Below are 144,179 nucleotides of genomic sequence, written 5' to 3'. Positions count from 1 at the left end.
AAACACGCTTTATAATCAATCATCAGCCACAGTAAGTGTGAACTCTTGAAATCTGCATTTGGATTCGCTCCTCTGTGAAAGTCCCCTTCAGTTACAATGGGCCCTGTATGTTATATTAGCACTGCATTTCTAATTAAATGTAAATTATAGTAAAATGTAAAGAATTTGTTGTCTACTGATGTTGTTTTATTTCTAAAAACAATGTTGACTGATACATGGAACATAAAAAAAGCTTTAAAATGACTTTAACAAGTTAGCCGATATCATAAAAACTCCTTAACTGGTCAGTAATGGTCATCTGAGAAATAAATAAAGTTTTAGTGCTGATTACAGACAATAAAAATAAATTATGTACACAGCAATGCTTTAAATCGAATAAAATAGATGAAGAGGTCAACAACACAAACATCAATGAAGACAGACTGAGACTTAAATACACACACCAAACCAAACAATGAAATCAGCCCTAAGTGAATATACAGACACTGAAAACAAGGACACATAACTAAACCAAACACAAAACCTGGATTTATAAAATTATAACTCACAAGATATGTCGTAGACAGATAATTATGCTGAATAACTGTTTAACTGTGATAATTACAGTAACAATGGTCACAAACCTTTGAAGATTTTCTACATTTCTAGCAATTCAAGTGTGGTTTTCTTCTCTTGCTCATCCTATTGTATCTGTCTCACTACTCTAATGTCCAGATGATCTTCAGCAAACGCCGTCTCCAGCACCAGCACCAGAGACTGTTTCAGCTTCTTCTTATAATCATCACACATGAACACATAGAGAAATGGGTTCAGACAGCTATTTAACTTAACCAGATAGGCACTGAATCTAAGTAGCATCTGAATTGGTTCACTGTTTCTCAAAGTATTATTATTTGCGACACAAAAACAGCAAACATGGTATGGAAATGAACAGATGAAGAAAGTCAAGATTACAGTTATAATGAGTCTGTATGACCTGAGCTGCTTCCCCATTTTAAGACGTCTGATTTTTACTCCAATAGAGATGTATGAAGATGCAATGATCAGGAAGGGAACGAGAAAGGCCACTATAAATCGATATGTGACAAGAATTGTATCTGTGATCTCAAAAACCTTAAAGAAAGGGAGAATACAGCCGATGGATGAAACCCAGATGATCATGCAGATGGTTCTGGCTTTACGCAGAGTTCTGTTATTTTGAGGCATCGATCCAGACTGATAACTACAAGAAACAAAATGCTAGCAAACAGATTTAGAGATATTGTGATGGAGACAAAGTAGTCTGTGAAGACACTGTGACACCCACTCCACCTTAAGGAACGATCTATGATTGAAGATAAAACTAAGATGAAGTCTGCAGTCGCCAAATTCAGAAACCAAATGGAGTTGACAGTCGTCTTCATTTTGCAGCCGGTCAGAAATATGACCAGCCCATTTCCAATGAGACCTACTATATGGGTGAAGAAAATGCAGGCAAGGAAGATTATAAATCCCTTGTTCTCCACAGTGCTCTTGTCTGTTGAGTTTCCAGTCACATTTTCAGGTCCAAAACTGCTGTTTTCTAAACAAAGAAGTACAGTAGGACAGTCAGTGTGTCATTGTGCTGCAAAAAAGTCTGCCCTTAGGTTATATTTATCGTTTGAGCAAATAATAAACAAATTTGTCATATCTCTTGTATGAGAATAGATTAAGAGAGAGGAATTGGTGTTGGGATCTTGGAAAACTGTTGAAGGACCGAAGATACACACACGTGCACACTACAGTTATCTTTATGAGGACTTTCCCCAAATGTAATGATTTTTATAAAGTACTAACAGTAAACCCCCTACCCCTAAACCCAACCCTCACAGGAAACATTCTGCATTTTTAAGGATTCAAGATACACACACACTGAAATGTTTAAAAGGATTAGCTACTCTAGTATCTGATTGTGCTCCTCCCAAAACCTGTTAATAAAGCCTCATCAGAATAAAACCAAAAATTAGTCATTTATATTTAATAACCTTGCATTTGCGGATTCATTATGTAAGAGGGACAGATATGTATGAAGGGTCCCTTTGTTGTTTGACAAAATACATCTAACTTTTGTTTTTATTTATGTGGATTTTATATTATCTCTGTGCATTGTCTGTGTTAAAAACAATCTTGTATTTATATTCTGAAAGGTTTTTATAAACATATAATATGCATAATATATATTAATTTCTTACCCATGTTTTGAGGTCTCAATGCAGTGGAAAGAGTCAAGTATTGATCTTGTTTCATCTTGCTTGTGCTGACCAATAGTTGGATTTATACCAGACAGCAAACCCATCCCTATTGGCTAATAAGGCTCATTATGTCATAAAGGTATACAGTAGGTCATCATATATCATATAGGTCATCAGCAAACTTGATGAAATGATTAGAGATGTACAGTATCTGCTATCACGAGTGGGCATCAAACCCACCACAGAACCTTTCCTGCCACACTAGAATTTGCTCTTGCTCAAAATGAAGCAAACAACTTTAATAAACATTCAGACATTTTTAAGAAATTATAAAACATATACTGTGACATTCTTTTTTACAAATATTCTTAGGCACACAGTGGAGGATATTAGTGATAGAATCATTAAAGACTGTGACATCTTCATTAAAATACAGTTTCTATGTTGTGCAGTATATGCTGAAGACAAATTCTGAGAAGAGGTTAGCATACCTCACAGCTCGCTCTCATAGTTCTAACATGGTCATACTCTAAGCAGGGGTGCGTTTCTGAAAACCATCGTTAGCCAACTAAAGTCGTGTAGTTATAAACATAGTTTTTTGATTTGGTGTTTCCCAAAATCCGGTGTTGCAACAAACATTCGCAAACTATGTCGCAAACTTATATTCTTGCAACTACACCCGTGGAGCTGTAGTTAGAAACATAGATTCTGGCTGTGTTCTGTGTTCCCCTATGCCCTATCCATTTAGAACATTCTAACATTTAAACTTGGAATGATTTTTTATGCATCAAAGTCAGCACTTTTAGGTGTAATTTGCTTTCAAAGTATTTTTGCTGTTCAGTTATTATGACCTATTATTTAAAAGCGGAATTTATGTTACATAGCATACGTTAATTCTTTTAATGTAGAGTAGGTTATTTATTAAGTATCTGTACTGTAGTCCTATATGACATGGGCTTGTTGGTTTGCACATTTCTGCAGTGGTTTACATGTGTCAAATTGTAAAAGTAGACCTTTCAAAAAAAATTATAAAATAAACAATATCCCACTTAATAATAATAATAATATTTGTCATCCTCATTAATATTATTAATATCATTATTAAAGATTCATTTTTTAATTTCCTAATAAATAATAAATATTGCATTTCATTTCCTAATAAATAGCCTCATTATATATTTATTCATATGATTTATATATGATATTAGAATACGTGTTAGCTTTTGTAAGTGATTGTATGTTTTAGAATAGAATATGTAATGTTCTCAATAATATTTGTAAAGGAAACATTGGTCATATATGAGCCGTTAACACATATTTCAATTAATATGGAAAACGAGTGCATGTTTTTACCAAAACTAATATTGGATTTTTTTTAAATGCGCGTGCATGTAGACCAATATAATTTGCACAAAGATATTATGGGGTTCTGCTCTAAAGAAGTTGTTACTCCACCCCGTTTAGAGCATCATTATGGGCGTTTTACATTATAACTAATGTGGTTCAAACGATAGACCAGCGACAGAGAAACTACGGGTTTTGGAAAACACTCGTCACTACATCGTTCTTTTCCAAAAAGATGCATCGTACTATGATAGTTCAGCCGCGAGTTCTGTCGCTGTATCTGGATGGGAAACCACATGGGAAAACTAGGTTGCAACTATATTTCCCCTTTAAAGTGCTTTAAGTACCCAAATGCAATATCAATGTAAGGAATTATTATTATTATTATTATTATTATTATTATTATCATGTCAAATCTTCAGCTTTGAAAATTTCAGAAGACTCAAACATCTGTGAGGACTTTGAGGATGACTCTTGATCAATGATCACTAAATAAAATTACATTTTCTTTATGTTATAATATAACAGGATTTCAAAAATGTGTATTAGATGATATTAATCGTACATCACAGGCCTGTACCAAGCCTGGTGATAACATTTTGAAGTTATTCCTGTCGTTTTGTATTCATTTATGAGGTTTAAATGCTGCATTTTAGCGACAATTTATCCACTAATTTGTGCTTGGAAGCTTGTTGGATGATAATGTGCATGCTTTTAGATGTACCAAAAAATATTTTGACAAATTGCTCAGTTTTTTAATTTACAAATATTTACAGAATTTGGATCTGAGTAATAGTAAAAAATAAAACATGGTAATAATATTAATAATCAGAGTTGGGTGTAACGCATTCCACAGTAACATGTTACTGTATTTTAATAACATTTTTGGGGAACACAGTAATGTAATTAGTTACATTTTGAATTTATCTAATTGATTATAGTTTCTAATGTCAGTGTAATTGCGTTACTTACATTACATATATAGATTTTAGAAGACAATATTAGCTTTTTCTTAAATCACGTTTTCAGCTGCAACGTCAGGTTATGTAAAATGGGTTGAGCTAATATGTTGAGCTGAAATGGCTGCTGTCGAGAGAGGTTGCTTCTTCAAGTGGAAATACAGACATTACTTTGATTAAATTGAGCGTAAAAACAAAAGTATTACTGTGAACTGCAGTCTATGTCCAGCCTCTAAAGAACTTTCAACTGATTTTAACTCGATCAGCAACTTGTTCAAACACTTAAGAAAGCATTCTAGGACACTAAGGAGAACACCGGCGTCCAAACAAAGTGGCCCAACTCAGCCTTTACAGGCTAAACTGGATTTGTGTGTAGGATCGGGAGTCAAGGTATCTTCTGAAAATCTTAAGAGAAGTGTAGCTGCTTATGGGGACATCCACATATTGCGTCTTTTGTGTGCGCAAGTTTGTTCCGAGCAAGCATTTTTTCGTTTTTAAAAGATGTCTAATAGATGTCTAAACATATTCATCTTGGCTATAACAAGGCTAAATTTGGGCTGTTGGTGAAAATCTTATAGATGTCTAAGAATAGGCCAAAACTAGACTAGTCATCAAATAAAAAGAAATGAATGACATATTAAGTCTGTCTAATCTGTCTATTTGACGACTAGTCTAGTTTTGGGCTATTCTTAGATGTCTATTAGATTTTCTCTGAGAGTTTAAATTTAGCCTTGTTTTAGCCAAGCTGTCTACGTTTAGATGTCTTTTAGACGTCTATTAAACACAAAATTGTTTGCTGGGTTATTTCCCATGCAAGTAAGCAACGAGATAGTTTTCCCAAATCTTAAAATGATCTTTTTAAATATTTTGAATTTGTCAAGTTGGTGTGTTAAACCCATAACAATGTTTTTTTAGGTGAATATTAAATTACGGAAAGAGCTGCAGTTTATTTTGTATGTTTTATATGTTTTAAAGGTAACTTCAAAGTAATCAGAATAATCTTTACATAAAGTAATTAGTAATGTAATCAAATGACAATTTTCCAGTAGTAGTTAGTAACTTGTAATCTATTACTTTTAAAGTAACTTACCCAACACAGTTATAATAATAATGTGATTCGCAATTTTTCCAACCTCTCTTGTAAAAAGTAGTGCACAATATCAGCTGACAAGCTTCCAAGCACTTCTGGTTTACATACAATTCATAACTATTATTTTATATCATTATTTGCAAAGTCAAGTATGTATTTTTGAAATTTCCAAGTTGTACTGTATCTCAGTGTGCTTATTAGAGGCAAAAGCCCATTTACACCATAAAAGATAGTTGATAATGATAAGCGTGAGACTTGTGATGTTAATGCTGTTCTCACACTCTCACACCACATTCATTTACGCACACAGTACCAGTTACTAATCATCAAGATGTATGCAGTAGGCGTATATAGAACCCAGTGGTGCTAAATGCTGATTTGGATATTTGGAGATCTCATATTTTGCTATACTCACAATAACTAGGGCTGCAACAATGCAGTTTTGGGAAATTATTGGACAGTATACATGGAGCTCAGTAACATAGAAATTTCTTAGTAACCTAAAAAACCTCAACAAGTTATAGTTTAAACACTCAACTATAATTCAACCAAATAACATAAAAATTTTGTATTTTTTTCTGGTATTTTTGTGCTACTATAAATATCTGTAGAATTCATTCATTCATTCATTCATTTTCTTTTCAGCTTAGTCCCCTTATTATTCTGGGGTCGCCACAGCGGAATGAACCGCCAATTCATCCAGCATATGTTTTACGCAGCGGATGCCCTTCTAGCTGCAACCCATCACTGGGAAACATCCATACACACTCATTCACACACATACACTACGGACAATTTAGCCTACCCAATTGAACAATTTACGCAATTATATTACAGACAGGGCGTCACGGTGGCGCAGTGGGTAGCACAATCATCTCACAGCAAGAAGGTCGCTGGTTCGAACCTCGGCTGGGTCAGTTGGTGTTTCTGTGTGGAGTTTGCATGTTCTCCCCGTGTTCGCGTGGGTTTCCACCAGTTTCCCCCACAAGTTCAAAAGACGTATAGGTGAAATGGGTGTGTGAAGGAGTGTGCCATTCACTCAGGAATTGTGTGAGGAAATCCACACCAACGCTGGGTGAACATACAAACTCCACATAGAAACACCAACTGACTCAGTTGATCTTGAATGAGATTTCTTTGATTTTATTTGTAATTAGATATTTATTAGGTAATACCCAAACTTTCCTCCAATCATTATTTTGAGTAAACCAATAGAAAATAACATATGGTTTACTAACCAGTTATTTTTGGAATAGTGGACCTATGCTCTTATTGTTATTCTTTTTGCTAAATGAAAAACAAATTTTTGCCACAGAAAGTATCAGCAGGGTGAAGAAAGGATGCATTCTTAGAGTATGAGATACCTCTACATAAACTTTTAATACACATCACGCACTCAACCTATATGGGGCGTCTCCTCCACTCAACGGCCGCAGCTTTGCACACGTAGGGAAAGAGGCGGAGCTATCGGGTACTGACGTTGGATTACTTCATTTATTTTGGAACGTGAAAGCAAACTTCTCCTACTATTGTGATTATATCGCCTCCCGATGGTGAATGCGGTTATAGTGGCAGGTAGGCTACCATTTGGTAGGTTGGTTATTTATTTCACTATTTTGGCAACCGTCAGACGTACTTTGCTGTTGAGTGTGTAAGTGCATAAGGTCAGAGTGTCTGCCATTTGTGACACAGCAAGTCACATTCAGAAAGAACATACTGTATATTGGGCATTTGGATTGTCTTATAAAATGAGTGACATACTTGTCTTAATTAGGAACTTACAGCATGTATTGTTTGCTATTATTCATCAGAAACGGATTTGAAGTAAAGCAGGTTAGTGAAACAATCTGTAGTTACAGTTAAAATACATTTTGCCCAAATAAACAATACTTATTTCTGTCAAAAATTGAATTCAGCCGCACTCTTATGCTCTTTAATGATACAGTCATTGTAAATCTCCAGTTGTTACAATAAACGGAAATGACTGCTGCAGCTCATTCATGTAGAGATATTTACAGTTGAAGTCAGAGTTATTAGCCCCCACTTTCAATTTTTATTCTTTTTTAAATATTTCACAAATTATGTTTAACAGAGCAAGGAAATTTTCACAGTATGTCTGATAATATTCTTTCATACAGAGAAAGTGTTATTTGTTTTATTACGGCTAGAATAAAAGCAGTTTTTAATTTTTTAAACACCATTTTAAGGACAAAATTATTAGCCCTTTAAGCTGTATATATTTTTCGATAGTCTACAGAACAAACCATCATTGTACAATAAAATATTATTTACTGTCATCATTATTAGAGATGAGTTATTAAAACTATTATGTTTAGAAATATGTTGAAAAAAATCTTCTCTCTGTTAAACAGAAATTGGGGATAAAATAAACAGGGGGGCAAATAATTCTGACTTCAACTGTATATGCTATATAATTGCAGGTTAACTATGTTTATATAAAATAACTTTAACTGTTTAAAGCTATTAGTTACTAGTTATTTATTTAAAGTTGTTAGTAAATAATAAAGTTGTAGTAAATATTAACCTTAACTTTAGCGAATTTGATTGTAATGTAATAAGTGCGCCTTTCGTAAAGCTGCTTTGAAGCAAGAATTATTGTGGAAAATCGCTATACAAAAAACTTGAAAAATTTGAGTTTCAGTCACCTCACAGTGAAGACACTGTTCACAGTCCAGCCATTAAAAGTAACTTAGCAATATTCTGAATGTAAAGGATATAAGTGCTTTATTTTCTAGAATAGTCTTTCTGTCAACTGCAAATAAACTAGGGTGCTTTTGAAAACTGATGCTTCCTCATTTGCTCGCCTTTCTGTCTTTATATTCATGACCTTGAATAGCATATTGAAGGACGTTGCGGTTCTCTAATTGCATCTCACTGCACAGACTTTGTGGTTTTGACCACTTGATTTGTACATGCGACAGGAAATAAGTGGTGTAAGACTGTCTCAGTTGTAAAAAAGGCAACACTTTATGCCCTTAATGCACATTAAATCCACATTATCTCTAATATCATGTTGGAGCGATATTAGTCTAAATGTATTTCACCAGTCATCATGTTCATTCCCTGAAATAGCAAGCTGTCAAAGAAAACTTTGCACTGTAAGTTAATTTAATTGTCACATAATTTGTGTAAAATGTAATGTCACGTTACTTGTTTGTACTAAAGTGAGTATGCATAGTCTGTAATTTTTTTGCAATTTTTATTAATCACTTAAAAGCACTGCACTTGAATTGGTCAATTCATAGGAACAGCACATTTTTAAAGAAATAAGTTCATTTAAAGTATTAAATATACAAAATGTGTAAAAGTGGTCAATTAAAAATACTGAGATGAATATAAATTCTTCTCCATGTTGTCACAATATTGGTAATTTATTTTTTACCCCAAAAAACAATATCTCATATATTTGTAAATGTTTCCCAGTGATGGGTTGCAGCTGGAAGGGCATCCGCTGCATCAAAACATATGCTGGATAAGTTGGTGTTTCATTTCGCTGTGTTGACCCCTGATTAATAAAGGGACTAAGCCGAAAAGAAAATGAATGAACAAATGAATAATTAACATACAGTACATGGCATTTTATATGTGCACTGTTTATAGTTTCCTGTAGAATCTACAGTAACTTACTGGCAGCAGTTCACCAGTAACTTACTGTGAATAAATTACAGCAATAATACAGTATTTACATTTACAGCACCATTTATCTGAGTAGGGTCTGTAAGGACTGCAATACGCTTATTTCAAGAACCAAATTTTAAAGAACCAAATTTTAAAGAACATTTTAAGAACCGCCATTTTAAAGAACCAAAGCGAGGCTGCGGTGGGAAGAAACCCGGAAATATAGGACCAGCACTGTAAACATTGCAGTAACATGCTGTGGATCACAAACCTCCAGCTGTTGCAGAGGTTTCAAAATGCAGAAATGGTGTAAACATCACTTTAATATCATTCAGTAAGTTTAATTTAAACAATTAAAAGCAATTTAGCATCAAACTACATCATAATCTCTTTAAGAGTAAAACGCTCAAGTGTCCTCCTAGGCTTCAGTTCATGGCACCAGTTAAACACCGTGGTGACGCTTTCCTGCTTCAGCCTATGTAACCCGGTGAGCGATAAAACGCTGCAGTCCTCTGTAGCACACCCTCGTGTTGTCTGTAATAGTGTTGTCCTGGTACTGAAGTTTTAAAACTGTCAATTTCCCGCTTAGTTAACATTGAAGCACCACTGAGCGCGGATAACTCGACTGATGTTCACGGCAGCTTCGTGTTTCAGTCTCCGTGTATCTGTGTTTGCACTCAGTTTACCGCTCTTCACCCAGTGCAAACACAGATACACGAAGACTGGAGCACGAAGCAGCTGTGAAGATCAGTCGAGTCATCAAGCAGATCGCTCGTCTGTGTTTGTGCTCGGTAAACAGCGGCGGGTGAACTGATGACCTTCTCGGCCAATCACAAGCATTTCTGTTGAGCACGTGAACACAATGGCAAATAAGCACTGTTTTAAGAAAGCCATCAACAGTGCCTTAAATGTTAGTGAGAAATTGACATTTTTTCTTTTAATTCAGTATTGTGACAAGACAGCATAGTGAAAGAATCAGTCCATAACTCGAGTTTGATAAATGGCATCTAAAACGTGTGTTTAGGAAAGAAAACATTAGCTAACTAGTGCCATTTCCCTTAACTTAGCTGAAAATGAGCTCTGATATCCCTTTTTATTTTCACCATACATTCAGAACATTCAGAAACTTCGGGTCACTCAGAAGGCGGTGAAATTATAAATTTGTGTCACTTTATCTTCGCTCATAAGATATACAGCCAGGTACACAACGTTCCTATGTAACTCCCAATGATATTTCCGGGCTTCTTCCCACCGCAGCCTCGATTTCGCTTTAAAAAATAGAAATCAGTCTATACAGGGGCATAACATGAAAGGAGTGTAACTTGTAGTAGAGGTGTAACTTTTAAATTATGGAGACCCGGGTCACATGTCAAAACTATGTTGTCTGCAAGATGGCACTGTACCCATCAGTTATTAACCTCCACACCTAAACTCAACCAACACAGTTATTAAAGTATTCACCTTCCCCAACCCTAAACCCAATCATCCCAGTTATTAATGTGCACACCTTCCCAAACCCTAAACCCAAACATCACAGCTATCAACATCTACACTTTTCCCAAACCCAACCATCACATCTGTTATTGTCTACACTTTCCCAAACCCTAAACCCAACTATCACAGCTATCAACATCCAGCTTCCCCAAACCTATACTCAACCATCATAGTTATTAACATCTACACCTTTCCAAACCCTAAACCCAACCATCAGTTATTAACGTCTACACCTTTTCCAAACTCTAAATCCAACTATCATAGTTAGTAACGTCTACACCTTCCCCAAACCTAAACCCAACCATCACAGTTATTAATGTCTACACATTCCCAACCATCACAGCTATTAACGAACAGCCGTGAGTTGCTTAGGTTTTCATATACTTGACGCGCTTGCCATTGAACTGTTATTTGCAACCACAGGGGACAATGCAGAGTTGGCTAAATGTGAAGACAATATGGATGAAGTCAGCAAGTGGAGTTACTAAATGAATATTAAATGAATAGGTTGTAGATAAATTTGGAGAAAACTCATGAAAACATTTGCTGAAATTCTTCAATGGTAAGTATTTACACCATCTTTCATCTCGTTGTAAGATCTCGCATGGTTCAATTGGATCTTGATAACTGCAACTTACGCCTGTAACATACTACAAGTTTTGCCCCCTCTTTTGCAGTTTGCAGACAGATACACTTGATTTATCTTGCTCTATATGCATTTCCAGTATTGTATATCTTTACTGTAAAATATACAGTCATTTTCACTATCAATCAACTTTAAAATACAGTAACATACTACAGTAAAATACAGTTTATATTACAGTTAAATACTGTGTAATTCATTAGCAGTGTAAAACACATACTTTTCTTTTTATAGGCTATATAATTCACTCTCTTAGTTTTCTTCAGCTTAGTCCCTGATATGTCAGCGGTCCCCAAAGCAGACTGAACCACCAGGCTGTGTGTAAAATATATAACTAAATTAGATTTTGTTTCACTTAACTCTAAATTGTCAAAGATTAGACCATTTCTGTTCCTTTCTGGGAATGAAATTTGTTTGGGAATTTTATGACTCTGGGAATGGACCCTTTTGTACATCTGTCTCTTTGAAAACATTATCAAATTAATAAAATAAAAAATAATTGCAAGCCTCTTATGGTCTATAAGTTGTTAAATGTCAGAGATTGCATGCACGTCATAATTTTGCCAAGTATGATGCAATCCTGGATTACCATCTATGTTGATCATGGAACTTATTTTTTGTTCAAAAATGTAATCCATACCTATTCCCTAATCCTAAACTCAACCATAACTGTAAATTATTCCCAAAATCAGAGGGGAATAATAGTTGGATAACAATCATGTAGAAGTGCTTAAACCTAACCATATGTAACATACTGTAAATGGTAAACGTATCCTTTAATTCTGATTGGCTGATTGGAATGTTGTTCCAGGATCAACATAGATGTTAATCTAGGAATATGTCCTACTTGGTGAAATCAGGTTGACGAGGGAGTTCACAGCTTTTGTTTTCTGTGAAAAAAGATTGTCCAAAAGATGACTAAAGGCAGATTGTAGTTGAATTATGCTAACTAAAATAGAGTGTTAATTAGTAATCATGGTTCATTTAGTCCAGGTCCACAACACAACTGTGTCAGACAGAGATTCAACCTGATCATAGTTTTTATGTGATGGTTTGAAGTAATGGGAAATTGTCTCTCTCACTAGAGGGCGGTAGTTAACCATTTCACTCTAACAAATACAGGAAGACAAGTAATTATATGGTTTGAAATGGACAAATTGTCCCTTTCAGTGTTTGAAATGACTGTAGAACTCTAATGTACTCCTTTACACAGTGTTCTGTGGTTAGGAATGCAAAAATGTGCATAAAATTACATTTTACAGTTAGAGTTTAATAGGGCTATCTTTTCAGCATCAATATTGCAATATGTGTATCTGCAATAGACACATTGCTGGATTGAGATTGAAGTCGATCAGGAGCCACAGCTAAAAACGCATAATTTGTGGAGTAATTCCAAAGTTTAATCATAAAGTTACTTCGCAAAAAGTTTATCATCTGTACTGTAAACAAATGCAGGGTTCCACACAATTCTGTCCCATCACAAATCAATTAAGCTAACTTAAATTTAAGGGGTTTAATCTAAACAATTAAGTTTTTCCCATAAAAATCTCAGGAATTGTGTTTTCAAATCATCTTAAATTAGTTTGAACAAGCAGCAAAATCATTTATATTTGAGTCTTTGCAAAGAGTTCAGATGCAAAAAAAGTACGGTCAGAATATTTCTTCTAAAATGAGCATTTTTTTTCTCAGAATCCTATGTTTATGTTTTGTTATTTTACTGTAAAGCAATGAAAATAACCAGCTGTTTGCCATGAAAGTGAAATTACTGAACTTACTACTGAAATTACTGAAAAGGTAATTAATGAGATTAGAGGCTTCATATGTTTTTAAATGGAACCTCTTATGTCCTTATAAAATGTATGTAAAATAAGTCTCTGCTGTTCTTAAAGTGTAAAATTTCAGCTCATAATGTTTTATAACTCTTTGAAACTGCCCCTTTTAGGCTTTAATCCTAATTGTGCCATTTTGGAGACTCTCGCTTTAAATTCAAATGAGATTGTGCTCTTTTCAAAAAAAGAGTGGAGTTACAAATACCTGTGTGTCAGCATAGTGGCAGATTCAAAAATAAGACTAACATCTTGGGCTAATGAGGGAGAGATCGTCACTAATGGGCGTGGCTTTCCTTCTCTGATGACACGTACACAGGGAGAATGCCAATCAAAGTGTTTTCTTTTATCAAGTGTGATTATAAAATTTTTTTATTAATATATTTTTTTTACCAGAAGCTGGTTATATTTACAGTGTTATCTATGCCGTGTTATTTTACATTTGACCATTCAATTTCTGTACCTGAAAACTGTTAGGCCCCAGACAACCATAAAGCAACGTTTATTTCATTTGTAATTCAATTCAATTCACCTTTATTTGTATAGCGCTTTTACAATGTAGATTGTGTCAAAGCAGCTTCACATAAAATGTCATAGTAAATAGGAACAGTGTGGTTACATTGATTGTAACATTGTACAAAAATTGTAACATTGCTCTGTATTTGTCAATACTTTTAATTGGTTCATTACATTTTATGCAGATGCACTCCCCTAAAAATATACGAATTCCAAATAGAGCTATTAATTTCTTCTAGTGAAGTTATACTCAATATTAGTGGCACAGTGGGTAGCAGGATCACCTGGTTTGAGCCCCGGCTGGGTCAGTTGGCATTTCTGTGTGTAGTTTGTATCTTCTCCCCATGTTCACATGAGTTTCCTCTGAGTGTTCCGGTTTCCCGGAGTTTAAGATGAAAGAGAAGTGGTGACTTTTTTTGGTCTTTACTTCCATCAATTGGTGAAGTTTTGGTTCCTTGTCACTGTTGCCTCTGGCTTGTTTTGTTGGAATTGCTGGATCTGCACATCGTGGAGCTGCTCATCTGTGGACCAGTCTTCAATAGTGGCATTTGTATTAAACGGAAATCATTTAAACTGAAATGACATTCATACTAAACTGAGCTGAATCAGTTGTAATATAGCTAGAATTAGTACATCAGCATTATCCATTATAGCTGGCCTGATTTTCATAGAATGTTCCACAGTCTGACATATTGTAATGGCTTCTTTATTTTAATTTCTCCATCTTTGTTTACAATCTAGATTGTAAATGTGCTATAGAAATACAGATTAATTGCTTTGAATTAAATATATAATAACTAAAAATGTTAAACAACAGAATATCCAGTTATACAAATGTTGACGTGTGCAACTTTGACTTTTTTATTTTAAACAGTGGTAAGTTCCTAGCTAGAAATAGACCTAGAATTTAGTACTTTAAAAGGATGTCAAGAGATCTGAGGAAAACTGTGATTTTAATTAAGCGGTTCATTGTGAATTGCATTGGTGCTTGATATCTACACATTTGATGTGGTTTCAGTTTTGGTCTGTAATGCTTTATTAATTTTTAATGGCTATCTAAACATTTCATCAGAAGTGCGAATAACTGCTAAAGGATATTTCGAAACGTTTGTTAAAACTGCTAAATCATACAGTGATAGATGCAAGTGTATTCATTTAGTCTGTATTTATTGTGAGCTGAAAATATATACGTCAAAAAATGATTAACTGAAATATGCCAAATGATTAAAGCAGCATTTTAGGAGCAATTTTATTTATTTAATATTTATTTGCCTTAATCACATATACAGGAAAGTCAGAAATCAGTTGTGTAAGGACTGCTTTCTGAAGTCTTTCAAAGTCTTCGAAACAATGCAATTTATTGGTAGAACATTTAGAGAGTGGCCTCATATTTAGAAATAACTTCCTTTGGAGACCATGTCACTGTTACCTATTTGTATAAAATATATTATTATTGTCTTCTATTCATTGCTCTCAACATCTGCTTCAGTACAATTAGCCATAAATTGTATCTCAATAATGCTGAGTCTCAATTCATTGTAGATTTAATTAATCAAACACATTTGAGATGTGGTAATAAAAAGGGCTTATGATGACAATATTCTCCATGCATAGATGTAAATTAATTATATATAGATAGATAGATAGATAGATAGATAGATAGATAGATAGATAGATAGATAGATACATATATACATACATACATGCATACGTACATACATACGTACATGCATACATACATACATACATACATACATACATACATACATACATACAAATAAGACAAGCAAATGAAAATATTATGTTAACATCTTTGCCCAAAGACATTTTAATAAGCAAATACAAATATACAGTATAAAAAATCATTTGTAGTTTTCCTACAAAAAGATTGCAATACAACATTTCTAATACCCCAACCTATATAGACACAGCAACATTGAAAAATAGCAAGATTTGGGCTGCTATCTGTTTGTCCAAACAATATCTAATTTAATACCACTTAAATTACTTCCAAGATGCATGTTTTGTTTATATAAACACAAGTGGACAATGCTAAATGCAGTTGTAAACAAAACCCCTTTTTGGCCACTTCCTGATGTGGTTGAAAATCTATTTACCCAGATTGCTTTTGTGGTGTAAACGGTCCTGAAATCAGATATGTTTAAAGGCCATCTCCTCTCTGCCTTCTGACCTCATTTTTTATCAGTTTTGTTGTTGAAGTGCGCTGGCCAAATTTCGCATCTGAAATTTAAGGCAAAAAATATGAATAATTCATACCAGTTCCGGTTCCAACATAAGCCTAAATCAAATCAGAAACCATGTAGTTTTACTTATCTCTTCTTGCATTCATATGACCTCCCATTTAAAAAGTCAGAAAAAGGTGTCTAAAGTGGACAAAATAGATGGACTGAAACACCGGGTGAGTTTGGTCTACTTGTGATACAATCCAACAACATGCATCTTTATACATGAAAACAAGGCCTTAAGCTGCCTCTTCACGGCACACGACATTCGGACACGACTATCAGAATACGCCCCCTTGTTGAAGCCCCTTGTGGTGCACAGCAAAACAGAATATTAAGTTTTGCCGTGACCATGGAAAACTGATTCTCGCAGTGGCGTCCGAATTAAAGAAGTGCAAAAGCAAGAGCCTTTATTCTCTGTGCGTTCACCATGGTTGAATGAATGAATACTAGAAACTCATCATAGACTGCTAAAAATTTTGGAGGGAATGTGGAGACAAGATTAAAAATAATACTCATTTATGAATATAATTTTAGAAAAACTCCTTTTTCTCATCTCGCGCGCACGGACTTGCTTAGACAACACTGGAATACCTCACATCTAGTCGGCCGGTTGCATACGGTCTAGTTGTCGAAGTTCAAATATTTTAATGGATCCGCAGCTCAAATCGGATCCGAATTTTCCGCATACGAAGATGATCAGAACTCCACTTTGGAAATGAATGCTTTCCAGTCTGAGAATAGTGTCAAACAAATCTTGTCACAAAATGTGGCAAAAATCCTACACTATGGTAATAGTTTGATTAAGGTGTTTACATGTCTGTACTGCACTTCAATAATGCGACTAAAATCGGTATACTCCACATTTTAATTTCGTTTTTTGTTTAGTTTGATTAAATTAGTCTGATCAAGTTAATCAAAAATTGTTATTTACATTGCAGACTCTTAATCAGAGTATTGTCTTAATCATATTAAAATCGGATTATTGGTGTCCATGTAAATGTACTCAGTGTTGCCAAGTCCTCAGTTTTCCATTAGAGATGATCTACAGTTGCAGCAGGTAGTTTTTTCAGTCTAATGAACTAAAGCAATTTGCAGACAAAGACAGACTTGCAGTTTGTGGGTTGTTTGTTACAAAAACCTGGCAACCTCAATGGCATCAAGGCAGCACAGTGAAGAGTTTGTTAATACCCTCAAAGTTTGGTAATGTGCTCAAAATTGGACAAAAGTGATTGATTAATTCACCAGGTGAATGTGTCTCTCTTGTGTACTTGTGATCCGATCCACCAAAACACATCTCAAAATGTATAAATAGGACCATAGATTTTCTTCAATCATATGTGACTTTCAGTGTTGCCAAGTCCTCAGTTGTCCTGCAGAATTGAGTCACTGGTACAGCAGGTTGTTTTTTCAGTACTAAAGCGATGCCGGAAAAAATAAGCACATTTGAGGGGGGGGGGGTCTTTTACACAAATCTGGCAACCCTCATGACTTTCTGATGTCATGATCTGGCATCCTTCATAATGTTCTCAAAACTTTGGTAATGTTGTCTAAAGTGGGCCAAAATCATCAGGAGCAATCAGAAATATTTCTTAGATTGTCTTTAGATCGAATATGGCCTTCAGGGAGGCCTAGTCCTCCGTTTTCCCATAGTATCTGTTAGCTTGTTTGCAACATCAAGCACACCTGCAGTTTGTGGGGGGTTTCTTAGAAAAACATGGCATCCCTCATGGGTTTGAAGGCAGCAGAGTTGGGAGTTTGTTATTGTGCTTGAACTGACTATTGAAAGCTGCTTTTCTATACAGTTGTTTTGTTGTCCTGGCTGCTACCAGAAGATGAGAAGGTTGCGTCGTTTGGCTGTTGGAGACCTTGTGATTCTGAGAAGGCTGAGCAGGTGGACTGACGTGTTCGGAAAGGCAGATCTTCAGCAAACGCTGTCTCCAGCACCAGCAGCAGAGACTGTTTGAGCTTTTTCTTAAACTCCTCACACATGAACACATAAAGGATGGGGTTCAGACAGCTGTTGAAATAAGCCAGACAATTAAGAAAGGGTCCTAGATTATATAATACTTTTCGAATGCCATTCCATTCATCTTTTCCCTTTGTCACTGCGGTAACTAGCTGCTGAAGATGAAAGGGAAGCCAGCATATGAAAAAGGCCAGGATTACAGCTAAAATGACCCGGAAAGGCTTAAGTTTCTTCCCTCTTTTAAGACGTTTGGCCCGCACTCCTATAGCAATGTATGAAGATGCAATGACTAGGAAGGGGATGAGAAAGCCCACAATAAACCTGTATGTGAACAGAAGCTTTATATTGGTATCAGGAACGTACTTGCATATTTTTTTCTCTCCTGAACGGCGGATGACAAAAGGTATGCTGCAGCAGATGGATAAAACCCATACAAACGCACAGATGACCCTGCCTTTGAACAGAGTTCGCTTATTTTGAGCCCAAACAATCCACCAGGTGGACATACACCGGTCCAGGCTGATAGCGGTGAGCAAGAAAATGCTGGCAAACATGTTTAGCACTGACACAAAGGAGACTAACTTGCACATGAAGTCACCAAAGTACCAAACCCTCTTGTTAATCAAGGTAAATATGTTCAGGATTAAAAATAAGATGAAGATGAAGTCTGCAATCGCCAGGTTGAGAAACCAAATGGAGTTGACAGTTGTCTTCATTTTGTAGCCCGTCACGTATATGACAAGAGCGTTTCCAATGATACCCACTGCAAAGATTAAAGAAGTGATGCATATATTGAAGATTTCAGTGGCTGTTAACTCCTGCTGCATTGGGATGTTCAGTCCTGTAGTACTGTTTGCTAAAAAAAAAAAAATAGAGAGTGAGAAAACTGTTATAAAAGAATTACATTTCTGACTTTTCCTTTTTACTATAAATCAGATATAAACATTTATCAGATATAATTAGATTTCTTAAATATTTTCCCACAAAAATCTGTTGCATGTTCTTAAAATACTGAACATTTTTACAGTCTAAAGATTTGCAAGTTTGCAAGTTTTAATTTTATTTTAAATATTTTGAAAAACAATTTATTCTAACACTGAGAGGTGCATTGTGTGTGATGCATATTGTAAAATATTCTTTATTAAGCATAATAACAAAAAATTGCAACCCCCCCCTTTTTAAATTTATTTAAATAGTCAAAAAACATACATTCACTAATCAACATAACTAACAAGACAACATACAAAAATATAAACACAGTGTTTTAACACTGTGTACATATAAACAAAGACGAAAAAATGAAGACAACATCATTAGAATACAAGCAAAACCTGGCAGCATCAGCATCGTTTTGTCCACTTACAATTACATTTGGCTTTGGAATTAATTTATGAAAGGACTCCACATGGCAGTGAAAATGGACCTAGAAACATTTAAATTAAGTCATTTTTTTTCTAAAGTAAGGAAATGCAACACATCATTGGCCCACTATTTAGAAGAAGGAGCAAATGATTGTTTCCAATTGATTAAAATCAAGCGTCTTGCCAAAAGGGAAGTAAAGGCAACGCAGTCCAATTCACTTTTTGACTAGTTGTTATTGTCATATATAATACCAAAGAACGCACACTGTAAAATATTATATGATCAATTAGTCCTGACAGCATATGTTTTAGGTCATTGTAACTTATTAATCTAAATAATCATGTTTTAACTTAATTTTATACGTTATGCAATGTGTTTTATATCATTTTAACGTAATATAAGTTTAACTGACTCATATGGTTAATTTGATTCAGCTTAAAAATTTAAGGTAACCAGGATTTCTTACAGTGCAGTTAAGGGCTTTACACAAACATCTTTACAAAATATTCTGGAGTAAGACAAAAAAATATATTTGACCAAAATACAGATACATACAAAACATATGGGTTAATGTAGCAGGGGGCTGTTTACATCTTGTACAGGTGAAGTCAACAGACGAATACATCTTTTCCAGCTTGGCCTTGGAAAGATGAAGTCTTTGTACCACTTTAAATTGTATAAGGCTATGTCTGGCACAAATATATAGCCTCATTCCAGTCTCATCTGTCAAACTGATTTTGTCAGGAGTCACTTTGTGTAGATTTAGAAGTGAATAATAATGATGCAAACTTAGTATATAAACCGGAAATGGTTCTACTTTGAAAACAGTTGATCAGGAAAAAGTTGAGCAATAGGATTTTGTTCAGGAAGGGCAGGAAAATTGGGAAAATTAGTGCGTGTAAAGTCAAGCACCTGTAAATATCAAAAAAAAAAAAAGAAAAAGTGGGCTTTGGCAATTTTAAACTGAGATTCTAATTGGGTAAAAGACAAGAAACAACATTCAACAAAGAGATCTTTAAATGTTTAGATGCCTTTTTCTTACCAAAGCAAGAATGCCTGATCATTCAAAGGCTGAAAAAATATATTGGCGAATTGCAATTTTTCCTTTAAATGTAAAGATAAACACACTAAAACCCAAAAAGTTAAGGTAACTCATAACATTTGAGAAAACCGATTGCAACAAACCATTTAAGGTTAAAAAACTAATCCTAGTGAGTACTGTGAACTTAAATCATTTGAGTAAACGAAGCAATTTGACCACAGCAAAACCAGATAAATGAAGAGAACTCAAACCAAGTTACCGAGTACTGTAAAACCAATAAGTTAGGCAACTCAAACCATTTGAGAAAACTGATTACTACAAACCATTTAAGTTAAAAAACTAATCTATGCGAGTACTGTGAACTTATTCCATTTAAGTTGAAGTAATGAGGTATTTAATTAATTAAATGAGTAGAATTAACTTTCATTCAATTAAATGAGTTAACTACACTCATTTCATTTGATAAAGTTGACTGTTGGGTTTTACAGCGTACGTTTAGTTTTTACTGCTTTTTTCTAAAATGATGGCTGATTGTTTAAATTTACTTTGTCAGCAAAATTGTCACATGCAAAATATACCACAAGACACCAACCAGTGTCGAACATGCAGTGCTGTAACTCAAAATTAATATTTTACTCTTGTTCTTATCTCAATGCTGCTTGTGTCAGTTTTGCATCCAAGCAAATAAAGTTTGCATTAGCCTGCATTTGCATTAATACAGTTAGAAATGTCGCATCCTGTATAATATGACCACAGCTTTTTAACCACTGCTGACTGCTCAGACAGCACGTATTGCACAAGTACACCCTCCAAGAACTATAGCCACAATAGATTTAAAATATATATGTTTTTTGTTTGTCATTTTATCTCAAACTAGTGGTTTAAACCAAAATTCAACAGCAGCGTTAGATGATGAGATTATATTTATAGTCAAAGCATTCAAGTCAAGCTACGTGATCTTGATCAAATCAACAAGATAATGAAGCTCAACCAGGAGGGTGGAGGACTCAAAACTGCATGTCATTTCGAAAAGGCTGTATACATACAGTTCTTTTCACCTAAAGAAGCATTAAAATAAGTTGCTATTGTATATGTAGTAGTGGTATCAAATGCACTGGATTTTTAATAGATGCAGGTTCTTACCCATTTGCAGTCCTTTCCTCCAGTTCTTCCTTAAGGTGTTTGTTATCAGAGCTCTCAACAGCGTCTTCACATGAGCAATTGGTGGCTGTTTCCCCTTGTATGAAAGAGAGAGTGTAGGGAGGAGTAATGATGCAACAAGGGAACTATGCTTCTGTAGAAAGCTATTTTGAATATGATATTTTAATGGAGATTATCTTCTATACTGGAATCCTGACTATAAATAACACTGTTATCAAAAAGATCTAAAATAAATAATATAAAATTAAATAATAAATGCACTTTAGAATGAAGAGCAGCGCAGAGAGCTGATAATTCTTCAATTTGACATTGGTGTTTTGAGTACCCTGCTGAAAAATCCAGCTTAAACCAGCCTAGGCTGGTTGGCTGGTTTTAGCTGGTTGACCAGCCTGGTTTTAGAGGGGTTTTGGCCATTTCCAGGCTGGTTACCAGCCTTTTCCAGCCTGGTCTTAGCTGGTCAGGCTGGAAAATGACCAGCTAAATCCAGCTAAAACCAGCTTGACCAGCCTGGTTTAAGATGGACATAGCTGGTTTTGGCTGGGCTCCCAGCATGGCTAGGTGGTCAAGCTGGTTTTAGCTGGTCATTTTCCAGCCTGACCAGCTAAGACCAGGCTGGAAAGGGCTGGAAACCAGCCTGGAAATGGCCAAAACCCCTCTAAAACCAGGCTGGTCAACCAGCTAAAACCAGCCAACCAGCCTAGGCTGGTTTAAGCTGGATTTTTCAGTAGGGTATGCCTGACCATATATGTTAATATGTAAATATGCAAATACGATTTGACATCTAATACTGATAATATAGTTTACCTTTTTGAGTATTTAAAAGCAGCATCGAGGGCGCTATCTAGAGGACTCCATCTTCTGTCTCCCAATTATAAATAAACCCATGACTTATTTGAATCCGGGGTTGTAGCGGACATTTTAAAAGGGAAGAGAGGGGTTGGGGGTCTTGGCAGCTGTATGAGATCCAAAAGTTTCCGTTTATATAATTATTAATCACCTGTTTCTAAATTGTCTGTCTCTAAAAGTTATGGGGACGTATCCCCCTAATTGCTACGCCCCTGTTTAAATCAGAAAATATAAATAATAAAATAAAATATACCTTTTTTTCTGTGTATTCTAACTTGTTTTTCCAGATTTTGCTATAATGGACTTTGGATTACAGCATGCTTTTGCTTGCATTGCATGTTTTCCACTTCATTTGTAGTCACTATAACTAAAAGCGTCTGGAATATGAACAAATATGAACTCATAAAAAGGGCAGACATTGTAAGCCATTTAGACTAACTCGTCATTTATACAAAATGGACATAAAAGCACCATAAAAGTAGTCCATATGGCTCAGAATAGTCTCTTTAAGCCACTTGTTAGCACTGTGTGAGGAACAGATTGTTATTTCTTGGCAATCATGAGAAAGTTCATTGAAATTTATGCACAGACACAATTAGCCGTCAGTTGTCATGGCATTCTTCTGTTGAACAAAAAGGAAGAAATACTAAGAAATATGGTAACACTTTACAATAACAGTACATGAATAATGATGTATCAATATGTGAACTAAACATTACTTTATTATACTTTAATGATGAGGTAAGGTGTGCGCTAATCATAAACTTTAACCTCCGCATTTCTCGGTAACTTAGATGAACTCGGTAGCGTCATAAAGCTGTGTGTGTATAGACTATCCTGTCACAAAATTCTAGACGATGGTAATTGTTTGATTAAGTTGTTTACATGTTTACACTTGGAGAGCAGCATTGACAGCTGATCTGTCAGTCCATAATATTGCATTGATATTAAAGTATTGTAAACTTTGGAACAGGCTAGCGCAGAAATGCCATTGGAAATACTGGAGTAAAATAAATTTACATACTTTAAAGACATGACTTGGAAAAATGTTATCTAATGCAGTGCTTCTTGTACATTCTGAGACCCACTTTATAACGTAAATCATTTAGGCAGTGAAGATTGTTGATTTTTAAAGAAAATAGACCTTAAACTTTGCGATTTTGTAACGCCATACAGTTGACCCAGGTTACTGACATATTAAAAGTCCTTCTGCATGCTTCTGCAAATACAATATTGCTATAGGGCAGCAATATTAATCATGTATGGCAGTGGTTTCACCCACCCGGAGGGTCGTGGGACAATGAAGGGGGGGTCTCTTGGTGATTTCTAACAGTCTAATTAATTTTATTAAACCATTAGAGTTACCGTATTGTATCCAGAACCTACTGAAGATAACAGTTTATATTGAAAACCTTTTTTTGCTATTGGATTGCAACCTTTGGGTTGATTACATTATATTAAAGACACAGCAATAGCGTCAGATGCAGCAGATTGAGTTTATAGCACCAGGTTAAACTTTCTGGCACATTTACAGCACTCACATACATAAAAAATGTAAACAAAGAATAGACTTGGGCCTATTGATGTGTGTGCGCCATTGCATGCAAGGATATATAGGGGGTTGCGAGTCACTGGCATTGCTATTTTGGGGGTCGCGGGATGAAGTTTGGGAACCCCTGATGTAAGACATACAGTAGATTTATACAGTAGTATTATACAGTGCACTGTAAACAAATCTGTTAATTAACACTTTCCATATTTTGTGATTCAAGGGTGTTTTCCATTTGTTGTGAATTGCATTATGGGACTTTAATCTCTTCTTTGTCGACTTTCAACTCTACAGTTTAACAAAGTGGCTTTCCTTGACATTTTTGTAGTTTGAAATAGTATAAAGTGAAATAAGTCTGTAAAATAACAGAAAATAAACTGTTTATTCAAATGTTTGTGTACCATAATTTACAACACAAACCCACACAATATATTACGTTAAACTATTATACTATTAGGAAGACAAATCAATGTTCCATAATGCAATACCGTATGAATACGGAGGTAAGCGGTCAGCTGGTAAGGGCGAAAAGGAATGGCATCATACCACCCTATAGCGTTCGTTTAAAAAAATTAAATGCAGCCATACGTACCTCTGGCTACATAATTCGTGATCTCCAGAAACATACAGTATATAGGGCTACGTTTTCAGAATGAGCCTACAGTATGTTGGTTTAAGCCCATAGAAACCTTTTTGGATTTATGTTTTTTTTTTTTTTTCAGTTGTCAGTTTCATGTTTTTTTATTACTCAGGGGTGTAGCAAGAGATTTGCTAACAGAATGTAACAGAATTTACACAGTTCTGTAATTTAAAATGTGCTATACTGAATCATGTATGTCAAAAAAGGGAAACCTTTACAGAAAAAATATAATATATTATTGTAACTATACAATAATATATGATAAATGTAATATTTTAGGTTTTGTAGATTTTATTCAAAATTTACAGAAAAAAACACATCCATTTCTAATGTTAATAGACCAACATGTTAAAGTCGATATATAGTGTTGAGCTTTTCTGATAAGAATGGCCTAAATCAAGCACCATTTTGACAGCTGACACTTAACCGAGTGTTAACACGATAACCGAGTTGCGAGACCCATCATTTCCATAAAAACCGAAAGAAAAGGAGACGATGCTGGTAGATAGCCTTAATGTACTACTATAAATTCGGAGCACAAGTGTATGATCTGAAATATGCTGCAAACCATGCAGTCTGAGAATAAATGTAATAAGCACCATACTATGTTCTTCTCTGTATGATATTGTGAACCATCATTCTCCTCCTCATTAACTACAAAACTGACAACTTCCTCTTTCTGCACATTTCTTCACCACACAGCACTAGGCAACTGCCGCAGCTGTTATAAGAGCAACAAAAGTCACTGGGTGCATCTCAGTTGTTCAGTAGTCAGTCCATTGATCAGGGAGCCATTTTAAGTGCTGTCTCAATTGCAAAATATCTCTAATGCACTGAAACAATGCTCCGTGAATTCAGGCAGCATCAATGCTCATTATGTTCCCTTAAACAAATTGCTGAAGTGCCAATTAGGAATGATGTGAACCAAATCAGCAAACATAAAAATTATAAATATGAAAGAGGTTTTATGCATGCACAACTGTCATTAAGGGCGCTTTCACACTTGGTTCAATTGCCTGGACCGAACCCAAGTTCGATTGTCCCCCCCTTGCCACCTTCTCAGTTGGTTTGTGTTCACACAGTGTCTTTTTTCCTTCTGACCCCTTGTACGCTTGCGTCATCGAGCTGCTGTTGTGTGTATGGCAGTTGCTAGGTGACAGCCACGAAAGCAAAGCACCAAAATGGAAAGACGTCCGCACATTGTGGTCGTTCTGTTTTACTGAATTTTTTGGTTTTGGACATACAGAAAGCGACTCACGTCCATCTGCTGCATAAATATTATAAACGTTCAGAACATAACGCGATGTCTGCAGAAGCTGTATTTGGAGGAGACAAGCAGACATTATCACTGTGTTTGCCCTGGCTCAGTCTCGCTTGTCACCAAGGTACAGTACGTCATATACAGACACACACACGCAATTGAACATTATGAAAATTAGGTTGTTGTAACTTTCGTTATTTGTTATAATTGCATTGATACCAGAAGTGAACCAGACCAGAGTTCGCACAAACTGTACCCTAGACCACCTCTTTCAGGCGGGTACACACCGGAATTCAGAAGACAGCGTTCACATGATCTAAATGTACTGAACTCTGACGTCAAACGAACCCGGGTGCAAACCAAAAGTGCTAGTGTGAAAGCACCCTAAGTGTCATTCGGTTACATCATTTTAAAAGCAAAAGTGGCGTTGTTTGAGATGTCTTTATGGCAAGTTTACATACACAAATACATCAATAGTTGTCACCAAGACAACACAACTTGTCATAAATCGGTCATAAACATGATTGTCATGAAGCCATTATAATTGTCTCAGGAATATTTTTCAATATGAATTTGTGGAACAATATGAATTTGTCATTAAATTTTCTCAGTCAATACTTTGTCAAATAATCGTATGACAGCGTCATTATTGTTTAATGACAATTAATGATATTTTAATGACAAATTTAGTTAGTACCGCTGTAGTCAACATAGGCTCATTCTGAAAAGTACCCCAGTATACATTTCTGGAGATCGCAAATTATGTAGCTAGAAGTATGTATGGCTGCATTTCGTCTTTAAAACTAACGCTACGCGGCGGTATGACTCCATTCCTTTTTGCACTTAGCAGCTGACCGATTACCTCCGTATGGACAGCTTTCCCATTGTTACCAGTTTGTCCAGTGGCTTGCAGCATATGTCGGCATACTTAAGATGCAGAGAAGAGTTGACGGCGATGATAGGGTTAGAGTCTGGCGAAGAACTGTTCCAGAAGACAAAAACAAAAGTCAAAAAATAAAATAGTAAATAACAGAGTGAGAATGTGGTAAAATCTGAAAATGTGGTAAAAATCAAGGGGCTTTTCTTTTTTTGGATAGCTTTTTAAAACATTGTTGGTTGAATGTAGGGAAGTGGGTGGGCGGGTCAGTCTATCGATCAGACAGTCAGTCATTCAGTCAGTCGACAGCGGCCTCTGGTGGATTTATGTGATAACAGCAGGTGCGAATGGCACTCGCAACAGAAATTTGAGCTCTTAAAAAGCGTACACAGGGGCCTCTGGTGGATTCATGAAAACAAAAACTGCAAAAAATTTACCTCCTGGGATATATTTGGTGCTCTCTAGAAATGTAAATAGAGGTATGTTTTCAGAATGAGCCTGGGTTGAATGTAGTTAACGTCAAGAAAAATATTAATGACGCTGTTTTAAAATTCATGACAGTAATATAGACTTCATGATAATCATGTTTATGACAGATTTATGACAAGTTATGTTGTTTTGATAATGTCAAGTTGTCATGACAAAGACACTGATGAGTTTTGTCGTCTTGCTGGTCAAGTTGTCATGAGAAAGACAAAGACCGCATTACAAACTGTTTTTTTTGGTCCTTAAGACACTCACGTTGTGTTTTTCTACATTAAATTGTTAATATATTGTATTTTGAAACTACATAATATCAGTACATTTTACAAACATATTCAAATGTTGTATTTCAAAGAACAACAAAAGCAGTGCAATGCTTAAGTAGGCTTCTTCTACATTCATGTTATGTTTTGGACTGCATAACAATTATGGATGCAAAGATTATAGATTTTGGTTGTACGATTATAGTCTGAAGAATAATCATGGTTTCATGGTTAGCTTTAAATTAGCTAAGTATTTTAAATTAACTGTTGTTATCATCTGCGTTCATACATACATAACCATTTTACTAATAATTCCTCTAACATAACTTTTGTTTACATTGCTCTGAAAGCCATGCACAACATCCACCGCTATGGTGTGAGATGTTTTCTACTGAGTACGCCCAGAAAGCCACGATCACGTTGCTCCGCTTCTGCTCACATATTGGCATGTATTCTTGCAATAGAAGTAACGAACTTGCATGGCTAAAGACGCGATATGTGAACGGCCTGCTGCTAGTTAATCCAGTGAGCATGGGTATTAGCCTCGGTGTACAAGCTTAGAACATTAAACTACAGTTGGCATAACTGTATTTAGTTGCAGCAGTTTTGTTCCGTGCAACAGAAACGCAGCGTTAAGAAGCCTTTACGATTACTTAACCGTGACAAATTAAAGCGCAGTTAATAGTAAAATCGGCTTATCATTGCATCCCTAATATGGATATCAGTGTATTTTACAAAAAAGGCCATTTCGACAAACATATCCAAATGTTTTCGGCTGCCTGCGCCACTCGCTTAATGTCAGGTCACTCACTCTCTGCGCAGCCTTCAACTGCAGCTCGTGCTGTATTGAACAGACGCACGTCACTTCATAACTATAGCGGCCATTTTTCGATTTAACTGAATTTATTTTTGATGTCTTGGTTACACTAATTGGAGGGCAGGAACTAATTGCCTCGGGGGCCGAGTTCGGCCCGCTGGCTGCCAATTGAATAGACCTGATGTACATTTTCTACCCCATTAAAGGCTTCTTTCTAATTATGTAGTTAATAACAAAAGTAATACTACGTGTTTTTGGTTGTGTGACATAGTTTGGACAAAGTTGTGTGCGTTTTTTCTATTGTAAAGTCATGTAGTGTGAAACCCTCTGTCACCAATGTAAACAAAGCAGCGCCGAAACATTATCCCTGATAGTCATGCAGTGTGAAAACATCTGTGACATGATCACTTTGAAAATCGTGCAGTCTGAACTCGGCATAAGTGACACTATGTATATTTTATTTTTATTTCATTTACAACATTTAATTGAAACATTTAATTTCATTTTAATCAAAGGTTACATTAAAATATAAATTAGAATCTCTGTTAAAGGCATTCCCCAACCTTTTCCAATCATTTCCCTCTGGTGAGCCAAATCAAAGGACAGAAAGGGCCAACTTTGGCCTGTGGGCCCTAGTTTGTGCATCTCTAATATAGACATTTAAGGTTACTTGACTTGACACATTTTCTTCATTTGAAATACCATCTTAGGTTGATGTAAGAGAAAATCTATTCTTGAGAAGCATTAAAAATGATATTTTAGCTTCTATCTTGTTGACCAGGTATATTTCAAAACTCATTCGGATTGTTAAGGAATGATCATGTTCAATCAAGACATTTTGTATATTTTCTTCCATAAATATATCAAAGCATTATTTTTTTATTATTGTGCATTGCTAAGCATGGAATTTATACTATTTTTAAACTGATTGTCACAATATTTTGATTTTCTGAACCCTCGGATTTCATGTTTTTAAATTTCAGTCAAATATTATCCTATTCTAACAAACCATGCATCAATGGAAAGCTTATTCAGCTCGTCCCATTGAATTATTTTTCATCTCTTTCATTATGACCGCTTAACTTATTTTAGCATATACTGAGTTTCACTGTGTGTAGTGCATTTGCGATTTGTTTTCTTTTAAACTTTACAACTAATAGTCTTAAAGACAATTTAAACACAGTTTCATAAACAAAAAATTACTTACAAAACAAGACTGCATCTTTTTCCTACAACTCAAGATATGGTGCAAGTATTAAAAAGAGTAGCTTTCATTGAACTGTAAATAATCAGTAATGTGCTTTAAAAACTGTGTGACAATCTGGTGCCATGAGGTTTTCTTCTCACAATTCATCCATTAAATATTAAAACACAATTTACTAGAGTAAGCTAATTACATTCAAAACAACAAATTACATGGAATAATCTTGCATCATTTTCCTCAAAAGTAAAGTCTGCTTTTATACGGTCAGTTCTTGCCCAAGATTCTTTAGAAAATACTTAATACAACATTACTCTCAGGTTTCTCAATCAGCGGATTGGTTGCATAATTCACAGAACTGCTGAGTTGTTTGAATCCGTCTTCCTCCTTATTCTCATAAACTGTATTGTCAGTTTAAGTAAACATTATATGGCTAAACTGTCCTATCTTATACTAAAGCATCAGTTTGACAGAGTTATTTAAGTGCGCCATTTAGCAATCAAGGTTGATCTTCACCAAAATTCTTTACATCATTTTATACATTGACCTCATTTTTATAAACTTGCCCTTCCTAAATATAAAGACAAATAAAAAAAATTAAATATATTTTTTTCTACAGTATTTCTAGAGATGCTCGATTAAAAAACATTGAGTCATATACTGTAGGAATATTGCACAGAAGTCACTCTTACCCATTTTCTGTATCCTTTCAGGTCTCTGTTGTTGATTTTCACAACTTGGTCAAAGTTCATCAGTCGGTACCTGGATCTCCCTTACTTAAAAGGAAGAATTGTGGGTGGGTTGAGGAAGCGAGAGAGAAAAAATGTTTCTTTAAGGGTTAACCCTAAATTAGCCCGCTAATTTTTCTCTGTACATGCACTTGATAGGGTTTACTAAGAATAAAGTGCATAGTTGTTTTCATATATACACATATAAGTTCCCCCTGCAGTACCAATTTTATCCCATCATAAAGTTCTGGTCGGAAATGCGTGCAGGCTGATAGTCGTATTTAATCTGCTTCTACACACTCAAAAATATATATTTTACTGCTTGTTTAATCTGCTCATTTATAATAGCATTTTAAACTTAATTTTTATATGTAGTGCATTACTTTACTTGTTACTTCGAAAAGTAATATTATTACGTAACTCACGTTACTTGTAATGCATTACCCCCAACACTGTTGAAGATACAGAAAATCACTAAGCACTTGAAGGGAGGAGTCAAACCAATTAAAATTGTATATTCATTCATCCTTTCATTCATTCATTTTCTTATCGGCTTAGTCCCTTTATTAATCTAGGGTCGCCACAGCGGAATGAACCGCCAACTTATCTAGCATATCTTTTATGCAGCAGATGCCCTACCAGCAGCAACCCATCACTAGGAAACATCCATAAACACACACTACGGACAATTTAGCTGACCCAATTCACCTGCTTTTGGACTTGTGGGGGAATCTCCATGCTTTTGGACTTGTGGGGGAATCGGAGCAACCGGAGGTAACCCACGCCAACACGGGGAGCATGGGCGTTGCTAGGCCTATTTTAGGGGGGCTGTAGCTGTATTTCTACTCAGCCCCCCTAAAACTTTTGCGATTTAAATTTTAAATTTAAATTCTTTAAATTTGATATGAAAACAGCAGAAGAGTTCGACTCCTCTGGGTCTTTTGTTTTTCATTTGATCAGCGAACCACAGCTGTGCAGAGTGAGAGAACAAGGTGTGTGTTTATCGATAGATTGTTATATTATCTTATTTGCAGTTCTTTGCTATAGATACACTTGTATGACTTGTACCCCAATGTCATGGAGGAGCAATCGGGTTTCCCATCTAATGTTTCATCGGTGCTCACCTCTTAATCACAGCTGTTTCCTCGAAAAAGTAGCTTGGATATTTCACTATTTTAATTTCAAAATGAACAACCAATATAAAATGCATCACAGTGCATGTGGCATTAACTACACCATACAGTCTTGCACAGAAAGGATTAAAAACAGTGACAGAACCACTTAGAAAATATACTCATTTTAACTGTCAAAGTCACTGACAGAGATAGACACATCATGAGTTTTCTTGTATTTAAAAAATTCGTATTTTTTTTATTGTGATCAGATCATGAAATATGTGAATTAGCCTGTTGGTTTAAAATATATATTTAAATTTGCCGTTTAATTAGTAAAGTGGCAGTTTTATTGATTTAATACATAGAAACACGAAATGTACTTAAATATAAAAAAAGTGTTTTTTACTATGGTAAAAAGGTGTGATGAGGCTATTTGGCTCATTCAGATATCAGATGGCTATCTCTGTTTTTGCAGTACAGTGGAATACTGCTAGTTTAGCATACAATATTAAACATTTTGACTTTTATTAATTTCTTACTACTAATTACTACTTATAAATTGAATATTAAGCTTATATATATATATATATATATATATTATTATTAGCATTATTATTATTATTATTATATTATTATTATTATTATTAATAGCATTATTATTATTATTATTATTATTATTATTATTATTATTATTATTATTTTATAAACATGTTTTACCTCAGGAGCTGAGCCCTCCTCAAATGAAAATCCTAAAATCACCCGGGGAGAACATGCAAACTCCACACCAGAAAGCCAACTGACCCAGTCGGGGCTCAAACCAGCGACCTTCTTGCTGTGAGGCGATTGTGCTACCCCTTGTGCCACAGTGCTGCCTAAAATTATATATACCATACACAAATAATTAAAAAAGTATAAAATGATCAAAACTGAAAAATTAGAATGGTGATATTGGCTTGACTTTTTGTTCAAATCCTTTCTAAATGAAAACAAAATAAAATGTGATGTTTTTGTTGACTTAGCCCACACCTGCCCATGCCTACAGATGATCATGGGTCGTCATCAAATGGCCGTCATCAATTCTTTTTGTTGTGTGGTCATACTTGGCCTGAATGCTATAAAGAGGTTTGTTCCTCATTTCAGTGCGACATCCATTTTCCACACAATCTTGTGATCTCGCAGTTTGCTATTGGGTGCAACCACAGCCTTCATTGTTAACACAATATAAGCAGCTTTGATGCACATAAGAGATTTCAAAAATGTTAAATAATCTTACTGACCACCACATTTTTGAATGGAAATGTATTGTTATCTGTACTGTATGCATTTTTTGTTATATAATTCTCATTTTGGTTGTTAGTACAGTTGTGATGTGTATTTATTTTGGTAATGGTTCCTGGAAATAGAACTGATGATGAATCTAGATCAGGGCTATTCAATTGACGGCCCGCAATGCACTGATATTGTTAAAAGGGATGCAATGAATAGCCGATATCACTATTAACCGCGCTTAAATTCATTATGGTTAATTGATCAATCGTAAAGGCTTCTCAACGCCGCCTTTCTGTTGCACAGAACAAAACTGCTACAACTAAACAAAGTTATGCCACCTGTGTGCTAGTTTAAAGTTCCGAGCTTATACCAAGGCTAATGCGCATGGACATTGGATTAATTATAGCAGCAGGCCGTTCACATATTGCGTCTTTTCCAGCCTGATCTCACGAGAAAACATAAGTATTTTACGTTTTGTCAGTTTAGTGGCTAATTCGTACGAATTCGTACGAGTTCATTTGTACAAAATTATACGATTTTAAAAAGGAAGCGTGGCACCTAACCCCACCCCTAAACCCAACCGTCATTGGGGGATGTGAAAATCGTACTAAATCGTACGAATTAGATCATACGAATTCATACGAATTAGCCACTAAATCAAAAAGGTTACGAATTGCCGTAAGATTGTCTTGTCTTTTTCGCACGCAAGTTCATTATTTCTAATGAAGACGTGCGCATATTGGGAAAAGGTCTTGCAAGCAGACCTCTAGGCACACACAGTAATTATCTCACACTGTAGTGGTGAGAGCTGTGCGTGACTTTCATTGCAATATAAACAAAAGATATATTAGACGAATTATTACAGATTATTAAAATGATTATGTATGTATGAACGCAGATAATAACAACAGTTCATTTAAATTCTTAGCTAATATAAAGCTTAAATTTACATTAGACAAAACGATTTTTTATTTATTCTTATTTTTATTTATTTATTCATTGTTCTGTCATTTATTTTTATTGTAAAATTATCACTCATGTTTAAATCAAAAACTTTTTCATTTATTTTTAAGTCCAAAGAGAGAAATGGACTATTGTTTGTTTTTATTCATATTTTGTGCTGTATTTGGTTACTGAGCAGCAATAAACAACACTTTAAAATATAAGAAGTTTTCATGTGATTTTTCTAAACTAGTAGTGTTTTGAATTTAATAAATGCATAATAATCGTGAAAACCGTGAAATCATGATTATTCTTCAGACTAATCGTACAACCAAAATCTATAATTGTTAGGCAGTTCAAAACATAACATATGAATGTGTTTGAATGTAGAAGAAGCCTACTTCAGGAATACACTGCTTTTGTTCTACTTTGAAATACAGCATTTGAATATGTTTGTAGAAAAAGCCACATTGTACAATGCAGTGATGTTATGCAGTTTTAAAATACAACATATTAGCGTTTAATGTGGGTGTCTTAAGGAGCTAAAATACTGCTTATATTGCTGTTGTGTCATCACTCATATTGCAAGTCATATCTCTCTGGCCTGCACAGTTTAGTACCAACCCTCCTTCAACACACTTAAGCTGCGGTCACAATAGAGTTTGATAATGCGAAATACTGTCATGCAGCGATGCAAAAAGGGGCGGGATTAAACAAGATTTTTAGACATTAAAAAAGCCAGCGATTGGTCCATGTTTTAAAGTTCTGTCCAGAGAGGTCATGTTTTGATCCTCGATTGGTCTCACGCAGTCAAGTGATGCCATTTCGCAGGTCAGAGTTCACCAAGCTTGAACTTTGCACCGCAGCGACCTGCGAAACTTGATGCATGACCTTGCGTTTCCAGTCTGACGCATTCGTGTGTGTATGAATGGAAGTCTATGGGGAGAAAAGTCCAATGTGACCGCAGCTTTACCTGTAGGTTTCAAACAAGCCTAAAGCACTCAGTTAGTTTTATCAGGTGTGTTTGATTAGGGTTGGAACTAAACTGTGCAGAGCTGCAGCCCTGTGCGGAGTTTGACACACGTGCTTTAACTAGACAGTTTGAATTGACTGAGTCATTAAGCATAATTTTTAGTTTTTATTGGCATTTTGTTCAGAGAGTAAGAGCTCTAGTTGGAGGCGACGATCTGGTCAATCCATTGGCGAAGGTAAGAGACGCGAGCATAGACAGCAGGGGCACGAACATTGCAGTCAGTGGTGCCCCAGGACACGATGCCAACTTGATACCAAACACCTGAGCTCTCACACACCAGAGGACCACCAGAATCACCCTGTAGTTGACACACAGACACAAATACGATCATTTAAGGCTGAATTAATGTATGTAAATAGTAAATTAAATTAAACAAAAAGAAGAAAAATATCCCACAAATTCAGGATAAGTTGGCAAAAATGTTCCCGCACAATTAAACTGAAGATATTCCAGGTGTCATATTAAAATGAAGAAAATAATTTAATTAAATGTTTAAAAATAAATTGAAACCAAACCAATTTTTGGGAGAAAATGCTATATATTAGGGGTGTGAACCTACACTGGTCTCACAGTTCGGTTCGGTTACGATTACCATGCCATCGATTCGGTTAAATTCGATATCTCAATGACAATGCTTTTCATACACAATTAGATGTTTTCTTCACAACACAATAATTTTTTTTTTTTAATCTACAAGTATATTTATATATTATTTGTACTATAATTTTGTCCTTTAATACAAGCAGTAAGATATGAACTGTACCTTTAATTTTACTTGGTCTAAGAAAACACGTTTTTTGAATGTTTTAGACAAAACTCCAATACATGCACAGAAGACGGCATGAGCATTTATAGCAAATAAGCTTATCTAAATAGTATCCCGCTTGCTTTTTGAGCGCTGACAGACGAGGTCTTACACCTCTGTGATTGGTCATTGTCTTCACCCGCTCATCAGAAAGACCTGCGATTGGCTTTAGAAATGAAAACGCTGTTCACCGATGAGTGACGCGGGACGAACAGTCGCGGTTACAGTCTATATGCGCATAATACGCGGTTATCACAGGTAATCCATAACAGACACAGTGGAGGTAACTTGCACCTCAGCCACGCTCGTGTCTGGATCCACAAGTATTGCTTTAACAGCCAAGAGGAGAGGAAGAGTTACCTCACGAACACGCCAGTGGGTCAAATGTCCAAAGTGAGATAGATTTTTACAGCTTTTCTCCCTAGTAGTCAGGGGCGTAGTGGACATTTTAAAAGTGGGGGGACGGCTGTATGAGATCATATGTTCATATAATTATTAATCACCTGTTTCTAAATTGTCTGTCTCTAATAGTGAGGGGAAGGGATCCCCTCCCGTCCCCCCCCGGTTGCTACGGCCCTGCTAGTAGTGAATTAGCAGCTCGTGTGCTGTGCCCAGTGGCGAATTTAGGCATGGGCAATATAGGCGATCGCCCTGGGTGGCATCTTGCTGGGGGCAGCAAGGGGAGACGGTGCAAAAAAAAAAAACAGCTCCAGTAAAAGCTTGAATATACAATTTACTTTATGCAAGTGTATTAATTTAGAGTGGTAATCCCAGATTAAAGACGTTAGGGGCCATTAACATTTGGTGTCTTTTGCATGTGCAAGTTTGTTATTCTCTATGTGCAAACAAAACAGCGCTGGTGAAAGCAAACTGACGCATGCGCGCAGAAAACCATTCCCGCGTGCCTCACATGCTGCTCTGCTCATGGTGTGAATACCTGTTGTTTACATGCACTCCGATAAAATACACGCCGCTATTTGATGATGATCTTATTTTGACTAAGCATGGCTATGAAGCAGACAGGAGAGATGATGAGTCAGAGAGGTAAGACTTTACATTAATTCTCGGCCATTAGTCAGGTCTAAGACAACAGATAATGATTACATAAAACATTTTTTGTATTCTATAGAATTGTCTTTAATATTAATGCAAAAGATTTCTTAAGTGATCTTAGCATATCTCTCCAGTTGTGTCTTTACATTGTTTTCCAGTAACATTTAGGATTCATTCATTCATTTTCTATTCGGCTTAGTCCCTTTATTAATCCAGGGTCGCCACAGCGGAATGAACCGCCAACTTATCCAACACATGTTTTACGCAGCGGATGCCCTTCCAACCGCAACCCATCTCTGGGAAACATCCATACACACTCACTCACACTCATACACTACTGACAATTTTGCCTTCCCAATTCACCTGTACCGCATGTCTTTGGACTGTGGGGGAAACCGGAGCACCCGAAGGAAACCCACATGAACGCAGGGAGAACATGCAAACTCCACACAGAAACGCCAACTGACCCAGCCGAGGCTCGAACCAGCGACCTTCTTGCTGTGAGGTGACAGCACTACCTACTGCGTCACTGCGTCGCCACATTTAGGATTGATTTCTGTTATTTATTTAGAATTAAAATTGTATAATAATAATATTAATAATTTTATTTATTTGTAATAAAGTAAGAAATGTTTTGGGTAGTGGTGCGTGGCCATTATATCTAGCAACACCCCTGGAGGTTACTTAAATGGGTTATATGATGATATAATTGATGACTTTGCAGCAAAAAAGTCAGGAAAAGTCCAGACGAAGTTAAATATTAGTAACATTTCAGTTTCTTTGTACGCTGTCTGAATTGTTTGTTTGAGACAATTACATGTGTTCCAATAGGAGTAATACAAGTCAACCACATAGTTTCTATATGGTTCTGTTTTTTTTCAGGGGTGCTGATGTAGCTGGATTTGGGGTGGTTCGCCCAGGGTGCCATTTAAACTAGAACCGCCACTGGCTGTGCCTTCTTCAGTGTCCATAAAAGACTTTCCAGCAAACTCACAAGCAGTTGAACTGTGCATATTTATCTACCTTTTAAGTAGTAGGAGCGTTTTATTTACTCGCCACGCCTCCTTCGCCAATCTACTGCGACATCGTGCATAGGAGATAAATGACATCAGTACGTACTAACCGGTTATGATCTATTACTGAACCGATATTGAATTGTCCCCATCTGCATCGCGGTGCACAGAAGAAACAATTAATTTTGACACCCCCTAATTTTGACACATTTATTTCTTTTACTATTATTATTTTTTTACTTTGTAGAAATTTTATTGAACTTTCTATAGAATAAGAGATTTTAAGATTTAAGATTTAAGATTTTAGTCATGCCTATCAAATGTGAATGCAAAGCTCTTTTCAAGCAGTCTATTTTTTCATATCTAATAGGGCATGTTTGGTTTACATGTTAGAAATGTACAGTATGCTACTTTTAAACAGTATTAAACAGGGGGCAAATATTTTCACTCCGTAGAAAAGTACATTTCCAATGTAAATCTATAGTGATATACCTGGCAAGAGGAGACACCAGAGGCTCCAGCACAGATCATGGCGTCTGTGATTCTGTTCTGGCCCCAGTACTGCTTACACTGAGCTGGAGTCAGAAGAGGCAATGCGGTCTGCTGCAGGATACGAGGGCTTGCTGTAAAAACAAAGCCAAAAATAAGAAAATCTAAGCCAAAGTCATAGTGTGACAGGTATTGAATTGGCATTAATGACGATTTATTTACAGGTGGTTCCAGTTTTGCCCCATCCAGTGGTGACGCAGCGAGTTCCAGATGGGATGCTGGTGGAGGAGGCCGCCAGACACACAGGAGAGATGCGGGACGTCAGCTGGGCTGGAGAGGACAGTTTCAGCAGGGTAATGTCATTGTTGAAGTTCTGACCGTTGTAGTAAGGATGAGTGATGGCCTACGGTGGGAGAAAACATACTTTCTGTTTAATTTAATGGTTAAATTTTATCTTTTGATCACACTTTACAATAAGGTTTCATTGTTTAATGTATTTATTAACGTGAACAATTAATGAACAATACTAGTACAGCATTTATTATAGTTCAGCATTTACTAATGAATTATTAAAATCCAAAAATAAAACTTGTTAAAATTAATGCAGGTCTATTAACAAAAAATGACTTACAGACAGTTGAAGTGAATTATTAGTCCTCTATTTATATTAAATAGAATTTTTTTTTTCAAATATTTCCTAAATAATGTTTAACAGAGCAAGGAATTTTTCACAGTATTTCCTATAATATTTTTTCCTCCTGGAGAAAGTCTTATTTGTTCTATTTTGGCTGTAATAAAAGCAGTTTTACATTTTTTAAAAACCATTTTAAGGTCGATATTATTAATAAGCAAATTTTTTTTTGATTGTCTACAGAACAAACCACTGTTATAAAATGACTTGCCTTTATAAAAGGACACAAGTTTAACTCAATCAGTTTGAAATGAAGCAAGCAATACTTGAAACTGGCAGAATTACAAAACTCCTTGGGTCATGGTGTCATATAGCCACAGATATACAGATATTGACTATTTCAAATAGAAACTATTTATTCCTGTAATTGCAAAGCTTAATTTTTGACAGAATATTACATTTAAATTTATTCATTTAGCAGATACTTTTATTTAAAGGGACTTATAAATAATGATACAAGAAGCTTAGAAATTAGCAGAATATAAATGCTATGACAAGTCATAGTCATTAAGTCTGCAAGTCTAAGTTTTATTTTATTTTATTTTATTTTATTTTATTTTATTTTATTTTATTTTATTTTATTTTATTTTATTTTATTTTATTTTATTTTATTTTATTTTATTTTATTTTATTTTATTTTATTTTATTCAAATAGGGGAGAAAAGAGTGTGTCCAATTTCTCCAGTCTTCAGAGTGACACTGTTTTTCAGAAATCATACGTTAGTGAATGTGCTGATTTGATGCCAAAAGCAACATTTCTCATGAACTTATTACACTGAAAACAGTTGTGCTGATTAATATTTTTGTAGAAACAAAATTCTGTAGAAAAGTTCTTTCAGGATTCTTCCATGAACTGAAAGTTCAGAATAACAGAATTAATTTGAAATAGAAATCGTGTATAACACTGAAATGCATTTACTGGCACTTATCATAAATTGAATGCATCCTTGCTGAATATGAGTACAGTAAACCTATTATTTCTTAAAAACCTTACTGCCCTCATACTTTGGAATGGTAAAGTAATTCTTGTTTTAAAACAATTGAATGACCTTTGAATCTACTGAGAACTTTTCTTTTTATAGAGGCTTCACTGATATCCATCATGTTTAATGCAAATTAAAAAAATGCAAATCTTGTGGCTTTACAAAGAAAATAAAGAGTGAATTTCTAAGAAACGGTTGTGTTTTAAGGGAAGCAATTCTTTTAGCTATATCAGAATGACAAATCTCTGGTTTCAGATGCCCACAATATAATGTGTTGAGCAGACAGTGACTCAAATGAAAGATATTCTGGGCTAATATAATTTAAAGGGTGTCTATCATCACGCTTTGTACAAGATGACTTAAAATAATGATCTCTGATGTCTCTGATGTCCCTAGAGTGTGTATGTGAAGTTTCAGCTTAAACTACTACATAAATAATGTTTTATAACTCTTTGAAACTGCCACTTTTTGGCTTTGATTCAAATGGTGCTGTTTTGGTGACCGTCGCTTTAAAATCTAATAAGATTGTGCTCTTTTCAAAAGAGGGCGGAGCTACAAACAACAATGTGTCAGCATAGTGGCAGATTTAAATCAGGACTGATATTATCTCTGTGAAAAACTGAAAATGTCAAAAGAAATGTCTCAGAAGAAAGCAGTCTATGAAGACTACAGTGTCCATTTGTGCATCCCTAAGCTTTACATTTATAATGCCTATTAGTTGCTGACATTATCTTCAGCAGGTGAAAATGGCAGATGGCTGCTTCTTACTTAGAGCTGTTAATGCTAATGAGGGAGAGATCATCACTAGTGAGCGGGGCTTTCCCCCTTTGATGACACTTACAAAAGGAGAATGTCAATTGAAGTGTTTCTGCAGACTGTTTTCATTAAGTGTGACAATAAAAATAGAATTAATTTATTTTATTATAAGCTGGTTAAATTCGAACACTGTTGTCACACAAATGTGTTTAAACCCCTTATAAAAGTGATTTTTGCATTGTAGGTGTCCTTTAAGATGCTACTGTACCTTGGCGATGCTTTTAACTTGAACAGACTCAGCACTGGAGCCACGGTCATGCTCTCCGAGAATCACATAGTGATATCCAGCCCTAGCACAAAAACAAGGTTTGAATTAGAAGCATGGAATATAGATCTCAGTAAAGATATACATTAGGTTATTGCTATAACTAGCAAGACGTTTAATATTATTCAAGTGGAAAAGAGTAGACCCTCCAACACACAAATGATGTTTAACAGAGCTAGGAAATTTCCACAATATGTCTGATAATATTTTTCCTTCTGGAAAAGTCTTATTTGTTTTATTTCAGCTAGAATAAAAGCAGTTTAAAATTTTTTACGAACCATTTTTAGGTCAAAATTATTAGCCCCTTTAAGCTATATATTTTTTTAATTACCTAATTACCCTAACCTGCCTAGTTAACCTAATCAACCTAATTATGCCTTTAAATGTTACTTTAAGCTGTATAGAATTGTCTTGAAAAATATCTAGTCAAATATTATTTACTGTCATCATGGCAAAGATAAAATAAATCAGTTATTAGAGATGAGTTAATATAACTATTATGTTTAGAAATGTGTTGAGAAACAGAAATTAGGGAAAAAATAAACAGGGGGGCTAATAATTCAGCAGGGGGGGGGGGTTGATTCTGTTGATTCTGACTTCCACTGTATGCCTTACATTCAATTTAAAAAAGATCAAATACATGATTTGAGGCTCGAAACGCAAGTTCCTGGACAAATGGTCCCCCTTTATTACATACTTTGAAGACCTCCCTGGTCTTTAGAATAAATTTATTTATTAGTTTTTATTTTATTTCATTTTATTTTTTCTTCTATGTTATTTCTATTTTGTACTCTTTCGATGTTATCAAACTCTTCATGTCAAGTGAGAACATACTGACTAAAATATGACAATGTATTGCATCACTGTTAACTTTGATATATCTGGCTATTCTTTTAGATGTTGCCAAGCGTCTCATGTTAAATAATAACATATGACCTGAACAAATATGTTACACTCTATTTTCTCACTGTCAACTTGGAAACTCTTAAATGATATATCACTTAAATTTTATATGGGCTAGATTATTATTTTACTTAACAAACCAACACAATCTCAAGGCAACTCGTTTTGGTGCTGAAGCGTAAAACACACTTGTTTTGTAGCACTTCACCCCAAAGTTTATTTGTTATTATTTTTTATCTAGCAGTTAACTGACCAACAAAAAATACATTAGAATTAAAATACAAATTATAGCAAACGATATTCGTTTCAAAAAGAAATTTTTTTCCAAGAAAAGTATACGAATTATATTTTTGTTTTGTGCCTGTCCAACTGTGCAATGATTTGTTCCGCTTCTTGGAAAATAAGGATTTAATTAATGCTTCGCTGCTGGCAGCATGTTCAGGCGAAGTGTTTAATAGCAACATTGGTAGGAAAATATACATTTAGATTTCAAAGTAAATATCTTAATATTAAAAAGGAATCATAAGTTTGATCCTATCAATGTCATCCCTTTAAATAATGTACCCTAGTTGCATTTTTAATGATTAATGAAGGAATTATAATGCTTTGTTTCATTGTTTATCTTTATTTACAAGTAGCAGAGGATTTACAGCTAATGTATAGGCTATTTCTGTCCGTTCGCATCTTGCTTCTTTGTGCCACCTGGCAGCATAGTCGCAAACTGCGGTCATGCCTAATAAACACGTTCTTTCTCCTTTAGAGCGGCGGTGGTACATGGTGCGGCGGTAATGGCTATATTAAAGTATCACCTACTGTATTTTATTTGTATGTTTCATTTTTCTTTTTCTTTTCTTTCAATGTTGTGGTTGTGGTATAAATAGATAAATATATTTTAAAAATTGAAGCATAAAAACAATATTTAGACTCAGTTTATGAAGATATAAAGGTTTTTACTGAACACGGCAGTGGGCAGCAGTGACAACCCAATACTGGTTGATCAGGGATCCACCGCAGAAATGGAAGCCATTGGATTGCTGTGTAAAAAAAGTTGTTGGTTTTAATGCACTTATCATGCATTTCTGTTTAAAACAACAACAACAACAACAACAACAACAACAACTCTAGTTGATTAATAAGAGTTTTGAATAATCAAGACTAGTACGAGTTACCTGGAGAGAGACCTGCCAGGGCCAGGAGCCAGACACTGCATTCTCTCCATTCACAATTCTGTTGTAGCCACTAATAACGGGCTTAATGGCTGGCACTCCACAGCCTGTGAAAAGGAAAATGAATGGAAATATAGGCAAACAAGTTATTTGTTTTTTTTATTTAACCTCAAAACTGAACTTTTGATACTCTTTATGTCAGTGATTATTTGGAAGATTAAAAATTAAATATACAGTTGAAGTCAGAGTTATTAGCCCTCCTGAATTATTAGCCCCCTTGTACATAATTTTCTTGCAATTTTTGTGTAACAGAGAGAACACATTTCTTAACTAGGACTTTAATTTTGACTTCAACTATATAGATATGTACAATAAATTAATAGTTTTGAGACTATACTGTGATCTTTAAAATGAGTCTTTATAATAACTTATATTTGAACTACTTTTTTTGCAACAGATATTCCATGTAGTCACTGCATGAAAATTATGAAAATAAGCCATTCATTCATTATTTTCCTTTGGCTTAGTCCCTTACTGTTTAGGAGTTGCCACAGTGGAATGATCCGCCAAATTATTCCAGCATGTGTTTTACACAGCTGATGCCCTTCCGGCAGCAACACTTTCACATTGACACACACACACACACACACACACACGCGCACACACACACACACACACACACACACACACACACACACACACACACACACACACACACACACACACACTGCGGCCGATTTAGGTTACCCAATTCACCTATAGCGCATGTCTTTGGCCTGTGGGGGACACTGGATAACCCAGATGAAATCCGCACCAACACGGGGACATGCAAACTCCACACAGAAATGCCAGCTGGCCCAGCCGGAACTAGAACCAACAACCTTCTTGCTGTGAGGTGACAGTGCTAACCACTGAGCCACTGTGCCACCCCAGAATAAGCTATTGGTTATTGAATATTTTTTGACTTTAGATACTGTACAGGTAAAGGCAAATTTATTAGTGTGATCACATATAATGTGATGAACAATAATTTTCCACAGTATTTCTCATTACATATTTTTCTGGATAAGACATTATTTATTTAGTTTTGCTGGAATAAAATTTTTTTTTTTATTTTAACTTTTTTTTTTACCTTAATATTAGTGCCCCCTTAAAAATATTGTTTTCGATTATCTAGAAAACAAATCACTGTTGTCCAATGACTTGCCTAATTAACTTAACTGGGTTAAATAGGCTAACTAATCAAGTTAAGTCTTCAAATTACACTTTAAACAGTGTAATATGAGTATATTGCACAAGTAATAACTAGTAAAATGTGATGTACTGTACTGATGGTCTATTTAAGTATTAATAGACTGTCTGCTTAATATCTGTTGATACTGCTCCTTCAACAGATGTTTAACTGACTATAAGAAGCTTTGCAAGTATGTCAACTCACACCAACCCTAACCCTAACCCCAACCCTAAGCCCAACCTAACAGTCTACTTATAATCTAATGAGAATTAGCTGACATGTAAATGCAATGTAACAAACGGACCATCAAAATAAAGTGTGACCGAAAATAGTTATAAGAAATTTTCTTAGTTTAGCCTTTAACTGTAAATACATTTTAAAACAAATAAGTTTAATTATCAGGTTCTAAATATATTTAATTGCTTTAAAATGTTGACATATTAGCATACATTTACACTACAAAATTGCTGTACTTTTTGTCTTGTTTCTATTGCAAATATCTAAAAATTCCTAAATCAAGAAGCATTTTCTAAACAAGCAGAGCATATTGTCTTGTTTTAAGAAATAAAATGTCAAAAATAAGTGTCTTTTTCTTTAAAACAAGCAAAATAATAGTGTTAAAAGGAAAAACAAGATCATTTTTACAGGTTTTAAGGAAAAACTCACTTCATTTTGACAAACTATTTCTTAAAACAGGACAATATTTTTTGCTTGTCTAGAAAATGCTTCTTGATTTAAGATTTTTTTAGATATTTGGACTAGAAACAAGACAAAAATTAATAAAAAAAACTTACAAAAGCATTTTCTGCAGTGTACTCATCTGATTGAAAACTGCAAAAGAAACTCACCCAGAGTGGAGGCCACCAAAGCAAAACAGCTAATGATCCAGAGCATTATAGAGACCTATAATTTCCTGCTGTTTTTTTCCACTGATTCTCACCTCCGCTTTATATACTCCCAGAATCTGATAAAACTGGGAATTCATCAAGGTGCTTCCATGCAGCTGGCAGGATCTCAGAGCTCAGGAACGTTCATATCTTGTTCAGTACAGTAGTGACAAAAAGTATGTTGAAATATTGACAAGATCAAGTGGGTCAACAACAAAAAAAAGGGGGTAGTTCGCTAGCCTTTGTTGAAACAAATGTTTTCTGAATGCATTCAAGAATGAGAAAACCTGAGACGTTATTCTTTAACCTGTACATTTATAACCTAAAGTTATTATCAACCCTATACAATCTAACAGCAAATATAACATATAAGAAATTGCAAAGATTTAAAACTTAACCCATTTTGATTACATTCTTTTATCTTATGCATGTGGATTTGGTAGTTTAACACCATAAATTCATCTGAAAAGATGTTTAACTGTGGTGGTTTCTATAGGAGAATATCTATAAGATGACAAAATGCTGATCGTTCGAATGCTGACACCATGGGAATGCTCCTGGTCTGCACAGGTTTTGCAATCGTGATCATTCTCTTCAAGGACAACTTAGATAGAAAATAACAGGACATGTGGAGAAGTGTAGAATGTATTTTCTGAATAAATGCTAACAGATACTGGGAAATGTAAAGAATAAATAGATAATCAGGAATTAATGTTTGTGTTTTACTCAGATTTGAGCATCTGAACATTGAGAAACTCCGATATCCCTATACCGTATGTTGTCTACAGTATATCAAATTTTCAGATAAATTTTGTAAAAAATAAAATGTCAAATATGGGTGGAAAAATTTTGTTATTTATTGTAATATATATATGTGTACCTATATATACAAAATATAAATATATAATATGTGCAATATATAAATATGTACAGTTGAAGTCAGAATGATTAGCCCCCCTGACTTATTAGCCCCCTGTTTATTTTTTTCCTCAATTTCTAACGGAGAGATTTTTTTCAACACATTTCTAAACATAATAGTTTTAATAACTCATCTCTAATAACTGATTTATTTTATCTTTGCCATGATGACAGTAAATAATATTTTACTAGATATTTTTCAAGACACTTCTATACAGCTTAAGTGACATTTAAAGGCTTAACTAGGTCAATTAGGTTAACTTGGCAGGTTAGGGTAATTAGGCAAGTTACTGTATAATAATGGTTTGTTCTGTAGACTATCAAAAAAGAAAAGCTTAAAGGGGCTAATAATTTTGTCCTTAAAATGGTTTTTAAAACATTTAAAATTGCTTTTATTTTAGCCGAAATAAAACAAATAAGACTTTTTCCAGAAGAAAAAATATTATCAGACATACTGTGAAAATTTCCTTGCTCTGTTAAACATCATTTGGCAAATATTTAAAAAAGAAAAAAATTCAAAGGGGGACTAATAATTCTGACTTCAACTGCATATACTTCATAAAAACGTGTTGACAAAAAAGAGAGTGACAAACTATAAAGATTTAATATGATATTTTTTTGGGATTCTGCACTGTGATATTGATGTATTTTATAATTAAATATAAAATGTTATTAAGATAAATAGAATATTGTTTATATATTTTAAATATTTATTTATTTATTTTGATATATGTCATAAGAAATATGTTAGACAGTATATTTTAGTTTATATCAATGTGCATTTTAGTCTTATGTTTTTAAACATAAAAAAAAATATACTGGCCAAATTCTAGTATGCAAAAAAAGTTTTAGGCAAGGCAGTGGCACAGTAGGTAGTGCTGGCGCCTCACAGCAAGAAGGTCGCTTGTCGAGCCTCGGCTGGGTCAGTTGCCGTTTCTGTGTGGAGTTTGCATGTTCTCCTGCGTTCGCGTGGGTTTCCTCTGGGTGCTATCGGTTTCCCCCACAGTCCAAAGACATGCGATACAGGTGAATTGTGGATGTTTCCCAGAGATGGGTTGTGGCTGGAAGGGCATCCGCTGAGTAAAACGTGCTGGATAAGTTGGTGGTTCATTCCGCTGTGGTGACCCCAGATTAATAAAGGGACTAAGCTGACAAGAAAATGAATGAATGTATTAAGTTTTATACTTAAAAATATGTATATTTAATAAAGGAAATAATATATTTATTTACATTTAAACAATCACTTGGCATATTTTGACAAGACTTGATCATCAAAAACTCAAGTTATTCCAGGTAGACCCAAAATCATTCACTGAATATTTATCTAATCAAAAGTAAGCATATATAACAAACGTATGTAGTGTAATACAAGAGCAATAAAACTGTGGATACATCATTGTTATATAAATTGCCTTTAATAATTCAATTAGTATTACGACATATGGTATTTCCAGTTATTAAAAAAGTAGCATCACAAAAATACTTTGCTTTAAAATTACTTGCTAGTGCTCTAGTTTGATCTTACAATTTCGTCAATCCATTTTCGAAAGTAAGAGACGCGGGCATATACTAATGGAAAATCCACACGGCAGTCTTTGTTGCCCCAGGAAACAATGCCCACTTGATACCAAACACCAGAACTCTCACACATCAGAGGGCCACTAGAATCACCCTGCATTTAAAAGAAATACATCAGTCATTAACATTGCATTTTTTAGAAGCATAAATTGGTATTTCACATATTTTAATGAAGTTTAAAAGTATTTATGGGTTATACACCCCAAAATGAACATATCTCAGTCATCATTTAATCAACCTCATGTGATTGCAAATTAGAAGTCAGATCACATCCAGAACATAAATGGAGATATTTTCAATCAAATTTGAAAGTTTTATTCCCCTCTGTTGAAAGTGTATACACCCAGACCTCGGACGTAAAATAGCTTTAACTAATATTAAATCCATTTGAATAAATTGGTAAAAGACACCATCACTTTAACACTGATCAGCTAACAACATCTGAGTCTGGTTCAAATAATCAGTCGATCAATCATTGATTTCTATGACATGTGCATACGTTTCCTTCAAAGCATGCAGCCTCTTAAATGAAACACAGCTAACGTTTACAGTATTTAAATACGGACATGCTTGCTTGATGTGTGACAACCAATAAGGTTAATTTTTTGCAAGGACCAATGTTTGTTCTTAGATGTCATGCAGGTGGTTGAGCTTCTAAAATCGCTTACTTTTATGTACGGCAAATTTGTAGTATGTCCAAATTAGTATTTGAAAAAAAGCAGGCGTCAAGGTGGCGCAGTGGATAGCTCGATCGCCTCACAGCAAGAAGGTCGCTGGTTCGAGTCTCGGCTGGGTCAGTTGGCATTTTTGAATAGAGTTTGCATGTTCTCCCCGCGTTGGCATGGGTTTACTCTGGGTGCTTTCTCCCACAAGTCCAAAGACATGCACTATAGGTGAATTGGGTAGGCTAAATTGTCCTTAGTGTTTGTGTGTGAATGGGTGTGTATGGCTGTTTCCCAGTGATGGGTTGCAGCTGGAAGGGCATCCACTGCGTAAAACATATGCTGGATAAGTTGGCGGTTCATTCCACTGTGGCGACCCCAAATTAATAAAGGGACTAAGCTGAAAAGAAAATGAATGAATGAAAATAAGCTGCAATTAACAGGTATCTAAATGATTTGCCTTTGTATCCTGAGATACAAAGGTGTTACACGAAAGCATTTATAAATGCATTGAATGCAATGCAACTGATGCTGGTAGAATAGATTGAATCACACCATGGCGAAAGTAGTTTGTTGAATTTCATTCATATTATCTTTATTCATGCTACGTGGAACGTTTAAAGAACTATACAGAACTTGTCATGAAGTGTCATGAAGTAAAATTAAATTCAAATGTAGTACGTGCTGAAACCCCAATTTTAGATGCACCATTGGATTAAAGTGGAAGAATTTTGCATTAACAGACTTGGACCAAAGGGGTAGAAATGTCTTGTACTTGATTAAAAATAACTTTTTTTTGTTCTGAATGAATTGGGGTTAACTAACCATTTAAAAATGAATACTTCTCAGTTTCACAAATTCGTAATATTTACTGCATTTATTTTATACTGAAACTGGGTTAATGTTTGTCTTATTCTATTAAGTTCTAAAAAATTCAAAAAAGTTAGAAAATGGGACAGAAAATCAGAATTATTCCACCAAATATTGACTTCTTAACTCTTCTCAAGTTGAAGCATTGTGTATATGCTTCATATATATATATATATAGATAGATAGATAGATAGATAGATAGATAGATAGATAGATAGATAGATAGATAGATAGATAGATAGATAGATAGATAGATAGATAGATAGATAGATATACAGTTAAAGTTAAAATCAGGATTATTAAACCCCTTTGAATGTTTTTTTTTTTTTTTTACATTTTTATTTCCCAAATGATGTTTAACAGAGCAAGGAAATTTTCACAGTATGTCTGATAATATTTTTTCTTCTGGAAAAAGTGTTGTTTATTTTATTTTGGCTAGAATAAAAGCAGTTTTAAATTTTTTCAAAAACCATTTTAAGGTCAAAATTATTAGCCCCTTTAAGGTATTTTTTTCGATACCATCTTTATACAATAACTTGCCTAATTACCCTAACCTGCCTAGTTAATTAACCTAGTTAAGACTTTAAATGTCACTTTAAGCTGTATAGAAGTGTCTTGAAAATATCTAGTCAAATATTATTTACTGTCATCATGACAAAGATAAAATAAATCAGTTATTACAGATGAGTTATTAAAACTATTATGTTTAGAAATGTGTTAAAAAAAATCTTCTCTCCGTTAAATAGAAATTGGGGAAAAAAATAAACAGGGGGGCGAATAATTCAGGGGGGCTAATCATTCTGACTTCAACTGTACATCTAAAAGCATGTAAACATTTTATTGTATTATGTAAAAAAATGCTCTAAAGCAAATCTCAACATTTGGATTTTGAAATTGTAAGAAATGTCATCAGTAATTTTCAGAATGAAACAGAAATGATGTTTTACCCAAACACAAAATATAAACCATAAATTCTTAATTTAAAAAATATATATTTGTATGATTGTACATCTGTCTTCATTTACCTGGCAAGATGAGGATCCAGAGCCTCCCGCACAGATCATGCTGTTGGTGATTTTGCTCTGCCCAAAACTCTGCTTACATTGAGACTGACTCACTATTGGTATGGTGGCTTCCTGCAGGATACGAGCGCTCACTAAAAGAACAAAAATAATGTGAGAGTTTGTTTGAGAAAGACCCAACTGTTGCTATACAGGAGTTATAGGGCCAGTTGACACAGACATTTTGAAGTGCAGGCTTACGTTCAGTTTCAGTTCTGCCCCAGCCAGTTGTGACACAAAGAGTCCCGGGGACAATGTTTGAAGAAGAGCTTGCCAAACATACGGGAGACACACGGGACGTCATTTTTGCTGGACTGGACAGTTTAAGTAGAGTAACATCATTGTTGAAATTAGTCTGTATGTTGTTGTCGGGATGGGTGATGACCTGTAAGCGTAGGAAGAAAAAATGTCAAGAAGTTAAATGGGAAATATGTATTTCATTGATAAAAAAGCAGTAATCATTTATAAAAAATATCTATCTATCTATCTATCTATCTATTTATCTATCTATCTATCTATCTATCTATCTATCTATCTATCTATCTATCTATCTATCTATCTATCTATCTATCTATCTATCTATCTATCTATCTATCTATCTATCTATCTATCTATCTATCTATCTATAATCTATATCTAGAGCAGTTTCCACAAAAGTATTACACATCATACAGGTTTTCAACATCGATATTAAGAAATGTTTTTTGAGAATCAAATCATAATATTTCAGTTTTTACGCATATCAACCAATTCTGAAGGGTAACTTTAAGCATTGTTTAATGTAAAAATGTTTGTTTTAAATGCACACTGTAATAATCACATTAAAATAAATTATACCTTAGCAATTCTTTTGACCTGAACATTTCCATCATTAGAGCCACGATCATACTGTCCCAAGACTACATAGTGACTTCTAGTCCTAGTAAGACAGGGACAGGGAACCGCATTAAAATTTTACACACGCACGCACGCACACGCACACACACAGACACACACACACACGAAAAGACTACATTAAGTATGTTTTTTACAACTACAAGGACATAAAACCTCATAAGTCCTTATAAACCACCTCAATGTTGAATTACATACAGTAGGTTATACCCATATCGTTATACAATTTTTTGTCCTTTTAAACCACCCAAATCAGTACACACACACACACACACACACACACACACACACACACACACACACACACATATACACATTTGTATACATGGTTGACAGGGATTTCATTATGTATTTTACACTGTAAAAATTGCTTATTATATGGCCCTATACCCCAACTCCTAAACGTAACCCTCACAGGAAACATGTTGGAAATTTTGCATTGTCATAAGACCCCATTAAGTATAGTTTGTAAGCATTATAAATTACAGGAACACAAGTTGTGTCTCTTTAAACCACCTTAATAGAGTATAACTAAATCATACCCATGTCATTATGCAATAATCTGATAACCTAACCCTAACCTGTCCCCATAAACCAGATAAACCTGTACACACATACACACACAGATTCTTACTGAATTTGACAGTGGGCAGCAGTGAGGACCCAATAGCTGTTGATCAGGGAGCCGCCACATAGGTGCTCGCCACTGGATGTCTGGTTTAAATATTGAGAATTTCATTAGTACAGATTTAATGAGAACTGCTACTATGATATTCAGAGAAATTATAAGTGGTTCCATTAATAAAAACCATAATTAGAATGGACTTCCAACAATCGCTCTGTATTTAAACATTTTTACCTTGATGGAGACCTGCCAGGGCCAAGGGAGAGCATCAACTCCATGCATTATACTTGCATGAATGTCTCCATCAATAGGTTTTTTCCGGGTTGATTCTTTATCAGCCCAACCTAATGGCTGACGCACACCACATCCTATTAACAAGGATTAAAAGGAGACAAATAAAAATCCAAATACCGCTTAACCCATCGCTATAAAAAATCCCCCAAAAACATTGACTCAATTTAAAATTGTAAGGCAACTGACTGCACAGCTTTTTTTGAGTTGACTCAACTTAAATTGAGTCAACAGCAGTACTTGGGTTAAGTTGAGTCAACTCAAAATGCGCAGCAAGTTGCCTTACAATTTCAAGTTGAGTCAACTACTTTTTTACAGTGCATAATATGCTCACTGTGGTGTTCTGTTACTATTAGATGATTTGGTGTCCTTATACAGATTGTTATATACAAAATACATTTTATTTATATATTTAAATAATTTAAAAAATAAACTCACCCAGAGTGGAAGCCACCAAAGCCAAAAAGCTAATGATCCAGATCATGTTGTTGTAGACAAGCACCTAATGCCTTGCTGTTGTTCCCATTAGGACTCTCTCTGGCTTTATATTCTGTCTAGTATCTGATGAATTTCACAATTACAACATGTGCCTTCATGCAATTAGGAGGAGCTCAGGGATGTCTGTATCTGTCATACGAGGAAACGAAAAAATTAAATATTGACAATAATAGGTTGACCAGCCAAACAAAAACAAAGGGACATCACCCAATCCAACTCTTATCTTAGGACTATGCTTCTTCATAAATGCATTCAATTGCAGAAATGAGTCTGTTGCTTATGAAATGGGCTTTCTTATAGATTTCCTTGTGGTATAAATCCTATTGAATTAAAACACACACAAAAAAACATGACAAGACATTGAGGAAATAATATGCTTTATTTTTGTTGAGTCACACCGGAAACAGTTATTGAATTAATCCTAAAGCAGAATTGTGAAATACTTTCCCTATTGAACAATAATGAATAATGAGCACAACGGCTAACTGGACAAATAACAAGGCCTCACCTCAGCTTGGTATTTATTTCTAATTATCGCATGATTAAGCGTATAATAGCCACTGAGATAATAGCTTGCAGCCAGGTAGAATTACAGATTTGATACTTATATGATAATGCTGTTTTGAAAGTGCCATATTGCTTTGGTCACCAGCTCTAAGTTGGTCTCATCTGGCACATCTGACTAATGTGAGTAAATGCTTTTTGAAAAGAAGCCTGTTTGACGTCCAGCAGAGTTGTTGGTTGCTTTCTTTGTGTAAGCCTGGGTGTTCTAGTGCCAAAAATTAGTCCACTTCCTCAATGGTAGGACCAGAGGAAGAACCACTTCCTTGCCCTCCAGGGTAACCGCCGGGCATCCCACCTGGCATCCCACCTGGCATGCCACCTGCGCCTTGATAGAGCTTGGTGATGATGGGATTGCACACTTTTTCCAGCTCCTTCTGTTGGTGCTCGTACTCCTCTTTTTCTGCTGTCTGTGGCACAGGACATAAGAAGATGTTCATTGTTCTGCTAAGTGGCTTATTCTCTAATGCATTTTCTTTAATATGGTTCAGAAGTCACACCAAAAGTACAAACCCTAACCCTATTTGATTGATCAGCTCACTATTAGAGACTCCAAGAGCAGAAATAAATGGGTTAGATGAGACATCTAAAATGTATACTGTTGGCAGGGTTTCCATGTCCAAGAAAAATTTCCAGCCCAATTGCAACTCAAATCCCAACCAAATGGAAAGAAAAGTTGCAGTCAATTGCTGGATTCCCTCAAAGAGAAAGGATTACCATATCTTTTCTAATGTTTTGTAATACACATACTTGTAGATACTGTGTATGTGTTGAAGTACCAACTGACTGTCTGCAAACCAAACATTACTTCTAAGTACCTTTCTCAAATGTGAGCATAACTGACGTTCTGGTCGTTTATTAGATGGTTATATTACTTACTCGCAGCAGTCTTTGGGTTGATAGGTATGTATTCTAGGATTAATGTACATTAAAAATCAAAATACCCCTGGCAGTATTTACTGTTGGTGTACCTTTAGGAATAAAGTTAGGAATTAGTTTCTTAATGATCTCTTCAGGGGAATTCACAGTTGCCGTATGTTGTTTAATGTTTCCCACTATTCATAATTTACCCAGGATGGTAATCTTGGGAATTAGAATAAATTTATCATTTAAAATGGTACATGACTAAAACCTTGGATATATCTACATTTTCAGTGTCTATGATTGGACGAACCCAGTATAAAAGTTCTTTAAATAAAGGCTCTTGTAATGCATTGATAGTGCAAACTGCATTATAAAGATTTTTCTAAATGGAAACGTCAGACATACATGTAAATATAAAACGTTTTATTCATTCATTCATTTTCTTTTTGGCTTAGTCCCTTTATTAATCCCGGGTTGCCACAGTGGAATAAACCGCCAAGTTATCCAGCACGTTTTTACGCAGCGGATGCCCTTCCAGCCGCAACCCATCTCTGGGAAACATTCATACACACTCACACTCATACACAACGGACAATTTAGCTTACCCAATTCACCTGTACCGCATGTCTTTGGACTGTGGGGGAAACCGGAGCACCCGGAGGAAACCCACGCGAACGCAGGGAGAACATGCAAACTCCACACAGAAATGCCAACTGACTTAACCAAGGCTTGAACCAGCGACCTTCTTGCTGTGAGGCAACAGCACTTAAAATATTTTATATAAATATAAATATAAAATAATCAACCTGATTCATTTTTGTTCCCCATTTAAATGCTAAAACATCTGTTTGTAATGAAATGTCAGGTTAACTCGGGAAAAACAATGCTACCAGTGTTTCTAAATTATCATCTTGTACCATTTCTCTACTGGGGTTTAATAAGTTTGGAATGACGATAAACCCAGGGATAAGAGCAGTGTGAAAAGCTGTTTTTGATTATTGATTGACACTCTGGCTGGCTACACAAATGGATTTGGTTTCCTCAAGGTGAGGAACACCTTTCATAATCTTAAACTAGTGTAACCTGAAGATTGACTTGCAAGTTGCAATGTATGTTGTAACCTACCTGGTTCTTGTCCAGCCAGGAGATGACCTCATTGCATTTGTCAGTAATAGTTTTTTTGTCCTCTGGACTGATCTTGTCCTGCAACTTGTCGTCCTCAACCGTGCTCTTCATATTAAAGGCCAAGGACTCCAGAGAGTTCTTGGCAGTGACCTTTTCCCTCTGGACTTCATCCTCTGCTCTGTATTGGTCAGCCTCTTGTACCATACGTTCAATGTCTTCCTTGCTCAAACGACCTGAAAGAAGCAGAAGAGATTAGTGGGAAACTCATTGCAAAACCCAAGACTACCTTTAATGCCCAGAATTAGCCAAGTTTAGGACAAGTTGTTCCACCTTTGTCATTGGTAATAGTGATCTTGTTCTCTTTGCCAGTGCTTTTGTCTACTGCGGATACATTGAGAATTCCATTGGCGTCAATGTCAAAGGTAACTTCAATCTGTGGCACACCGCGAGGAGCAGGAGGGATGCCAGTCAACTCAAATTTCCCAAGAATGTTGTTGTCCTTTGTCATGGCTCTCTCTCCCTCGTATACCTAGAGATTAGAAGTGGGATTACTAAAATGAAATCCATAGTTGCAAATGCCAACTAGGTTAATTGTTTAGGACAGGGGTCATCAGTCTCTGTTGTGGAGGACCGGTGTCCCTGAAGAGTTTACCTCCAGCTTGCTTCAAACCACCTGCCTTGAAATTTCAAGTATACCTTGTAAGACTTTGATTAACTTGTTCAGGTGTGTTTAAATGGGGTTGGAGATAAATTCTACAGGACACTGGCCCTCCGTGAACAAGTTTGGTGAGTCCTAGTTTCGGATGTTCTATTACAGTCTTGGATTGCCGGTCATCAAAATATGTTGTATTTAAACACCAGTACTGGCATTTTAATTGGTTTTACAGTACATCTAAGCCTTTCTTGTTAGAGCATCCATAAATATATGCTGGTGAACCTGACTATAATAATAGTGCTTCAGTTATAGCTGCACTAAAGGAGCTTTGAAGTGGAAATACCTGCTATAATGATATTGGTTATTTGAAAACAACAGACAATGTGTCTAAAACAACTTATTCTATTTACCTGGATTAGTACGCCCGGCTGGTTGTCTGAGTAGGTGGTGAAGGTCTGGGTTTGCTTAGTGGGAATGGTGGTGTTCCTCTTGATTAGCACAGTCATGACACCACCTGCTGTTTCAATGCCCAGAGAGAGAGGAGTGACGTCCAGCAGCAACAGGTCTTGGACATTCTCTGATGTATCACCTGTTAAGATGGCTGCCTGCACAGCTGGGTGGGTTTTGGGGGGGAAATTAGTAGCATGTCACAAAGCAAAATTGATTTATAATCTACTGTAGATAGGAAATTAAACGTCTTACCAGCTCCGTAAGCTACGGCTTCATCAGGGTTAATGCTCTTGTTAAGATCTCGCCCATTAAAGAAGTCCTGAAGAAGCTTTTGGATCTTGGGAATTCGAGTGGAGCCACCAACCAGCACAATGTCATGGATCTGTGCCTTATCCATCTTGGCATCCCGCAGAGCCTTTTCCACTGGCTCCAGTGTACCACGAAACAGGTCAGCATTGAGCTCCTCAAAACGTGCTCTGGTGATGGAAGTGTAGAAGTCAGCGCCTTCAAATAGAGAGTCGATCTCAATGCTGGCCTGTGTGCTGGATGAAAGGGTGCGCTTAGCACGCTCACATGCTGTCCGCAGGCGACGGACAGCACGTTTATTTCCAGTGATGTCTTTCTTGAACTTGCGCTTGAACTCAGTGATGAAGTGGTTGACCATGCGGTTGTCAAAGTCTTCACCACCCAAATGGGTGTCACCTGCTGTTGACTTGACCTCAAAAATGCCATCCTCGATGGTCAGAATGGACACGTCAAAGGTGCCACCACCCAAATCAAAGATGAGGACATTGCGCTCACCACCAACCTGTAGTGAATTGTGGTCACACAGTAAAGCAGCAGTTTAACCTTCCTAACTCTTCAACCGTACTGCACTGAAGTTCATTCAAATATATAGTACACGCCAGTTAAAGGGATTCCTTAAAAAATAACCGTGGTTTTTAAAAGTAAAATTGTAGTAACCATGATTTTTGTCACATTTCTTTTTGTATTACCTAGGGGTGCCCAAACTCGGTCCTGTAGTGCCAGTGTCTTGCAAAGTTTAGTTCCAACACAATCAGACACACGTAGGCTAGTGAATCCAGCTCTTACTAGAAACATCCTTGAAGGTGTGTTGGCGCAAGTTAGAGCTAAAATCTGCAGGACACCGGCCCTCCAGAACTGAGTTTGGACATCCCTGGTATAACCACAGTTTTACCACAATTACCAGGATAAAACTATAGTAAAATTTGTAAACCATAATTAATTTGAGGTTACCATAGTTAACTATGGTAACCCCAAATTAATCATGGTTTTGCATTATCAACCTTAGTTTTACCATGGTATTTTTAGTAAAACTGTTGTACAAATAAAAATCAATGTGTTACTTTAATGTTACTATTAAAAAATTGAGAGTTCACCCAAAAAGGAAAATTGACTTACCATTTACGATAGTGGAACACAAACGAAGATATTTTTTTATGGTAAACACCGGTAGTCATTGACATGAAAAACTATGGAAGTCATAATATATCTTCATTTATGTCCAACATAAGAAATAATTTCAAACAGGTTTAGAACAAGTGGAGGAGAACAAGTTTTCTTTTTGGGTCAACCCTCCCTGTAAGCATCTTTACCCATATAAAGACCTGAACTAGGTAAAGTATAGATCAGAATATATACCTTTTTGTCCAATCCATATGCAATAGCAGCTGCTGTTGGCTCATTGATGATGCGAAGGACATTAAGGCCAGCGATGGTTCCAGCATCTTTGGTGGCTTGGCGCTGGGAGTCATTAAAGTAAGCAGGCACCGTAATCACTGCATTTGATACAGCCTGAAATAACAAGATCAAATTCTCATTTACACGTTTTATATTGGCATTGTTAGCATAATAGCATTAGCATTGGTAACATCAGTCTGAAAGTTTGTTTATGCATTAAAGGGATCACCCAAAACTGAAAATTCTGTCAACATTTGTTCACCTTTAACTTGTTTTAAGCCTGTTTAGGTTTCTTTCTTCCTCTTCAAGAAGATATAATGAAGATATAACAAAGAATGTTCTGGAAACTATTGACCATTGACTTCCATAAGTTTTGTTTTCCTACTATAGATGTCATTGGTTAGCCATTTTCAGCTTTCTTTAATATAGCTTCTTATGTGTTAAGCAGAAAAAAGAGATTCATAAAAGTTTAGAATCTCTCAAAGGTGAATAAATTGTAAGAAAATGTTTATTTTTGGGTGAAATATCCCATTTAATAGTTGCATTGCTCTCTAAAGTTCAGCGATTGTGCATGCATGTTTTAAAGATTATGTTGGCTTGGATCACAGTTATTTTTTTCCACTTTGTACGTTCACCAAACCAAACTTGTTTTGATGAGTTTCAGATAAAGATTACATCCTGCCTACAGCCAGCAATAACAAGTGTTATCTTCAAATATCTCTCATAGACAGTGGAGGTACAATTGAAACTTCAACCAGAAACGCGTTGCAAAATCAGATATTAATCTGAAGTGAATTTTTCAAAACCACTTGTAATGAAGACGTTAGAAAAAAATAAGAAGCTTGAGGTTGAGGCTTGCAGAGCTTTGCACATCTGTTAGTCCTCACCACAGTATGTGTCTTTCTCTCTTGTTTTGGTTTGATAATGTAGCATGTGATCAATAAGAGGCTTACTTTTTTAAAATTAGGCCGTATATGGAGCCAGTGACCTCATGCGTAGGTCATGTATTGTGGTTGCACTTCTGGCATCCCAAGTTGCACACCATGTTCGATCACAATATGACAAAAATAATCTGAATAAATAAATAAAATAATAGTAATATAACATGGTATTTCCTTCAGTTCGCTTTTTTTTAAATCCAGGGAAGGACTTTTAATGTTATTGTAGACATAAAAATGTGGTAACTTTATTTTGATGGTCTGTTTGTTTAATTTAAGTTACATTGCATCCACATGCCAACTAACTCTCATTCGATTATAAGTAGACTGTTACGTTGGGGTTAGGGTTGGTGTAAGTTGACATGTACTTGCAAAGTATGTACTTGCAAAGTTTCTTCTAGTCAGTTAAATGTCTGTTGAAGGAGCAGTATCAACAGATATTAAGCAGACAGTCTACTACAGTCTCAAATAGACCATCAAAATAAAGTGTTAAAAAATGTCTGAAAGAAAAGCTTCAGTGCAAGTTATACATGTCAAAGGGCCCAGAATGAAAGTATTCAGTATTCAGCATTTCAAAATTATCACTGAGATAATAATGGGTGTTGCTTAATAGTTTTAGACTCTAAAATTATTCAATAACTTGTCTTTTTTGAGTTTTGATTTTGAAAAACTTTTCTGATCCACTTCAGATGTTGACTACTGTACACAAGTTTTATAGTTTGTAATTTATTTCACCTTGCCAAGGTAAGCTTCGGAGATCTCTTTCATCTTAGTGAGGACCATGGAGGACACCTCTTCTGGGAAGAAAGTCTTTATCTCTCCTTTGTACTCCACTTCCATTTTGGGCTTGCTGCCGTCACTGATTACCTTAAAGGGCCAGTGCTTCATGTCAGATTGAACCACCGGGTCATCAAAGCGTCGACCAATCAGGCGCTTGGCATCTGTTGAACCAAGAAGATGCATATCAAAGACAAAAATGACAACAAACAGAAGCACTGAGACCTTTATTATTAACATTATTATAACACATAATTGATAATAGGGTGTCACGGTGGTGCAGTGGGTAGCACGATCGCCTCAGCAAGAAGGTCGCTGGTTTGAGCCTCGGCTGGGTCAGTTTTTTTGGGCATTTATTTGTGGAGTTTGCATGTTCTTCTCGTGTTCGTGTGGGTTTCCTCCAGATGCTCCGGTTTCCCCCACAAGTCCAAAGACATATAGGTGAATTGGGTAAGCTAAATTGTCCGTTGTGTATGTTTGTGAATGAGTGTGTATGGATGTTTCCCAGTAATGGGTTGCAGCTGGCATCCACTGTGTAAAACATATGCTGGATAAGTTGGCAGTTCATTCCGCTGTGGCGATCCCAGATTAATAAAGGGACTAAGCCGAAAAGAAAATGAATGAATGAATAATTGACAATCATACAACACTGACATATGTGACAATTAAAGAAACGTTAGTCAGTGATACAGAACGTACAAAAATAAATAAATATATATATATATATATATATATATATATATATATATATATATATATATATATATATATATATATATATATATATATATATTTATATATATTTTATATATATATATTAGAAAATTAAAGGGAAAAAAGTGTGTGTGTGTGTGTGTGTGTGTGGGGGGGGTCTATAATATTAAATTGTGCTGGCAATGACCTATGTCTTAGCGTTTACACTGAAGTCTAGTGGAGAACAGCAGTCTTACAATTGGACTCTTTTCAAGTAAAGTGCACCAAATTATGGTACATATAAAAACAAATCATTAATTTAAAAAAGATTTTCTTATTAAGGAGGTTTTGTATTTTTTTTTTTGTCCAAATATCTAAAAGTTATTAAATTAAGAAGCATTTTCTAAAAGTAAAATCCCCACTGGACTGTACTTCTGTAAATAAATGATTAGTTGACTTTAAAAAGGGAGTTAGTTTGTTGCTTTACTTAAAAAAGTGTGTAAACCTGTTGGCTTAAAATTAATAAGTAAATGAACTTTGAGCATAATTAAAAAAATAAAAATCAACTTTAACTTTACAATTTGCAACAGGTTTACTCACTTAAAAAATGATTTCAAAGTGTTGCTTTTAGTACAATAGCTTTACTCACTTTAGTATAAAGCACAGGTGTCAAATCCAGTTCCTTGAGGGCCGCAGCTCTGCACAGTTTAGTTCCAACCTTAATTAAACACACTTCACTTACCTGTAGGGTTTAAAACAAGCCTGAGGGACACAATTAATTTGATCAGGTGTGTTTAATTAGAGTCAAAGCTAAACTGTACAGAGCTGTGGCCCACCAAGAACTGGATTTGACACCTGTGGTATAAAGTAATCGCTTTTAACAGTGAAGCAGAAAGTCCTCACCCCACTGGCAGATTATTTTGCTTGATTCAAGAAGAAACTGAGTTAATTTGGACAAATTTTTTTTCTGAAAATAAGCTAATCATTTTTACTTGTCTAGATTTCTTCTTAATTTATGAATTCTTAGATATTTGGACTATAATCAAGACAAAATCGCTAATTAAATTATTTTTTTCTACTTTGCTGCCTTACCAAACACAGTGTTAGAAGGGTTCATAGCAACTTGGTTCTTGGCTGCATCTCCGATCAGTCTTTCGGTGTCTGTGAAAGCGACGTAGCTGGGGGTCGTTCTGTTTCCCTGGTCATTGGCGATGATCTCCACCTTTCCATGCTGGAAGATTCCCACACATGAGTAGGTGGTGCCCAGATCAATACCCACTGCTGGACCTTTTGACATCCTGTCTGGATACAAAATGACCAATAGTTATTTTTATTCAATAAGATTTCTTTTGTTAAGAATGCCAGAATGATTACTTCTGCATGCAAACTTACAATTGAAATTACTATCATTATTGTTTTTCTACAGTTCCAAGTCTAAAGAATTAACATCCAAACAATACACTACTGCATTCATAGACTTATTTAATGCATGCATATAGAACTTTTTTGATAAGACCTATTTTGTGGGAAATAAGTTAGTTTATAGGGTGTCCTGCAAAATCTCCATGATTTCAACAGCAAAAAAACTGCAAAAATACTACGGTAAAATTCTGTAACCTGTTTAACAGAAAGTTTTCTTAATAAATACGTGAATAACTGCATGACACTTCACTTTTTAATGCCGTTTTGTTGACATTACTATATATTTTTGTTTGTTTTTTCTCTTGAGTTATGCACATTAGAGTTTTATGTTTCATCAAAATATTGGTGTATGGTTTTATTTATTTTTTTAGTAAATACGTTAATTTACCGTAAATTTTTGACATTTCTTTTATATTCCTGTACTGTATTTTTATGGTTAAATGCTGATAACCACAGCTGCCAGTTTTTTATTTACTTTTTTTTTACGGATTTTGTGTTACAGTGTTGGTTTATATTAATCCATAGTCAATAAACACAATTTTACAGTACAGCAGCAGCTCTTTTCGCAGGGTCTTCCATCTTTTAAGAGGCTGCTCTGCTCTGATTGGTCAGATCATGACTCAATCTGTTTTGATTGGTCTCTCATTAACAGCGCATGTCAGAAACTGAATTTCATCTCTAAATGCTATAGCACATATTATACAGTGATAAGAACAGTAAGGAAGTGTATCAATTCTATTCTCCATCAAATTGACATTAAGCGTGATATCAAAAACACCTCAAAATGTGAATGAATTTGATGTCAAAACCTTGACGCCCATTTGACATTCACACATTGATGCCCTTTTGACCACAGAAATAGGGACACAACAAGTATTATAATATAAATAAGTAAGTTTTATAAATCCGAAAGATTTAATTCCTAATTTACAATGGATTATGCATCCCTACAATGAATGTTAACTACTTTAATGTCAAAATGACGTCTAATTGACATCTAACATTAGTATCAAAAAACGTCAGAAATCGATTACAAGGCTGTCCATATTTTGACTTGTTTTTAACATTGTTTTTGATGTGGTTTTGACATCAAGTTGCCCACTGGGTTGGAAATGCTTGCAGAGGGGATTTACTTACAGAAAATGGCAGTAAATCAAACCAAACTCTTCTAAACCTCAGATATGACAACTGTGCGGGTCACTACAGGTGTTTTTGGCAAGATATTAAGCCCATAAGCTGGATTAAGCAAACATGTTACAAACCTACATAGTATTGTGCAGAAAGCAAGAGTGGAATTACTGATGATCTGTTTCAGGCAATTCTCAAGAATCTTTTTTTTCACTTGCAGGAGAGTTTATCTTGCACTTTGATCTTTGAGACTTCGCAGAACTTGTTCTTCCACAAACAGCTTTTTTTACACAGTACATGAAAGGTACTATATGAAAAGGCATAACAGATACAGCTTGTAAATAATATGTAAGTTATATGTAATATATTTGACTGATTGTGGTTAAATTCACATTTGAGCTGCAGTCATTTAGAAAGCACTAGATTGCATGCTTGGCTGTGGGCCATGACTAGGACTGTGTGTGTATGTGTGTGTAAACCGACAACTGTGAACGTCCATAACTGCACATTACTTACTTTATTTAATCCATTAATGCAATTCATTATAAAGGGTCAGTTGAATTAAACATGAAATGCAAAACCAAAAAAGCTCTAATGCTCAATATTGTCATGTCTTCTCAAGTTTTCAGAGAAAATCAAGTTAAGGATTTTAGAAAACATTAAGCAGGCTGTTTCTTACAGGAAAGCTGATGTCATGAGACAAGAGAACATTGTAATTTAAAGCGATAATTCAGAATTTCAAAAATCTGTCATCATCACCCTTGACTTGTTCACAACACTTTAAGTTTATTTGTTATTGTTGAACACTGAGGAAGATATACTAGAGCAGTGGTTCTCAAACTGGGGTATGTGTACCACTAGTGGTACGCAGGCTTCCTTTTTAATGGTATGCATAGGAATCGCTGAATAATCAGAGTAATAAAATGAACACAGTTTTAACCCTTTAATGTGTACGATGACACCGATGTGATCAGTAATTTCATTTTAATAGGTGAAACCTTTTATTTGTAATTTTCTAATGTTTGTTATGTATTCTATCATTTGAAGCAAATTTCCTCTCCATATTTGTAATAGTTGTTTGAGGCGTATCCCGTATTTTTATATCCCAATGTTGACAGGTGTAGTTTAATCACTTGCTTTTCTGACACATAAAGCCTACTCTAACTAGCAGATCTAATTTCTAATTTAAATATGTCAATCCAATTCATATATTTAAAATACAAGTTAATGTTTAGATTTCTAAGATATACAATTATGTCGTGTACATGCAACATCTATTTCAAAACTGATCAAAAAGAGTTTATATATGAATATGATGAAATATAGCTTATATTTATGAGGTCCGAGGAACATTTCCAGGTTTTGATGAATAGACTACTTTATGATACTACTTTACATTTAAGTAAAGCCGTTTTCTTTTTACTTTTTAAGAACAGTGATATTTTAACTTAAAAAATTTTTTTAATTTAAACGCTGACGTTTTATTTATTTTAATACAGTGCAGTGTTAATCTTCAAACTATTTATAATGTTTAAAGTGGCTGAAAATAACAAATATTCATAATAATAAGAATTAATCTGCCAGGTTTTTGACCTGTGCAGAGTTGTAGCTGCTTAATTGCGCCTACCATGCTACTGTATTTCAACACCTCCCTATAGGTAGGCGTCCAGGAGGATTATGAAACAGATGCCCGAGCCACCTCAGCTGACTTCTCAGCCATTGTGAAGAAGCAGCGGCTCTACTCCGAGCTCCTCCCGGGTGACAGAGCTCCTCACCCTGGCTATAAGGGTGCGCCCTGCCACCCTGCGAAGAAAACTCCTTTTGGCCGCTTATATCTTGTCATTTCGAGTCATGACCCAAAACTCATGACCATAGGTGAGAGTAGGAAAGTAGATTGACTGGTAAATCGAGAGCTTTACCTCCATGAATAGCCACCTTATCGTAGTGGAGGGGTTTGAGTATCTGAGTGATCCTAAGAGCTATATTGTCAGGGGCTAATGCCCCTGGTAGGATCTCCCGATTCAATTAAATTCAGTTCAATTCACCTTTATTTGTATAGCGCTTTTACAATGTAGATTGTGTCAAAGCAGCTTTACATAAAAGATCATAGTAAATAGGAACAGTGTCAGTTCAATTTTCAGAGATTAAGCTCAGTTCAGTTTAGTTCAGTTCAGTGTGGTTTAATAGTCACTACTGAGAGTCCAAACACTGAAGAGCAATCCATCGATGCGCAGCTCTACAGATCCCGAACCATGCAAGCTAGTGGCGACAGCGGCGAGGAAAAAAACTCCCAAGGCAAAAAGGTCTTGGGTGACAGGTCAGACTAAGTGCGGTTCAAAAACCGTGACGTCGCCCGGTATGGCGCAGCCGGGGCCCCACCCTGGAGCCAGGCCTGGGGTTGGGGCTTGTATGCGAGCTCCTGGTGGCCAGGTTTTTTCCCGCTGAAAGCCGGCCGGGCTTAGCCCAAAGGAGCGACGTGGGACCATTCTCCTGTGGGCCCACCCGAATGGGTGGTGGTCGAAGGTTAGGACCACAACAACCCGATCATCGGGCACAGAAACTGGCTCTTAATGTAAAATAATAGAGCAAAACATCAATAGACCATTTGTATTGGTTACACCTTGCGGTATTGGGGATGAGTGGTCTGCAAATGTCTTATTAATTTGGACAGCCTCATGCATTCATTAGCAAAAACTTTGGTGCAGATAATGCACTGTGGCTGGGTCAGGGACACTTTGCTTTGAGAAAATGGAACAAAACTGTAGTTCAGGTAACTATCTTGGTATTTCCTTCATTTCGTGTTTCCAGTATTGCTGGCGCTGCAACTCGAAATATGTGTGGCTTCCTCACCTGGGTCCAGTATGCTTGGGTTATTACTGTTAGCTGCTAAAGGCAAATCAGTGAGACTTCATTATTTGTCCATTTTTGGGTCAGCTAGGGGATAAAATGGACTAAGGCAACATGATAGTTTTCCAAATTGTCTCGCTGAGGCCCCCTTGTGGGCCGGGACGCCTTGTCAAGAACCACTGATCTAGACCACACTGCACAAATTATAATGGTCTTTAGTTTTCAATATATTTATTAAAGTTTCATGCATTACAGACAACAGAAAACAGGCGATAAGTAACAAGATAAGGGGGAAAGAAATGGAAATATATAAGAAAAACTCATTTAAAAAATAATAAAATAAATAAATGAAAAAATTAAGTAAATTCTATATTGATACTTCTAAAAGCTTCACAAGTTCAGACCTCATTAAACCAACCCTCTGATAAGTGTAGAGGTTATGTTTAAATCCACGTATAACAAAAATGGCTCCCACCTCTCAAATACAACATATTTTCTGTGTGAAGCACAGTTTAAATAGTCCAATGATGCATATTCAAGTATAACCCTGTGCCACTACGGCTTTGTATGAGTTTTTGTCTGTTATCCAGCTCAGAAAAATGCATTTTCTTGCACAAAAAATGAGAAACTTTCAATAGAAAATCAATGTTAAAAAATTTGTTCAAATGAAAAACAGAGCATAAGCCAAGTTGTGTGCAATGCTTCAAAGAAAACCTTTACCTTACTGTAAAAGTTCTTCCTGAGAGATAACGGATTGTAATGAATGTCTTTTCACCCCCTCAGCTCGTCCTGGTGCCTGTTGCACTCCTGCGCTGCTGGACTCAGAGGCAGAAGCCCTGGACTCCTGTCTGTTTATAGCGCAGAGATTTCCAGCCCCGGTCACCTGACCCACAGAAAGTTCCAGTCTGCACTTCACACACAGCCAAACGCCTGCCATTCAGAACACAGTGAGTTAACAACCAGCTGCTAATGCCAGGCTAGAGTAACAGAAGACGCTTGTTTCCATCCATTGGGATATTCAGGCTTTATTGAGAACGACACAGACTTAATAAGTGCAGTCCTCACCTTGTTTTTGCAGATTTAAGTTGTTTTTTGTAGTACTTTTTGCCCCAAAATTCTTGGTGTAATAGTAAGTTTAGATGAGATTCAACTGTATTATATATAGCATCATTTTTTTATGACACTACAACAATAATGAATAATTTTACACTTCTGTAAGGCGCAGGTTTAGGATTGGGGTAGAGGCAGAATAAAATACAAATGAATGAGTAATTTAATAAGTAATATGAATAATTCTTGCTATAATTACTGCTTTACATTATAGTAAGGGGCAGATTTGAGGTTAGGAAAGACGTTAATATGTTAAAATTAATGGGTAATAAAAAAAATAATATAAATAATTGTTGTTATCTTCCGGCCGCAGTTGTAACCCTTCTTGGAACAACCCCGGTTGATCTGTATAGCATGCTAGATAAACACGTATGTGCTCATAAGATAATTTCACCAGATGGTGTTCAGCACTGAAGCATTTACTATATGAATAAAACATTCTTGTTGAGAGATCAGACAGCTACAAAGTTAATACAGATAGCTCTTTCAATGTATATGCATTTAAGACTTATGTGGCTTCAAAACATGCAACATATCAGGCAACACCTGGAAGTACCTTAAGAAACCTTGGTAGTAAAAAATAAGGAGTAAGTGTTATTTATTTATTTATTTATTTATTTATTTATTTATTTAATATTTTCAATTCTTCGTGATTTTTAGCTGGTTTTACAGTTTAATCTAAATTTGTTACCATCTCTGGAATACCAAAAGGCTGTAAAAAAAATAAATAAATAAAATAAATAAATATATATATATATATATATATATATATATATATATATATATATATATATATATATATATATATATATAAATATACATATATATATATATATATATATATATATATATATATATATATATATATATATATATATATATATATATATATATATATATATATATATAATATTAATAACTGAACATTAAACAACATAGATTATACAACTTTAGTAATTACAATTTTTATCTTTCCAATTTATAACAGTATTATATTGATTTGGCAGTTTTTCTTGAGTAACAGGGTCATCTAAATGTACGAATTGACATGGAGGGTGATGTGGGTTGTTTGCTAAAAGGGATGAAGCTGCAGCAGGAAGTTAACAAGATTATTTAGGTTATTTAATTTACCCACTAAAATGTATAATTTTAAGATCTAACTCTACCTCAACCCTAAACCAAACCCTCGCAGTAATGTAAAAACTGTACATATATATAGAGAGTATTATTCATATTATTTATTCAATAACCCGTTAAATTGTATTTTATTAACGCCTACCCCAACCCGAAACCCAACCTTCAAAGTAATCTAAAAACAGTAATTGTTATAATGATATAAATAATTATGGTTAACTACCAGTCGCAGATGTATCCCTTCTAGATTTTACTAGACTTTACCCGCATCAAAACAACATTAAACTGACATCAAGAATGATGTTGAAAAGCAGGCATCTACTGGATGTCAAAACTTTGACATCTATTTGACATCCACACATTGATGCCCTTTTGACCACCAAACTAACGACATAAAAAGTATTATAATATAAGAAAAGGTTAATTCGTATGAAAGTTTCCATTTAAAATTTACAAATTCATACATCGACCGCATTACTGCTGCCTCTGCATCGATCCGCCTGTCAATCTCACGTTCCATCCTTACCTCACTCGTAAACAAAACCCCAATACTTGGGGATACTTGGGGCTCTATTTTGACGATCAATTTATAGCATCTATTCGTACGAGTTCATTCGTATGAAAATGTACGATTTTAAAAAGGAGGCGTGGCAAATCGTACTAAATTGTACAAATTAGATCGTATAAATTCATACGAATTAGCAATTAAATAAAAAAGTTACCAAATGCCGCGAGATTGCATTGGAATAAACCAATAGGGGTCTCATCTCCCATTCCCTTTAAGAGTCAGTTGCGTCATGTCATGGCTCATTTGCTATTTACATGGCGACTGTAGGTGGAAAAACAGAGCTCTTCACTAGTGAGAAAACAGTTTAACAGACCATCTGCAGCGTGAGAATAAGAGCCTCCTCATTCTTTACTTTCACTTTATTTCGTGGATAAGAAAACATGTTGTACGCACAGACATCCATTAGCCTACATAATTCATTTCGCTTGTTAAGCACAAAGATTTGTTTTAAAACTCTGATTTCCAGCAAACGAATAAATGAACAATAATAATGAAGTGTGGTCAAAAAACTGAGTTATATCCAAAACCTGACAGGTGGGCAAATCTAAGCTTGTTTTTAATAAAACAAATAAAAATATGCATAAAATAAATTATACTGCTAATAATAATAATAACATTATACAAAAGCGAATTGTCATGAATAAATTAAAAAAAGCCTCCTGAGATGAAGAAGGCATGGAGGCAGTGGTGTTTATATTTATGTAGAAAATAATAATTTTTGTAATATTTTATTCCTTTAATTATTTTTCATTTGTAAAGATATTTGTGTGTTGCTGCACATCCTGCGTGTGTTAAGAAATGTTTAAGCGAGGTGCACAACTAACGTGCTCTGCGCTGAACTTTAGACCTCCTCTCAGCTGGTCTGTTGCATAGTCTATTTTAGTTCCTCAAAATAGCAACGCTCCAGAAATGCGCTATAACACACCTCCTTTTTTAGACCAGAACACCCATGGGCGCACATATGAGCGCAAATGCATTTGCTATTTAAACAGTGTGACACACGTCAAAAAATGACACTTGCGTCGAGCTGAAACTAGCAAACAACAATTGTGTCGCGCCTTGCGCCGGGTGTATGATAGGGCCCTTGAAATCCTTTCACCTGGGGTAAGGACTTTCCTCCAACTTGGAGATGGAAAACCACCTTTTTCCGGTGGAGCACCATGGCCTTAGACTTGGAGATGGTGATTCTCATCAAATTGACATCTATTATTGTTGTGTTTTATGAAGCCAATGTTAGATGATGCCGTCAGTAAACCAAACCCCCCACCATTCTTTAAAACAAACACACAGAACATGCACAAACGTTCACACATTTCATGTAGCAAACTGAGCATTCCTACTTTTGATTTATTCATTCAAAATCAAAAAGATTCCTCTCTCTGTAATCTGACAGTGACGCTGGACAATGGAGTGAGGATCCTTTTGCAGGTTTTATTAAACAGAATGATCAAGGAAGCAATGGTCAATACATGAACAAACAGAAGCGTATGGGCAATCTAGAGTCGTAGTCGAAGGTGATAGGTCAAAAGGCAGGAAGCATACAACGTAAACAAACAAAACAAAGCAAGGTCTAAACACGAATGGCAAGGCAAGGGAAAACGCGTCATAATCGTCACAAACAGTTTACAAGACTCAACACAGATGTGTGTGTGAGTGCTCTATAAATAGTCCATGAATCAGTCTGTAAGCAGCATCAGCTGTGTTAGTCTAATCAACGAAGATTTGGAGTGGGTGTGTGTGAGTGTTGCATGACTGGATCTGTAGTTCGTTTTGAGGCAGGATTATAGTTCGTGTGAATGTGAATGTTCTCCAGTGATCTATTGTGGTTAGATCACTGGTGATCGTGAAGACACACTTTTCTATTGAGGGAGATTCGATCAACATTTTCTGAATCATTAGATATCATATAATAAATCAATTAAATATCATATAATAAAAGTAGGACTTGAGGCAATGTACTTCTGATTTTTAAGAAATCACACACATTTTGTAATAAAGCTACACTGTAAAAAATGTAATTAAATGTACTTTTTTTTTTAAGGTAAGTGGTTGCCAACAATTAAGTTGAACATTAGTACATTTTTTTTATTTGTTTAAATTCACCCCATATAAATTATTTGCAACCTTAAAAAAATTAGTAAATCAAATGGATTTTTTTAAATGTAGAAATTATGTAGAAAAATATTACTTGATTTCTTTTGATTTGTTTGTAGTCCATTTCGTGTACAATAACTAGAAGAAACTGTTTCGAAAAAAACAACAAATAAATATTCATTTATTTATTCAAATGGCCACAGTTTATTTTACAAGAACGTTTAACAGCTAAAACTCATGAGTCTATTCTTCATGAAGTGACTCACTAGAAACTAACAGCTTAAATGTCACATAGTAATCTTAAAATAAAACACTCACTCTTAGTATCTCTCACTCACTCTCTCTCTCTCACACACACTCTCTCATTGAAAAAAAATCAGTCTGTTAAACATTGCAGTCTCATTATTGCTACATAAATTACCACAATCAATCTGTGCAAACTTCAAAACATAATCCAAAAATCAGAGAACAGCATGACAAAAATAATAATAATTACAGTATTGAGTATCCATTTCCCCCCAAAATAGTTGGTCAGTCCATTCACTTTCTCCAAAAACAACTTAAACAAATATGTCAGTTCTTAATAAATAACAACAAATATTAGGTGCAATACTCCATATCTCCTTGTGTACTGTATATATTTTGTGATATATCGTACCTCTTATATGATAAAAAGCAATGCAGAGTGAGGGGTGTCGTAGTTCAGTGTGTGCTATTTCTGATCAGTGCATCTTGAGCGCTGTATGACTGGTAAGACAACACCACAGAGCGCCTTCTAGAGCTTCTCAGAACTTGGCCTGCGTTTCTGTTATTATATAATGCTCTAATATCACCGATACGCAAGCACCAGATGTTTCAGTGACTGAATAATACTCACACACCGCGTGGATCAGCAGAAATGGTGTTTTTCCACACTATAAAATCCTGTTCAGAGTTAAAGTACATTTGATTGTGCATGCTATGTTTCAACATATTACTTTTAATGTAGAATTCAGTAGTATCAAATAAATGTAAAATTCCCAAATGCAAAAAATATTTTTTTTTACATTTGTTTTGTCTTGTTCCTAGTCCAAATATGAGAAATTCTGAAATCTAGAAGCATTTTCAAGGCAACTAAAAATATTGGTTTGCTTTCAAGAAGAAAAAACGTCTAAATTAAGTAAGTTTCTCCTTTAAAATAGCTCAATAATCTACAAAAACGCTTGATTGTGCTTGTTTTAAACAAAAATATTGGTTAATTTTTTTATTTAAATTTTTTTTAAAAACATTTTTACTTGTCTAGAAAATGCTTCTTGATTTTATTTTTAGATATTAGGACTATAAACAAGACAAAACCTAAAAATAATTAGAGCATTTTTGCAGTGTCAATATAATTTCATCGGACAGGTTAAAATGTCAATAAAACTTCTCTCACATTAATTCTGGCATCACTATAGAAGCCTTAAAGGGATAGTTCACCCATAAACTATTTACTCACACTAATGGTCCTAAACATTTATTAATTTCTTTCTTCTTTTAAACTAAAAAATATATATTCTGAAGAATGCTGGGAAAGAAGTAGCAACAAAATTAGGGAAATCGATAGAAACTCAATTGGGTTTGGGAAAAAAAAAGTAGTGGAAGAGATTAAATGATGGCAGAATTTTCATTTTTGGGTGAACTTTCCCTTTAAAAACAAAGATGGAATACTGGAACTACTGAAATATTTACACTGATAAAGAAGTCTTTGCTTGTTCCTGTACAAAACCCTGGTTTAAAGCAGCAGCACTTTTTAAAAAATAAAATTAAAGTCCCTCTGGAACATAAAGTCACAAGTTCATGTCATTCAGACCGTTTCCATTAAAAGTCCACACAGGTTATTTGGTCTCAGGAAAAAAGGTTACGGAGATGATAGAAGAAGTGGTCCTCTTTGGTTTTGCGCATGCGATAGAGGCCGCTCAAATAGTCCCAGGAGGAGCTTTTGCAGTAGTTCCTCATCAGTTCCTCAGCTTTTTTCAGGGTGGCGTTCAGGTCCAGCTTGCCCTGTAGACTGAGCAGGTACAACATGATTAGGATTTAGTATGAATACGATGGCCCAAAATGTATTTAGACAGTTAACACACTTAGATACACTAATGCAAAGGAAATGGAATGCAAAAAAAACCTTTCCAGAAAGGAATGCAAGTATCATATACAAAATATTAAAATCAACTTACACTGATCTTAAAGAAAGATCAAGCAATCAAATTTTGTATATATTATATGTTAATTTCTTCATTTTTAAAAAATACTTTATATCGATATATGTGACCCTGGACCACAAGACCAGTCATAAGTGTGGAAATGGAGACTTATGCATTATCTGAAAGCCAAAGGAATGACATAATCATTGATGTAGTTGAAGTCAGAATTATTAGTCCCCCTTTGAATTTTGTTTCCATTTTTAAATATTTCCCAAATGATGTTTAACAGAGCAAGGAAATTTTCACAGTACGTCTGATAATATTTTTTCTTCTGGAGAAAGTCTTATTTGTTTTATTTCGGCTAGAATAAATGCAGTTTTAAATTTTTTTAAAAACAATTTTAAGGTCTAATTATTAGCCCCTTTAAGCTATATATTTTTTTGATAGTCTACAGAACAAACCATCATTATACAATAACTTGCCTAATAACCCTAACCTGCCTAGTTAACCTAATTAACCTAGTTAAGCCTTTAGAAGTCACTTTAAGCTGTATAGAAGTGTTTTGATAAATATCTAGTCAAATATTATTTACTGTCATCATGACAAAGATTAAATAAATCAGTTATTAGAAATGAGTTATTAAAACTATTATGTTTAGAAATGTGTTGAGAAAATCTTCTTTCCATTAAACAGAAATTGGGGAAAAAAATAAACAGGGGGGCTAATAATTAAGGGGGGGCTAATAATTCTGACTTTAACTGTATATATTGATAGGATAAGAATATATGGTTGAGATACAACTATTTGAAAATCTGGAAATTTTAAATACAGGGGAAAATCACATTTAAAACTGTACCAAATTTAAAAGTAAAAATTAAGTACAAATTAAATGTTGATATATTTATGGTAATACATGTACACAATTTCTTCATTAAACATGATTTTTCTAATGATTTTTGGCATAAAGATTATAATTTTGAATTTTAACAATGTTATTTTGTGGGCCAGGGTCACATATTTGTTTTTTATATATTTCTTTATATGGGGATATTCTTAGTGCAGGTTTTTATTGTTTAATCTTTATGACAGCTATGCATTATAAATATGAATACAGGATCACACACAAAGAACATCTCGTGATACTAAAGACTGGAGTAATAAAGTAATATTTTGTATGTATACATATGAATCATTCATTATCATTATGAATCATACACACCTGCTAGTAAACTGTATGAGCTGAACCTCATTCTTGCAGCTCAATAAAGCATCTCTGTTCTCCAGCAGTATGGTGGCGCACATGAAAAGTTCAAAAGTGAAATCTGTGTTTACAGCGTGTAGATCAGCCACAGGTTCCTCTTCTGAAAAATCACAAAAAACATAATGATTTGTTTAACCAGGGCAAAACTTGCCAATGTACTGAGCAACAGTTTATACAAAATATACTAGATAAATGTACAGTTTTGAACAAGTCGTTGAATGTCTACTGCACACTTCTAGTCACACATAACATGATAATAAATCAGCCTTAAATCTGTAAACTGCAAAAAAAGTCAATATAATTTAAAAATAATACAAATTTTCATTGCCAATCCTATTGATTTGTACATTTGGGACAGCTATAATGTATAAATTACATCAAATGTTTAAGACAGGGATCACCTACTGGAGGTCTGGTGTCCTGCAGATTTTAGCACACTTGAACAAGTTAGCCAAGAGCTGTATCCCTTGAATTGAAGTGCAATTTTTAAGGATGCAGCCTTTTCTAGTGGTGTCTGAAGTGTACTCAATCAATCCCACAATGCACCACAACAAAAACTGCACAACCAATGTGCACTTAACAACTATAAAATACCCACAATGTACTGTTAGAGTTCACCAGGATTTAATTGTCAGTGTAATTTAGATTTAAATGAAAGGCTTTTAGTTTTTTTCATTCTGTTTTTGACAATCAAATACAACTGTTGAAATAAAACCATGAACAAATTGAATTTCAAATTTAATTCAAGCTCTTTCAAGGACCTGTGTTTGTTTTTAAAGTATGTATTACTTCAAAACCATCTTGATTTTGTTAGCTTTTGTTACATTGCTAGTTTTGTGGTGAACAATTCATCTGTGTATGTCATTAAGAAAAAAAGTTTATTAGTCCTTGTAATCTTTAATCAAAATCTGAAAATGCACTTCTTGTTTGTTTTCAGTTAAATTCTCAGATTACATCTGTCTGAGGTATTGGGCGTGGCTAACATACTTAACCACGCCCCTCCAGCTGTCAGAACAAACAGAAATGGTGAGCAGGAGGTGTCTGTTAGGTTTTAATAACTCTCCTAAAAGCCATTTTCCTTCTGAATGAAATTCATACTTTACTACATCCAATCAGCTCACTGTAGAAAAAACAAGCCACGCCCACCGTTTTCTCATTTAATATTAGGTTTATCTAGGAACTGCGTCACAATATGTAAAAAAACCTGACCATAAGATGTCATTCACAGCGGAATCCAATAAGTGTACGTTTAAAATTAAAGTAGATTTAATTAAAGTAATGTTTGTATACATGATAGAAGCAGGGTGCGAATTACAGCGGAGTTTGGGGGGGATTGACCCCCCTAATTAAGGTTTGATCCCCGCTAAAGGATGTCAAAACGAGATGTATGGGGGTCTCTTTGAATCTGTGATGTTAATAATTAAAGTAATAGACATCCATTCGACCCCCCCCTATAATGAGTCATACCATTGTAAATGCGTAATCGCGGCAATCAGTCTATGCAAGAAAAAATGTCATTCAACAGTCTGAAACCGACAGATTTAGAGCACTATTAGAGTTTACAATACTGATCTCTCATAAAATAGGTGTTTGTTTTTGTACATAAAGCCTAAAAGTTGTAAAATTAGATGCATAGTTTGTATAGTTTGACCTAAAGTAAGCCGAAAATGGCTAATCAGGTCAGAATACACTAAATAGCCTAGCCCACAAAACACTGAAAACCTAAATATATTTTTTATTAATAAATTAGATGTCATTTAAATAAATACATAAATTTGATTCACTGAAGCATGTATTACACCAGTGGTTCTTAAAGTGGGGGTCGAGACCCCCTGGGGAGTCACAAGACAATGTGGGGGGGGGAAGTCGCTTGGTGATTTCCAAAAATCTCATATATTTTATTAAACTATTAGAATTATCATATTTTATCCATAACCTGCAGAATATAAAAAATGTTTTTAACTTATCATATATTTAATATAAACTTAATATTTAATAGTTTACATAAAACATGTAAATAAAAAGTCACCAGCCTTTCAATTTTTTTTTGTCATTGGATTGCGACCCTTTGGGTGATGATGCTAGATTAACATCACAGCAATAGCGTAAATTGACTTTACGGTACAATGTTAAACTTTGACACCTTTATGGGACTCACATTAAAAATAAAGGCCATGACTGAACAAGGAGGATGATCTCCAAGTGGCTCTAAGGGCGTACTTCCATGTACGGTTGCCTTGAACTGGGCCGAAGCACGCTCGTCCCCCTCCCGTCTCCCCCGACGGCCTGCATTCACATTACATTTGGGCCTGAGCACGCTTACATCATCGATGATGCGCTGTACAGTAAGCGCTTTTGCTCAGCACAGTTGACATTTCTTTATATCAATTTAGTCGTTTAGGATGTAGTGACACACAGTCAAATATTTCGCCGAACAGATCAGCCATTATGACGCTCATAAACAATCATAAAGTCCTTGTGCTGCAGGAATTAGGAGGTTTGCTAAAGGTGCAGCTGTCGTGTAGTGAGAGGTTTGCGTCTTTAATAATCTACGACAGTTTGCATTCATTGAACAGTAAGAATGATTAATAAATCCATATGAAACAGTCCGGTAAAAGTCACGTCTCGTCTTCAGTTTTGGGCTCATCACTTGAGCCCAAGTGAACCACACTCTGGCACACCTCTTCCAACCGGGCCAGGGCCGGCCAACTGAACCGTGCCTGAGTCCGATTCAGAGCACTCACAATTCTCAAACGATCCGGAAAACGGGCCTGGGCACGGTTCGGATAGCATAGTGTGAGTACGCCCTAAGTCTCCAAAATTAAACTAAGAATAGTCATGTGCTATAAACATTGTGCTCACCATTCTCATTAAGTGAGGTTAATATTAAATTAAACAACTGAATAATGATTATAAAAAATATATGGTTGTAAGACTGTTGCATTTTTGTGATGTCAATATGCTTATGTTTATATAGTTCCTATTGGAGTGTGTGCACCATTGTGTGCAATATTTGTATGCTTATAACCACCTCCGAGCATAGTGGGGGTCGTGAGTCACTGGAGTTGTTATTTTAGGCGTCAGAGGCTGAAAAGTTTGAGAACCCCTGTATTACACAAACTAACATCACCAAAAAAGTTGACCCCCCGATCGTCAGTGTATAATTCGCACACTGTAAAGAAGTACTTTGTTTCATCACTAATAGGCATCAGTGATCTTGTCAAACCAACAATCAAAGATCAACGACTTTAGGCGAGGATTACAGGTATCTTCTCACATTTCCCAATTTTGTCTCAGATGACCAGATCAAAGTTGAAACTGCACAATGTGAGCAGAGCTTGAGGAACAGGTTTTGAAAAGGACTTTTACCCAGGCTGTGTTTGCGTGCGAGTCTCTCCTGATAGCGAACGCAGTCCACCTGCTGCGAGATGAGCTCCAGATGATCACAGCTGAGAATCTCGAACAGTCGCAGAGCATCGCTGTGCTCAAACTCACGCTGGAAACCCAACAGAAGCCACCTGAAGGAGAGACAGAGGAAAAACTAAATGCATGAAGTCACAGAAAGAGAAGATAATCTTAAGAGAAACTCAAAACACACCTGTGACAAAATGTGAGCCTTTCCATGTTGTCTGTGACGAGATGCGAGTGTAGTTGAGGATCCAGCTCTTTCAGTAAAGCAGCTTCCAATTCTGAGAAACACAATGGCAATATTATTATCAGAATCATGTGTAGTCCAAGACAAAATTTAAAAATATTGAGTTATTTTTAACAGAGCAAGGATATTTTTCCCAACAGTTTTTTACTAGATTTTTTATTTCATTTAGTTTGGCTGGAATACAGTTTTTTCAGATAAAAAAGGAATCAATAATAATGTTAACATAAAAGGTCAATATTATTTATATTAAAATACACCATATTTTGATGGGCTACTGAACAAACCACTGTTATCCAATAACTTGTCTTTGACTTGTGTTTAACATACTGAAAAATTATATTCCAAACAAAGCAACTTCTATAACATAACAATTACACAAACAAAACATGGACAAAAACATGACCACTGGATTGGAATCATTACAAAAGGATAGGAAAAATCTGTATCATTAGCAGTGATGGGTGATGGGGAGAGTAAAAGATCTTGTGGAATTTTCTGCACAGCATCATGGGTAATGTAGTTCTTCTGCACAAATTAAGCTATTAAGCATGATTGCTTAAAACATATGTTAAATTAATGCAAACAGATGGGCTCAAAAGCATATCTAATCTGGTGACAACCTCAAAGCGCACAACACATCTAACTTTAAAGGTTTATCAGTTAATGTTAAAAATCTATTAGCCTGTGGAAAAAAATAATAATGAAGTTTGACCTCCAGAACCCAAATATGCACTTTTAATAAATATAGTCAAGCCCGAAGATGTTAATATTCTTACAAATTCTAACTTAAATGTTTTGTTCATATGCAGATAAAAGCTGAGTTTTTTATGCCAAAATGATGCCTCTTTTACATTGTCTCATTATCTTTTGGGAGAAGCCTGTCATTTCCAGTCAAAAAAAGTTACTGGTTGAATAAAAGTAAGAATTTTCCAAAAGCATGAATAAGTTTGAGCTTGACTGTATGTTTAGTCTTGATGTTTATTTGAAGTGTTGTTTAAAGTTGATGTTAATCTGCATTTTTATTTTCCTCTCAAAAAAAAAAAGAAAAAGAAAAACCCAACTTGACCCAGTGTAACTCTCCAGAAAAAAAGAACACTAAATGATTTGGAAAACTCACCCATTTTACGGTAAAGTCCATCAGCGCGGAAATCTTTGGAAAACTTTTCCATATAGCAGGAGAAGCTCCAGTAAGTGTCGACTTCTGAGTCCAGAACCTCCAGAAAGCGACTGCATAGGTCATTCATGCCCTGAGCGTAACTCACTTCTGCAGAGGACAGAGAAACATACCATTATTTATTGATTCATTCATTTTCCTTCAGCTTGGTCCTTTATTTATCTGGGGTTACCACAGCGGAATGAACCGCTAACTATTCCGGCATATGTTTTAGCTAGCGGATGCTCTTCCTGCCCAAACCCAGTACTGGGAAACAAACCATTATTGTAGCAGAACAAATTCACACAATGTACTTTATTATTTAACCACTAGAGGCCGCCCCTTCATAACAAACCAATATCACAGATCACAATCTAAAAGTGATAATGTACCCAGCAGAAACTGTTACGCATCTTATGTTCACCAAGACTCTATTTATGTGGCAAAATATACAGTAATATTGTGAAATATGGTTATGATTTAAAAATACTTTTGAAGGCAAATGTATCAGCTCTCCTGTGAAATAGTTTTTTTTTTTTCAAATATTTCCCAAATGCTGTTTAACAGAGAAGATTTCAATACATTTTAAACAATATTTTAAATAACAAATCGAATAACTACTTTATTTTGTCTTTGCCATGATGACAGTAAATATTATTTAACAGGATACTAGAACTTAAACTTAACTTCAACTTAAAGTGCAATTTAACAGCTTATTAGTTAATTAGCTACCACTAATTAGGACAGCAGTGGTTTGTTTTTTAGCCAATCAAAAAAATATGTATATTTAAATGGGCTAATAATATTGACCTTAAATAAAAAAAATAATGATAAAAAAATTGGAAAACTGCTTTAATTCCTGCCAAAATACACTCTAAAAATGCTGTGTTATTTCAACACAATTCTGAGTGTAACAGGGACTAACCCAACTGCTGGGTTATTATTTTAAAAATTAAATTCATTCATTCATTAATTGTCCCTCAGCTTAGTCCTTTTATTCATCAGGGGTCACCACAGCGAAATGAACCGCCAACTTATCCAGCAAATGTTTTACACAGCTGCAACCCAGTACTGGGAAACACCCATACACACTCATTCATACTACACAAAATTAGTTTATTCAATTCGCCTATAGCACATGTCTTTGGACTGTGGGGAAACCAGAGCACCCGGAGAAAACCCATGCCAACATGGAGAGAACATGCAAACTCCACACAGAAATGCCAACAGACCCAGCCGCTACTCGAACCAGCGACCTTCTTTCTGTGATTGGACAGTGCTAGCCCCTCAGCAACCGTGTCATGCTTAAATTAAATTAATAGAACCAAATTTAACCCAATGTTTGAGTTAGTCCATATTTTACTCAATTTGAGTTTTAATAACCCAGCTTTTCTTGGGTTTCTAATATAAAAAATTTATTGGAAATACTGTGAAAAAAAAATCCTTTCACTGGAAAATAGAACTTTTTCAATATTTGGGTTAATAATTTGCCTTCAAATGTATGTTTTATTTATTTTATTTATTTGTTCACTTATTTAGTTAAATAAAAAAATATATATATTATATATTATATTTTATATATAATTTATGTGATACAATTATGGTTTTCAGTGGTCCTTCTAAAATCCTTCTAATATTAATATTTGCTGCTCAAGCTAAATTATGTTTATTAGTATTATTACTACTATTATTATTATAAATGTTTAAATTCAAACAGCATTTGTTTAAAATTGAATGTTGTATTAGAATCATATTAGATCAGTTTAATGCATCTTTGTTAAAGTATTTACTTCTTTCAAATCTAAAAAAATATATACAGTATAAGTGCATATTTTCAACCACATACCTGGGTGAAAAGCAGCATATGTAATCAGGATATCTCTTAACACCAGCAGATTACCCAAACCTTCATTCCTGTGATGAAACACAACAGATTACAAACTATTTATTCAGCAAACTACTTTAAAGGACTGATTTAATTAAGCAGACACAGTTAAACAGAATAGAGACAACTTTGATACCTTATAATCAGGACCAGACAGAATCAGCTGATATTTTTCTGCTATTTCTGTGCAGAACTTTGTGAAAAAAACAAAAAAAGTGTGTATTTTTGCGTGATTTTAAGCATGTCATAACTAAAATATTATATAAATACTTTTATTAAAGGTTTGGAAAGTCTCTCATATAATATATCTGCTAAAGGACAGAAAATATTATTTTACAAAGTGTATTGTACATAAACATTAGCATATTATTACTTCAATATTACTTAAATATAAAAACTGTATAAATACATATTGATGCACATTAACAGTACATAAATGCACTCAAAAATGGACTAAAAAATCAGCATAAATCTAATTTCTGTGGGTGCATATTTTCACGTGGACCTACTTATAATGCAAACACTCATTTATATGTGTGCTTTAAATGTAAAAATGTAGACAAAAATGTTACAAAGTAGGTTAATTGTATATTAGTTTGCATTTTTATATTCATAGCATGACTGTTTTGAGGCCAACACTGCACCTTTGTGAAAAAGCTGCACATTTCTGCTCTTATTTTGTATTTATTAAGTATTTGGCTATTAAATTATGCATGCAAAGTGAGCAGAGTTAACATGCGCCCAGAACTAGTTACTGTTTAACTGCAGTAAAAAGCTGCTGCAGATTCTGAGTGCTATTTACATTGAGCTCCAAGGTTGTTTGATAAACTGGTGTGGCAATGACATGTTTGCTTTTTGCTGGCAACGCACATTAGTGATGCAAAATGAGCTGTGTGTTTCACAACTGCTTGTGCTTTGTATGAACAGCAGGAGAAGGAACGTATTGACTTAGACTTTCTTCAGCAGAAATGAAGAATACTGAGGAATTGTGCTGTTTGACAACTAAAATGAATGTACGCATATTGAAAAGACAGGAACATAATACACTCCAAAAAATAGTTAGACCAATTAGATGTATGTATTCTGACTGCATATAAAATTTCCATTCATTTGGATTACGTACTTTAACATAACATAATTGAACTAATAAAATGTATGTGATTGATATTTATTAGTTAAACATAAATGACAGGAATAACAACACGATTTATGTAATAATATCAATAAATCCAATGTGTTTTAAATTCTTCTTATTAATGTAAAACACATTGGATTTAAACTATTGTACGCATGGAGCTGCATCAATTTTGCCAACCCCATAGTAAGCCAACGCCATAGAATTTAACTAGTTGGATCCGGAATTTTCTACAGCTAGACATATTTATATCATATTCATGTTTTTGGACTATTTAAATCTAATAGTATTCGATTTGAACTGATTTAGACTAATTCTAAGCAATTTGACAACATAAATAAAAAAAATTGACAAATTAAATAAAATCAAACAGTTATAAACAGTTAATGATAAACTTAATCGTGATTCTTTTTGTTTGAGCGTATATGAATTTAATATTTAGACATTAAGTTTAATGTCAGTAACTCAATAATTTAAGTTATTGAATTTGAAATGTCAACAGCATGAGTTTAAATATATATATATATATATATATATATATATATATATATATATATATATATATATATATATATATATATATATATATATATAATGCATATTTTTAAAATACAAAAAATACTATAAATAAATAAAAGTATTATTGCTACTATACAATTGTTATTCAGAAATAATCCTTAATGTAACTGGAAAACTACGTGAAGACAACTGAAGTGATGCTAAGAACATTTAAGAAATATTTTACATAAATAATATTAATTTCATTTAAATTAAATTCTATATACAACTCTATAGAATACAAAAAAAAGATATTTTATTGAATTATCTGTTGTCTTAGACTTGACACATGGCAGAGAATTAGGTTTATTAAGTCTTACCTCAGTTGGCATGCTTAGTAAGATCACGTCATATTATTTAAACTTTAGTTTTGTCGACTTGTAAAACTTACTGCGTTCCGTCACCTTCGCATAAAAGGCTGTTACGCCGGTTTCACAACGCATGAGCGGCACGAGAGCAGTTTTTCGTTGTGCATGTAAACAACTAGGACTCACACCGGGAAAAGAGCAGCGCGTCAGGGTCCAGCGGGAGCAGTGTATGAGGTGCGCAGGTGGTCAGTTTGTTTTTTGATTAAACTACATTGCTTTCACCAGCGTTGGTTCGGTTGCATATAGAGAATAACGTCTTTATTCCGGGATTACCACTTTTAATAAATACACTTGCATATAAAGTAAATCATATCTCAAAGCATTAACTGGGGCACTGGGGATTTTTACTGGGGCATAAATTTGGTCTAGCGACGCCCCTGACTAAATGTATGAATTATAAATCATAGTCCTAAAGTTGAAGAATCAATAACAGGAAAACTAATACAAGGAAAATTTCCTATAAAAAATGAGAAAAAAATTAGGCCTGCAGGGTGAATGTTCATCTCTCATGATGAGTGCCATAAAACACAACAACCTGAGAAAGATAAGAGGCAATAAAATACAACCGTTCATATTGTTTGGTGTTTTTAATTATTATTTTGGGGCTGTACTATGATCCATAAATAGAATTATCATCCAATAATTCCAGCTCTAAATCTGCCTGACACAATTTTTCAATATATAGTTGAAGTCAAAATTATTAGCCCTCCTGTGCATTTTTTTTTTATATTTCCCAAATGATGTTTAAGAAGCAAGGAATTTTTCACAGTATTTCTTAAAATATTTTTTATTCTGGAGAAAGTGTTTTTTTATTTCGGCTAAAATAAAAGTTTTTAATTTTGTTAAAGCCATTTTAAGGTCTGTATTATTAACTCTCTTAAATTTTTTTTGATAGTGTACATAACAAACCATCAGTATACAATAACTTGCCTAATTAACCTAGTTAAGCATTTAAATGTCACTTTAAGCTGAATATTAGTATCTTGAAATATATCTAGTAAAATACTATGCACTGTCATTATGGCAAAGATAAAAGAAATCAGTTATTGAAAATGAGTTATTAAAACTATTATATTTAGAAATGTGAAAACAGAATTTGAGGAAAACAAGAATTTAAATTTAACAGGAGGGCTAATAATTCTGACTTCAACTGTATAATCTATTGTTTAACTGAATTATATTTTAGTAGGTGCACATTCTAGAGTCTTCTGTAAATCGATGTAAAAAAATCTTTCATTCATTCATTCATTCATTCATTCATTCATTCATTCATGCATGTATAGCATTTTCTGTACCGGTAGTATGGAAGATCTCTGTCAGTTCGAGGAACATCCTTGTCAATGATGCGTATGGCCTCTTGAAGTTCTTCCAGGTCAAAAGTTACCCTTTCAAATAGCACCTGGACATTAAAGTCAACATAACATCAAAACTTACTTGACATAACCTTCCATTACATTTTTCCTTGTGATATAGATACACTTTCATTTTTAGCAACCAAATTATATATACACAGTATATATAATTTCTTTAATCATTTGACATCTGTAAAATAACGTATTATGTGTACACATGGGTGTAACTTCAACTGTGGACATGCTATTATATGCACATTATATGTCTATTGTTTATAGTGTAGTTTTACCTGAGCCTGCAGTTGCAGAAAGGATAATCTCTCTTGTGTCTCGTCTGACAGATTCTGCTGTTTATTCAGCTCTCTGTCCTGCCTCTGGTCAAAAAACTTCACTGCTGTCAACAGCTCAGCTAGAAAAAAGAAAACAGAATACAACACTTATTTAATAATAGCTGTGATTCTGCGTGCAAGTATTTGATATTTGACTTTTTTTTTACAATAGAGATGTTAAATGTCCAAAAGCAAATGGAATATTGCATAATTTGCTAATGTCATATATGCAAGAGAATAAAATCGTCAGCTAGTTTCTAATAGTAAATTATTAATAATTAAAATAAAAGTTGCAAATCATACAACATTAATATAATATAAAGCAGTATTGGAGATGAGATTTATTTATTTAAAAATAAATAAATAAATAAGTTGATAGAAACCAACATCACAGCTTTTTATGAAATGTTTTGCAGTTTTTAATCACTGCACATTAAAAATTTCAGTTTTACATATACCTAAAACTGAACAAATCCATACTTATTCCTAAATCCAAAGATTGATCTTTTAGTTTGTGTAAAAACACCAAATATTTGACATCCTGTCCAATAATCACAAGAAGCTTTGTGCTTTCTTAATTTTAATATTAAAAGTTTTATTTTTCAAATTCTGAAACATTACCTGAGCCCTTTTAACATATTAAGCATTAGATTACGACTGAATTTAAATCAGAGTATATACAGGAATCAGAGAGTGGAATTCAATACCTTTTAAGATCCTTTTTAAGACTGTTTCCATATATTTTAAGACCTTATAACCGCTTTAAGTTTCAACCGGAAACACTGGTGAGATTTAAACTTACAGTATATTTACTAAATGTTAACGTAAGAAACTAATCCAAAACTAAAACATTATTCAAATACTGAATAAAAATCTATAAAATCTAGCTAATTCAGCAGGTTGGCGCCAACAGAACTGCAGAAATAATGGTGTTGCCTTGGTTACTGCAGTAAACAAAGCAGCATGATGTCAAATCTAGCAGGATTTTATTCATTTCATAAACTACACAGCATCCTGATATTCACAGATTTAGTTCAGAGAAACTTTAGCATACAACCATCCACTGCTTAATCAAAAATTATATAAAAAAGTATACCTTGATAAATAGCATTTAAGACTGTTTAATACTTTTTAAGGGTCTTAAATTCCTCTACATTGATTTATCAACTTTTAATACTTTTCAAGACCCTGCGGACACCCTGTAAATACATGTAATTAAAGTGATAGTTCACCTAAAAATTAAAATTCTGTCATCATTTACTCACCCTTCACTTGTTCAAAACCTATTTAAGTTTCTTTCTGTTCAACACAAAAGAAGATATTTAGAAAAATGCACCCATTGACCTCCATAATCACTTTTTTCCAACTATGAAAGTCGATAGTCCCAGCAACCAGCATTCTTCAAAATATCTTATTTTTTATTCAGTAAAAGAAAGCAACTCATGAGTAAATAAATAGGCAATTTTCACTTTTTTGGGGTGAACTATCCCTTTAAGTATCTGTCCCAGGCTTTCAATATCAAGACTTGACCTTTTATTGCAAGTAATAAAAACTGATAAGAGCAAACTATTTCATATAACAAGTGTTTGTTTGGCTCAGGGATATGACTGATTACCGTCAGTGCCATTAAGACGCAGGCGAACGGCTCCAGGAAGCAGCTGTTGCCATTTCCTCTTCATGACCTGATAGCGCACCGCCATCTGCTCCAGCAGTAGAGGGCGTTCCAGAGCTGTAGAGCTGCAGCAGTACATGCCGAACAGAAAACGCCATACTTGACCTCGCTCATCGGGCGACACACCACCTGAATAACACAAAGCAGACATCATCATCATCATTCAAAAGGTATGATACAAACATATCAACAAGCATACTGACCCTTTCTAAAAGCTGTAGTTTACAGGGGAAAAAGGTAACAGTTAATTTTAAGTTACAACTCTTGCTATTAAACCATTAACTATGACTTTTAGCTCAGTAAACTACCAATTTGCTGCTTATTGATAGTTATTAAAGGGGACCTATTATGTCCCTTTTTACAAGAATATATAAAATAAGTCTTTGATGTCCCTAGAGTGTGAATGTAAAGCTCAAAATACCTCACAAATAATGTTTTATAACTCTTTGACACTTTAAGGCTTTGATCCTAATCCTGCCATTTTGATGACTTGCTTTAAATTCAAATGAGATTGTGCTCTTTTCAAAAGAGGGCGGAGCTACAGATGCCTATGTGTCAGTATAGTGGCAGACTCAAAAATAATGATTAAAATCCTATGTTAATGAAGGGGAGATTGTCACTAATGAACAAGGCTTTCCCTCTACTGATGACACCTACGAAGGGAGAATGTCAAAGTGTTTCTGCAGTTTTTGTGTGATTATAATAAATTTAATTAATAATTTTTTTTTACCATTGTAAGCTGGTTATATTCTCTGACTTTTGCCACACAACTGTGATTAAACCCCTTATAAAAGTGATTTTTGCATAATAGATTCCCTTTAAGGTAGCAGTTGTTGGGTAGGATTAGAGATATTTTTAGGTAGTAATAAACAGCCAATATCTTACAAAAATACTTTATATAAAAGTTAAATAAAAATAAATAAATAAATAAATAAAAAGTTTTTAATGAAAAGATTTTTAAAAATCATCAGAATAAAAACTTTAGCAATTGACATTAGCAATGCTCCTTTTCTGCTGAAGCCTATTAATTTTTAATTCATTTTAATTTCTTATTTATTTATATATTTATTTATTTATAGTTAAAGGTAGGCTGATTAAAAATCAAACACAACAAAAATACTCTTTTCTATCCATATGCACCAGACACATTCTTATAATGTTTCTGAAAAACATTGTGCAATTTTGTGTATACTTCACACAGGTTAGTGGACTTGACAAACCACCTGTAGAAGACACACTCTTTCCTTTCAGTGTATATGTGTGTGTATTACAGTGGTATCCAAACTTTTTGGGCCGAGGGGCAGATGCAAAAAAAAAAAATTGTCCCGGGCCAAATTTTACATCCATCACACAGACACGCATATATATATATATATATATATATATATATATATATATATATATATATATATATATATATATATATATATATATATATATATATATATATATATATGTATGTGTGTATTATGGAATTATTTTAATTTGTCGTCCAACTGTGTTTCTAGAAAGACTTGCGTTTTTAAAATCTTGAATCTTCTCTGGGCAAATTACAGTTGCAACACTCATCAGACACTCCTTTATAAATTCTCCTTCAGTGAAGGGTTTCCTGTGCTGTGCGATTAGCTGAGCTACCTCATAACTAGCCAGCGTAGAATTTTCTTGCATTTTGTTAGCATGAAAAAACTGTTGTTGTTGAGCTGATAGGGCAGCTGCTAACTGTTTTACTTTTTGTTCTCACTCGGCACCAGTGTAAGAGCTGAAGGCCTGATGTTTTGTTTCACAATGTCTTTTTAATATTATATTTCTTCATTACTGCAACTGATTCCTGGCAATTAAACAGACACATATTCCTCTGACATCTGTGAAGAAATATTCTTTGCCCCAACGTGACTGAAATTTCCTGCACTCACTGTTGATTTTCCTTTTTCTTGGTTGCGTAATGGCTCGCCAAAACGTGATTATCAATTATGTTTCCTTCAGTTTGTTCGGTTCGTTTTACTTCATAACAGGAACTGTTGCCTAATTGAAGCCACAAAACTGATTGCGGGCCGCAGATGGCCTGCGAGCCGTAGTTTGGACACCACTGGTGTATTATGTTTATGTGTAGAGTGTGTCATATTCACTCACTCTACAAACACACAGGATTGCAGAAGTTCAAAAACCTGTATTTATTAACAAAACCACACTTACTACAGACAGAGGAACATGGAATACAGGCATAACATCAAGGGTTGACACTTCATAATGGACAAGGGACTAAACACACTCGGGGATATAAATACACAGGACATTATTGAATTCAACCCATACAGGGGGTTTAGGACATGGAACTAATGAACATGAACACAAGGTGGGAAAACAAAACAAAGGAATCACATGACATAAACCAGGGGTGTACAAACTCGGTCCTGGAGGGCTAGTTTCCTGCATAGTTTAGCTACAACTTCCTTCAACACACCTGCCTGGAAGTTACTAGTATACCTACAGTAGAAAGAGCTTGATTAGCTGGTTTAGTTGTGTTTAATTTGGGTTCGAAACTCAAATATGCAAGACACTGGCCCTACAGGACCGAGTTTGGACACCCCTGACATAAACACAAAGCACTTGGAGCACGGTACATGGGGAAGATTACATGACATAAACACAGCAACTACATGAACACAATACCAACATACTAGACTTATAACAGTATGTACCATGTGTATGCATGTATTAAAACAGGCTAAACTATCTCGTCATGGCATCTATACTGTATATTGATGGTGACTTGAAATACTTCTTTTATTATCATTTTTATTTTATTTTTAATAAAAGCGTCTCCTTAATGAATAAATATAATGTAAACTGCTCATACCTTTTTGCATTTTCATATTTGTAATTAAGATATTACGCATATTAAGCCATATGTCAAACAATAATGTTAATGGAGTTTCTATCAAACTGTAAAAATAAGCTTAAAACCACAAAAAGGCAGCAACAATTCTACCAAAAAACCCTGAAATTCCAACTAACTTTATATAATTTCAGGCTATAATGTAAGATCTTAGCTGACTTACTGAATTAGTTTTAAATTCTCATAAAAATTGCATTGAAACCCTGGTGGCAAGACCTTTTTCGAAAGGAGTGTGTCAACACTGCCCCTTTTTTTTGCCTAAAGCAAGATTATTGATTTTATTATTCGTATTAAAACACTCAAGGGGGAATGATTTGGATTGTTTAAAGTTATCTATCAGATAACACACTTACTATTCGCATCAGTAGCTATTTTCATTGTGCTCACAGTACTGTCCAACTAATTGAAAAAGCAATAAACAAATCAACAGTTTAAACAATGCCTGAAAAAACAGAGCATCATCACTGTTAAGATACCAACATTACGTTGCATCACTTTAAAGTAATTAACCGAACCAAAGAGAACAAGTAAAACATCGATATCTGCATGGAATTACAGTATTACAGAGCAGTACAGTATTACAGCATTTGCAATTCAGCATTTCCCAACAAACTCACAAGAGTCTGAGGGTCCACACTGAACAAAAACAACCTCTAATCCCCTTCTCTATCAGCTTTATCCCCTTCTTTCACAGCTGATTATGTCATTTGTTCGCTGTGCAGTTCTCATGCCAGTGAGTATGAGGAATGTGTTTTGGAGATGAGAAGCCCAGCAGGAGATACTGTACACTGGCTGACTGTTGTGAATCATGACGTGTGTTTGTACTGTAAAAGCTACTGATGTAATCACGCTTGCATCACACAATTGTGCCACATGCTTGTGTCGTGTGTGTGTGTTTGTGTTTCTCTCTCTCTGTGTGCGCAGCCTGATCTCACGAGGAAACGTAAGTATTTTACATTTTGTTAGTTTAGTGGCTAATTCGTACGAATTTGTTCGAGTTCAGTCGTACGAAAATGTACGATATTTAAAAGGGAGGCGTGGCACCTAACCCCACCCCTAACCATCATTGGGTGATGAGCAAATTGTACGAATTAGATCATACAAATTCATACGAATTAGCCACTAAATCAAAAAGTTACGAATTGCCGTGAGATTGCGTTGGTGTGCGTGTGTTACGACTGCGATATACTGGAAAAATTTGCAACGTTATTGTTGAGTATTGTGATAATGCTACAACATAACCCTTGTAAAATTATATTTCTAATAGCTAGGCTTTCCAATCATTTATTTCATTCATTTTCTTTCGGCTTTTCCCTTTTTTAATCCGGGGTCGTCACAGCGGAATGAACCACCAAATCATTTATTTATATAACGATTTTAAAATAAACAGGTAAAATATCTTTTTCTAGACTTAATTAATTCTACATTAGACAAAAAAAATGTGTCAAGGTGCAAACATTTCGCTATTAAAACATGAATGAGTGAAAACATTAGCAGATATTCTGACTGTTGTCGTTTTCCTCGTCTTGGCTCCCGCCATTAGTATTTATTTTCATTCTAGGGCCACTGCAGCCAGGTGCAGAACAGAAACTACTGGGGTGGTGGGGATATAGATAAAGTACTGCACCATATGATTGGTGAATTTTTTTGATAAAACAACCATTGCATAAAATAAATGTAATTTATACATGTCTGTGATACATTTGATATAATATTATTACAATAACAACAATTTAGCTATATATTGTGCACCTCTAGTGACTCATTCAATATAATAAACTGTTAACATAGGCTGACTAAATAATTTTAAATATGCAGCTGAAGTCAAAATTGTTAGTTATAATTAGAAATTCGTATACTTTTTCAAATATTTTCCGAGTGCTGTTTAACAGAGTTTGTTTGTTCTCCCATGTTGGCGTGGGTTTCCTCCGGGTGCTCTGGTTTCCCCCACATATCCAAAGACACGTGCAATAAGTGAATTGAATAAGCTAAATTGGCCATAGTGTGTGTGTATGAATATGAGAGTGTATGGATGTTACTAAGTACTGGGTTGCAGCTGGAAGGGAATCCGTGGTGTACAACATATGCTGGATAAATTGGCAGTTCATTCTGCTGTGGTGACTCCTGATGAACAAAGGGACTAAGCCGAAAAAAAAAAATGAATAAATGAATGAATGTTTACCAGAGAGGTTTTCCCAACACATTTTTAAACAGTAGTTTCAATAACTAATTTCTTTTGTCTTTGCCATGATGACAGAGCATAATATTTTACTAGTTTTTAGCAATATATTAAAATTGAGCTTAAAGTGCAATTTAAAGGCTTAACTAAGTTAATTAGGTTAACAAAGCAAGTTAAAGTAGGTTAAATAGGCAGGTCATTGAACAAAGTGGTTTGTTCTATAGCCAATCAAAAATCTCATTTTTGAGGAGGCTAACAATATTTACTTTAAAAATTGTTTAAAATAAATTTAAAACAGCCTTTATTCCAGCCAAACTAAAATAAATACGATTTTTACAGAAGAACTAAGTATTTTACAGAAGTGCTAAGTAGTTAGCACTGTCGCCTCACAGTAAGAAGCTCACTGGTTTGAGTCCCGGTTGTGTCAGCTGGCATTTCTGTGTGGAGTTTCCTCCGGGGGGTCTGGTTTCCCCCACACTCCAAAGACATGCGCTATAGGTGAATTGAATAAACATAATTGTCCATAGTGTGTGTCTGTAAATATGAGTGTGTATGGATGTTTCCCAGTACTGGGTTTCATCTGGAAGGACATAGGAAGTAAAACAGTGGTTCTTTCCGCTGTGGCGACCCCTGATGAATAATGGTACTAAACTGAATGAATGAATGATGAATGAATGAATCAGTTGATTCATTGATTGATTAATAAATAAATGAATGAATTAATTAATTAATATTGTTATTATTATAGGCTGCACGGTGGCGCAGTGGGTAGCACATTCGCCTCACAGCAAGGAGGTTGCTGGTTCGAGCCTCGGCTGGGCTATTTGGTGTTTCTTTGTGGAGTTTGCATGTTCTCCCCGTGTTCGCGTGGTTTTCCTCCGGGTGCTCCGGTTTCTCCCACAAGTCCAAAAACACATGGTACAGGTGAATTAGGTAGGCTAAATTGTCCGAAGTGTATGTGTGTGAATGAGTGTTTATCCCAGTGATGGGTTGCAGCTGGAAGGGCATCCGCTGCATAGAACATATGCTGGATAAGTTGGTGGTTCATTTTGCTGTGGCGACCCCAGATTAATAAAGGGACTAAGCCGAAAAGAAAATTAATGAATGAATGCTATTATTATTGTTAAAACAGCTGTGAAAAAATATAATAGGAAATATTATGAAAATCTCTTTGCTCTGTTAAACATCACTTGGAAAGTTTTTGAAAATGCATAATTTTGCGTTCAACTGTATAGTATATTATGAAATTCTGAAAATGTATTTCTTTTAAAGATTTTAACAGTTTCTGACTATGAATATAAATGAAATCACAGCCACATTATTTACAACTGTTTCATACTATTTAGAAAGAAAAAGTAGTGTTGCGTAATACATGTTGATATTACAGGCCCCCTAGAATCTTACATTGATCACTGACACAAACCATCAATTCAAAATAATTAAATGAAATTCAATTAAATTAAAACCCAAAATTTTCTGAAATAAAATTAATATCTAAGATTGTGCTTCTGTTGTAATTAATCTAATCAAATGAAATGTACTCTAATTGCTGACATTGATCGTAATTAAACATAAAAACATCAAATGGTTTAACCCAACAAGCTGAGAGTACATTCTTTAAAAATAGATAGATTAAACCAATTTTATATAAATAGTGTTTCATTATGAACTTTTGTGTATGTCAGCTATAAGACGTGTTATAAGCTGGGAATATACGGACCTTAAAAAAAAACTGAACATTAAAGAAAATGTAAGATAATTTAAAAAGCATAAACAGCTGATAAAAGAACCACAACTCTAATGTATGACACTTGTGAATTAATGTAGCAACCATGCTGTCTGTTTTCACATCTACAGTGTGACTAATCGTGTTAACATGAGTCTTATGATTGTAGTTCTTCACTGTACAGATTCTACAGCTCTAAAGCCATTCTTCATCTGTCTGTTGGGAAACACGTCATTTGACTATCACTTGACAAAGGCCAGAGATTCCAGACACTCACCCTAGTCTTTTATGAATGTCTTTCATAAACTAGGACTTTTAGATGTTGCTTCCCTTCGGGTACAATAAAATGGTATTGAATGAATGAATACAGACTACAGTGATTACCTATATCGGCAAATAAAACAGATGTAAAGCTATATAGTCAGCGTCTGTCAATTAGAATCTAAGCTAGTTATATTTTGTTAATAAACATACATAATGGGGTATATGCACACAGACTTTTAAGCCAGCCAGCCTTACGGCATTCATTTCGTTTTAAGACTGAACAACTAGATGAATGCTTAAGTCTATTTAACTGATTTTATTTTAATGACATAAAAATTTAAATAAAATAGTCACATTAAGCTTTCACTGGCACTTTATCATTGGCAGACAAGAACTAGCTGTGCATATACCCAGATATTTTTTTGTAAATAAACTGCATGTTAATATATATATTTTAAATGGAATCTTTATCTTTTTAATGTAAAATTTAATGCAGTTTATTCACAAATAAAAAACAAGTTCACAAACTAAATATGTACAGTTATTTAGTCATATTAAGGATTAGATTTTAATATTTGCATGTGCAGTATGAAAAGAATTCATTATTCATGGGGGTCCCCAGTTTTGTAAAAAGAAGTATTAACATTAAAATAGTAACCTTAAACAATAATCTTAACGGTTATTGACAGATTTTACAACATATGATAGAAAATTTAAATAAGATCTATATGATTAATATAGGTTTTTGGCATTGGTTTGGGCCCTCTAATTCCCCAGGGCCCCAAGCGACTGTTTACCTTGTGTAATGGTTAAGTCTGCCCCTGCATATACTCAAACTAGATTTGAGTTGCTTGAAACCTGGATATTACACATTGTGTGATGTATTTGAAACTCTGGTAAACTAAACTATATTCATTCATTTTCTTTTCGGCTTAGTCCCTTTTATTAATCCTGGGTCCACAGCGGACTGAACCGCCAACTTATCCAGCACATGTTTTATGCAGCAGATGCCCTTCCAGCCACAACCCATCTCTGGGAAACATCTATACACACTCATACACTACGGACAATTTAGCATACCCAATTCAACCGTACCACGTGTCTTTGGACAGTGGGGGAAACCGGAGCACCTGTAGGAAACCCACGAGAACACAGGGAGAACATGCAAACTCCACACAGAAATGCCAACTGACCCAGCCGAGGCTCGAACCAGCGACCTTCTTGCTGTGAGGTGACAGCACTACCTACTGCTCCACTCTGTCGCCGTAAACTAAACTTATCTGCTCAAAATATTATGTGATCATCATTCATCATGACATCCAAGAAAGTACATAAAAATCTCAAATATAACATCTTACAATTCAAGAAACATCTTAAAGCAAAACAGCTACATTTTGGATAAAATACTTATACATTATATATTTATTTTTTATAGTATACATTTCATGAAAATTGTGGTAATTGTGTAAACTTGACTGTATGTGCCAAGATGTTTTTGCGATTAGTCTTTCTTCTTAATATCTGCTGTTTTTTTTACTCTAAACAGACTTTATGGGCTGACTTTGTTTACAATTGGGGTTAAGTTGGTTTTATATTCACACATTCAGACTTTCTCCTTAATAATATAATTCCAGAAAAGTAGCCAATGACAATCACTGTACAACATTGTTCACAGTCAATTGCTAATGTTGTTTTGAAGTCATAGCCTACTTACTTTTTGTTCATGCAATTTCAGACCCAATATTCAAAGTTTACTTGGCTGACACCTTTGGAGGGAAAACTGAGGTTTAACGAGAACTTTAACATTTAATAAATTGGTAAAGCAGAATGTAAAAAGGCTAATAGAGATGACATTATATAAACATGCTTATGTCTATGGAAGGTCTCTATATTGTTTACCACACTTTGAATATTCGGTCTGAAATCATGTTAGTATGACTTGAAAACAACATTAGCACTATTTATTCGACTGTGAACATTGTTGTAGTTTGATAGTCATTGGCTGATAATATGATTTCACCATTTAGACTTTGTGAATAATACTTTACTGAAATGATATTAAGACGGTGAAAGTCTGAATTCATTCAATCACTTTTCGGCTTAGTCCCTTTAACAATCAGGGGTCGCCACAGTGGAATGAACCGCCAACTTTTCCAGCATATGTTTTACACAGTGGATGCCCTACCAGCCGCAACCCACTTGGAAAGTCTTATTTTATAACATTTATAAATAATATAAAACCAACTTTACCTCAATTGAGGGTGTTGTTCTAAGTGTTATGGCAGTGATTATATACATGTATCTATACGTTTCGTTACAATTCACACCTGTGGAACATTCATGAATTCTTAAGTATGTACCGTTTTTGAATATATGCGTCCTGAGTCTGGATTCGTCCACTCGCCCCTCCGCGTCCATCACTCCAGGTAGAGAGATGCGCGCGCAGGTAGACGCAGGTGAGATCACAGGCGCGACCGACCGACAGATGCCGTTACTCCCCACAGAAATGCTGCACTTCATTCCCTTAAACTTCCCAACCGGTCCATTAGTACTTTCTGGAGGCTTTTTACCGTTCCCTTCTACATGTGATTCATCACAAGATGCGATCATTGTGCTAAATCCGTTGAAGACTCAGGCATTGAACTCGTCGTGTGGTCACGAGGTCGTCAAAACTTAGTAGGTAAAAAGTCTTAGTTGGACTTTCAGAAAACTCATTTTGAAAGTGTTTTGATAGTGAGCTCACTCCTCCCTGTCATATGATCTCTCTCTCTTTCACTCCCTCTCCCTTTCTCCGTCTCTCTATTTCTCTCTCTCTCTCTCAGGCAAAGACCGAAGCTGAAACGCTGTAGGCTAAAGGTCAATGTCTCCCTCTTGTGGTGAGTTGGTTTTGGCCCATTTATTTATTTATTTATTTATTTATTTATTTATTTATTTATTTATTTATTTATTTGTTTGTTTAAAAATGAACATAAGAAGATAAACAATAACATTAACTAGAACAGAAAGAGTACAAAGGCCATTTCAAAATACACAGAATGTCAGACACAACATAGTACAATATCGTCAAGGAAGCATTAGGAAAAAAAGTTGATTAAATAAAAAGACAAATAATAATCATGCAACATTATAGACATGTAACAGTCATACAAATAAATAAGTGATGGAGAAAATACATAAAAGGGAAGGGGGGATCCATATTATTATCTTAATATAAATTTTTTTTGTATTAAATTCTACAGATTTGTTTTCTTCATTATTAGAGCTGTCCTTATAGCCTTCTCTATGAAGTCACAGAAATATAAAATGTTTTAGATCTTTAAAGAAAAATGTGAAGGATAGAGTAACAGACATTACTTTTGCAGGAGGATTTTATACACAAAGTATGATCAAATTGAAAGCATTATCAGGCGTTATTACAGCCAGTTTTACAATTTGTAAAAGTTCATAAGTTAATTATTTTGTAAAATGTATCAAAAATCAACCAAAAGTGTTTTCAAGTGCTAAATAAATGTACAAGCCTTTCAGTTTCAGTCTTTTTGCCCATTTCTTGACAAAAGGTTTATTCTACCTCATTGCATTTTACATTTTTGTCCAGCTTATTTTATTATACGTTCAAGCTCATCCATTTGTAACACGAATGTGTGCAGCTTCCGGTGTTATTCACTTCTAGTTCAGCCTTTCTTGCTGATTTAATAGTGCAAACAAAATATGCTTTATTATATTATTATATTGCATTATTATAGCTAATTCTTGCTCATCATAAACACACTGATTTGTAGCACACAGATTTGTATGGTTTACCATAGCATTAATAGTCATTTAGCAGTTAAACCAGAAATCAAGCTTGCACATTTACAGTAAATAGCTTGATTTAAAAAATAAAAGATCAAAATGCAGCCATAAATGGTGATCAAACAATACTGTACAGTAAAACATTGAATCAGTCATATTATAAAATACAGTTTATTTTTAATACCCTACTAGATATCTATTAATTCAAACGTTGTTTTTTACCTTTCAGGCTGTTTTAAAAAATGAAGAGAAGATGAGGTGATTTCGCTGAAGGCTGGATTATTACTTGCATCTAGGATTTTCTGAGGTGAGTCACATACTAAAGTATGAGTTTGCTTAAATTGAGACCAACTGTAAGTTTAATTGTCGTAATTGCCACTTTTGATCTAGTTTTTCAGTCACTTGTTTAATATAATATACAGTTGTGCCATTTGATCTGTCCTGAGACTGCCATATTTGTTATTATTATTATTATTATTATTATTATTATTATTATTATTATTATTATTATTATTATTATTATTATTATTATTATTATTATTATTATTTGGATATTGGTTGAGGTTAATAAAAATATAATTTATGTATTTATATTAATATTCATCATACAACTGATTAAAAACGAGAGTTATGTCTTTTCCATTTCTGGTAATTGCTTATGTCTGCAAATGCAGGCGTGCAGTGAATGTAGTCACACACATATTTAACTATAAGTTGTGCTATTATTAAAGACTTTGGCAGCAGCTTATTGCAGTTTAACACCTCTTAAAAACAATCATGTTTTGCAATAAGATGAAGGGCAATGTGGGTTTCAATATTAATAAAAAAAAACTAAATAGGGGGTAGGCAGAGCATTAAATATGCAGCCAGTTCACTGTGTGGTTGCAGTGCCCACACAATGATTCAGATCTTCCATTCTTATTAAACTGAATTACTAAAGGGTACTTTGAATATGATTTGAAGATTTATTAAGATTTATTATTTAGCGTTGATTGTGAAATTTCTCACTGAAGCACGTTGCCAAACTTTACCTCTTAGATTTCTCCAGGATTATTGTAGTTAATTAACTTTAAAACCATGTAAAAAAATTGCTTGGATAAAAAAGTTAGCTTTTATTGTCTAAAACTAAACTTGTGCTGTGTAATATTTCTTTGTGGAAACTGATATATATTTTCCTGGATTCATTGATGAATTAAAAAGCTCAAAAGTAATGCATGTGTTTGATAAATTTTTAAAATTAATTCCTCCAAACTTTTAACATTTCCTTATTCATTCTTTTGTATACTCTTCTTACTTATTATTCATTCATTTATTGTCCTTCGGCTTAGTCCCTTTATTCATCAGTGGTCACCACAGTGGAATGAACAGCCAATTTATACAGCATATGTTTTACACAGCGGATGCCCTTCCAGCTGCAACCCAGTACTGGGAAACATCCAAACACGCTCATCCACACACATACACTACAGCCAATTTAGTTTATTCAATTCACCTATAGTGTTTGGACTGTGGAGGAAACCCACGCCAACATGGGGAGAACAAGCAAACTCCACACAGAAATGCCAGCTGGGACTTGAACCAGCAACCTTCTTGCTGTGAGGCGACAGTGCTAACCATTAAGCCACCGTGTTGCCCTCTTTCTTATTAATTTAATCATTTTTAATTGTTTTTAATTTAACATTTGACATTTACCTCCTCTTTTAAACAAATTTTATATTATTTGATTGTTTAAAAACAATACAGTTTATACAGAATTCATATTTTATTGTTGTCCTGAAGTATGCCAGTTTAGCACTTAAAAATGTGGACATTTACCATATAAATAAACCTGCCTTGCACAGAGTAAAATAGAAGAGTCAGATTTAATGTGAAGAAAAAAGTGTAGCAAAAATCATAAACATAAATACAACAAGTTTAGCTAATAAAACAATTAAAATGGGAAATTGGAAAAACAGACTAGCTCTGGATTCACCTTCCAGTTCTTCTGAGGAAAAAAAAAAGAAGGGAATCAAGTTAACAATAATGAAAACAATGACAAAAAAAAATAAATTTTACAATTATTTTCTTACCTGTAGTATTAGAGGTAGTAAGTGCACTGCTCAGAGTCACATTTTCGATCCATAATTGTACAAAAAGTCGTGTCCCGGTTCCATAGTACTGTTCATATGTGCTATTACTTTTGCACAAGTAATTACAGTGGAACCTGCCGGTGTCGTTGAGCTCTAGGAACATCAGAGTAAAGCTTTGTCGATAATTGGTTTTGTTTTTGTGCTGAGAATATCTGTCTCTATACTGTTTGAACTCATCGATGCTGTCAAAGTTCCCATTGCTGTTCTTGATAAACCATTGTACTAAACACGTGGCGTTCTGAAGGCCTCCATGAGTCTGACAGTGCATGGTGAGGTTTTCTCCTGGTGTTTTGTAGACCTCACTCGGCCACTGCTGCACCCAGTTTTTATCATGAGCATTTCCTGTGAAAAAAAACAAAAATCTTTGCAACTTGCATTGAAAATATACTGTATATACTGTATAAATAAATGGTCTTTACTGTGTAGAATTCAGAAACACCATGAACTGGGGCCAGCAGATTATTCCAATGGTGCTCTTGAAGTGTACAAGAGACATAATTAATTGCCTGATGTAGACACATAGTGACGTATTTTGATTATACTATAAGTTAAATGAAGTTTAAATACCTTTTTTACTGATAAATAACATCTAAATGCTGTCCAGTCCGTGTTACTGAGAGCAACGTTTAGATGAATCTGCAAATATTTTATCTGTCTGCTTATTGCTCATTACATGAAAATTGAAAAGTGACACATCTGATCATAGTGACTGATATGTTTGTGCTTTCTTTGTAATTTACTGACATCATGTCGACATATGAATAGAACGACGGCTTGGTTACTGTTCCATCACAGTAATTTTTCAGTGTTGTTAGACAATGTGAAATGCTAATAAGATGGTTCTGTGGTCTGTCAGATTTTTTTCATAGATATATTTTAAGCTAGATGTGTGTGTGTGTGTCTGTGTTTACAGTTGAAGCCAGAATTATTAGCCCTCCTAAATTATTAGACCCTTTGTATATTTTTTCCCCTAATTTTTTTAACAGAAAGATTTTTTTTTTTACATATTTCTAAACATCATAGTTTTAATAATTAATTTCTAATAACTGTTTTATTTAATTTTACATGATGGCAGTACATAACATTTCACTAGATATTTTTCAAGATACCAGTATTCAGCTTAAGGTGCAATTTACAATCCATTCCTTTGCGCGGATTCTGGACGGACATTAGATATCTGCGAAATTAGCAGAAAATGACCCAAATTTGAAAACCTTTTACTCTTTCGGCTTCCCCCTGACACTCCTGCCAGATGGCATCAGCCAAAGTCGTTGCTGGAGACAACCAGAGAACAAGATAACGAGACGCTCTGAATTTCTTCAGGCTCCACAGGCTTACACATACACACGTACACAGCTACAGATAGACAATCACTACCTCCCCCCGCATCCCACTGTGTATGTTTATCACCCCCAGTGTGGGTAGGCGGGTATGTGACCAGTGCTATTTAGCTGCAGGACCTGATGCCTGTTGCCTACATCGGACTATCTCCACATCCTCTGTTCTTCTCCCCTGTTGCATTGTTATGTCTATGTTTATGTGCTTGTTGCTGGGACTTTTTTCTCCCTGATCTCACACTGTAATACTTTAAGGACAGTCTGGGAGGGGCTTTTTTTTTTTTACCTCCTTCTCTTATTATCTTATTTTCTTTTTCAAAAAAAAAAATGCTACCCCTCGACTGACTGGTTTTCCCCTGCAATGTGTTATGTTTGTGCTCGGAGAGGTCCAATTTCGCAGCATGTAATAGTGTTGTGACAATAAAGGCTTTATCTTAATCATTAAAGGTTTAACTAGGTTAATTAGGATCATTAGACAAGTTAAGGATAATTAGGCAAATCATTGTGGTTTGTTCTGTAGACAATCTAAAAATATATTGCTTAAAGGGGCTAATAATATTGACCTTTAAAATGGTTTAATTAAAAAATTAAAAGCTGCTTTTATTGTAGCTGAAATAAAACAAATAAGGCTTTCTTCAGAAGAAAAAATACTAAATGAAATACTGTGAAAAATTTGCTGTTAAGCATCATTTCGGAAATATTTGACGAAGAAAATAAAGTTACGGGAGGGCGAATGATTTTGACTTTAACTGTATACACATACATACATAAGGGGGTTTTGCATAGATGTCACCTTTTTCACCCTTAATGAGTTTGCATCCCTACATGTATAATAATTACTGATAATCAAACCGCACACTTCACCACACTGACAACTCTGAAACGAGACCGTTTAACACATCACACTAGTGTTTACTGCTAAATTTGCACATATGGAACATAACTGAAAGCATACTATTTTTAATATGCTTATTTTGGCAATAAAATGAATGGTTTTAATGGTAGAAAGTCAAATTCTAGTAATTGTTTTTTCTTGCATGACAAGTTTCAGTAAAAATTTAGCCTCGGACCACACAGTGAATTTGAACTTTACGATTAGTATAACGTTACATACAGATCAAAATTGCCATTTAAAAGAATAATACAAATACATAATTAAAATAAATCTCTTTATTTTATTTTATTTTATTTTATATTACTTTATTTTATTTTATTTTATTTTATTTTATTTTATTTATTTATTTTTTATTTTATTATTATTTTTTTATTTATAAAAAGAAACACAGGGCTGGCAGAGAGAGTAAGTTACCTGAGGGATAAAAAGCAAAGAAGACAGTGGCAAAGATGACATCTTGGAATAACATATCTCTTTCTGTAAATGTAAAAAACAGTGATAATTCATGGATCATGTACCTGTACATTTCTGCCTCTGAAAGAGCATCTCTTACTGTAAATTGCAAAAACTCTCAATCTCTCATTTGTGTTTTTTATGACATTTAACATTAAAGGCAAGGCAAGCCAAGTTTGTTTATATAGCACATGCCATACACCGTGGCAATTCAAAGTGCTTTACATAAAGATGAATAAAAGAAAATAAAAACAAATAATAAAAACGATTAAAAACAGATTAAAATGTGTTAAAACAGGTTCTAAAATAATGAAGAAGAAAAAAGTAATGAAAAGAGTAATTCAGTAATGAAATTTTTTTTTTTACTAACAAATACTGAAACATTATGTGATGCAAAATGACATGCTGATCTACCAAATGTATTTCCTAGTTAAGTGGGCAAACTATAACTCTGTTGTTTAAATTTTATGATGTGCAACTTACCTCAAAGCTTCTCGCAATACTTCCTCCACTATTGTTATTTCGACCAGACTCTGAATCTGTTCAGTCTCTTCGGTCATGATCTCACTTCCTGTGCTGAGTATATTCAAAAGGTGAATGAAGGTCTCGCCTGCCAAAAACTTGACTCCGTTTATATAATGCTTAACTTATTATTTTTCATGCAAAATGTGTTTGCAAAAACAATGCATTGGAAAATCAACTCTCTTTTTCTGCATGCATATATAATGAAAGCTTGGGTGGTCTTGTTTTTATTTCTACACTGTGGGTTTTTAGGTGCTAACAGGAAATCTCAATCTGGCAATAGCATGCCATTCTTACATCAAACATTCTAAACCGGGTGCTGTTTTTAAGATGTGGTTTCTAAAGAAGAAGTGTTATAAAAGCCTGTTTTCGTTTGCACTGTCTTTCCTCAGTTGAGTCACTGACATGCTCCCTGCTGTTAATTAGAACATTATTTATGACAAGAATATTATTATAACTAATCATTATTTGTTGGGGAAAGGGGAGGTAAAAAGTATCCTGCCTGTTTGACCAACTCATCAATATAAATCCCATTTGGCTTAAGATATTCATTCATTCATTTTCTTTTTGGCCTAGTCCCTTTATTAATCAGGACTCGCCACAGCGGAATAAACCGCCAACTCTTCCAGCATATGTTTTACACAGCGGATGCCCTTCCAGCTGCAACCCATCCTTGGGAAACACACATACACTATGGACAATTCAGCTTACCCAATTCACCTATAGCGCATGTCTTTGGACTGTGGGGAAACCGGAGCACCTGGCGGAAACCCAAGCGAACATGGGGAGAACATGCTGACCAGCTGTGGCTCAAACCAGCCGACCTTTTTTTCTGTGAGGCTACCCACTGCACCCTTGCGGTTCCCTGGCTAAAGATATGTAAAACATTATAATAACTTCAAAATATTTTATTTACCTTTTTTTTTGTTTTTTTTTATAAAAGAATAAGAAAGAAACGTATTGAGCTGCTGAAACAACTTAAGGGCGAGTAAATGATATAAGAAATTATATTATTTGATTATTTAGTGGATGTAATACCTCCAAAAACATAAATTAATAACATGATATTTTGACATACGTAGGAAAAATGTTCAACCTTTCGTTGGACTTTTTTAAAGAACATAATATTTTATTCTTTTAGACACCTATATTTTTACGCATATTATTGTTTTTTTTTTAACTATTCTAAATCTTTAGCAAAATTGAATTTTTGGAACCGGAATAATCTATAAAGAGCCATCAGCGAATCGTTTAAGAACATTCATTTATGATGATCAGTCATTAGTAGACCCACACAGAATCTGCACGTGCAGAAATGCACAGATTTCCACTGATTTTTTCATCAGTTGAATCATTGAGTCTTTACTTGTGTAAATGTATGTAAATTTATATTTATTTAGTTTTTTAATAATTAATCATTAATATTATTGACTGAAATGAAATGATAATGATATGAAAATGTTCACATGATTTATTCACAATAGAGTTTGTAAAGTAATATTTTATATGGTGTATATAAAATATATTATATGGGAGACTTGCTTTGTTTTTTTTTTAAGTAAGTGGATCTAATTAGATTTGCATTGTAAACATTAAATAAAAGTTAAAAATATTATTCTTTATTTCATATATTAAGTTTTTAGTTAGGGTGATGCGGTGGCGCAGTAGGTAGTGCAATCGCCTCACAGCAAGAAGGTCACTGGTTCGAGCCTCGGCTGGGTCAGTCGGCATTTCTGTGCATGTTCTCCCTGACATTAACGTGGGTTCCCTCCGGGTGTTCCAATTCCCCCACAGTCTAAAGACATGCGGTCAGAGGTGAATTGGGAAGGCTAAATTGTCCACAGTGTATGAGTGTGAATGAGAGTGTATGGATGTTTCCTAGAAATGGGTTGCGGCAGGGCATCCGCTGCGTAAAACATGTGCTGGATAAGTTGGGTGGTTCATTCCGCGTGGTGACCCCCGGATTAATGAAAGATACTAAGCCGAAAAGAAATAAATGAATGAAAAAGTTATTAGTTATGATACTGCCAAAATCATTATGCATAAATCAACAGATATTTTACAAAAGTCTGCACAGAAATAGCAAAAAAATGCCCACAGATTCTGTCTGGCCCTAGTCATTAGTAAAAACAAGTAATTAATATAGTATATATATATATATATATATATCTATATATATATATATATATATATATATTTAAGGCTTTAGGTATACAGCTTTAAATGACTTTATTTGGGAAACAGCATTTTTAAGGTTGGAGATAAATGGGCTTGATGAATTTCTACATTTATTCACTAGATGGCACACGTTTCCTTGTGTTTTTTTCTTTCTTTTTCATCTGAAATGTAAACGTGACATCTGTTTATAAACATCATCTTTTGGCTTTGCAGATGGACTGTTGCACATCAGACACAATCAAATGTGAATGCAGACTTCCTAACTTCTGCTTTTGAAGGCCCAGTGTGAAATAAATGATGATGATTATCTTAAAGCAACGCTAGTATGTCCTTTGCAGTAACTTAATTTATTTGCATCATTATTAATTATGTGTTGTCTGTAAACTTTAATAAAATAAAATTTCATCTCATTTCATCTGAGATTGTTTACATCCCACTTAATAGATAAAACAGTGTGAGATAAACGTTTGTGTGTCTAAATGTACATTTCTTAAAAGGAAAGCAAAGAAATATCCAGATGGTCTACTAGAGATTCGAAGTGTGCATATGGTGGACACTTAAAAAAATACATTTACCAAAAAATGACAGTTCTTTCATCATTACTCCCCATCCTTGTTCCAAAGATGTATGACTTTCTTTCTCTCCTTTGAACAAAAAGAAGATATTTTGAAGAATGTTGAAAGTGTACTCATTATTCCTTAGATTTCAGTGGCTACTGGTTTCCAAAATTATTTAAAATAATGTCTTGTGTGTTCAGTAGAACAAACCAACTTGTAAAGGTTCAGACCCATGTCAACCAATAAAAAAACAATTAGTCCTCAATGGAATAAATCAAGTCCTGCCCTCCACCACCATCTTACATGAAGCTGATTTTCTGCTTTCATTTGTTTTAAAATATGAGGTTTCTAGCCAGACATTACACATAAATGGCATCCGAAATTGGGAAACTAATGACGTAATTTTTGATAACAACGTTTCAGAGTTGGTGGCGTGGTGGCGCAGTGGGTAGCGATGTCGCCAAACAGCAAGAAGGTCGCTGATTTGAGCCTTGGCAGGGTCAGTTGGCATTTCTGTGTGGAGTTTGCATGTTCTCCACATGTTTGCGAATGTGTTTCCTCCAGGTGCTCCGGTTTCCGATTTCAAAGACACACGCTATAGGGGAATAGGGTAAGCTAAATGTTTCCCAGTGATGGGTTGCAGCTGGAAGGGCATCCGCTATGTAAAACATATGCTGGATAAGTTGGTGGTTCATTCCGCTGTGGCGACCCCAGATTAATAAAGGGACTAAGCTGAAAAAATGAATGATTGAATGAATGAAGTTTCAGAGTTGGGTGTGCCGTAAACTTTCAAGATATCTTGAAGTTGTTGATTTTATCAGTGTTAGGCACGTTCCTTTTAAGGAGTAAATGGTTATTGTTACGTCTCACAAATAATGACTGAGTTAGTAACTGAGTTTCATAACTATAAAAGTACCTAATTACTATAGGGCCAGACGGAATCTGCGGACGTTTTTTGCAATTTCTGCAGAGAATTTGGGTAAAAATCTGTGGATTTCTGCAGAATTATTTTTGGAACTAAAATCTTAATATGTGAAATAAAAAATAATATCTTTTAAACTTTTATTTAATGTTTAAAATGCAAATCCAATTAGATTCACTTTATTTGGTTAACAAAGCAAGTCTCTCATATAATAGATCTACTAAAAGACAGAAAATATAAACTTTATAAACTGCAATGTACATAAATCAGATGAACATTTTCATATTAGTCAATAATTTTACTGTAATTAATTTAAAAACCTAATAAATTTACACACATTTACTCAAGTAAATAAACAGAATTAATGTTGGGCTAAAAATCTGCGGAATTCTGCATGCGCAGATTCCATGTGGGCCTACTAATTACCAGGCAAAGTAACTATTGCGTTACTTTAAAAAAATCTAATTTGTCAAATGACTATAAAATAAATATAAAACATTGTACACTAATCTAAAATATATTTTTTTTTATTGTGGGACAATGTGAGAGACAACAGCAGCATGTCCTCAACTATACTATATATCTAAGTGTTGTTTGCTTTGACATCGAGGCTTCATCTCCTCCTTTGGTAGCAGAGCTCACATTATCACCTAATTATCACCACTAATTTTACGGTGGCATGTGATGACGTGAGGTGCTTTATTAGATTAGAATTACTTGTCACCAGTGTTGGGCACATCCCTTTAAAAGAGCAATTAGTTATAGCTACTTCTCACAAATAGTAACTGAGTTACATAATTATAAAAGTAACTAATTACCAGGGAAAATAACTATTGTGTTACTTAAAAAATCTGTTTTGTCCACTGACTATAAAATAAATATAACACATTGTACACTAATCTACACTATTTTAATGTTGTTTGGGACAATGTGAGAGACGACAGCAGCATGTCCTCAACTATATATCTAGATATTATTTTGTTTAAATCCGTATGAGTAAAAAGTGTTTGCCATAGAGGAAAATTAAGTTTTATTTGCTTTCACATTGTGGCCTCATCTCCTCCTTTGGTAGCAGAGCTCAGTAATTTTATGGCGGCATGTGACGACGTGAGGTGCTTCATTAGATTTGAATTACAGATGCAGAGAGTCTCTATTTTCCTGGGCATGAGTTGCACGATACATAAACATTCTTGTCTTTCACTTCAGTGAGGGAAAAGTAGTGCTTATATTTCCAGTTAGCAAACGCTACCTTTGCACTTGTTGGATTTGCCATCGTCCTGACTATTGGTCGTTGGTGTGTGCCACTGACTGTGCATGTGCTTGTGTGAACACCAACCCCACTCTGCCTCTTGAAATGTACTCTATCTAAGCCAATCATCACGTTCTCAGTTACACCACGTTCACAGACTCACCAGTCATCATCACTGTCATCATGTGTCCCGCCCCAAACACACACACACACACCCACCCACCCACCAGAGAAAGAGAGGTTCTATGGTTGAGAGAGACGCTGCATGAAACCACTACAGTGATTTCAATTATAGTAATGTTCATTTTATTATCTGTAATGGGAGAAACAGCAATTAATTTGGTCACTCGATACTGAAAAAAGTATCAATGTTAGTAACTCCGTTTATTTATAGCACCATTATTCATATTAGTTAGTTAGTTAAGTAGTTTATTTATATAGCACATTTTTTACAACACAACGTTGCCCAAAGTGCTGAACACAATCAATACTAAATTAAAATAAAACCTATATCACATACATAACAATTAAAACATTAGGCAAATCCCTCAACAATTAAAAAGGCTTAAATGCTAAAGAACATAGATGGAGTTTCAAACGCTTTTTAAAAACAGATAGAGTTGGAGTATGTCTGATTTGGGATGGAAGCTTGTTCCAGAGTTTTGGTGCGATAACAGCAAAATCCCGATCCCCACTTCGCTTACACCGGGACCTTGGTACAGAAAGAATAAACTGATCAGAAAACCTTAGTGACCTACCAGGATTATATACATGTAGGAGGTCTGATAAGTAAGGTGGTGCCAGATCATTTAAGGATTTAAAAACTAAACATTAATAGTTTAAAATCAATCCGTGACCTAACAGGGAGCCAGCCCAGAGAGGAAAGAACTGGGGATATGTGCTCATACTTGCGAGTCCCTGTCAGAAGTCTCGCAGCTGCATTTTGGACTAATTGCAGTCTATTTAGGGCATTTTGACTTATACCCACATATAGAGAATTGCAATAGTCAAGTCTTCCCAAAATAAAAGCATGGATCACCTTCTCAAGGTCATTAAAGGAGAGGAATGACTTCACTTTTGCCACAAGTCCCAGATGGTAAAAACCAGATTTAACAACTGAATTTAGTTGTTTGTTAAATTTCAGATCACTATCGAAATGAAACCCAAGGTTTCTAACAACAGGTTTTTCATAAGTTGATAGCTCACCAAAACCTAATAAATGCAGAGGGTTAGGATCACCAAACCAGACCAGCTCAGTTTTTTCTTCATTGAAATGTTTGTGTTTTGTATTACTGGTTATCTCACAAACTTGAGAAACTGCTAACTTTCCTGAAAAAAATTATTCAAAGATGATTCCTTGGATTTACTCAATTTTTTTACGTTAAGTGGTTGTAAACAATTTATTTGGGCTGAATTTAAACAAACAAATTAAGTTGAACATTGCTCAATTTAATTTGTTTGTTTAAATTCAACACAAATAAATTGTTTGCAACAGTTTTGCATAGAACACTTTTTCAGTGTGATCTGTCTTTATTAGGGTTTCCCACAATAGCTGTATCACCTTGTTTTGTCATTAAAGTAGTGCATATATAAATAATATGCATATGAATAATCATTTAAAGCCTTTTAAAATTCTATTCTTTAAAAATAAACTGAAATTAGCACTTATTTCCCAAAAGTAATGGATCATGATTTATTTTGCAAGTTGACTATCTAGCATGTGGAGTGTTGATATACAGTGCTTACAATAAATGAGTTCACCCCTCACAAATCTCTCATTTAGATGAATATTTACTATAAGAAGCTTGATATTTGTGCATATACATTAGATTAGTCCGTCCTAAAGCCAAATATGAAGCTTATCTAACAAAATGGCGGCATGTTGGCTCAGTGGTTAGCACTGTCGCCTCACAGCAAGAAGGTCGCTGGTTCGAGTCCCGGCTGAACCAGGGGGCATTTTGTGTGGAATTTGCGTGTTCTCCCCATGTTCGTGTGGGATGAATGAATGCGAGAGTGTATGTCTGTTTCCCAGTACTGGGTTGTGGCTGGAAGGGCATCCGCTGTGTAAAACATATGCTGGATAAGTTGGCGGTTCATTCCGCTGTGGTGACCCCTGACAAAATCAGGGACTAAGCCAAATGAAAATGAATGAATGAGAGAATGAACTGTCCAAAATTAGTTTCTAAAATTAGTATATTACCTATATTCACTGAGAAATGGATCAACATATTTATGTTGAACAATGTACTGTAGTTGTCAACCAATAAGAAAACTTCTTATTCTTTCCAACAACAAAGCACTTGAACAAGCTCATAATCACAGCCTCATAAGGGAGAAGTAGGATTTTTTTAATGCAAACAGGTAAACTCCACAAATAAAACTTGCATAAAAATATTCCAAAAGTTTTCCAAAGTCAAATTTCTGCTCCACACATGTATAACAAATGTGTTGCCAGTGCAGTCTTGCAGAAGTTTATATCGGACAACATAAATCACTATGACAATCTAGATCATTAGTCCGTTCTCAAACTGGATTTCTGGAGGGCCGCAGCTCTGCAGAGTTTTGCTCCAACCCTTATCAAACACAGCTGATCCAACTAATCAAGGTGTTCAAGAGTACTAGAGACTATTAAGCAGGTGTGAGTTGGAGGTGGTTGAAGCTAAACTATGCAGAGCTGCGGCCTTCCTGGAATTGAGTTTGAGACCATTGATCTACTTTAGATGTATGTCATATGTCATTAAATATATTAGTCATGCTTATTGCGAGGAGGGCTCTGGAAACAATGAGTCAGTTGTATATGTTTCTTCATTTCTAGAAATTGGATGATTGGACCACTGATATAGAAAGTGTTTTACAAAAAAATGTAATTGGTGAGACACAACATTCGATTAACTTTTGTCTCGCACTTTCATTTCTGAAGAAAATACTTAAGTTTCAAAAGCTTCACAGGCTCTTTTTATATCAAATATTATACCAAAGAGAATACCTTTCAAAAGCTTTGCAGGCTCTTTTTATATCAAATATTGATATAAAAATATTTTTTTGATAAAGTCGATGTTTTACAAAAAACAAAATGTGTCAAATGGTAAAACACAACATTCAGTTAACTTTTGACTTTCATTTCTGACAAAAATAACTTTCAAAAGCTTTGCAGGCTCTTTTTTAATATAAAAAAAAGAAATAAAGGAAATGAAACTTCTCTGTTTTCCCGAAGACAGAACGTTCATTAGGAAGATCAAAAGTGTGTGTGTCCGCTGGTGTGGAAATGAGGAACAGAATCATGTGTGTCAGCTGCTGATAATCATTTTTTAAGCATACTAATACACTTGGAATATTGCACAAAATGGGACATCATAACATCAGGTCTTAAATTAGATCAGTAGAAGATCACATGCCACGAGATATTTGTTTAATGCTGTGTTTTTTTTGTTTTGTTTTTTTTACCACATCCAAGATAACCAATACTACTGAGAATTAATGCATTCAACGTTAACTTACACTCACAAGCCACTTTATTAGGTACTTACTAGTACTGCCTTAGACCCCCCCCCCCCCCCCTTTGCCTTCAACTGCCTTAATCCTTTGTGGCATAGATTCAACAAGGTACTGGGAATATTCCCAGGAGAGTTGCTGCAGATTTGTTGGCTGCATATCCATGATGAGAATCTCCCGTTCCACCACATCCCAAAGGTGCTCTATTGGATTGATATGTGGTGACTGTGGAGGCCATTTGAGTACAGTAAACTCATTGTCATGTTCAAGAAACCAGTCTAAGATGATTTGTGCTTTATGACATGGTGTGTTATCCTGCTGGAAGTAGCCATCAGAAGATTGGCACACTGTGGTCATAAAGGGATATACATGGTCAGCAACAATACTCAGGTAGGCTGTGGTGTTGACACAATGCTCAATTGGTACTAATGGGCCCAAAGTGTGCCAAGAAAATATCCCCCACACCATTACACCACCTCCACAAGTCTGAATTGTTGATACAAGGCAGGATGGATCCATGCTTTTATGTAGTTGATGCCAAATTCTGACCCTACCATCCAAGTGTCACAGCAGAAATCGAAACTCATCAGACCAGGCATTGTTTTTACAATCTTCTGTTGTCCAATTTTGGTGAGCCTGTGTGAATTGTAGCCTCAGTTTCCTGTTCTTAGCTGACAGGAGTGGCACCTGTTGTGGTCTTCTGCTGCTGTAGCCCATCTGCCTCAAGGTTGTACATGTTGTGTGTTCAGAGAGGCTCTTCTGCATACCTCGGCTGTAACGAGTGGTTATTTGAGTTACTGTTGCCTTTCTATTAGCTCGAACCAGTCTGGCCATTCTCCTCTGACCTCTGGCATCAACAAGGCATTTGCTTCCACAGAACTGCCGCTCACTGAATATATTCTCTTCCTCTGAACATTCTCTGTAAACCCTAGAGATGGTTGTGTGTGAAAATCTCAATAGATCAGCAGTTTCTGAAATACTCAGACTAGCCCGTCTGGCACCAACAACCATGCCACATTCAAAGTGACTTAAATCATCTTTCTTCCCCATTCTGATGCTCTGTTTGAACTGCAGCAAATCGTCTTGACCATGTCTACATGCCTAAATGCATTGAGTTGCTGCCATGTGATTGGCGGATAAGAAATTAGCATTAATAAGCAGTTGTACAGGTGTACCTAATAAAGTGGCCAGTGAGTGTGTTCTCATATAGGGCTGAAATTAGTCAGACATTATCAAAAATGTTCTATCAAACCAGCTTCCTAAAAATGTGCTGCATTTAATTTGAATTGCCGAATTAAAAAACATTAATAAAATATATTCGGCAGTAACACATTACATTAACCTCAGGAAGGCCATTCAGTACCCACATTAAACTATAGAGAGTTTAGTATAGTAAATTCATATTCATAATCACAAACAGGCATTAGGAATATTTCCATGATTAAACTGCATGTTGGGTAATTATTTTTACATAACACATATATTGGCTGGGTGTTAAATAAACAGTCAAGAAAATATATATTTTTTAATAATGTAATTTTATATGCATTATTTCTCAGATAAAATATAATGATCATTTTAGCCCATGAAAATGTACTTCAATTGTTTTCTCATTTATTGTAAAATGCTGAACTGAGGCTTTTTTCACACTAGCTGTTAGAGCCCTCAACTCAAGTCATCTTACAGTCATCTTAATACTTGATTTTGACAAGTTTGGCAGTAGGTACTAATATCTACCCTAAAGTATTCAGAAAGATTTATTATTTGACATTGTTAATCGATTCATTATTTGACATCGTTTACAAGCTGTTTCATTGTCTTTAACACAGCTAATATTATTAACTAACTGTAACTAGTATTAAAGAGCAAAACATGATATTCAATATTCAAGCAGCACTGGTTCATATCAAAGGAAACTCTTCTTGTCTCTCAACACATTTGCTTTTTGCTCTCCAATGTATTGTTCATTGCTTAAGGAAATGGACATCCGGTGTGACAACAGTGTTAACTGTGTGAAAGTTTTCAGCACACTTAGTTATTTTATTTATTGTAGATAAACATCCCCCAACTTGATCACAGTTGTGCATTTACCCAGGGTGTTTGCAGGGTCTTAAAAAGTCTTACATTTCAAAAACAAAATTTTAGGCCTTAAAAAGCCTTAAATTTACAGAAATATTGTGTTGTAAGTCTTAAATAATTTTAACGGGTCTCAATTTTAAAAGTTGTTGAAGTAAAGTTACTCAATCTGGCGACCCCCATCTAATCACCAACAATCTATCTAAATAATTTATAAAACTTAATTATAATACGTTTTTTATTGCAAAGAGGTGTTTATTTCACAACAGCTGTTAGACATTTTACAGCAAACTTGTTTAATTAAATTCTCTAATTAGGAAAAGAAAACTAAAAACAGTTACACATGATAATAACAGCAATATATCCCTTTACATGATCTTCCATTTACACAAAAACTACTTACAGAAGAAAGTGAGTGGACATAATGAAGCTCAAAGTTTATAACAGAAACACATTAGGTTGAATAGGAGTTATACTCTATTAATTTGGACCTAAAGAAAACAGATATATATTTTTGATTAATCGTGTAGTTTTTTTCATTATGAATATACTTTTAACAATGTTAAACTTGTCATTTAAACAAACAAAAGAAACATTGTTGATTAAAAAAGTCAACTAGATTCTTGTTTTGACACATTAAAATATGTGGTTAAGAATAACTACATTTGTTTTTTCCAATTCCATTGGTCCAACCAGGCCATTACAAACAATCCTTAGTGTTTAGCCCTGTATAAGTCTAAAATCTCATTCATAATGGTCTTAATAAGTCTTAAATTTGGCTCGATGACACCTGCAGAAACCCTGTTACCTCAGGAAAGCCATGCCCAAAAATTCAACAGTTAGTCTCACACTATAGAGAGGAGCCTTTATCAACATTCAGTTTTCACACATTTAGTTTTATTAACAAATGTGTTCATAACATGTTATTTTAAAATTGCTGGCCTGTAATACTTCTGACATTAAAAGCAGAAAGAGACTTTTCAGAGCATTTGCAAAAGCTGAAGTGATTTATTTTGATTATATTCTACAAATATATTGATGAAATTAACAATTTATGTCAAAATTCGTTTGATTATTTTAGTCTCGTTAGTGAATTTTAGTCATCAAAGTCTTATTTAACATCACGTTTTAATACTGTAATACTGCACTGTAATGTGCGTGCGTGCGTGTGTGTGTACAGTTGAAGTCAGGATTATTAGCCCTCTTGTGGACTTTTTTTCTTTTGTTGTTTTTCAAATATTTTCCAAATGAAGTTTAACCAATTTTTCACAATATTTCCTATAATATGTTTTCTTCTGGAGAAAGTTTTATTTGGTTTATTTTGGCTAGAATAAAAGCTGTTTTTTAATAATAATAATAATGATAATAATAATAATTAAAAACTTTATAAGATAATTATTAATAGCCCATTTTCCCCCAATTGTCTACACAACAAGCTATTGTTATGTAGACAAGTTTAGAAATGTGTTGAAAAAACTTTTTTCATTAAACATGATTTGGGAAAAAATATACATGGGGGTCCAAATTCAGGAGGGCTAATAGTTCTGACTTCATCTATGTATGTATGTATGTATGTATGTAGGTATGTATGTATGTATGTATGTATGTATGTATGTATGTATGTATGTATGTATGTATGTATGTATGTATGTATGTATGTATGTATGTATGTATGTATATGTATGTATGTAGGTATGTATGTATGTATGTATGTATGTATGTATGTATGTATGTATGTGTATGTGCTTTATATAACACTTGACATCTGTTTGTTAACATGAGATAACTGTATTAGTTAACATGAATGAACAATTCTTCTACATTTATTGCATTGCCTAAATCAAGTTTTATTTAATTGCTGCACTGTGAACTTCCATGGATACAAAAAGAAGATTTATATCTTTGCTAGCATTACCAAGAGATAATAAATAGTGTAAAACACTGTATTGCTCAGAGTTGGTTTAAGTAAAGTCTTGCATTACAATATTTAAATGCAAAGCTTTACTTATTGTTTTTTATCATAAAACATACAAATCTAATATTTGAACAACATTTGAAGAGCAAAGACTTTCCAAAGAGTACATTTTTCTCGGCTACAAGACATTTTTGGCTTGAACGTTTCAAAGCAAAGTCAGACAAACAATTGTGATCTTTTTTTTCTGAGGATGATACTGTATGTGTCCTTCTCTTCACGTGTTGGCATAAACTGATTCATCTTCCAAGGTGTTGTCAGATGATGGAGAGTTTTCTTTACACTAAGTAAAAAGAGGCAAACATTACAGACATCAAAACCAACATGGAGTCAGTTCACTAAATAATCATCAATTTTAAATATAGAAGTTTATCATTTTTTTCTCACTTTATGCAAAGTAGTACTTACCCCCCAGTTACAGTAAACATTATTGTCTGGGCTGTTTGTATAAACATCTTCATCACAACATTTCTCTTCTTCACTGCTTTGCATAAAATGTCAGATAGAAATCATTTGTAAGGATTCTGATATACTGTATCGTTAGGTAACAATCATTATTCAACACTGAATCATTTTTTTTTTTGCGCGGAGACTGCAAAAAGACACTAAAAAGAGTAAAATTGTGAAATATTATTACAGTTTAAAGATTTTTTGTATCAATGTTTAATTACAGTGACAAAAAGCTGAGCTTTTAATATTGCATCTTCAATGTTACATGATCCTTCCTGCTAACATTGCTTAGTGATAAAGAAACAGTTCTTCATATTATTAGTATTATTATTTTTATTTCTTTTTTGTGATTAAATAAAAAGCACAAATAATACAATTTGAAATAGAAATGTTTTTCTAACATTATAAATGTATTTACTGTAAATTATGATCAATGCAAAGTATAAATTTCTTACTCAAAGTTTTGAGGATGTGTCACAGTTTCCAAAAATGTACTAAATAGCAACACATTTCAAATTTCAATGTTGATAATAATAAAAATGTTCTTGGGCAGCAAATCAGAAATAGATTTGGGATCTGAAAGTATTACAAAAAAAGTAATTAATTACTATATAAACAAAAATGTGAGAGATTTGACAAGATTTTTACAGAAAAACTAGAGCAATGATCATGGAAATTCAGCTTTGGATCACAGGAAGAAGTAAATAAAGTTATACTTAAGTACAGAAAACTTGATTGATTTGCCCAATTACCCTAACTTGCCTATTTAACCTAGTTAAGTCTTTAAATGTCACTTGAAAAATGTCTAGTAAAATAGTATGTACTGTCATTATGGCAAAGTTAAAAAGAAAGCAGTTATTAGAAATGAGTTATTAAAACTATTCTGTAAGAAGTGTGTTAGAAAAAAGTATTATCCATTAAACAGAAATTGGGGAAAAATATACAGCGGATTAATAATCCAGGACAGCTAATAATTCTGACTTCAACTGTACGTTTCAACATCAAACTTCTTTGTGGTTTTCGTTTCGCTGTCTGCATTCTTAAAATGCATTGCAGGTTGTTGTACAGCTCTCTTCCCACTGTAAGAAAAAGAGGAAGGGAACAAAACAGATGGAATAAGAGTGACTGATTAAATAAAGTCAGTTATTTGTGTAGCTTAAAGAAGTGACCCTTACCAGCATCTTCTCACAGCATACACTACGATGCCAACTACAACAAGAACAACTACAACAGCTGATGCAACAGCAATATATAGTACCATGCCTGTCAAATGAGAAAACACACATTTTTTTGTTTACATAGAAATTATTTTTAAGCAATAAACAATAATACATATACTGTGTTTTAAACCTTGATAATTCTTAAACCTTGGGCCTGCTTTTCTTAGCTAGGGCTGCATTAGAAGGGGAGTGTACATGTGCACTTTACATTTCAGCATAACCGCTTTTTGGGTTTCTCCCTGCACTGTTTTGACTAACTAAATTAACTTGACTAATAAAATACCCTGACTATTTTCTTTTACAGTGCTAAGTGAAAGTTTGAAAACCCCTCTCAGAGTCTGTGAAGACCATCACAAAGCAAAATAACAGTCGCAGATCATTCGGTATCCACAATATTAAAATACACAAACTTTTGCAGAGGGCTACTCTAATAATTACAGCAATGTTTATCTCTTGTGAACTATAGTAAACATCTTTTATATAAAAATCCTTACTTCTCTCATTTTAGTCAAACTATTTATATTTTCACTGTTTCTGCAAGGGGTTCAAAACGTTCTCTAGCCACTGGATATGCAGGTGTTTAGGTGAGATATTAGTATGAACTTTCAGTTACATGTGAATAAGTAACCGATTTTCCAGAGGCCTTGTAGGGGGTGGGATGTTTCAGACACTGGAAAGCATTTGATTTGTCAGATGTTCTGATAAGAAGCTGATGTGCACAGTGATGTCATAAAAAACACTAAAACAAATTGCTGGCAGTGAGAAACTACTGGTTTGAATGCTTGTATCCTCAATTTTGAGAAGCTTCCAGTGGGGTATATGCTTAGCTAGGGCTCTATTTTAACGATCTAGGTGCAAAGTTTAAAGCGCATGTATGGCGTAAAAGCATTAAGGACGTGTCCGAATCCACTTTTGCTATTTTAAGGATGGAAAAAATATGGTCTAACAGGGGCTGTGTTTATTCTTTTAATGAGTTATGGGTGTGTTTTGAGCATAACATGCATTAACCAATCAGAGTCTCATCTCCCATTCCCTTTAAGAGTCAGTTGCGCCATGGCCATGGCACATTTGCTATTTACATGGCGACTTTGTAAGTGGAAAAACTGAATGCTTCACTAGTGAGGAAACAGTTAAACAGATAATCTGCAGCACGAGGATAAAGAACAAGCCTCCTCCATTCGGCCTCTTTACTTTCTCTTTACTTTACTTTTACTCTTTACTTTACTCCTTTACTTTTGTGGATAAGGAAACTGTGTTGTACACACTCCACTGAAGACATCCATTAGCCTACATATTTAATTAGTTTGTGAAGCGCAAAGATTTGTTTCAAAACTATTTCTAAGTTCAGTTCTAATTTCCAGCAACGAATAAATGAAAATAATAATGAAATGTGGTCAATAATATACAAGTTATATATACAGTATATATACAATATACAGTTATATCCAAACACACTGCCTTTTCTTATGCCCCATATGCTGATGCATACGTCTCCAAAACCCGACAGGTGGACAAATCTAAAATTGTTTTTATTTAAACAAATATAAATATGCTATAATAAATAATAATAATAATAATAATAATAATAACATTATAATAAAATGCAAATTGTCATGAATAAAAAGTTTTAAAAAAGCCCCCTGAGATGAGGCATGGAGGCAGGGTTTTTTATATCTATGTAGTAAATAATTTGTTTTGTAAAACTTTAATTCTTTATTTTTTTCATATGCTAAGATATTTGTGTAATAATGTACATCCTGTGGTAAAGTCCTCTGTGCTGGACTTTAGACCAACTTTTACTTGGTCAAACGGTGCAGTCTATTTTAGTTTCACAGAATAGCAATGCGGCCAGCAATGTGCCATAACAGACCTCCTTTATAGGCCGACACACCCAGGAGTCCACAAAGCAGCGCAAATGGATTTGCAATTTAAACAACGTGGCGCAAAACAGGAAAATTAGGGTTGCGCTGGTCTGAAAATAGCAACAAAATCGCGCCAAACATGTCTAGCACCTCATTTCACCAGGTGTATGATAGGGCCGCTAGTGTTTTTCAGCCAAACAATAAACTTTCAGTGAAAGGCCTATTTTCAATTTAATATGGCTACTTTTACAGCATCAATGTTGTAATTAAAAATAAAAGTCAGTTAATAGACTTAAGTATTTATTTAGTTGTTCAAGCATAAATGAGATGAAAGACTGTGAACGCAAGTGTCATCAGTAGCGTCATGGCACGGAATAATATTTTTTGGTCACACTTTATTTTGATGGTCCCGTTTGTTGAATTTAAGTTACACTGCATCTACCTGCCAACTAACTGTCATTAGATTAATTAGACTGTTAGATTGGGGTTAGGATTAGTGTTGACATGTACTTGCAAAGTTTCTTATAGTCAGTTAAATGTCTGTTTAGGCAGCAGTATAAACAGATATTAAGCAGACAGTCTGCTAATACTCAAATGGGCCATTAAAATAAAATTTTACCTGTTGTTTTTTATTTAGTGCTTCTTGTACAGTCTGAGACCCCACTTAATTTCATATATCAATCAGGCAGTGATTTTAAAGAAATCAGATCTTAACCTAGCAATTTAGTAATGGCGTGAAGCAGAAGTGCTTGGGCTGGCAGATTGAAAATTAAAAGTCTGTGTCCCTATACCACATTTATATGGAATCCATTGTTTTTAATCGCACTTACAAATAACCTTAAGACTAACATATTGATTCAAACATCCAAAAGCTTTCATTTTGAGTTCAAAGAAACTTTAACGCCTAAAGATAGTTTGCATTGGCCTGACTCATAATGTTGACTCATAGTGACACACTACTTGACTCATAGTGTTGTAAAAACCAGGATGTGAAGTCTCACCATTTTGAGTAGTTTTCAGAGTTATAGAAGAGCTTCCCACGCTATTAGTAGCGACACACTGGACAGTATCAGGGAAACCCAGCCAACCTTTCAGAGTGAAGATGCTGAGAGACTCTTTTATTTCAGTTCTAGAGCTGAGGAAGGTTTTCGAGAAATTTGGACCAAACCACTTGACTTCACTGGGGAGGGTTGGAGTCCACAATACAGACACAGACTGTAGAGCTCACAGGACTGGCAAGATGATTCATTTTTAATATCAGGAGGATTAGATAGATAGATAGATAGATAGATAGATAGATAGATAGATAGATAGATAGATAAGATAGATAGATAGATAGATAGATAGATAGATAGATAGATAGATAGATAGATAGATAGATAGATAGATAGATAGATAGACCATGAATCATAAAAAAATCAATTATCTTTTATTTTTAATGGCATTTTAAACTTGACAAAGTCCCTACAACGATACTTACATATATATCGAGTTTCTGTGGATCAGAGCTGTTTCTTCCCTCTGTGTTGATGGCTGTACAGGAAATGGCTTCAGTATCCCGAAAGGACTTTCACCAGTTGATAAGAGGATCCCTTTGCTAACAATGACTTGTTTAAGCTGAACCACTCATAGTTGGTTGCAGGAGGGTTGCTTGTCACTGGAGCAGGGTCAGTGTTACAGAGTCATTCTCCTTCACAGGAGGTCCTGTGACTACTTTTACATTTAAAAGGAGGATCTGAGGGACAATAAAAAAAAAAAACAGTTATTGGGTCAACAATGGCCTGATTATAATAAAAAGTTGCCACCATCTGGTCTACAGCCATCCTACTTTCATGGTTTTGTGTTGGTGTCATAATTAATTTACACTCTTATTTTGACACTATTCACTGCTTTGCTATTTTTTTTTTTGGATTATAGTTGATTTGCAAATTTTACCGGCCAAATGTAGTTTTTTTCATATTGCTCAAGTATCCTGCTTTTTTATCAAGATTGTCAGATGAGGTCACATATTGATGGCAGAAAGTTTTGTTCCAGTTTATTATTAAAAAAAAAAATTTGTATAGTCTAAATTAATGCCCCAGTTACGCATGTAATCCATGCTATTCGAAGGAAGAAACGGAAATGCTGCATTGGAACGACACTTTGGGGAGTATCACTAGATAACAAATTATTCTGAAGGCCTATGAATGGTAGCGCCGGTCTCGCAGCTGATGGCGATTACAATCAGCTCAGTATAAAGCACCAGCTGAGGAGAGCAAGGCAGGCTTTTATCACTGAAGAAGCCGAACATTCAGCTGGAGGGCCAGCTACTGTGCCCCCCACAGCATTTCCTTCTTGAAACGTGGGTTACGTTCATAATTGAGACATTCCCCTCAGGTCGGGAACTCCAATGCAGTGTCGGAACGACACTTAGGGGAAGTGTGTGGAAAACGCTACACAGCTGGAGTGCACAATCATCAAAAAAGGTGCAGCCCTTCGATGTCCCCAGACCCTTACTTACCTGAATATGCAATTTTTATTACATTTTCAGGGTGGTCATATGAGTCTTTATCCTAGCTGAATTTGGAAATAACTGGGAATTTTGAAATATGACTACGTTGGTAAAGCGTGCCAGTGCCAAAGGGAAAGGACGATGTGGGAGGCCACCTGGCATACCAACAACGTAATGGGCCAAGCACCCGGCTCCTCTTCCGAGTCTGGTGTTGGGAGCCTCAGAGAAAATCTCCAGGGTTCACCAGATGGGAAACTCACTCAAATTAAGGATGAGAATACGTCACAGATAGCTTTTTATTCCATTACAAATCTGCTTTCATAAAATATGATATTACTCATAATACTCAGTACTTACACAGAACATTAATTTGATGTGGTTTAGAGCTGTTCTTCCCTCTGTGGTGAGGCTGTACAGAAATGGCTTCAGTATGCCGAGAGACTTCACATCAGTTGATAAGAGGATCCCTTTGCTACCAATGTCTTGTTTAAGCTGAACCACTCATAGCTGGTTGCAGGAGGGTTGCTGTCGCTGGAGCAGGTCAGTGTTACAGACTCATTCTCCTTACTGGAGGTCCTGTGACTACTTTTACATTATAAGGAGGATCTGAATGAGACAAGTGTTATTATTTCAGAAAATTATACTAATTAATAAATTAGCATCAGATTTAGTTGTTCTAACTTCAGACTTACATTTAACTGTGAGTGTTTTGTAGCCTGTCACGTCTTCCCTTTAAAGTCTGCAGTGCAGTTGAGACGTGTGTTATGGTCTTCTCTTGAAGGAGTGAAGGTCAGGCTGTAGGATGTAAGTTTCCATTGGCCGTGATCTTGTGGCTGTGATGGACCCGAGTGTGAGCCTTGGTGGCTCCAGGTGACCTGAGGCAGATCTGACGGACAGGAATGAGACACGGCACAGGTAGCGCTCACCTGTTCCCCTGATGTCAGTTCATCTTCCACAGAGACGCTAGGCTGTTCTGCCGTTTCTGGTGAAGACACACACAGATTACTGGGACAGTTTTGTTTTCCCATTTTATTGTTGACACATTCTTTTAAATATTAATATAGATACCAGGTATAGGTTTCAAAAAAGTTTTTTTTTTTAAGTGATGCCTTTTATATTTCAAACAACCATTTAGTTCTTAGTGGGAAGAACATATGAATGTACAGTATGACATTTAAATCAATCAAAAAAACCTTTACCACTTTAAACAATCTTTTGTAAAAAGGAAAGGTTGATGGATGTTAAAGAATAGCTCACCCAAAATAGAACATCAATATAACCATTTCAGTAGACAGTAAGTTATTTAAGTGGAAAGAAGGTTTTATAAAATGTTAAAACTCAGTATAACTACAGGGTACGGAAGTATTCAGACCCCCTTAAATTTTCACCTTTGTTGCATGCAGCCATTTGCTAAAATCATTTAAGTTCATTTTTTCCTCATGAAGTGTACACACAGCGCCCCATATTGACTCAAAAACAAAGAATTGTTGACATTTTTGCAGATATATTATAAAAGAAAAACTGAAAGATCACATGGTCCTGTATTCAGACCCTCTGCTGTGACAGTCATATTTAACTCAGGTGCTGTCCATTTTCTTCTGATCATCTTTGAGATGGTTCTACACCTTCATTTGAGTCCAGCTGTGTTTGATTATACTGATTGGACTTGATTAGGGAAACCACACACCTGTCTATATTAGACATTACACCTCAAAATTTATGTTACATCATGAAACCCTTCCTAGACTGGTCGTCTGGCCAACTGAGCTTATTGAGTGAGAAGAGCCTGGTAGAGAGAGGTAAAGAAGAACCCCAAAAATCGCTGGGGTTGAGCTCAGTGGATGCAGTGGAGTGATGGAGAAAGTTGTAGAAAGTCCATCACTGCAGCCCTCCATCAGTCTGGGCTTTATGGCAGAGTTGCCCGACGGAAGCCTCTCCTCAGTGCAAGACACATGAAAGCCTGCATAGAGTTGCTAAAATGGTGAGAAATAAGATTCTCTGGTCTGGTGAGACCAAGATAAGAACTTTTTGGGCTTCAATTCGAAATTGTGGGTGTGGAGGAAAACCAGGCACTGCTCTTCACCTGTCCAATACAGCTCCAACAATAAAGCATGGTGGTGGCCAGCATCATGCTGTTGGGTGTTTTTTTTTTCTGCTGGACAGGATGAATGGTTGCAATCGAGGGAAAATGAATGCAGCCAAGTACAGGTATGTCCTAGATGAAAAACTTCTGCAGAGTGTTTAGACTGGGCCAAAGTTTACCTTCCAACAAGACAATGACCCTAAGCACTCATCTAAAATAAAAAGGAGTAGCTTCACAACAACTCGTGACTGTTCTTGACTGGCCCAGCCAAAGCCCTGATTTAAACCCAATTGAGCATCTCTGGAGAGACCTATAAATGGCATTACAGTACCATCCAACCTGAAAGACTGGAGAGGTTCTACAAGGAGGAATGGCAGAGGATCCCAAATCCAGGTGTGAAAACTTTGCGTCTTTTCCAAAAGGACTCAGGCTGTATTGCATCAAAAGAGTGCTTCTACTAAAACTGAGCAAATGGTCTGAATACTTAGGACCAGGTGATATTTCAGTTTTTTTGTTTAATAAATCAGCAAAAATGTCAACAGTTCTGTTTTTTTTTCTACATTGAGGAACTAAAATGATTTTAGCAAATCACTGCAATATAACAGAGTTAAACATTTAGAACACTTTCCATACCCACTGTAATTTTTCAAGATTAAAAAATCTTCTTTGATATTACTATTATTTGTTTATATTAAAATACAGTATAACATTAAAACCTTTAGTGAAAAAAAGTTCTCCTACCTTTCACTTGTATAGAAACTTTATTCGCGCCATAATTGAACTTGTCCAACTTATCAATCTCGATCCGAAACATGTATTGCCCTGCGTCACTGGCACGCAGAGAGCTGATTTTCAAAGAACAATTATTGTGGTGTAAATCACCAATAAGACTAGTACGACCATTAAATACGCCACTGATTTTCGAAGGATTTGTATGGTACAATGTTGTTGACTCTGCATTCCCTGTGTACCAGATTCCTGTAAAAGTGCTATATGTCTTTCCATTGCTGGATAGTGGAACGTACAGGGAATCACCACACATGAGCCAGACAAACCCACCACTGTTGTTGGCACATTAGCAGTCCATTTGTCAGCGTTAGCTGGTGACACTGAAAAAACAATCAATAAAATTGTTGTATTATTACTTTTAGTGGCCCATTAAGAAGTTTTATCCAACATTTACAAAGTTCATTTTAAGACCAAAGTGCTCTTGGTTTGCGAGTGAAAAAAAACCTCTCATCACAGCCTTTAGTCTTACTAATGTTTAACTGTCAGACAAGTTACCAAAGCATGTCATCAGCATATTTTAGAAGTGGTATACCATTATTATTACGCTTGATTTCATCTGCGTATGGAGAAAATAGGAGGGGCAATATCCCCATATTAATACTGTTTCATTTAAGACCATATTCTGACATGTTGAAGTCTATCTTTTAAAGAGTCCTTGATTCATAGCACAAGAGTTGTAGTAATTGTATTCTCTGAAGGCATTCCAGTTTTAAATCCATATACTAAGTTGAAATCAGAATTATTAGCCCTCCTGAATTATTAGCCGCCCTGTACATTTTCCCCCCAATTTTTTATTTTTTCAACACATTCTAATGATTTAAAAAATTAAAAACTGCTTTTATTCTAGCCAAAACTAAACAAATAAGACTTTCCCCAGAAGAAAACGTAATAAAAGAAATATATAAGAAGATTTTTATCTACACTTTAGTAAACAATAATTTTAATAACTAATTTTTAATAACTGATTTATTTTATCTTTTCCATCATAATATATTACTAGGTATTTTTCAAGATACTAGTATTCAGTTTAAAGTGCAGTTTTAAGGTTCAAATAATTAGGTTAATCAGGAAGGTTAGTGTAATTAAGCAAGTTATTTTGTAACAATGGTTTGTTCTGTATACAATCGAAATATATATATATATATATATTGCTTAAGGGAGCATTACATTATTTTAAACTATATATATATATAAACAGTTTAAACAGTTTATCTTGCTTTTTTGCATTCATTGTTGTGCCTTACTGTTGACTAATTCTTTCCCGACACTCAAACTTCCTATATCTAAAAGTTTCTTTTCCATAGATGACTAGAGGATCACTGTAATTCCTTTTGTCTGAGAAATGACTCAGTTGATGACTCAATTGACTTTATTTTTAATACTGGATAGCCTAAGAACTGACAAAAAGGACCAAGAACCAGTGATTTTTTTTTTTTATAGTGTGAAATTACTAAAATATGACAAAACCTTGATTATTCACAACTTAAAAGCCGCTGCAATACATGAGAATCAGTTTATCTAGTTTGATTTTACTAACCTCTGAGCCAGAGACAGACTGGCAATAAACAGCTCCAGAATAGCATCTCTGCATCAAAGATCAGCATCTGGGAATGCATTCAATCATCATTTAGAGGGCTACAGCATGCTACTGCAATAACTGATAATAAATAAGGTATTGTTTTAGCATCCCATTTGTCTTTATTCACTATTGTGTATGTGTATGTGAGAGAACAGTAAAAAAAAAATTTACGGACTTAAATAGTGTGTAGAAAAAAATGATTAATATTGTCACTTACTTGATGTTGTGTTCTCAAACTGTGTCCAAGTTCATCTGAAGCAGCCTGGTGCGTTGAATATCTGAGCGCTTCCTTCCCCCCTGTACCTGCCTTAAAGACTTCACTTCCTATTTCAAATGCTTCTAAAACAGAAGGCCTGAAACTCACACTTTAGCATTACTTTGTATTCTTCTTACACTTTGTACTGTATTTTCACAAGCAGGAAACCTCTACTGTGCAGTAATAATGTAAATACAAGGCAGTCTAATCTGATTACTATGTTAAAACATATCAGATTGTCATGCATTTGTAAAATTTATGTAAAAAGTTACTCGCAAACTTTTTTCCCCAGGCTTGTCAACTGATTTGACTTAGATTTAAGTAAAAAGTTTGCATGCATTACAGTGCTAAATGTTGAAGGTGCTGTATACAATCCTAGTTAGTTTATCTTTGTTCCATGTAAAGGTCTCGAGATTGCAATTTTTTTCTACTAAATTACGTAACTCCTACATATGTCCCCAAGCTAGTGTTACACAGCACCCCAAAAGTGGGGTAGTTTGTAACAATGAAACTCTTCATAGTTGGCATTAATTCAAATGATTTGACAAGTAGACAAACAAGGATCTACCATGGCTTAATAGATCTAGAAATAACAACCACTACTTTACTAACCATCAAATATAAAAGTAATTAAATTGGAATAAAACTCTAATTTTAAACAATTAAAATCCCTAACCCTAACCCTGTTTTAACTGTGGCTCATTCATCTTTGCAGAATTGTTGTAATTCAGCAACATTTGATAATCTTAAGCATGAACCACCCTTTAAGGTGATGCCACAGCATCTCAATTGGATTCAGGTCAGAACTTTGACTAGGCCACTCCAAAATCTTCATTTTGTTTTTCTTCAGCCATTCAGAAATTGACTTGCTGGTGTTCTTTGGATCATTGTCCTAATAAAGAACGTTTCATCTTAAGGTCAATAACAGAAGACTGAACATTCTCCTTCAAGAAATTTCGGGACACAGCAGAATCGCTACGGTTACTAAAGTAACCCTTCGTCCCCGAGGGGGGGAACGGAAATGCTATGTGGAAACTTCCACTATGGGGATTTCGTCAGAATCCAATCATCTGAAAGAGTATAAAAACGGGCCAATGAAATGCCAATGAGTTGGCAGCGTCAGCGTGCACAGCTGGCGTCAATGACAATCAGTCATGCTATAAAGACGCAGCCAGTGCCATGCTCGACATCCTTTTCTAGCTGAAGAGACTTTCACGCTCAACAGCTAAGGGACAATCGTTGTGGCGAAGGAACATAGCATTTCCGTTCCCCCCCTCGGGGAACGAAGGGTTACTTTAGTAACCGTAGCGTTCCCCTTCGGATGGGGAACTCCAATGCTATGTGGAAACTTCCACTATGGGGAAATCTATGGAAAACGCCACAACGAAAGAACCTTACTGCGTCCCTGGCGAAGGGTGTGCCACGCAGTAGAGCGAGCGCACCTACAACGCCCCAAGACACAGTCTTCCAACGTGTCCCCTGGCCCTTACTTACCTGTTCAGAACAGTTATGTTTTTCGGGGAGTCGCAATAACCCAGTAAAATAGGTTTGATACGATAGTACGTTGGGAAAGCGTTCAGTCCCGATAGGGAGGACGCTGCGGAGCTCACCTGTTACCCAGAGGGGAGACCTGGTGACAACCTATGGACTAGCCCAGAGATGGGGAGTCCTTGCATAAGGATGGTTAGCGGGGAGGGAAGACACGAGCCTGCCCTAGAAGGGGGGACTATACCGTGGCTGAGTGAACGTATGGGATCGCCAGCGGGGATCAACATAGCAGGCACCTATACCCAGAACGCGGGCTGACCAGCGGGCATGCCGACAACGTAACGGGCCAACACCTGACTCCTCCGCTGAGTCAGGTGCTGGGGGCCTCGGAGGAACTCTGCATGGTTCGCCAAAGAAATGGCGCTGAAAAAGCGCACGTATCTCCGGGTTAGGGAGAGTGGCAGCAAGCGTGTTTCGACACCTCAACCGAATCGTTCCTCAATCACCAAGGGTTGCCTAATACCCTTGAGGAAACCGGCTCCACTCGCAGATTGTAACCTTGCAAATGTATTGGGTGTCACCCAACCCGTAGCTCTACAAATGTCTGTCAGAGAGGCGCCGCGTGCTAACGCCCAGGAGGATGCGATGCTCCGCAGTGGAGTGCGCTCTCACCCCGGGGGACACAGCTCACCCTGGCCCAAAGGCGAGGGAGATGGCATCCACTATCCAGTGGGCCAACCTCTGTTTAGATACGGCACTTCCCATCTGCCGACCACTGTAATGGACAAAGAGCTGGTCAGAGGATCTAAGGCTCTGAGTGTGGTCCACATATATTCACAAAGCGCGAACAGGACACAACAATGAAAGGGCTGGGTCTGCCTCCTCCGCGGGCAGCGCTTGCAGGCTCACTACCTGATTCTTAAACGGCGTGGTAGGAACCTTGGGCACATAGCCAGGCCGGGGTCTCAGGACAACGTGAGAGTAGGCCGGCCCGAATTCTAGGCACGAGTCACTGACCGAAAATGCCTCCAGGTACCTAACCCTCTTAACCGATGCCAACACGACCAGCAGAGCTGTCTTCAAGGACAGAAAATTTTTACAGAAGAACTAAGTATTTTACAGAAGTGCTAAGTAGTTAGCACTGTCGCCTCACAGTAAGAAGCTCACTGGTTTGAGTCCCGGTTGTGTCAGCTGGCATTTCTGTGTGGAGTTTCCTCCGGGGGTCTGGTTTCCCCCACACTCCAAAGACATGCGCTATAGGTGAATTGAATAAACATAATTGTCCATAGTGTGTGTCTGTAAATATGAGTGTGTATGGATGTTTCCCAGTACTGGGTTTCATCTGGAAGGACATAGGAAGTAAAACAGTGGTTCTTTCCGCTGTGGCGACCCCTGATGAATAATGGTACTAAACTGAATGAATGAATGATGAATGAATGAATCAGTTGATTCATTGATTGATTAATAAATAAATGAATGAATTAATTAATTAATATTGTTATTATTAGGCTGCACGGTGGCGCAGTGGGTAGCACATTCGCCTCACAGCAAGGAGGTTGCTGGTTCGAGCCTCGGCTGGGCTATTTGGTGTTTCTTTGTGGAGTTTGCATGTTCTCCCCGTGTTCGCGTGGTTTTCCTCCGGGTGCTCCGGTTTCTCCCACAAGTCCAAAAACACATGGTACAGGTGAATTAGGTAGGCTAAATTGTCCGAAGAGTGTATGTGTGTGAATGAGTGTTTATCCCAGTGATGGGTTGCAGCTGGAAGGGCATCCGCTGCATAGAACATATGCTGGATAAGTTGGTGGTTCATTTTGCTGTGGCGACCCCAGATTAATAAAGGGACTAAGCCGAAAAGAAAATTAATGAATGAATGCTATTATTATTGTTAAAACAGCTGTGAAAAAATATAATAGGAAATATTATGAAAATCTCTTTGCTCTGTTAAACATCACTTGGAAAGTTTTTGAAAATGCATAATTTTGCGTTCAACTGTATAGTATATTATGAAATTCTGAAAATGTATTTCTTTTAAAGATTTTAACAGTTTCTGACTATGAATATAAATGAAATCACAGCCACATTATTTACAACTGTTTCATACTATTTAGAAAGAAAAAGTAGTGTTGCGTAATACATGTTGATATTACAGGCCCCCTAGAATCTTACATTGATCACTGACACAAACCATCAATTCAAAATAATTAAATGAAATTCAATTAAATTAAAACCCAAAATTTTCTGAAATAAAATTAATATCTAAGATTGTGCTTCTGTTGTAATTAATCTAATCAAATGAAATGTACTCTAATTGCTGACATTGATCGTAATTAAACATAAAAACATCAAATGGTTTAACCCAACAAGCTGAGAGTACATTCTTTAAAAATAGATAGATTAAACCAATTTTATATAAATAGTGTTTCATTATGAACTTTTGTGTATGTCAGCTATAAGACGTGTTATAAGCTGGGAATATACGGACCTTAAAAAAAAACTGAACATTAAAGAAAATGTAAGATAATTTAAAAAGCATAAACAGCTGATAAAAGAACCACAACTCTAATGTATGACACTTGTGAATTAATGTAGCAACCATGCTGTCTGTTTTCACATCTACAGTGTGACTAATCGTGTTAACATGAGTCTTATGATTGTAGTTCTTCACTGTACAGATTCTACAGCTCTAAAGCCATTCTTCATCTGTCTGTTGGGAACACGTCATTTGACTATCACTTGACAAAGGCCAGAGATTCCAGACACTCACCCTAGTTTTATGAATGTCTTTCATAAACTAGGACTTTTAGATGTTGCTTCCCTTCGGGTACAATAAAATGGTATTGAATGAATGAATACAGACTACAGTGATTACCTATATCGGCAAATAAAACAGATGTAAAGCTATATAGTCAGCGTCTGTCAATTAGAATCTAAGCTAGTTATATTTTGTTAATAAACATACATAATGGGGTATATGCACACAGACTTTTAAGCCAGCCAGCCTTACGGCATTCATTTCGTTTTAAGACTGAACAACTAGATGAATGCTTAAGTCTATTTAACTGATTTTATTTTAATGACATAAAAATTTAAATAAAATAGTCACATTAAGCTTTCACTGGCACTTTATCATTGGCAGACAAGAACTAGCTGTGCATATACCCAGATATTTTTTGTAAATAAACTGCATGTTAATATATATATTTTAAATGGAATCTTTATCTTTTTAATGTAAAATTTAATGCAGTTTATTCACAAAAAAAACAAGTTCACAAACTAAATATGTACAGTTATTTAGTCATATTAAGGATTAGATTTTAATATTTGCATGTGCAGTATGAAAAGAATTCATTATTCATGGGGGTCCCCAGTTTTGTAAAAAGAAGTATTAACATTAAAATAGTAACCTTAAACAATAATCTTAACGGTTATTGACAGATTTTACAACATATGATAGAAAATTTAAATAAGATCTATATGATTAATATAGGTTTTTTGGCATTGGTTTGGGCCCTCTAATTCCCCAGGGCCCCAAGCGACTGTTTACCTTGTGTAATGGTTAAGTCTGCCCCTGCATATACTCAAACTAGATTTGAGTTGCTTGAAACCTGGATATTACACATTGTGTGATGTATTTGAAACTCTGGTAAACTAAACTATATTCATTCATTTTCTTTTCGGCTTAGTCCCTTTTATTAATCCTGGGTCCACAGCGGACTGAACCGCCAACTTATCCAGCACATGTTTTATGCAGCAGATGCCCTTCCAGCCACAACCCATCTCTGGGAAACATCTATACACACTCATACACTACGGACAATTTAGCATACCCAATTCAACCGTACCACGTGTCTTTGGACAGTGGGGGAAACCGGAGCACCTGTAGGAAACCCACGAGAACACAGGGAGAACATGCAAACTCCACACAGAAATGCCAACTGACCCAGCCGAGGCTCGAACCAGCGACCTTCTTGCTGTGAGGTGACAGCACTACCTACTGCTCCACTCTGTCGCCGTAAACTAAACTTATCTGCTCAAAATATTATGTGATCATCATTCATCATGACATCCAAGAAAGTACATAAAAATCTCAAATATAACATCTTACAATTCAAGAAACATCTTAAAGCAAAACAGCTACATTTTGGATAAAATACTTATACATTTATATTTATTTTTTATAGTATACATTTCATGAAAATTGTGGTAATTGTGTAAACTTGACTGTATGTGCCAAGATGTTTTTGCGATTAGTCTTTCTTCTTAATATCTGCTGTTTTTTTACTCTAAACAGACTTTATGGGCTGACTTTGTTTACAATTGGGGTTAAGTTGGTTTTATATTCACACATTCAGACTTTCTCCTTAATAATATAATTCCAGAAAAGTAGCCAATGACAATCACTGTACAACATTGTTCACAGTCAATTGCTAATGTTGTTTTGAAGTCATAGCCTACTTACTTTTTGTTCATGCAATTTCAGACCCAATATTCAAAGTTTACTTGGCTGACACCTTTGGAGGGAAAACTGAGGTTTAACGAGAACTTTAACATTTAATAAATTGGTAAAGCAGAATGTAAAAAGGCTAATAGAGATGACATTATATAAACATGCTTATGTCTATGGAAGGTCTCTATATTGTTTACCACACTTTGAATATTCGGTCTGAAATCATGTTAGTATGACTTGAAAACAACATTAGCACTATTTATTCGACTGTGAACATTGTTGTAGTTTGATAGTCATTGGCTGATAATATGATTTCACCATTTAGACTTTGTGAATAATACTTTACTGAAATGATATTAAGACGGTGAAAGTCTGAATTCATTCAATCACTTTTCGGCTTAGTCCCTTTAACAATCAGGGGTCGCCACAGTGGAATGAACCGCCAACTTTTCCAGCATATGTTTTACACAGTGGATGCCCTACCAGCCGCAACCCACTTGGAAAGTCTTATTTTATAACATTTATAAATAATATAAAACCAACTTTACCTCAATTGAGGGTGTTGTTCTAAGTGTTATGGCAGTGATTATATACATGTATCTATACGTTTCGTTACAATTCACACCTGTGGAACATTCATGAATTCTTAAGTATGTACCGTTTTTGAATATATGCGTCCTGAGTCTGGATTCGTCCACTCGCCCCTCCGCGTCCATCACTCCAGGTAGAGAGATGCGCGCGCAGGTAGACGCAGGTGAGATCACAGGCGCGACCGACCGACAGATGCCGTTACTCCCCACAGAAATGCTGCACTTCATTCCCTTAAACTTCCCAACCGGTCCATTAGTACTTTTCTGGAGGCTTTTTACCGTTCCCTTCTACATGTGATTCATACAAGATGCGATCATTGTGCTAATCCGTTGAAGACTCAGGCATTGAAACTCGTCGTGTGGGTCACGAGGGTCGTCAAAACTTAGTAGGTAGTAAAAAGTCTTAGTTGGACTTTCAGAAGAAACCTCATTTTTGAAAGTGTTTTGATAGTGAGCTCACTCCTCCCTGGTCATATGATCTCTCTCTCTTTTCACTCCCTCTACCCTTTCTCCGTCTCTCTATTTCCTCTCCTCTCTCTCAGGGCAAAGAACCGAAGTCTGAAACGCTGTAGGCTAAAGGTCAATGTTCTCCCTCTTGTGGTGAGTTGGTTTTTTTGGCCCATCCCATCATTTATTTTATTTATTTATTTTATTTATTTATTTTATTTATTTTTTATTTATTTATTGTTTGTTTAAACATGACATAGAAGATTACACAATAACAATTAAACTAGAACAGAAAGAGTACAAAGGCCATTTCAAAATACACAGAATGAATGTCAGACACAACATAGTACAATATCGGTCAAGGAAGCATTAGGAAAAAAAGTTGATTAAATAAAAAGACAAATAATAATCATGCAACATTATAGACATGTAAACAGTCATACAAATAAATAGTGATGGGAGAAAATACATAAAAGGGAAGGGGGGATCCATATTATTATCTTAATATAATTTTTTTTGTATTAAATTCTACAGATTTGTTTTCTTCATTATTAGAGCTGTCCTTATAGCCTTCTCTATGAAGTCACAGAAATATAAAATGTTTTAGATCTTTAAAGAAAAATGTGAAGGATAGAGTAAAGACATTACTTTTGCAGGAGGATTTTATACCCAAAGTAATGATCAAATTGAAAGCATTATCAGGCGTTATTACAGCCAGTTTTACAATTTGTAAAAGTTTCATAAGTTAATTATTTTGTAAAATGTATCAAAATCAACCAAAAGTGTTTTCAAGTGCTAAATAAACTGTACAAGCCTTTCAGTTTCAGTCTTTTTGCCCATTTCTTGACAAAAAGTGTTATTCTACCTCATTGCATTTTACATTTTTGTCCAGCTTATTTTATATAACGTTCAAGCTCATCCATGTGTAACACGAATGTGTGCAGCTTCCGGTGTTATTCACTTCTAGTTCAGCCTTTCTTGCGATTTAATAGTGCAAACAAAATATGCCTTTATTATATTATTATATTGCATTATATAGCTAATTCTTGCTCATCATAAACACACTGATTTGTAGCCACACCGATTTGTATGGTTTACCATAGCATTAATAGTCATTTAGGGCAGTTAAACCAGAAATCAAGCTTGCACATTTACAGTAAATAGCTGATTTAAAAAATAAAAGATCAAAATGCAGCCATAATAATGGTGATCAAACAATACTGTACAGTAAAACTTGAATCATCATATTATAAAATACAGTTTATTTTTAAATACCCTACTAGATACTCATTAATTCAAACGTTGTTTTTTACCTTTCAGGCTGTTTTAAAAAATGAAGAGAAGATGAGGTGATTTCGCTGAAGGCTGGATTATTACATGCATTAGGATTTTCTGAGGTGAGTCACATACTAAAGTATGAGTTTGCTTAAATTGAGACCAACTGTAATTTAATTGTCCGTAATTGCCATTTTGATCTAGTTTTTCAGTCACTTGTTTAATATAATATACAGTTGTGCCATTTGATCTGTCCTGAGACTGCCATATTTGTTATTAATTATTATTATTATTATTATTATTATTATTATTATTATTATTATTATTATATTATTATTATTATTATTATTATTTGGATATTGGTTGAGGTTAATAAAAATATAATTTATGTATTTATATTAATATTCATCATACAACTGATTAAAAACGAGAGTTATGTCTTTTCCATTTCTGGTAATTGCTTATGTCTGCAAATGCAGGCGTGCAGTGAATGTAGTCACACACATATTTAACTATAAGTTGTGCTATTATTAAAGACTTTGGCAGCAGCTTATTGCAGTTTAACACCTCTTAAAAACAATCATGTTTTGCAATAAGATGAAGGGCAATGTGGGTTTCAATATTAATAAAAAAAAACTAAATAGGGGGTAGGCAGAGCATTAAATATGCAGCCAGTTCACTGTGTGGTTGCAGTGCCCACACAATGATTCAGATCTTCCATTCTTATTAAACTGAATTACTAAAGGGTACTTTGAATAGGATTTGGAAGATTTATTAAGATTTATTATTTTAGCGTTGATTGTGAAATTTCTCACTGAAGCACGTTGTCCAAACTTTACCTCTAGATTCCTCACAGGATATTGTAGTTAATTAACTTTACAAACCATGCTAAAAAATATGCTTGGATAAAAAAGTTAGCTTTATGTCTAAAACTAAAACATTGTGCTGTGTAATATGTCTTTGTGGCAACTGAATATATTTTCCTGGATTCATTGATGAATTAAAAAGCTCAACAAGTAATGCATGCTGTTTGATAAATTTTAAAATTAAATTCCTCCAAACTTTTAACATTTCCTTATTCATTGCTGTTTGTATACTCTTTCTTACTTATTATTCAATTCATTTATTGGTCCCTTCTCGGCTTAGTCCCTTTATTTCATCAGGGTTCACCACAGTGGAATGAACAGCCATTTATACAGCATATGTTTTACACAGCGGATGCCCTTCCAGCTGCAACCCAGTACTGGGAAACATCCAAACACGCTCATCCACACACTACACTACAGCCAATTTAGTTTATTCAATCACCTATAGTGTTTGGACTGTGGAGGAAACCCACGCCAACATGGGGAGAACAAGCAAACTCCACACAGAAATGCCAGCTGGGACTTGAACCAGCAACCTTCTTGCGTGTGAGGCGACACCAGTGCAACCATTAAGCCACCGTGTTGCCCTCTTCTTATTAATTTAATCATTTTTAATTGGTTTTATTAACATTGACATTTACCTCCTCTTTTAAACAAATTTTATCTTATTTGATTGTTTAACAAACAATACAGTTTATACAGAATTCATATTTTATTGTTGTCCTGAAGTATGCCAGTTTACGCACTTAAAAATGTGGACATTTACCATATAAATAACCTGCCTTGCACAGAGTAAAATAGAAGAGTCAGATTTAATGTGAAGAAAAAAGTGTAGCAAAAATCATAACATAAATACAACAAGTTTAGCTAATAAACAATTAAAATGGGAAATTGGAAAAACAGACTAGCTCTGGATTCACCTTCCAGTTCTTCTGAGGAAAAAAAAAAGAAAGGGAATTCAAGTTAACAATAATGAAAACAATGACAAAAAAAAATAAATTTTACAATTATTTTCTTACCTGTAGTCTTAGAGGTAGTAAGTGCCTGCTCAGAGTCACATTTTCGATCCATAATTGTACAAAAAGTCGTGTCCCGGTTCCATAGTACTGTTCATATGTGCTATTACTTTTGCACAAGTAATTACAGTGGAACCTGCCGGTGTCGTTGAGCTCTAGGAACCTCAGAGTAAAGCTTTGGTCGATAATTGGTTTTGTTTTTGTGCTGAGAATATCTGTCCTATACTGTTTGAACTCATCGATGCTGTCAAAGTTCCCATTGCTGTTCTTGATAAACCATTGTACTAAACACGTGGCGTTCTGAAGGCCTCCATGAGTCTGACAGTGCATGGTTGAGGTTTTCTCCTGGGTTTTGTAGACCTCACTCGGCACACTGCTGCACCCAGTTTTATCATGAGCATTTTCCTGTGAAAAAAAACAAAAAATCTTTGCAACTTGCATTGAAAATATACTGTATATACTGTATAAATAATGGTCTTTACTGTGTAGAATTCAGAAACACCATGAACTGGGGCCAGCAGATTATTCCAATGGTGCTCTTGAAGTGTACAGAGACATAATTAATTGCCTGATGTAGACACATAGTGACGTATTTTGATTATACTATAAGTTAAATGAAGTTTAATACCTTTTTTACTGATAAATAACATCTAAATGCTGTCCAGTCCGTGTTACTGAGAGCAACGTTTAGATGAATCTGCAAATATTTTATCTGTCTGCTTATTGCTCATTACATGAAAATTGAAAAAGTGACACATCTGATCATAGTGACTGATATGTTTGTGCTTTCTTTGTAATTACTGACATCATGTCGACATATGAATAGAACGACGGCGTGGTTACTGTTCCATCACGTAATTTTTCAGTGTTGTTAGACAATGTGAAATGCTAATAAGATGGTTCTGTGGTCTGTCAGATTTTTTTCATAGATATATTTTAAGCTAGATGTGTGTGTGTGTGTCTGTGTTTACAGTTGAAGCCAGAATTATTAGCCCTCCTAAATTATTAGACCCTTTGTATATTTTTTCCCCTAATTTTTTTAACAGAAAGATTTTTTTTTTACATATTTCTAAACATCATAGTTTTAATAATTAATTTCTAATAACTGTTTTTATTTAATTTACATGATGGCAGTACATAACATTTCACTAGATATTTTTCAAGATACCAGTATTCAGCTTAAGGTGCAATTTACAATCCATTCCTTTGCGCGGATTCTGGACGGACATTAGATATCTGCGAAATTAGCAGAAAATGACCCAAATTTGAAAACCTTTTACTCTTTCGGCTTCCCCCTGACACTCCTGCCAGATGGCATCAGCCAAAGTCGTTGCTGGAGACAACCAGAGAACAAGATAACGAGACGCTCTGAATTTCTTCAGGCTCCACAGGCTTACACATACACACGTACACAGCTACAGATAGACAATCACTACCTCCCCCCGCATCCCACTGTGTATGTTTATCACCCCCAGTGTGGGTAGGCGGGTATGTGACCAGTGCTATTTAGCTGCAGGACCTGATGCCTGTTGCCTACATCGGACTATCTCCACATCCTCTGTTCTTCTCCCCTGTTGCATTGTTATGTCTATGTTTATGTGCTTGTTGCTGGGACTTTTTTCTCCCTGATCTCACACTGTAATACTTTAAGGACAGTCTGGGAGGGGCTTTTTTTTTTTACCTCCTTCTCTTATTATCTTATTTTCTTTTTCAAAAAAAAAAATGCTACCCCTCGACTGACTGGTTTTCCCCTGCAATGTGTTATGTTTGTGCTCGGAGAGGTCCAATTTCGCAGCATGTAATAGTGTTGTGACAATAAAGGCTTTATCTTAATCATTAAAGGTTTAACTAGGTTAATTAGGATCATTAGACAAGTTAAGGATAATTAGGCAAATCATTGTGGTTTGTTCTGTAGACAATCTAAAAATATATTGCTTAAAGGGGCTAATAATATTGACCTTTAAAATGGTTTAATTAAAAAATTAAAAGCTGCTTTTATTGTAGCTGAAATAAAACAAATAAGGCTTTCTTCAGAAGAAAAATACTAAATGAAATACTGTGAAAAATTTGCTGTTAAGCATCATTTCGGAAATATTTGACGAAGAAAATAAAGTTACGGGAGGGCGAATGATTTTGACTTTAACTGTATACACATACATACATAAGGGGGTTTTGCATAGATGTCACCTTTTTCACCCTTAATGAGTTTGCATCCCTACATGTATAATAATTACTGATAATCAAACCGCACACTTCACCACACTGACAACTCTGAAACGAGACCGTTTAACACATCACACTAGTGTTTACTGCTAAATTTGCACATATGGAACATAACTGAAAGCATACTATTTTTAATATGCTTATTTGGCAATAAAATGAATGGTTTTAATGGTAGAAAGTCAAATTCTAGTAATTGTTTTTTTCTTGCATGACAAGTTTCAGTAAAAATTAGCCTCGGACCACACAGTGAATTTGAACTTTACGATTAGTATAACGTTACATACAGATCAAAATTGCCATTTAAAAGAATAATACAAATACATAATTAAAATAAATCTCTTTTATTTTATTTTATTTTATTTTATATTACTTTATTTTATTTTATTTTATTTTATTTTATTTTATTTATTTATTTTTTATTTATTATTATTTTTTATTTATAAAAAGAAACACAGGGCTGGCAGAGAGAGTAAGTTACCTGAGGGATAAAAAGCAAAGAAGACAGTGGCAAAGATGACATCTTGGAATAACATATCTCTTTCTGTAAATGTAAAAAACAGTGATAATTCATGGATCATGTACCTGTACATTTCTGCCTCTGAAAGAGGCATCTCTTACTGTAATTGCAAAAACTCTCAATCTCTCATTTGTGTTTTTTATGACATTTAACATTAAAGGCAAGGCAAGCCAAGTTTGTTTATATAGCACATGCCATACACCGTGGCAATTCAAAGTGCTTTACATAAAGATGAATAAAAGAAAATAAAAACAAATAATAAAAACGATTAAAAACAGATTAAAATGTGTTAAAACAGGTTCTAAAATAATGAAGAAGAAAAAAGTAATGAAAAGAGTAATTCAGTAATGAAATTTTTTTTTTACTAACAAATACTGAAACATTATGTGATGCAAAATGACATGCTGATCTACCAAATGTATTTCCTAGTTAAGTGGGCAAACTATAACTCTGTTGTTTAAATTTTATGATGTGCAACTTACCTCAAAGCTTCTCGCAATACTTCCTCCACTATTGTTATTTCGACCAGACTCTGAATCTGTTCAGTCTCTTCGGTCATGATCTCACTTCCTGTGCTGAGTATATTCAAAAAGGTGAATGAAGGTCTCGCCTGCCAAAAACTTGACTCCGTTTATATAATGCTTAACTTATTATTTTTCATGCAAAATGTGTTTGCAAAAACAATGCATTGGAAAATCAACTCTCTTTTTCTGCATGCATATATAATGAAAGCTTGGGTGGTCTTGTTTTTATTTCTACACTGTGGGTTTTTAGGTGCTAACAGGAAATCTCAATCTGGCAATAGCATGCCATTCTTACATCAAACATTCTAAACCGGGTGCTGTTTTTAAGATGTGGTTTCTAAAGAAGAAGTGTTATAAAAGCCTGTTTTCGTTTGCACTGTCTTTCCTCAGTTGAGTCACTGACATGCTCCCTGCTGTTAATTAGAACATTATTTATGACAAGAAATATTATTATAACTAATCATTATTTGTTGGGGAAAGGGGAGGTAAAAAGTATCCTGCCTGTTTGACCAACTCATCAATATAAATCCCATTTGGCTTAAGATATTCATTCATTCATTTTCTTTTTGGCCTAGTCCCTTTATTAATCAGGACTCGCCACAGCGGAATAAACCGCCAACTCTTCCAGCATATGTTTTACACAGCGGATGCCCTTCCAGCTGCAACCCATCCTTGGGAAACACACATACACTATGGACAATTCAGCTTACCCAATTCACCTATAGCGCATGTCTTTGGACTGTGGGGAAACCGGAGCACCTGGCGGAAACCCAAGCGAACATGGGGAGAACATGCTGACCAGCTGTGGCTCAAACCAGCCGACCTTTTTTTCTGTGAGGCTACCCACTGCACCCTTGCGGTTCCCTGGCTAAAGATATGTAAAACATTATAATAACTTCAAAATATTTTATTTACCTTTTTTTTTGTTTTTTTATAAAAGAATAAGAAAGAAACGTATTGAGCTGCTGAACAACTTAAGGGCGAGTAAATGATATAAGAAATTATATTATTTGATTATTTAGTGGATGTAATACCTCCAAAACATAAATTAATAACATGATATTTTGACATACGTAGGAAAAATGTTCAACCTTTCGTTGGACTTTTTTAAAGAACATAATATTTTATTCTTTTAGACACCTATATTTTTACGCATATTATTGTTTTTTTTTTTAACTATTCTAAATCTTTAGCAAAATTGAATTTTTGGAACCGTGAATAAATCTATAAAGAGCCATCAGCGAATCTTTAAAGAACATTCATTTATGATGATCAGTCATTAGTAGACCCACACAGAATCTGCACGTGCAGAAATGCACAGATTTCCACTGATTTTTTCATCAGTTGAATCATTGAGTCTTTACTTGTGTAAATGTATGTAAATTTATATTTATTTAGTTTTTTAATAATTAATCATTAATATTATTGACTGAAATGAAATGATAATGATATGAAAATGTTCACATGATTTATTCACAATAGAGTTTGTAAAGTAATATTTTATATGGTGTATATAAAATATATTATATGGGAGACTTGCTTTGTTTTTTTTTTAAGTAAGTGGATCTAATTAGATTTGCATTGTAAACATTAAATAAAAGTTAAAAATATTATTCTTTATTTCATATATTAAGTTTTTAGTTAGGGTGATGCGGTGGCGCAGTAGGTAGTGCAATCGCCTCACAGCAAGAAGGTCACTGGTTCGAGCCTCGGCTGGGTCAGTCGGCATTTCTGTGCATGTTCTCCCTGCATTAACGTGGGTTTCCTCCGGGTGTTCCAATTTCCCCCACAGTCTAAAGACATGCGGTAGAGGTGAATTGGGAAGGCTAAATTGTCCACAGTGTATGAGTGTGAATGAGAGTGTATGGATGTTTCCTAGAAATGGGTTGCGGCAAGGGCATCCGCTGCGTAAAACATGTGCTGGATAAGTTGGTGGTTCATTCCGCTGTGGTGACCCCGGATTAATGAAAGATACTAAGCCGAAAAGAAAATAAATGAATGAAAAAGTTATTAGTTATGATACTGCCAAAATCATTATGCATAAATCAACAGATATTTTACAAAAGTCTGCACAGAAATAGCAAAAAAATGCCCACAGATTCTGTCTGGCCCTAGTCATTAGTAAAAACAAGTAATTAATATATATATATATATATATATATATATATATATATATATATATATATATATATATTTAAGGCTTTAGGTATACAGCTTTAAATGACTTTATTTTGGGAAACAGCATTTTTAAGGTTGGAGATAAATGGGCTTGATGAATTTCTACATTTATTCACTAGATGGCACACGTTTTCCTTGTGTTTTTTTCTTTCTTTTTCATCTGAAATGTAACGTGACATCTGTTTATAAACATCATCTTTTGGCTTTGCAGATGACTGTTGCACATCAGACACAATCAAATGTGAATGCAGACTTCCTAACTTCTGCTTTTGAAGGCCAGTGTGAAATAAATGATGATGATTATCTTAAAGCAACGCTAGTATGTCCTTTGCAGTACTTAATTTATTTGCATCATTATTAATTATGTGTTGTCTGTAAACTTTAATAAAAATAAAATTTCATCTCATTTCATCTGAGATTGTTTACATTCCCACTTAATAGATAAAAACAGTGTGAGATAAACGTTTGTGTGTCTAAATGTACATTTCTTAAAAGGAAAGCAAAGAAATATCCAGATGGTCTACTAGAGATTCTGAAGTGTGCATATGGTGGACACTTAAAAAATACATTTACCAAAAAATGACAGTTCTTTCATCATTTACTCCCCATCCATTTGTTCCAAAGATGTATGACTTTCTTTCTTCCTTTGAACAAAAAAGAAGATATTTTGAAGAATGTTGAAAATGTGTACTCATTTCCTTAGATTTCAGTGGCTACTGGTTTCCAAAATTATTTAAAATAATGTCTTGTGTGTTCAGTAGAACAAAACCAACTTGTAAAGGTTCAGACCCTGTCAACCAATAAAAAAACAATTAGTCCTCAATGGAATAAATCAAGTCCTGCCCTCCACCACCATCTTACATGAAGCTGATTTTCTGCTTTCATTTGTTTTAAAATATGAGGTTTCTAGCCAGACATTACACATAAATGGCATCCGAAATTGGGAAACTAATGACGTAATTTTTGATAACAACGTTTCAGAGTTGGTGGCGTGGTGGCGCAGTGGGTAGCGATGTCGCCAACAGCAAGAAGGTCGCTGATTTGAGCTTGGCAGGGTCAGTTGGCATTTCTGTGTGGAGTTGCATGTTCTCACATGTTTGCGAATTGTGTTTCCTCCAGGTGCTCCGGTTTCCGATTTCAAAGACACACGCTATAGGGGAATAGGGTAAGCTAAATGTTTCCCAGTGATGGGTTGCAGCGGAAGGGCATCCGCTATGTAAAACATATGCTGGATAAGTTGGTGGTTCATTCCGCTTGTGGCGACCCCAGATTAATAAAGGGACTAAGCTGAAAAATGAATGATTGAATGAATGAAGTTTCAGAGTGGGTGTGCCGTAAAACTTTCAAGATATCTTGAAGTTGTTGATTTTATCAGTGTTAGGCACGTTCCTTTTAAGGAGTAAATGGTTATTGTTACGTCTCACAAATAATGACTGAGTTAGTAACTGAGTTTCATAACTATAAAAGTACCTAATTACTATAGGGCCAGACGGATCTGCGGACGTTTTTTGCAATTTCTGCAGAGAATTTGGGTAAAAATCTGTGGATTTCTGCAGAATTATTTTTGGAAACTAAAATCTTAATATGTGAAATAAAAAATAATATCTTTTAAACTTTTATTTAATGTTTAAAATGCAAATCCAATTAGATTCACTTTATTTGGTTAACAAAGCAAGTCTCTCATATAATAGATCTACTAAAAGACAGAAAATATAAACTTTATAAACTGCAATGTACATAAATCAGATGAACATTTTCATATTAGTCCATAATTTTACTGTACTTAATTTAAAAACCTAATAAATTTACACACATTTACTCAAGTAAATAAACAGAATTAATGTTGGGCTAAAAATCTGCGGAATTCTGCATGCGCAGATTCCATGTGGGCCTACTAATTACCAGGCAAAGTAACTATTGCGTTACTTTAAAAAAATCTAATTTGTCAAATGACTATAAATAAATATAAAACATTGTACACTAATCTAAAATATATTTTTTTTTATTGTGGGACAATGTGAGAGACAACAGCAGCATGTCCTCAACTATACTATATATCTAAGTGTTGTTTGCTTTGACATCGAGGCTTCATCTCCTCCTTTGGTAGCAGAGCTCACATTATCACCTAATTATCACCACTAATTTTACGGTGGCATGTGATGACGTGAGGTGCTTTATTAGATTAGAATTACTTGTCACCAGTGTTGGGCACATCCCTTTAAAAGAGCAATTAGTTATAGCTACTTCTCACAAATAGTAACTGAGTTACATAATTATAAAAGTAACTAATTACCAGGGAAAATAACTATTGTGTTACTTAAAAAATCTGTTTTGTCCACTGACTATAAAATAAATATAACACATTGTACACTAATCTACACTATTTAATGTTGTTTGGGACAATGTGAGAGACGACAGCAGCATGTCCTCAACTATATATCTAGATATTATTTTGTTTAAATCCGTATGAGTAAAAAGTGTTTGCCATAGAGGAAAATTAAGTTTTATTTGCTTTCACATTGTGGCCTCATCTCCTCCTTTGGTAGCAGAGCTCAGTAATTTATGGCGGCATGTGACGCGTGAGGTGCTTCATTAGATTTGAATTACAGATGCAGAGAGTCTCTATTTTCCTGGCATGAGTTGCACGATACATAAACATTCTTGTCTTTCACTTCAGTGAGGGAAAAGTAGTGCTTATATTTCCAGTTAGCAAACGCTACCTTTGCACTTGTTGGATTTGCCATCGTCCTGACTATTGGTCGTTGGTGTGTGCCACTGACTGTGCATGTGCTTGTGTGAACACCAACCCCACTCTGCCTCTTGAAATGTACTCTATCTAAGCCAATCATCACGTTCTCAGTTACACCACGTTCACAGACTCACCAGTCATCATCACTGTCATCATGTGTCCCGCCCCAAACACACACACACACACCCACCCACCACCAGAGAAAGAGAGGTTCTATGGTTGAGAGAGACGCTGCATGAAACCACTACAGTGATTTCAATTATAGTAATGTTCATTTTATTATCTGTAATGGGAGAAACAGCAATTAATTTGGTCACTCGATACTGAAAAAAGTATCAATGTTAGTAACTCCGTTTATTTATAGCACCATTATTCATATTAGTTAGTTAGTTAAGTAGTTTATTTATATAGCACATTTTTTACAACACAACGTTGCCCAAAGTGCTGAACACAATCAATACTAAATTAAAATAAAACCTATATCACATACATAACAATTAAAACATTAGGCAAATCCCTCAACAATTAAAAGGCTTAAATGCTAAAGAACATAGATGGAGTTTCAAACGCTTTTTAAAAACAGATAGAGTTGGAGTATGTCTGATTTGGGATGGAAGCTTGTTCCAGAGTTTTGGTGCGATAACAGCAAAATCCCGATCCCCACTTCGC

The 144,179-nt window shown here is 35.0% G+C and overlaps 5 protein-coding genes and 1 pseudogene across 5 annotated transcripts; all 6 read right to left on the bottom strand.

Moving 5' to 3' along the window:
• Window positions 1-677: 677 nt before the first annotated feature.
• On the bottom strand, window positions 678-2,719 carry LOC130242070 (C3a anaphylatoxin chemotactic receptor-like; annotated as a pseudogene).
• A 12,824-nt stretch (window positions 2,720-15,543) lies between these two features.
• Window positions 15,544-21,545, bottom strand: si:dkey-42l23.2 (C3a anaphylatoxin chemotactic receptor). Its single transcript, XM_056473675.1, has 2 exons — window positions 21,481-21,545; window positions 15,544-18,789 (listed from the first exon to the last, which is right to left on the bottom strand). Exons 1-2 carry the CDS (start codon window positions 21,482-21,484, stop codon window positions 17,762-17,764), a joined length of 1,032 nt encoding a protein of 343 aa, XP_056329650.1. The 5' UTR covers window positions 21,485-21,545; the 3' UTR covers window positions 15,544-17,761.
• Window positions 21,546-34,614: 13,069 nt separating this feature from the next.
• Window positions 34,615-44,898, bottom strand: ctrl (chymotrypsin-like). Its single transcript, XM_056474000.1, has 7 exons — window positions 44,789-44,898; window positions 42,710-42,813; window positions 42,495-42,574; window positions 40,581-40,662; window positions 38,105-38,285; window positions 37,886-38,016; window positions 34,615-34,820 (listed from the first exon to the last, which is right to left on the bottom strand). The coding sequence occupies exons 1-7, from the start codon at window positions 44,832-44,834 to the stop codon at window positions 34,659-34,661; spliced, it is 786 nt and encodes a 261-aa protein (XP_056329975.1). The 5' UTR covers window positions 44,835-44,898; the 3' UTR covers window positions 34,615-34,658.
• Window positions 44,899-46,527: 1,629 nt separating this feature from the next.
• Window positions 46,528-52,334, bottom strand: si:dkey-238d18.3 (chymotrypsin-like protease CTRL-1). The gene is made up of 8 exons (XM_056473732.1): window positions 52,165-52,334; window positions 51,670-51,803; window positions 51,445-51,524; window positions 50,754-50,835; window positions 50,118-50,301; window positions 49,881-50,011; window positions 47,271-47,417; window positions 46,528-46,893 (listed from the first exon to the last, which is right to left on the bottom strand). Exons 1-8 carry the CDS (start codon window positions 52,208-52,210, stop codon window positions 46,669-46,671), a joined length of 1,029 nt encoding a protein of 342 aa, XP_056329707.1. The 5' UTR covers window positions 52,211-52,334; the 3' UTR covers window positions 46,528-46,668.
• A 250-nt stretch (window positions 52,335-52,584) lies between these two features.
• hsc70 (heat shock cognate 70) lies at window positions 52,585-66,220 on the bottom strand. The gene is made up of 9 exons (XM_056473898.1): window positions 66,106-66,220; window positions 61,081-61,290; window positions 59,254-59,459; window positions 57,542-57,694; window positions 56,132-56,687; window positions 55,840-56,042; window positions 55,105-55,303; window positions 54,775-55,007; window positions 52,585-53,195 (listed from the first exon to the last, which is right to left on the bottom strand). The coding sequence occupies exons 2-9, from the start codon at window positions 61,283-61,285 to the stop codon at window positions 53,007-53,009; spliced, it is 1,944 nt and encodes a 647-aa protein (XP_056329873.1). The 5' UTR covers window positions 61,286-61,290; window positions 66,106-66,220; the 3' UTR covers window positions 52,585-53,006.
• Window positions 66,221-70,442: 4,222 nt separating this feature from the next.
• si:dkey-238d18.4 (TBC1 domain family member 15) lies at window positions 70,443-95,628 on the bottom strand. The gene is made up of 10 exons (XM_056473899.1): window positions 95,247-95,628; window positions 85,765-85,950; window positions 84,111-84,229; window positions 83,764-83,867; window positions 80,369-80,436; window positions 78,487-78,633; window positions 77,313-77,403; window positions 77,084-77,232; window positions 73,673-73,814; window positions 70,443-72,320 (listed from the first exon to the last, which is right to left on the bottom strand). The coding sequence occupies exons 1-10, from the start codon at window positions 95,494-95,496 to the stop codon at window positions 72,158-72,160; spliced, it is 1,419 nt and encodes a 472-aa protein (XP_056329874.1). The 5' UTR covers window positions 95,497-95,628; the 3' UTR covers window positions 70,443-72,157.
• Between the last annotated feature and the right edge of the window lie 48,551 nt (window positions 95,629-144,179).

Source organism: Danio aesculapii, chromosome 15, assembly GCF_903798145.1.
Source record: "Danio aesculapii chromosome 15, fDanAes4.1, whole genome shotgun sequence".
Classification (NCBI taxonomy): Eukaryota; Metazoa; Chordata; class Actinopteri; order Cypriniformes; family Danionidae; genus Danio; species Danio aesculapii.
This window is presented reverse-complemented; position numbering and strand designations above follow the sequence as displayed.

Bases quoted from the DNA above. Each gene is read 5' to 3' on its own strand.
- ctrl (XM_056474000.1), bottom strand. From the start codon at position 44,834: ATGCTCTGGATCATTAGCTGTTTTGCTTTGGTGGCCTCCACTCTGG. The intron at 38,286-40,580 runs GTACAGTAGCAT...CTCCCACCGTAG, and splicing joins AAGTTAAAAGCATCGCCAAG to GCCATCACTCATCCTTACTA. The intron at 34,821-37,885 runs GTATATCACTAT...TGTCAACTACAG, and splicing joins CTGGTGTCTCCTCTTGCCAG to GGTGATTCTGGTGGTCCTCT.
- si:dkey-238d18.3 (XM_056473732.1), bottom strand. From the start codon at position 52,210: ATGATCTGGATCATTAGCTTTTTGGCTTTGGTGGCTTCCACTCTGG. The intron at 50,302-50,753 runs GTATAATTTATT...CTACGCTTACAG, and splicing joins AGGTCAAAAGAATTGCTAAG to GTCATCACCCATCCCGACAA. The intron at 50,012-50,117 runs GTAAGCCTGCAC...TTGTTCTTTTAG, and splicing joins GGGCAGAACTGAAACTGAAC to TGAGCGCTCGTATCCTGCAG.
- hsc70 (XM_056473898.1), bottom strand. From the start codon at position 61,285: ATGTCAAAAGGTCCAGCAGTGGGTATTGATCTGGGCACCACCTACTCA. The intron at 55,008-55,104 runs GTGGAACAACTT...TGCTTCTTTCAG, and splicing joins CACTATTACCAATGACAAAG to GTCGTTTGAGCAAGGAAGAC. The intron at 53,196-54,774 runs GTAGGTTACAAC...CCTGTGCCACAG, and splicing joins CCTGGCTGGACAAGAACCAG to ACAGCAGAAAAAGAGGAGTA.
- si:dkey-238d18.4 (XM_056473899.1), bottom strand. From the start codon at position 95,496: ATGATCGCATCTTGTGATGAATCACATGTAGAAGGGAACGGTAAAAAG. The intron at 78,634-80,368 runs GTATGTGGTTGA...TGTCCTCTGCAG, and splicing joins ATATGCTGCTTTTCACCCAG to AAGTGAGTTACGCTCAGGGC. The intron at 72,321-73,672 runs GTGTGTATGATT...GTACCTGCTCAG, and splicing joins CTCATACAGTTTACTAGCAG to TCTACAGGGCAAGCTGGACC.